We start from the raw sequence: 144,179 nt of genomic DNA, 5'->3' as shown, positions 1-144,179 counted from the left end.
GGGTGACAGAGCCTTATTGAAGCTAATAGCTGACCTCCAGACCTTGCTTTTTCACCTCCTCCTCAGCTGTGGTCCCAAGAGGAAAGCCTGTCCAGGTGAGAAGCTGTTACCCCCCATGTTGAAGTAAGAACAAGGGGTTGGGGGATCGCTCCTGATCCACCTTTCTGTTCTCTTGCTAACAGCCCCATGGAGTTTGTTTTGGATTTTGGCCCTACTTTGCACCAAGCCTGGGAGAGAGCATACATTGGTTGTATTCATTGCTAAATGGGGTCAATTAACAGGGGTCGGCATGACAACAGATGGTGAAATTAATTGTAAACTTTGGTGAGGCCAAGAGGAGGAGAATTAGGAGGTAGAGGTGGGAGGGGGGGGGGGGCGTTGTGGTTTGACAACTGAAAAATCCCAGGCTTTCCCTCTTGAGGGGAGTGAGGTTTCTACCTTTTCAGAACGCAGGTGTGAGAGGAGTCTAATGTGTAACCATGGACCCCAAAATCCAACTGTCTGTTAGCCAAACTGTTAATGTTCCCAGCACCTGCAGATCCATGGCAACTAAGTAAACACCATCAGAGCAAAGAAGATGTAATGCCATGGCAGGATCAATTCTAAAAAGACATAGATTATGTAATATGAGTGAAGCTGTCAGCAGTGTCATTGGCCTTGAAGCAAGACATGCCAAAGACCCGAAAATTCAATTATGATATAAATGCTCTTATGTCCAATTTTTCACCCCACGTGTATTTTAAATTAAGCTTAATATTAGGGGGCTCATGTGAGATGAGAGGTCTCTCTGTGGGTTCTCACAGGGTTTTATGCTTGGCTTTTTGATTGAAGTTAGGAACACATCCAAGAGTCAGAGAGGGGTAAATCTACTTTGCTGGTCTAGCCAAAATCTGGCATTTTTCAGTTTGGAAATAAAGAAAGTCATTATAAACTCAGGACTGAGTATTTTAATGTTCAGAAACAAATGAAATTACAGTATAGGTTTTGCTGCAGTATGTATTTCGTCAGATTATGCTGGCACAAGTTACTTTCCATAGTCAACAAGGCAGGTATAGCTCACATATTTTTATGACCATAATTCCAGGGTATTCAGTGTATGATAGCCATGGTAAAAAGCACCATCATTCAATTTGTGCATGTCACACAGTAGTTTTGAGCCAAATAAAAATGCATTTTCTCTTGAATAAACTATTAATTCCTTTTCACGTTAAATGTATAAAATATCAGTTATATGACTGTTTCTTCCATTGAAGATACAGCAAGAAAAATTACTAATGACCAAAAAATAATAGCTAATGTTAATGTTAAAACTTAACTATAAACCAAGTTATGAATCATGGTTTTGTCCTTGGAAAAGTGTTTCATTCAGATTACTATTATGGAATTCATAGTCTGAAGTCAGAGAGTACCAATGAACCAATCAAGGAATTTTCATAAGCTTCATACAATAAACCATTGCCTAGTACACATTCTGCTTCTCAAAAGCGCTCATTCTTTAGCACACATTTGTTAATATTAATTAGTCATATCAAGTCGTATCAAAATGTGGTTTTGTTGTGCCTTTGAGAATTTGTGCGACACCCTGTGTATATACTGGATGTACTATACACACATATAAACATTGTTCCTTTTTGTTCTCTTGCTAGTACTGGTTCATTGATACTTTCTGACTTGAGGCTATAAATTCCAAAAATATCTCCAGGATCTAGTTGAATCCCTCATATGGAATTATGATGACTTGCAATTTAACTCCATTAGCTTTCATGCTATTTTCTTGTGGTGTCAGATCACAAGTAATCCTGTGAGTACTATATTCTGTGGACAAAGTAATTGCAGTAAAATTTAAAGGCAGTAGTTGAAGCCAACTCTCGCTCCCAAAATCCACAAATCAGCCCGGTTTTAAGGCATCAGTTGCTGTGAACCTGGGAAAAAGTTATCATATCAACCAATCAAGCAAATAATTAGTTTGTTCACATTTGGGAATCATATTGAAATGAACCCTAAGAACACCCACAGGCTTCTAAGGATCAAACATACAAAAAGTGAGTTCAAGTTTGGCTGCAATAGATGCAATTTTTAATATCAAAACAAAAGCTTTCAAAGTGCATGTCTCTGAAAATTAACTCTGACAACCGGTAGCGGCTGAAATTTCGCAGGCTGCATCTCTGAAACGACAGCTCTCCTTGACATTGTTGTTTTGTTCTCCTTGGGTCAGATATAGGCTGAGGGGCCCCAGCAAGCTCCTTAATCTCTGCTCTGCGACTTTCATTCCTTCCACAGCGTTCAGCAAGTTCACTCGAAGTCATCCAGGACCCCCAACCTAAATGCGTTATACCCCATTTCCTCCAGACGCTGTAAGTACCCCAGAGCTGTGGCAAGAGCTAACTTCTTTTCCATTCCATCTTGGCCAGCATGTTTCTTTCCCTTCGTTCATTTTTTTGGGGCTATGTTGCTGGAGCTGAGGCCCAAAATCCCAAACAAAAGCATCATTACAGAACAAGAATACCTTGCAGAAGTGAGTTTGGCTTTGTAACACTCCAGGGTATACTTACAGTAATGAGCTGAAATTAAAACCGGGGTAGAGGTATGTTGGAGAGTAATGTACAATAAAACATGTATTTATAAGTGAAAATGTTTTTATTCTAAATAATCCAAATTAGTGGAAAAAAATCTTTGCAGTGACATGAGATAAAATTTGACTAATCTATGGACCTGTGGGTGTGTCTCAACTGTAAGACATGTGAGCTACTGACTACAGTGAATCATTAATTATTAAATAAACAGTTATGAATCATGCACCTGTGTGATGTCTATTGTACTTTGGAACAAGATGATGACTTGCATTACTCTGTTGTTACATTTGCCATGTTCCATTGAATGCATACTTTGAATGTCCTCCGTCTGTTGAGGAAATTTTCAATCTTGGCTCCAAAGGCAGAGATAGGTCCTCAGACACAGGAATAATTTACTAAAAAAATATGAAGAAATGCAAGAATGTCCTTAATGCTTTGTTTATATTATCCATTAAATCTACACACTTGGAGCAGTAGGAAAAACACTCATGAGCCAAAGCAGTGTTTAAAAACCTTCTGGTACAATTTTGTCCTCTGGCTACTTACCAAGGCTATTAATATATGTAAACACCTGTTTTTCATGAATTCTTTAAGTACACAACATACTGTCACATAAAATCCACCACTAATCTAAGCACCATTTTATGAGCTCATCATTTTAGGAGCTCTGATGCTGCAAAGCACTGGTTAATCTCTGATTAAATACTTTTCTGCTTTTCAATGAAATAAGGACAGAAATACTATTTCAAAGTATGCTGAAAATAACTGGATGGAAAATTCCTTCGGAGAAAGTAAACTGCGGTCCACCTATGAGTGAGCTGAAGCTGTATTCTCTGGGAAACGTCTGGATATTGAACTTAGATGAGACAATACTGAATTATAATTGGGTATTCAAAAAATGAAAGCCAAAAAAAAAGAGCAAAAGTTGGTTACAAGGGCAAAATAGCCACACAAATCTTTGTGATGGGGAGATTTTATCTATTTTCCTTCTCTACTTTACCTTTTTTGATGCCATCTCGCAACTGTCCAAGAGAGAGAGCTCCCCACTTTCATCTTTGTGAGATCAATAAAAAAGCATTAGAGCAGCCTCTGTAGTGGCGACATTAGCACATTATTGTCCATTCAATAGTCCAGGCAATAAGAGCAAATATCTAGCACACATAAATCTTTAGTTTCGGTCAATCTGAATATTTATGTGAGATCTGGCTCAAGTGTCTGCAGGCCTGCCAAGCTCACATAGTACTCTCACGTATGTGTTCACTGGTGGAAAATCAAATTTTATAGAGACGATTTTCTTCCTGGTCCAAAATGTAGTCTATAAAGGAAAGATAGCCAAACCAAAAGACCCCATTCACAGTTTTCTTTCAACAGTGGGATTCTCTTCATACACTACACAAACCATGCCTGGAGACTTGTGATGAAATCAAATCAGACGTTCTTGCAGGAGTCGCAGGCTAGCTTTAGACTGTATCAGGAGGCCTGCGATTGAGTCTCTGACCATCTCACATTAAACAACCATCGGAGATGATTTTCTTAAGATCTTGAAAATGGCTAAATCAGGACTGCAAATCGTGTAGTGTATGTTAGGCATAAATTGCACATTTGATGGCTTTCCACCATGACATCATCAATTTACAGAGCTCTGCTTGGTTCTGTCCAGATTACTAACCTCACATATCATTTTATAATAGCTCCCAATGAGCCACACTGCAAATTAATCACCTCATCTGCATTCCCATAGTGCATGTTTCAGTAATCACTTACGGTGCAACAAGCATTTGAGATGTAATGCAGGGAACTCCTCTGTATCTAACCCAAAATGAGGAACGGCTGACATGGATACAGTTGACACCCTTTGGGCTTCCTCTCAAAATCTGCACGTCTACTGCAGTTCTGGCCTCATCCTTTCTCTAGTTCTTTACACAGTTTTTAAAAAGAAGACAATAAATCATAGATTTTATTGTTATTATAATCTTATGAACCATATCGGCATCTGTATACTTTAGAGCCCCATAACATCATGTGCGGAAAAGAAGAAGAAGAAAAAAACATGGATATGTGCAAAAGTGAATCCATGAGTATTGAGAAACATCTGTTATAGTCAGGAGTGGCCGAGAAGAATGGGAAGGAGAGAAAATTCTTAAAGGCTTGTTATTTCACACCCTCCATCACGAAGTGGAACATTTCCAGACGCTTTTGAGTGGCCCAGGACAAAAGACGAAGCTGATGGGGATAGAACAAGCATTTTTTAAAACTACACAATAACCCCATCCCCCCACCCCTCTCCCACCACCACCCACTCACCCACTCTCCACCATCACCATACTTTCTGGCTCTGGGCTAGTTTGTGTCAGCTGCACTGAGGACTGGTCAATAGGGCCCGCCCTCCCCCACTAGCCCTTGCAGGTTGTAAATCATGGGCCCTTCTCACTGAGGAATATCGTCCCCTTCCCCAGGTAATGCTGGAGTCATCAGAAAAAGTTCAAGGGTCAGAGAAAAGGAAGTTACTCTTAAAGCAGCCAGTGTTCTCACTGGACCAACATTTTTTATAAGAATTTGTATAACTTTATTTTATTGCACTTGGAATGTGCTTTAACAACGTGTTTCAAGGGAAAAGCTAGAAACGGTTAGAGGCGATTCATAAGGAAGGGTATGATATTGTCATTTATCTTGGGTAAATTTAATTAAAAATGGAATTGTTCACATATATGTTCAGGACAAGTAATAATTAATTGAATTATTTTCTGATGCAGTATATGTTGGAGACAGTTTTTAAACAGTTTTTTTTTTCTGCTAAGAATTGAGCAATCTTCCTAATTGTAACTATTTTTGATATTATTTTTCAAATGAAACATTGTTATAAACAATATAAAATGTCTATTTTTTTCTCAGTATAGTCTTTCATTACAATAATGCTTTTATAACTTATGTCTACATCAGCAACATCTTTCTATTGGGATAAAGCAGTAAATGTTCATTTGCATTAAGTTGTGAATGTAACAAGAAAACCAGGTGTGGTTTTATAGTAGAACACCATCATTTATTGCAAATTTGCCTCTTGGTACCTCTTTGGAGGATTATAAAAGGTTGACAATTTCCCATGGATTCTACGCAATGAACTCCATTCCATGCATTTCTTTAGACAATAGGGAATATAGAGTATTCCATGCATTTCTTTAGACAATAGGGAATATAGAGTATTAGAACAGGTGCATGTGAATCTCCAATACAGACAATCAAAACTATTCATGGAGAATGAAAAAAACTGTTAAATGTGCCACACTTAACGACACATTACCAGTGGATGAAAGTAAATTACTCAACTTGGGGGACCAATAAAACAGCTGAACATTGCGTCTGTGAAACTGTTAATGACTTAAACAGGAATATTCAGTCCTACTGTCAAAAGTACATTGCAGTAGAGGGATATTTTGTTCTGTTCTCTCTATGAATTGTAAGGCAGTTTAAATAAAACATGAATATTTGTTTAATGCTGGGCATGCAGCCTCTAGTTTTCCTGAAGAGGACCTCTGTTGATAAGAGCATGTACCTGTGGCTGCCAAGAGCAGCACGGAATCCTAGTCAAAAGGCTACTGTGCAAATACTGCATGTGTGCTGTTTCCAGTCATCATTGTTGGCACTATAAAAAGCTTCGGAATTTACAGTCTGTAGTGTTGATGTGCGATCTGATTAGCCAGTAGTTGGTCACACCATTTACTTTACCCTCCCCCCACATTGCATCATCACCATTCAGGTGTATTTTTGTTTCACAACAGCACATAGCGTTCATCTAATCACATGTACATCAATTAATTCCTCAATTGCATATATATATATATACACGTCAGTCTGTCTAACACGTCAGTCCAAAATCTTCCATTTGTGTTCAACTGAGTTGAGATCTGGTGTCTGTGAAGGCCATATCATTTTCATTTTCATACTCATCAAACCATTCAGTGACCCCACGTGTTATGTGGATGGGGGCGTTGTTATTCTGGAAGAGACCACTCCCATCAAAATAAAAATGTTTCATCTTAGGATATAGGCGATCAAGAATAACTTTACATAGATTTGCATAGATTTTGCATCTTGCAGTGTAGCCTCTGTAGTTCTGTTCATGAAGTCATCTGCGGGCCATAGTCACTGACACCTCCACACCTGCCTTCTGACCTGTCGGACAGGTGTTTGTGGGTTTTTCCTCATTATGGAGAGAATTCTTCATTAACTGTAGAGGTCATCCTTGGGCTCCCAGGCACTTTGCAATTACTTTGCAGTTATTTTCAAATTTCGCAGGCTCATAATACCTTCCTTGACTTCCATTGCCACATCTCTAGTCCTCATGTTGGAAAATGCTAAGTACAGACTCCAAAAGCAATCAAAAGCCTTGAATGAAGACTAGATACTGAAAGCTCTCTTATACCTGCACTAAGCATGTAATTTCTACATGGTGAAGCCAAAATGCATAAAAAATAAACTTTAATAAAAGCTGAGAATGTGCACTGTAACCAGTTGTTTAGATTACAAATTTAACATTGTACATGCAGCCAAATACTTGTTTCAGGTGATAATAGCACAAGTATTTGCATGCTAAATAAATAAGTGGAGAATGGGAGATGTCAGCTTGTTGGCTGAGCTGATCATAGCAGATGTGGTCTGGTCACAGTGATAAACACTCAGCTCTTCTAATGGTGTGTGAAACATGGACATACATACCGGCAGTGAGAAATACCAGAGAAAATATACTGCAGGTGGACAGACTTGGGGAAAGCTATAGGGAATTGGACCTCCCAAAATTGAGAAACACATACACACACATGCACACATCAGTATGTGGACACACCGAGGCACAATAACTATTCACTCATACATACACAGGCACACACTGTCATATTGCAGATTTGCTTTACTTGCAGACCCTTGGCTCCCATTTTGAACCACCCTTGTCTAAAGTATCTTTTGTTTGCTGGTGGGGGTATTGCTCACTTTGAACCCTAAAATACAGCTAAAACCACTGCAGGGGCTCAAGGGATTTGAAAGGAAAATAATTATTTAAAATGAAAGCAATGGCAATGAGCTTTAATATAAAACCCATTACAAACACTAAGTGGTAGCCAACCTGTGAAGCCATGGGGATTGGAAAATAGCCTAAATTTGTGCATTTGCAGCAGGACAACGACCCCAACACGCTGCCAACTTGGTCCAAGTCAATCACCCATCCTGAATCAAGCTAAACGTGCATTTCACTTGCTGAAGACAAGTCTAAAGGTGAAAAGTTCCTGAAACAAACAGGAACTGAAGATGGCTGGGGTACAGACCTGGCAGAGCATCACCAGTCAAGATCTGGTAATATTTGTGGGTCGCAGCAATCACATGCAAATAATTTACAACCAAGTACTAAATATGATGACTTTTTAAAGATTTACTCTATTACATCTACTTTTGGTCCTCTAAAATGGGGGGACTATGTACAAAAGGGCTGTAATTCCTCCATGGATTGCCTGATATGGATGAAAATACCCTCAAATTAAAGCTGACAGCTCTTCAACCTCGTATTCATTGTTTCATTTAAAATCCAATGTGCTGGAGCACAGAGCCAAAACAACAAAGATTGTGTCACTGTCCAAATACGCATGGACTTCACTGTATATATGCCAGATTAAGTCTCAAGTGAAATAAGGAAGTTGTTATCACAGAGTTTTGGGAAATATCAGTGAATAGCCCTGTAGGGAATAGAGTACAGCAGCAATGCTCGAAAGGCTATTAGATTATTGCTACAGATGTAGCAGATAGCTCGGGTTACTCTCCTGATGTCAGTGTCAGCAAACACAATGTCAAGTGGGTGCTTTCCAGTTGTTTTTTAATGCAACAGTTCAATTTCATTTTAGCCTTACTTCTGTAAAAATTCAGTACACATTTTTGTGATGTATAAATATTAAAAAGCAAACATTATGAATTAATTGTGACAACTGTTAAACTTATTCAGAGCTGCATTTGTCAACCCAAAGCGTGAGGTACAGTGTGGTTAAGAGAATTATCATATTAATTCATATGAATTGCTATAACCTGCAGGAAACAATGATCTTAAATTTTCAATAAAATTGTTCTAGACTTTTGAAGCAGTGACATCTCAGGGGCAGATGCAGGCGCATAGTGGTCTTTTATATAAACTCGTATTGCTTAGTCTGATGACTTTATGCACTCGTTGTGCAACATGTTTTATGCTATCTTGAATTACATGTGTAAACCGCCGGGAGGAAATGAGTTGTTCAGCAGTTTTTCCAAAGAGTGAGATAATGAGGGCCAAGAAATACGTTTCCAAGCTATTTCAAAAGCACCCTCAGGAAAACACATTGTTAGGACCCGAAGTATGAATTTTACTTATATTATAAAATGTTAAGCCCCAGTAAATCACAGCAGAGGACGAGTGGTCCGCCACTGGATCAGTGGGTTGTGGCCCAGACCGGCAGGTGGGACGGTTCTGTTGTACCATTAAGCGAGGCACCCCAGTTGAGCCGGTGAAAACTCCAGCTGTGTAAATGGGTTACAGTACATGTAAGATACATAAACCTGTGAGCATCTTAAGTCGCCCTGTTTTAGAGCATCTGCAAACCAAATGAACAATGTATTGATACCGTGGGATAATGCCGTCTTAGTATAAACGTTGCCATAACTAGCCTCCTGCTCCTTTTAACTTCAAGCTGCCTTGACTGTTTTATCAAATTGTGGTATTAATTAATTTCAGTAAGAGTAGAAATTATGCCGTGGTAATTCGCTGACTCATTATTCCTTGTCACACCTTTCCGGAGCATTCTAAAAAATGTCATTTTGTGGCTGGAACAGCTCGCCTTTAAACTGTCAAACACCTATTTTTTATTATTTTTTTATTTTGTTGGGAGTTTCACAATTTCACAGTATATCATCATTGGTGGAGCACATTAGTACAATATATGTAACTTATTGTGCTCCTAAGAAAGTCTGCTCTGCATTGTTCAGCGGCTAGGATAATTTCAAATACACATATTTCAGCGATGTGTTTAGTGGCTGTTCTGCATCTATGTCCTCGTTTTTGCTACTCAATACAGCACCACAACAATGTTGTGGATCAGAGCATCTGGCAAACAAATAAAAAGTGGGAACAGTGGGCTTCGGTTAAGTTTGGGGCAAAGGAAAAACTGAAGTCATGCAGATATAAAGAATCAAAGTCTCACAATGAATTTGAGAAATCAGAATAGAAGACAATGCAGGGCCATAATGAGCACACTGTACAGTATGTCAATAATTCTGGATCAAACACAATTTTATTTATGGCCAGGCTTCATCCTGCCTCATTGCACTTTTGTACTGAACTTGTAATTAACCTAAGCAAGTGGTTTGAATGATGTTCAATCATGTCTTTGATTCTCTCTCTCTCTCTCTCTCTCTCTCTCTCTTTCTGTGTGTGTATTTGTGTGCCTGTCTGTTTCTGTGTCTATGTTCTCTCTCTCTCTCTCTCTCTCTCTCTCTCTTTCTGTGTGTGTATTTGTGTGCCTGTCTGTTTCTGTGTCTATGTTCTCTCTCTCTCTCTCTCTCTCTCTCTCTCTCTCTCTCTCTCTCTTTCTGTGTGTGTATTTGTGTGTCTGTCTGTTTCTGTGTCTATGTGTAGATGTGGAGTATGTCTCGGTACCCCGAAAAAGATTAAAGCCAAACAGTCGGAACATTGAGTCCATGTTTCTCAAAAGGTGATTTATTAGTATACTAGTCTAACAACCACAAAAGAAATTAAACTAAAAATAGACAGTTTGTTTTATAGTGACAAGAGGGTTAATGAATAGGTAGGTTATTTTTTCCAGGATTCTCATTTTATTAGATCAGGCATGATGTACAGTACAAAACACAAAAGATTCGACAGGAGGTGATTTCCCTTCTGGAGGATGGTGCTGTAGGAAAGACCCAAATCAATCTGTTTGCTAAAGATCACATGTACAGTGGGTATTGTAAATAGTGTACCCCCGTAGTATGTTATTTCTGGTGTCGACAGACTCACGCACGCAGTGAATAGAGTCAACTCACTCTTTGAATAACAACAGGGATCAAGTATCTCTTCATTTAGCATGTTTTGCTCATACAAGGTCAGTGCAGGCTCTTTTCTTGAGTGCTCTTCTCAATACAGATACAAGCAATGGAAAACATGACAGTACGCCGCATGGAGAACGACCCCATTTTCTGTAATTAGTCCATTTTTTATGCACATACCACAATAAGTACCCTTAAAGGCAAATTGGAAAAAATATGAATTAGCAGCAATTACAGTAATTGTGGTTTTGACATCCATTACCATACCGAATGAAAGCTGGAGTTAACAGAACATATATATATATATATATATATATATGCCTCACACACTACCGCATATTAAACAATAAAAAGAAAATTGAAACTGTAAAAGTTAGTTTTCAGAGTGGTTACCATTAATTTGTTTGTGAGATGTAAAAGATAAATGTGTTTTTTAAAGTGTCAATTATCTTTAAGAGGGCACACACAGATTTGATAGTTAAAAATAGATGAGCAGCTTCAAGGGCTGGCTATAGTCGAATGTGGTCTTTAGCTGAATGTTCACAAAACTCAATTTGTGTTCATTAACTATAGTCTTTTTCATTTATTGTTCAGAGTATTAATGAAGGGAATATTTTTACAGGGAATTTGAAGATATCAATAAAACAGACAAAAGAGTATGCTGGGTACACATACATTTGAAAAAAAATGTGTGAGATCTATCTCATTCATACTGAATCATCATGTTACTGTGTGTATCTGGCTAACTTCTGTGTTAATTTTTCTGACTGGTCTGACTGGCAGGTTTGCCAACCAATCTGAAATAAAGAAGCACAAAGATATAATGTTCTCGTAAAAACTCATCAATACTGGGTATGTATTTCCTTGCACCTCATTTTTCACCATTATGCACACAAATTCCAGCTTAACCCATGTTTTACATCATTTTGCACATACATGCTATTTATCCATTTTATCCTATGCCTTTAGGAACACCTTGTATGACATAAAGAATGACTTTTTGACTGGAAATGCCAAAGAACTGGAAATTGGAGCAGGAATGTCATGTCTATGGCATGTTAATAAGTACATGAACATGAATACATTTTTCTCGTAAATAACTGTAACCTTTTTCACTTGTTTGGACAAGTTAAAGCACTTTTTATTCTTGTTTTTTTATCTCATGAATGTTTCTAGGTTTTTCATAGTGTCTGATAGGGCATAAAGGGAAACTTCGGTTACACAGAGACATTACGGTGCTTCCTGCAGGGGAGTCAATTAAAAACAGTGGGGATGCTAATGAGCGGGTTGGGAGATGGAGTGTGTCTCTCCCACAGAACTGAAAATATTCCCCTTTGTTTCCCTTTACATTTTCTGTGAGGGTATAAAGTGACAGACTCGCTAAGTTCCACTCCCTCCGTCCATATGTTTGCCATTACCATCTTCAGTTTCCTTCTGCTCTATCTGATGTGGGCAGGGTCTGCATTCCTGACTCGCTCACCATGGAGCCAAGCGCTCGCAGGTCACGGCCCACTTTTACCTCCGTCTCTCTAATTTCACACCGGGTCCAGGAATCGCATGCCTCCGGCCTTCGGCAGACCCTGACGGGTGTCTCCTTCTCTCCCCACCTGCCCATGGACCCCAGAAGCGTTCCAAATACAGGAGACCAATCGCAGAAAACCTGTACTATCGACAAGAGGTGCTAAAAGATAGGTAGCGGGAGTCTAAGTTACAGACATCTTCCTTTCAGAAGTAAAGAATTACCATGGCCAGGCATATTGAGTTGAGTGGAGTTAGGAAATCATTATGGTATCTGGACTGCTGTAGACTTGCATGTTTACTTTCTCACATTCTGCCAGAAAGAATCTCTAATTTTGGTTAATGGTAATGATTTTTTAATGTGAGAGATGGTAAGGTTTAAAATTTTATTATTATATATTTAATTTTTTGCAGACAACAATCTAGCTGCCAAGGTGATGGGTTGGGGAACAAAGTTTTCAAGGGGTGTGGGCTCTTTTCACTGCTACTTTATGTCAGGCCACCTGGTTGTGGGTTATTTAGAAGTCAGATGAAGAATGGTACGCATGCATACATACCCACAGCTTTCCACTTCAAATGAATTTAAGAAACTGACTCACTAAAACAATTTGTATGTTAGCGCTACCCATACTACTTCAGGATTTATTGTGTTATTCTTTTTCATTCTTTTTTTTCTGAGGATGCAAAAAGGCGTCCAATCTGCCTGTTCTGCCTGGTTGTGTCTCTTTCCATAACTCTATCCAAACTTTTACTAGGAAAGGTTTTGTGTGTTTTAACAGTTATGCTCCATGACTACAGTGTAATATACGGTCATAGATTATCTCTGGCAAAGTAGCCAAGCCATTGAATTACTTTCTTCTGAATACACCTTCTAAGTTATTACCTGTGCAGTCTGGAAATGTAAATGTCTCTAGCTGTCGTACATCATCCTTCTAGGATAGGTTCCGCAGACAGTCCATCTATGTCAACATTACTGAAAACCATGCTCTTTGATTTTCTAACCTGTACATCAACCATCTCAGACTCTGGGGCAAGGGGTGGGGGTGATAATCCAGAAAAGAGCTGCAATGATTTTGTGTCCATTAAATCACTACAATTACCAGAAAAAAATACTCACGAGCTATCTGGTTATTGGTAGTTATTTACTGGTTATTTAATTTTCACAAATACTTTGGTGCATCAATCATTAACATGGAACTGGTAGTGTTCTCAGATTTTGCACAATAAACAGCATGAACTGTGCTCTATATTTTTTCTTTGTGGAAACCCTCAGTTTATTTCCTCTGTAGGTAATCTAATAGAAATTAGGTAATCATAACCCCTAGAAAGAGTTGTCTCATGTAGGCGTAAATCATAATAAAAAGAAGGGAAATTCCCACCTGTGGTTCAATTATGATTTCCAGAGGTGGGGAGGTATTAAATAACCAAGTCTTCTCAGCACACTCTCATTGCTCTTGCATAACATATACTCAGAAGAGGCTCTTATGATGTAAAAAGTATAGATCATCAGTGTGACAATTAGGAATACAAGTAGGAATATTACTGTACCATTTCCTTACATTGCTACACCTATAATATTATGACTAAAAAAGGAAATTTCAAAAGAAACAAGGTAGATAAAGAGGGTCAAGGGAGCCATGTTTAAGTCTGTAAAGGTGGGTGTTCCGTCTGATGGGCAGAATTTCTGCTGTCCAGCTTGCTGCCGGAAGCTTATTCAACCACCAGGCGTGCCAAATCAGACAGGAAATATGACCAAAAAATGCAGTTATGTGTAGGGGAGGGGCCAGGTGCCCAGAGATTGGATAACAGAGGCCTGGTGAGTACGGTCTGCTGATCTTTCGAAGATACAATGGAGCAGTCCTTTCTAAGGCCTTGTTTGCCTTCCCCTCCTTTCCAAACATCGCTGAAGAAGGAAATAATATCGACTACACAGCGAAAGGACGAGGTGAAAAAGACGCAGATGGAAGAGATTGAAAATGTTATTACTGTTCATTTTTTTTTACTCATTTCTGTCTCGTTCCATTCAGGACTGGTCACCATGGAACTTTTTTGTTCTAAGGAGAAATTACCAAACAAACAAAATCTTGATTAAGTCAGGTCAGATGCTGTGAATGTTTCTACATCTGTAGATGCTTAAGCTTGTGATGAGTGCTTCATTCGTTAGTGAGAACAGAAGAAAGCTGGCAGCAGACTCATAATTTTTTCCTCATTAACATCACTTCTAAATGTTTAGGTCATGATTGTCATTACAGGGAGGAAGCCCCAGACTGGGACAAAAAAAAAAAACACTCAGGGCTGTAAAGGAAGCAGTTCAGATGAGATCAAATATGGAGAAGGATGAATCAAATATCCAGTTGCCGTGACAATGTATAAATTAGAGGGAGAAACATCCAGCCTCATACCGTCAGTGTAACCAGTGACGCAGGGTCAATTTATCATTTTGCTGCCCTTCCTTTGACAGTTACAGAACATTGAAGCTATTTTCCAAAATACAGATAACTGCAAGTTGATAAAACACAAAAGTGTCCAAATGTCTCTTTGTCAAAACAAACCTTTTAATTTAATCTACGGGAGCACAATCACAGTGTCCAAATGAAAATATTTACATTTACAAATCTTCGAACTTTTTAGCTGGTGTGGGTAATGAGGCAATCAATGGATCAACAAGTTAAAAAATCCTACAATGACTAAAAACTATTGTAAATCCTTTATACATTGCTTCAAGTATAAATTCTCATTGCAAATATATAGATGTTTTATAGAGCTACAGTAGAATAGAACAGAGATAAGTACATTGTTAAACGATGTACTCTGAACAAACATTCTAAAAAAAGAAACAAGGACACACAGTGTCATGGATGCGAAGGACCACCTTTACGTCGCACCCCTGGTACAATGAACAGTGGTTTACACAAAGGGCAACTTGTGACAAGCTACTTCAGTGATAACAGCTCCTCCTTGTGGAGAATCTTCAGCCTGCTAAATGTGAGTGAGTGAGTGTGTGAGAGTGAATGAGTTACAAGGAAGGTGCATGAGGTGCTTCACATCTAAAAAAAAAAAGTAATATAATTCCAATATGTGCTTATAGGGGAATGCAAAATCTTATTACAGAAACACAGATACTGAATAAATATTTGTGTGATGAATGATTCTTCTAAATACTTCAAATTGCTGTGTTATCATACAAATTGTTGCTGGGCTATAATTATTACAAGGACAGCCAAAATTGGGGTTATTTGAATATATGGTAATACAAATCTTCAAGTCTGAGAGAAATCTCAGTAAAAGTAGGTTGAAATTAGTTCCTCAGGGTCTACTATAAAAATCAGATGAGTTTCAGACAAGTCATTCACCCTAGGAGTCCTGGCTGGGGTTTAACTACCTGTCAAAATCAACTTTATCCACTTGGGAGTTTTGAAACATCTAATTGAAGGCAGCGATACTGAACATTAGTTTAAAAAAATAGTTCTGGAAAAAAAGAGCTTGGAATTCCTTGAATTTTCATTTTGGGTTGCCAATATTAACTGACAAGACTTGTCTATCTGTTCTCTATTGAGGCTGTCAGTTCTATATGTTAAACTAAATACCACCCCCCCCCCCCCTTCTTCTTATTGTGTACCAGAATGCATTTAACAATGGTATTTTTTTCTTTCTTATTAAAATTGTTAAATCTCATCTGGTGGAGGATGCCCCCAGAACCCCCTACAAGTTTCAGTTTCTGACCCAGTCACCTTTTTCAACCCTGTCTACTGTTTCTTTCCTGCTCCAGCATAACTGCTTTCTTGACCCAATGGTATTTCTATAAATGTTGGCAACTGCAACGGAACCTGTCTTTTCAATGTGTTGGCTTAGCTCAAAAATGGAAAGTTCCGGGACGGACCGGTGTGTCGTGCCGTGACTTCTACATTTTGCTCATATGAGTACTGCCACTTATTTTTTCTACATCGAGTACTGGTAAAAAAAATATCCCAAATCTTTTATTCAGAATTACCATAGTATGCCAGTGAGGATGTTCCTTACATTTTCTGAATTAAACACATGAATTTACCACATTGGGGTTGTGTCATTTCCACAGTTTGTGTAACAATGGCAATTTTGCATGTCCTCTTTGAGATATTTCTCCTGCATGATTCGCTACATTATATATTTTCTGCATGATTTCTTGTATTATAACTATTATAACTACTATTTATTTATTTTTTTGTATTTTTTTAAAAACCTCACTGTCTAGCTGAAGTGAGCACATGTTTGAAATCATGCAAGATGTGGCACATTCCATTGAGCAAATCCTGTAGGAATAATGTTATTTTTAATTTCAATAAAGTTGTTCATATTATCATTGGCTGGCTCCAAAATTTACAGAAGGTGAGCAAGTGCAATTTCCAGAAGTAAGGATTTACATCCATAATGTGTGTAGCTGTGAGGTTACTTAAGACCTCCCCCTGTTTTTTCCAAGGGTTTGATTGGCAGTCAAGTATTGTTTTATTTCTTTCAATCAGGACTATACATATGTACATGATTGTTCAATGTCGTTGAACTGAAACATGGAAAATGATACGGTTTGCAGTATTTGTACTTCACTCTTCCCCCTCGTTTACTGACACATGATTTACCCCATGCGGGTCCATCCCCATGAAATGAACTGAAAATTAATTCAACATACTATCCCAAGAGTTTACTCAAGGACTATAGCGAGGAATGCTGTGAGACGTTGACGCTGATGTATGCCCTGTGGCAAATATACTGCTGAGTTCATTGTTATAGCCCTACCTTAACGAAACCTCTGATGTGTGCATTATCTAATCAGGATCTCCTGCTTTCATGAGGCCGAAAGCACTGTTTGACAAGGTTCAGGTAAGGTTACCAGATAGAGGGAGTTAAAAAAAAGTGATCTTGAATCTTACCATAGAAGTTGCGAGAATGCTGACATAAGCCTCGTTCTTTCGCCGAGATGCAAGGGACGGTTTCGACAGCTATAGAAAAGACTCAGAATTGGTTATATGGTCCAGGTAAGCAGGGGCAGCATCTGGGATCGAGCTCCGGGTTGCATGTCCCCATACAATCCCTTCCTCGGCTGGAACGAGTTGAGAATGCATTAACACGCAAATCTGGTTCCCTTTTGGATTAACATGCGCATCAAAGTCCGGCCTGCCATGGGTTTTGTAGCTAGGATACTGTAGGCCGCATGTCTTAACTTCAAAAGAAGAAAAAAAACAAATGTAGACGTGGCATTATCGTTAGGCAAATGGTGTTTATTTAAAAATGATATCTGACCATCTGGGCATCTGAAAACAGTTATCATAATACACAATTCTTGGAAAGTTACAAAACGCACGATGCTGTTAAACCAATTCTGGTCAATCACATGCATCAGATGGTACACTGGCATAGCTCAAGCATGAGGAAAATCATCAGAAAGCTTTCATGGCCTTGTATATACAGATATTTCAATACAAACATGTCTGCCTTTCAAAACATTTTTCCCCCTCAGGGTGTTTGCCACGTTGATGTCATTGCCTGGCTTGTGCTTGTATGCACTCCACTAAAACAAACAGTATGGCAGCATTTATATGTGTAAGAGAAAAGGTAAAAATATCTTCGATATTTCATGCTTTAGCTGGCGAAAATACCTGGAGCAGTAACTACTGCTTTACATTTTATATTGAATAAAGTATTCTTCCATAATATTCCTGAAGAACAATAAGATTCCTCAAGAGGGTGATTCTTAAACGGGGAGCATGTGACTGATTTCTATTAGTCTGCGAGGCCAAAGAAAGACAACGTCCCTATTTCTTTCTCTTACCCGTAAAAACTGTGAAAAGGTGGTTTCTGGCACTCAGTAAACAAACAAAGCTCACAAACACATATACAAACCCATTTGCGAGTCCCCGGGGAAATATCTCCATATCTACTGCAAATATGGCAGGGCAAAGCAAACACCTGGATATATTCTTATCAGGCTCTCACCGATAAAACACACCAAGGTTTGTATACTGAGTGCAAACTGATTTCTTTTAATTGCATTATTATTAGCTACCCTATATTTTAATTAATTTATTTATTTTTTGCTTGCGAAAGGGATACCACAGAATATCAAAGTTTTAATGATTTTTAAATGGAAGGGGGGATGTTGAATAGGGGCTTGGTTCAGGACATTCAAAAGTACAGTCCCGATAACTGCATTGGATCAGGACTATTGTGACACTGTGCTCTGAACGAGAATATGCACATATCTGGAGTAAATAAAACCAGTGGGATTAAAACAGGATTAGCTGCATTAAAAGAGTGTATGCAATGACCAGATACTCATTTTTAGGGAGTTGACTGCATTTTCAAAGGATTGGGCTTGTCAGTTTGAAGACATCTCTCTAAGCCGCAGTAGCTGAGCAGTAGAAGTCAAGGGAGTTACCCTGGGGTGAGCCCTCTCAGTTCACAGACATAACAGATCACATTCACTCTTCAATGGGCGTGATGTCTTCCTGCAGTAACACGTTGCTCTGGAACGAGCACTTGCATTAAAGCTGCTCGCACCCGTCGGTGTGGCAGTCAATCAAAAGTTTTGGGATGTTGACTTCAGGAATTTTACACTTCCAGGTAATTGTGGGCTCGTCATTGTAAATTATATCCTGAGCGCACTTAAGGGGAGCAGGTCTCGCTTGAAAATTCTTTGCAAATTTCCTCGTGATTTGAAATTCATTTTTGAAGCAGGGCCAGCTTTTGGAATGAGAGAATTACCTTCCTTTCCTTCATTCCCTTACAGATTTTTCTCTCCACGATAGCCTGGGTGACATTCAGTGAAACTATTCGCAGCACAACTACTTTTGAGGGTAGTGATTCAAAAAAATTTTAGCCATCTGCTGTCTATTGCTAAAATCTGCGAAGTTAACAAGAAGCAGCTTGCTGAAGTTCTCTGCTTGGAAGGTTGGGTCAGCAATAACACTACTTATCCAACAGGGAAGCTGCTTGCTGAGGTTTTTTAATTAGATTTTCAGACATAATATCTGGCTTTACTGTAACATTTTAAGTTTTATGAAGCTTCGTGGAGGTGCTCATCAGCAACAATTTTTCACAAAACTAATAGCTTTCCCATATTGATGTCAGTTTGACTCTAAATCCAGCTGACAAACAGAGGATGTATATTATCTAGATAATACCTCCAATGCTGCTCTGGGGTCCTTGAGTCTGGCAGAGGTGCACATCAAACCCAGGCCCCTCACGCTGTTATACCAGCAGGTCACTGAGGTTGTATTTTTTGCGTCTGCGTTTGAAAGTGCATCTGGATTATGATTTCACAGGTTGCGTAGTCAAGGCCACTGCTTACCAAGCAGGCTGACTGCCAGGAGAGTTGCTGGGTGAAATGAATTTCCCAAGTCCCACCCAAACACTCCCCTGCTCCCTCATCCAGCTGAAATGTAAACTCTCGCATCCTCTGTATTTGTTATACGCTTGCCCTAGGGCCTCCGCGGACACATAACGTTGTCACGGCCGCGGGACTGTACAGTAACACTCACGGGGGTCCGCTGTGTGTCAGCCTAAGCGAGCGGGTAATGCCTCAGTACAGCAGCTGCGGCTGCTTAGACTGAATCTAATGTCAGATAAAACCTTTCACCTTTCTTGGAGCTGCATGTGTCAGTTTGGCCCATTATGATATTGTTGGCCTTTTCTGAGGTGCTTGGTGTATTTGTTATCTCATCTGAGGCACGTTTAAATAGGCAGGCCTTCCCCAAGCACACCATCAGAAGGGAAATGATTTACAGTTAAATCTGGGCCAAGGAGGGTGTGTTAAATGTATTCAGCAGGCTGTGTGGTCAGTCCAGGGAAACACTACCTGCTGCACTTTTTGCAATAGTATTATGTCTCCCCCTGTGGACAACAGGTTGAATATCATCAAAGTAACACTCTGAGCAGCAACAGGCGGACCTACTCTTGATCTGCATAACATTAAGAGCTATTGAAGGACCCATAGGATTGTTCAGAAAAGCTTTTAAAGTCAAGTTTGACTAGGGATCACAATGCACTTTAAATTGTGAAACAAAAGACAATCGGTACTTGAACACCAGCGCTTTGGAACAGGTGAAGTCAACAACTGTGGAACGAGACCCTAACCCTAACCCTAACCCCTTCCTCACCACCTACTCAACCTAATCTCAACCTTGGTCTTAGTCTGATCATTCGATCACTGGTGCTGGTCATTTCCCATCTGGACTATTGCAACCATCTGTTTGCTGGTCACCCTATGTCTCTGATAAAGACTTTGTAAAAGCAACCAAATGTTAATTTTATCACATAATGACCAGAGTGTGCACCAATGGTGCTTAAACTGTGTGCTAGCTGACTGTTTCCAATAGCTGAATCGTGTTTCCACACAGGGCGTCACAGTACAAGAAAAGTCAAGCCAAGCATGTTATCGCAGTATTCTAGCTGTGGATCTAACAAAAATCCCCAACTTGGACAAACACTTTAATCTTATCACAAGTTCAATTCAGAATGCCTGTCAAAAGAAAACCAAATCCCACGTGAACCCCAGCTTTTGGATTGTGGAGCATGCCATTGTGATACCGTATCTAGGAGCTTTTAGGCGTGTTGGATCATTAAAATATGTCTTAGTATCAAATTAGTGTTGCCACAGGGCTGCCAGGCTTGTTGCCTAATGTCAGTATTTTCTCTTTGATATCATGAGTGATTAAAGACATTTAAGGAGAAGCATCCTTTGAAAGCAGTCAGGAACTGAACTGCACAAATGAATCATGGGACACCACAAAAAAGTATTTCAAAGGTCAGATCAATGGAAAGATGGTAGTTACCAGGAAACAATGGCACTAAGACTAATTTACCAATTTGTATCTTTTATGATGAATATATTAAATGGAAATAGTATAAACCATCCATCAGAAACATAGCAAATGTATCCTTAAGTGCCATAACTTAACTGCCATGACAGTTTTCACACACAAAACTTTATCTGCTACCCTCTTCCTCAGTGTGGGCCTTGGAACAAATTGACAAGCTCAGATCTGTCTTCACTGCTACCTCTCCACAAGAGTGAAAATGTTCAGTCCTACATCTAGGCCTGCAATTCAGTGTGGCCACTTAAATTCACAGACCCATCTCATAATGTCCTGATATTGCAGACTGTCCCACAAGGAACCACCCATAGGAAATTCCAGAATTCAAGGGCCTGTGTTGTACTGGTTTAGGTTCTCAAAAATGAGTATACAGTTCTACCCCTGCTGCAAAGGGGGTCCAGAATTGCTTACCCAGCATCCCAAATTATATTGCTCCTGTATGCTTGTATTACCAAAGCAGAGTTCAAGAGAAAGTTGGCATAAAGTTCCATCCGTTTCTCTTACCCTCCACCTCAAATAGCGCATTGTAAAAAGGATTAAAACACACTTAGCAAGGTGGATGCAGGCAATGGCTCTCATACAGGGATATGGAATGTGCCAAAGAAAACTGAGTGAAGTGAAGCTGAAGGGATCATAGGGCCAAGGTATGGCAGCCAAGATAGCAAGCGTGTGCTTCTTTTTCTTTCCTTCAAAGTAAAATGAATAAGTCCTGTCCAGGCCTGCACCACATCACAAAACTGCACCTACTTAGCCAAGCTTCCCAAACACCTTACCCTAAAACAACCCCAACATCAAACATAAGGGCATATAAGAAATGTTGGGAAGGAATTGTCATCCAAAGGCAAACAACCACACTGGAAGATTGTCCTTTCTTTCGTTCCTGACCCTGTGGCAGCTCGCAAATTGGGCGTAAAGCAGACACGTGAAATAAGTCTCCCCCGTTGGGCTGCCGTGCCTCGACTCTGCCTTCGAATCCCAGGCTCTGCGGAAGGCCAGGGCTGAAACTCTATCCACATGACGGTGTTGATAACGGTGTCGCGGCCCTCCCAAAATGACCCTGAAGAATGTCTTTATGAGTCATTGAGCGGCTGAAACGGAGGGCCGGTGCGGCATGGCGTCACGGCTTGAGTAATTTATTGTGGGAGCTAAGCGTTTCCATTTGTAGATGGGAGCCACTAAAAACAGGCTCGCTGAAGGTTTCTGGGGGGCCCGCTCATAAAAACCCTGATGCGGTGTGAGCTGGCCAGCTGCCTGACAACCTGTTTGGGGAGCTGTATAGATGTGATTTTAATTAATACATAATCCAGTCATCACAGGGAGAGCTATCGCACGGGCCAAGGGCACGCTCACAACGGAGTCTTCATTCAGCGAAAACAGCGAAGCGTAATGCATTTTCAGAGTTTCAGTTTCTGAAAGAAAACAACTTCAGAAATGAAACGGAACACAAGGAAATGGTTTCTGTTACCCCAAGCTGAAGTGTTCTCCCTGAATTTTTATGTGAAATAAAAGCAGAGTGAGAGAGAGGGAAAGGGAGACAGAGAGAAAGATTGGCTCGTAGGAAACCCATTTTAATTTTAGATTAAGGCCTAGACAGACAAAAATAAACTCCATTATGAAACAAAATTGAGCGTTAAGAAACAACAAAGAAAGTCTAAGGAAGGAAGGCTTCAAATTGAGGGAACCTGCTGCTCTTGACGGACCACTAGCTTCCATGTCCAAAGTATACAGTGGTAATCTAACTAGGATCCTGCCTTTTTCAACACCACATGTAAGCCATCTAACAGATTTTGTATACTAATCAGATATTCAGCAACAGAGACTACCGTATTGCCTGTTAGAATAAGTTAGTGCAGAGGATGGAAGCAATGCTCAATTTAGCCATCTGGCTTGAATATAAAGCATCTGATGCGGTAATGCATACAGAAAAATGTATGTGCCTTTATGACAATTTACATATGTATTTTAAAATGCTGTTCAGTAAGTGTTTAATTTGGTTCATTTAAAATAATTTGGGCCTCTCCTCGTATTAATGAGATCATAATGATGCTGCAGAAATCATTATTGCTTTTGTAATAAACCAGTAATTCATATCAAGCCCGTTGTGGTTTGCTGTAGATGGATCTTCTGCTTAATTGAATAAGAATGAAGTTATGAAAGATTTATGAACTAGTCACTGCTGACACTTATTGTGATACCTGCATGATATTTTTGCGTTAAAATGAATTTCAATTATATTTCTCAATTTCACATGGCAATTGTTGATTATAATGACACATTTTTTGTACAAGTTGACTAAATATTCACACTATGAAGAAGGTCCATCCAATAGAGAAACTAAGGATGGCTATCTCTTAATGACGATCAATTTACGTTTGTGTGTGATCCAGCAGCTGTAATGAATGATTCCCCTGCATGCTGCACATTTTTCTTTCAGTTCTAGCCCACACAACAAACATTCCCCTATCAATTACATACATTTAATTTCTTCAGATGTTCACACTGAGACCTTTGACATTGTATACAATCAGACCGAAAGTGATGATTCATCACAAATGTCTCGGAGAGCACTCCCCCTCTGAGGTGTGGAGGCACTATGCTGAGGCCAAACCCTGGTCAGGGTAGACCCAGATAGTTTGTCTTGGCTGCAGGCTTGGTGCACCTCCTCCTGGGCAGAGATTAAAAGAATCTGTTCTGGACAAACTGAGAGGAAAATTATAAAGTGAGCGTATGAGACCAAAGAAAAGATAACAATAACATGGGCATGAGGTAAATGATATCACGCTGAACTCTTTTGTGTCCCAGCCCCTGGGAAAGTACCATATCGACATTGCCAGAGAATTTCCCCCGGTCATGCGAAGGACCTTTCTTATTAATGGAGAGGAATTTCTGTATTTCTGAGAGGACAGATGTAGTTGCATTGTGGGTACTAATGAATGTGATGTCCTATCCTAAAAAAAAGACCCCAAAACAGGACTAGAACTTTTCCCTCCATCACTTCCAGTGATACCACACCATGGTCTTTTCACACCCCCTTTTCCTGTGATGTGATGACAAGACTGATGGGGACAACCAAATTCAGCTAAAACAAGGGGTTGGTGCAAATGTTACTCAGCAGTTATTGTATCAATTGAAGCAATTACAATTAACTCAGTTCACTTCATCTAAATGTGTTGCTGATTTTAAGGTGAAAACAAAAACAACAAACCCTCTACGAATAAGAAAGTTTTCACATTTCATTGAACTTTCATATCTTTTATTAAATTAGCACACTATACATTAGGGTGCGAAATTCTACCAGCTTGAAGAAATCACACTTATACATAAAGAGGAACTTCAGTAGCAAAAGCTCAAGTGTAAATTCTGTTTCTGAAACGTACGTTACCATTGCAGCGTCACCAAACTCCGAGCGGCAGGCTCAATTTAAGAAAGCTGTACTAATAATCCTCTAAGGCAAAAATACAGGGTCGTCCAGGACAGACACTCCCAATAGGGGAGCTGTAAGTGATGAGACTCTAAAGGGTTGGGTCCAAGTTTACTTTACTTGGAGTGGCAACAAACATCGCAGTGTGAAGCAATGGAACAATGTGCCCCTACTTCGATGGGAATGGAGGCCCAGATTCCTCGCTTTGAAGATTATAAGCATCACGACTGTATCTCACTGTGAGATCTCTTTGCTTTTCAACATAACATTTTAACCAGCTTGAGGGAGGTGGGCATGTGCGCGAATGTCGTAACTGCATCTCAGAAACAAGGCCCCGCCATTGCTTTACTTAGAACCATGAACTTTGGTACTTTGGTCCGATGTGGTTTCCTAAAATCAAAGATGTTGTATGTTGATTGGTTCCTCCTGAGCTGTGAATCTCAATGTACCAGAGCAGGGGTAAATTTTGTTTCTCTTCAGAAAATTCAGGAAATTAAAAGACATACAATACATTCATTGAAAAGTCCTCATCCAATATTATGGGCTTTTTTGTAGTTCATGAATTGAATTTGAACGGAACTTGTTTAATTCCAGTGGACTTGATCCAAAACCTACGCTTCTGAAAAATTGTTTTTGTTAAGATAACATGGACATATTTTGAATGTAACTTTTTGAGACCAACTGGAAAAACGCTGCAAGGTAATTTAACTGGATTGCCCACACATGATAACAATTTTTTTTTTTTTTTTAAAAAAAAAAAAAAAAAACACTGTGAAATCCTCTGTAAAATAAAAGACATCGGCTTGTTGAACCTATTTTAAAAATAAACCTGTGAGAGGGTTCTAGAAGCACTGGATTCATTTCATGCATTCTTTTTACCAAGAAAATATCCTTGAAGTAGCAACTTCCCCAGGATTCATAGTCCGTGTCAGGTCAAAAATTTCAGATGGACCCTTCGTTCTCATTCATAAACCACTCTATCCAGTATCCCATCTGCTAGATTTATCAAAGCTTTGTTGACGTTTGGCCCTTAAAAACCATACTGTGCAAGTGTACCACCACCCTAGCCCTACTCAGATTTATCCTATCAATATTTACAATTACACAGTTACCTCTGAATCTGCAATTAAACGGATGGAATCTGATCTTAATTAGCAGTCTAAAATGCTCATGACAGCAGGTTCTTTGGGAGAACCAAAGGTTCCTCATGATGAATGGAAATACACTTGAATTTAAAGACACTCACACAACTCAAAAGCAAGCTAAGGCAGACAAACAGGTCTCATACCATAGACATGTTTTCCATAGCACCCTCTGTACAGTGTAACAGCATGGGCTGTTTCCACATGCAGCAGAACGTTCTGTTTATGCATGGCAATCAGGCAATTGTGCTTTGCTGGAGAGTTTCAAATGCGGTGTCACTGCTATTCATTGACAGAAAACACAACTTGTGCTTCACGCCAATCTCTTTTTTTTAAATGAAACTTTCCGTTTCCCCATGTACCCTTTTGACAAGTGCCGCATAAACAGAGTTTTGGTATTTCCTACCACAGTAGGTTCATGGACTTTGCTATAATGAGCAAAGTTAAACCATGAAACATGCAACATAGCATTTCCTCTGTACTTTTGATGCAACTCCTCTGTCAGTTCAAATGAAGCATGTTTCGCTTCAATGTTTTGCTCAATGGATTCTTTACTGTAGTACGAAGTGTAATTTTAAAGTTCTGTTTTGAGAAATTGAACTGTAATGCATTTTCATCAAAACATACTAGGCAACAACGGTTGCATTGTCATGCAATGTCAAAACACCTGCATAACAATTTGCAATTAAATGAAGGATCATGTACCTAATATGAGTAATGGACATGCATACATACCAAACTCATATTTCCAAAATGTTTACACAATTAAATATCTTTACACATTTGGGTTCTGACAAAATTACTATAGGATTATTAGTTCTTAGACTTTTGGAATGAAAACAATGGGATTTCAGAATCCTTTGTTTTTGCATAAATGTGGTAATGCACTTTCATATGTTAGATGAATAAACCTATCCTGAATTTTTTATTTATTTAAATTATTTATTTATTGATTTTGGGTCTGGGGTTATATTGTCACTAATGTAACAATATAATCCTGGGGGACTGATATGTAAATCAGTGTGACAGATTGAATGACAGTGTTACATTACAAAATGTTCCCATATACTTTAAAATGAAACAAAGGCACTGTTCATACTTTACCCAGCGTGACAATCTTTATTCCTAAGCACAAGCTATGTGGCCAGCAACATGTTTCCTATGATGAACTGGGATTTTATTCCATTCACTGCAAACGCAGACAAAACAGATCTCTCTTCACTTTTGCCTTGAGCCGGTCATGACGATAGCCAAACTGTTTTGGAACATGTTTGCAAACAGAAACCCGTGCACATTCTCACGCCATCCCACAAGCTCGCGGGGCTGGTTTCCGGGAAATCTGTTCGAAGGGCCTTCTGGTTAGACACGCTGCTCGCCGAAGAAACTGACCATGCGGCCGCGCTGAAAACAAGATGGGTGAGTCAGTGCCATTAAAACCGTTGTCTCTGCAGCATCCCGACAGAAAGACGATGCCGAATCTGGTGTATCTGTGGCCAGCGCAGACCTCCACCACTTCCTTCTTACTGCCGGGCTGCTTAAAACCACACACATGTTTTCCTTCTGCCTTGGCCCTGTTTCAGTAGCTGGAATACTCAACTGCCTCCAGAGTTTACAGTAAGAGATCCCCACTACACACACACACACACACAAATCAAAGACATGCCCTACAAATTACACTTTCATTTACAGGAAAAATTAAAATGAAACTTTATTTCAAGATTCCCAAATCAAGTAAGAGCCACATACCTTCCTTTTTTAGTGAGAATTGCAGACAACAACACTAGTACACAAAAAAGAGAAAGGAAAATAAACATAAAATATTTACACAGGTAAATATGTAAATAATGTAAACAAAGGAAGAAAAAAATAATAAGTAGTAACTTCTGAGCATGGGCTGTGCAATTCACCACTAAAATTAATGACAGAAGAATCATGCCGAGCACTATTAGTGTCGCTATTACTGATTTTGATCACACTTATTAAAAACTTCAATGACTGAGTTGGGGTTGGCAAGACAGAAAGAAAATAATTTTTAAAAATCTGTATATATTTTAAAAATGTATATATTTACAGAAGGAATAGTCTGAAATCTTGCAAGAAAAAATACTGCATTTCAGTTGATAATGGACTACTATGAATTCTTACAGATTATTCTGGTCTGAAATGCAGTTACATAAACAACAGTGAGATAGTCCATATTAAAGTGAACATTTCTAGCGCCAAAGTAACTTTGATTGTTCTAAAAAAAGATTCCCAATGTTGTAACCTTTTCACTTAATTTGATTACTGTATGTATACTGTATAGCTATAGATATAGCCTATTAGTACATTCTATTGCTATGTAGAGAAAAAACTACTGAAGTTAAACTGACTTGATCACAAGCAGGGTCCATAGATCTCCATATGCATATATGATCGAAAATAACAAATGCCCTGAAAAATGAGAATAAATGCCCTGTCACATGCAGATGCTGTGTATTACAACACACGGCGCGTGCGTGCACATGTCAACGTGATGATCTATGCCGTGGTACAGTTGTCACCCACCTGTCTCGAGGCCACGCTAGGCCCGGTTTTTCCATAAGCACTCATTTTTCTGGGCCGCAGGGCGTGAGCAGTACTCAAAAAAGAAACAAAGCTGTGGTTTTGGCCAAGCATTCTTGCTCAATGGCCACCCCCCACCCCCTGCGTCAGGGACACCACCACCTCCCCTCTGCCCCTCTGTCCCCTGAAAGGAAAGGGGAGCGGTAAGGGCTGACCCGCCAGGCTGGATAGATGGAATAAACGTAGCCCTGTTCCTTTTTGGCTGTCTGTCCTCCTCAAATGCTCTGGAGCTCTTGCGGTTGATACAGACAGAAAGTGATTTTCTCCAGGCGGCGCCACCACCTCCATTCATTTTCAATGAGAGGTGACTGGTTGCGTTCACAGGGCATGCTGGGATAGATGGCGGCACAGAGCTAGCTGGAGAAGCGGCAGGGAAGATAAGCCAAATTTAATTTCAAGCCAGAGGTGGCAAAACTTTGCATCGCGATGACCAATCACATTTGATCTCTATGGGAGTATTATTGTCTCAAAGATAAATAAATACACGTAACTGATCCACAAATAAAAGTAGCTGATTTACAAATGAATGCAGTGGATCCACAAATAAATGTAGATGATCCACAAATAAAAGTAGCTGATGAACAAATAAATGCAGCTGACCGATCCACAAATAAAGGTAACTGATCCATAAAGAATATAGCCTATCCACAAAAAAATGTAGCCGATTCACAAATCAAACCACAAAAAGGCAGCAGCTGACTCACGTTTGTGCATCGACTGCTGCCTGCATTTATTTGTGCATTTTTGAGAAAATCCTTGTGATACGATATACAAAAAAATCTAGAAAAAGGTTTTTATTTTTTTCACTGAGTCTAGCCCAGCCAATCAGAGTCTGAAGACGTCTTTTTGCTAACACCCACATTCCTCCCACCAATCACAGCACGTATACAGTTCAGGATTGTGTTGTGCAGCTCCAAGACAAACACTCGGTCACGAAAATCTAATCAGGAAAATGTAATTAACAAATGAAGCCTTCAAACCATGGAGCAATGTGAAACCACATGATCTTATATTACTACAATACTATCCCATTAGATTGGAGAGGGGCTGAAGAAAAAAGCTGTAACGTTTAGTCAACATGGACACAAGACTTGCAACACAACTTCTTATATTTAACTAGTTAGCTTGCTACTGTAGGCCCAGCACAAACACTCATTTTAAACCACAACTATAGACGGGGCTAGTGTCATTATAGTGCTGAAGGCATGCTAGTGAGCCACAGTTTGACAGACACTAATGTTGACTAACTAGCTCCTGCTGGCCGAGTACGTCAGCAGGATTATTTGCAGTACTTCATTGTGGGACTGTTTTCAATAAGTGCGCTAATTAGCAAGCCAACCAGTTGAAGTTGTAACTAGCAAACTGCAGGCTGATGTCAGGATTGTTTACCCTTTTACAGCATGATACTCAAGTGTTGCAGCAGCCGCAATTATTTGTGGATTATCAGCTACATTTATTTGTGGATCAGTTACATTTATTCATTTATTTTTAAATGATAATACCCCCATAGATCTCCGACGTGTAAATTGTCCCCCCTTTCAAATTTGTTCCCCAATCATTCCAATGTTCCGTCATAGAGCACACATTAATAACACGGTGACGACAGTGTTCTGGGCTGGTGTTATTTTAATTTGTATTTATTTTCTTTTTTTGGGGAAAATAAAAGCGAGAATGTATCCTATTTCATATGGGATTAATTAAATGAATTCAGACCCCTTTCTCCAGTCTCACAACAAATCACAAATATAGGGCTTTACCACCTGTGGCCTAGGCTATATTTAATAGCCCGACCCAAATACAAAATTCAATCTTCTGTTTTCATTTTTTTTTTTTAATTTAATTTCAAATGGACAATGATAGCATACAATACTAAACTCGGCCAATGTTTAACAAACAGTGTGTAAAAAATAGAAGACCCCCACAAGCGGCCATGTTTTCACCTTTAGGACAGCTCCGCTGCCGACATCAATAACGGAGGTGGGGTGGGGTACGTTGCCACTTGCCAAATGCTGTCATTTCTTCTTCTATTTACGTGGATGGCATTTCATGCGAGCAATGGGCAGGTTGGGGGGTTGCCGGGGCGACCGGGTGCAGACAGCTCAGAGGCCAGCCCTTATTGGAAGCAGATCTCCGGGGCTTCGTCTTCAGGCGTAATCGAAAGTGCCTTGCGGCCCTGCCAAATCAAATTAATCTGCGCTCTTGGCTCACGGTGGTCCCTTCTCATGAAAGTAGCAAGACGGGGCAGTGAGCAGATGCGGAACTCCTTGTGCCAACGGGCCGTTATAATAACAGGGTTCCCCTGCAAGTATGCGCGGCTGTTTACAAAGGACCCTGTTTTCATTACTCGGGACTGGTAGCAATTTTGACGGCAAATAGCTTCCGATGTCATTTCAGCAATGTTTTGACAGTCTCCATGCCTATTTATAAAGTTTGAAATACTTATGGGTGGTTCTTATATCGCCTTTCTGTAAATATTTAGTTCTTAATTTTGTATTTATTTATTTTTTATTTGGTTTTATTTTTGTTTTGTTTCACAAATCAGGCAGCTTGGCTTGATCCTCCTCCTGTGATTTCATCCTTGAGTATTCACTAGGAAGTGTCTCGGTGCCTGGAATCTTAGGGATTTCTTGGCCAGATTTTTATTTATGGCACAACCATGGCCTGATTCAGAACTGCTTTGCAGCTTCAGGCATTAATTGCTCCCATGTTACCAAAATGCAGTCTTCTGTAATCTGACAGGATTTTCAGGATTGTTTCATACGATAAATTGCTTTCTTTTCACACAAAGCTGATATAAACTGGCTAAAAACAGCAAATTCATGATTTAGATGATAATGTGCAAGCTATATGTGGCTGAGTTTTAGTTTTAATATGCAAATATAAGATAATGGAAGGTGTTTAAGAACTGCCCAGTTCCATTGCTGACAGGCAGTTCATTAAAAATAATTAGTAAAGAAAATATATCAATTCATAAATGCCCAGAATATCCTGTGATTAATGCACTTTTTCATAAAAGCATTCTAAAACACTATAAATACAAAAATACGAAAAATTTGACGCAGATGTTTGGGTCCAGACAAACAAATGACTAAAAGCAGAACACATGCACTGAAATGCCAGTTAAAATAAACATGCCCAGAATGACAAACACAACCTCAAATGAACTTTTCAAGTCAGTTGGAAACAACTGAGAAGATTGGTTTATTTAAGCAATTTTTCTGAGTATTCACTACAGTGATTTTTCATCTTAAAATCCACTCCTTGTTCTCCATGTCTTGGGGAAGGCATGGTAGGGGATCTTCTAATCTGAACATGTTATGTAATGTGCATTCTCATTAAAATGTGTTGATTTTAAAACAGTATTATGTCTTCAAGCCTTTATAACATTTTGTGCAGAAAGAGTGAATAAAGTGTGATTAAAGGGGCAATGTACATATTTAAGTTAAAAGTGTATTCTTTGTTAAAGCTAAACTAATCAAAGTCAGCTTTGACAAAGAATATACTTTTAATATGAATATGTAAATTAGACCATTAGTCTATTTAAATTGTGTCTTACATGGTAGCATTTTTTGCTCCATCTCATGGGTGCAAATTATTCAGGTAAATGGCTCACTTGATTAAGAAAAAGAAAGAAAAATATAGCTGCAAGCAGCGATTCCCATGGTCCAAGCAGCATAACAAGACCTGGCAAGCACAGAGACTCTATGAAGGTGGACATTAACTTAAACAAACATATATATGTTCCAACTGAGCTGATAGACCATGCCAATAACTTAGGGACCTGCCTGACACAACAGTGATTTCTACTGAATTTTATAGTATTTTTAATATTTCCTCTATAACACAGTGTGGTTGGATTAGGCTACGACGTCAGGGCTGGAGTCTTGATCTAACTGTCAATGCACATCCCGAGTTTAATAACTTTATGCCAAATGGTTTTGGAATAATTAACATTTTTGTGAGAAGCCACGCACACTGCTAATTCATTGGCTTGTCATTCAGCTATATTTTGACAAAACCACTACAAAAAGAATATATCAATAAAGGTTTGTGAGATGAGGCAAAATACCAAATAAAATTTTAAAAAATTGGTTAATTTTTGTAGGACAAGAAGCATTTTACGTGTTTTCATGAAATTCTAAATGGCAGAAAATACTATACGGCAGACTTTATGGGTCCTTTAGGTAAATTTGTTCATCCTGAGGAGAGGGACCTACACCAATTTTTTGTGACACTAGGGCAAACAGGGCACAGGGGCTGGGGTCATGAATGTCAACATTTTTTCACACCACATCACCACCAGGTGTTCAATTGGTGTTTTTTTTTTTAAATTTTTTTTTACCAGCTGACAGTTATTTGAGGTGAATAAATAAATAACAAAAACAATATGGTTCCAATGGCTTTTATGATCAGTCAAGGCTATTGACATCAAGTACTTGGTACATTCAAACAAACACTTTTTATAAATCTATTGAAAAAAGAAGCTTGATGGTAAACTTGATTTGTTTTTCCAAGTTTCCGTTTTAGCCTGGAATATCCGGTTTTACAAAGTACTGTTGCTTGTTTTAAAGTTCTTGCCAACATTTTACTGCATATAACCTACATTTCCATTATAATTATGACTGAATTCAATTTCTTAACTGATTTTTATCCACATACAAAACATGCCCAACATGTAATTATATTTAAAATATAGCAACTTGTAAAATTGAGGGAGGGAGAACTTTGAGGTCAAACTAAATTATATTCCAGAGCCACTGGTGATTCCTTTGGCAGGTCAGGTCTAAGACTGAACCAAAAGCAGTGAAGTTGGAGAAACCTTCAAGGAAAGGTAACACTTCTGTGTGCCATGTCTTGGACATTTCCTGAGTATTCACATTTGTGATGCTTTTAATTTTTTTGTTTGGAAAATATCCTCATTTTTTATGTAGAATAGCATCCCACTAGGTTTTAAATGACTTTTTAAAAGACAAAAAAGCATCATAAATTAAGAATTATGTTCAATAACATATTAGGTCAGGGGACTCAAATTGCACCTTTCCTGTACAGGCAATACAAAAAATATATGCCAACTGGAGAAACAGTAATGGTTGAAAAAAAATGTCTTCATAAATCCAAAAGTATAAACTGAGCCAAGAATAATTACTCTTGCTCAGTACAAAATGTATATTTTCATGGTATTTGTTGTGGTTGTCAGCTCTACTTTGGTCACACTTTCTCCTGATTTCTCTAGCCAGGTGCTTGAGCTGATGGTCTGAGGGCAAAATCAGTTCCACATTCATCCACAAAAGAAATGTTTAAATAAATCTTGCCATCAGAATATCATAATCTTCACAACTGTTTAGTCGAATGTGAAACTTCAAAGAGAAAAATCCAAAATTGTTCCCTTGAGGCAAACTCATTTGCACACTCATTTGCCTGGTTGTTGTTTTTTTTTTTTTTTTTTGAAAAGGCAAATGTATGTAGGGTCATTGATGGCATATTTTGTCTAGGACAATGCATCAGCCACAGCAGTGATTTGATCAACTACTGGTTGATTTTAATTCCTGCCTTTTAGGAATGGTCTTCCATGTGGTCTCAAACTTACTTACTTACTAAACAAATTTAATTAACAAAATTAAAAAACATATCACCCCACACACACACACACAACAGTGTCCAACTGTATATAAAGCCTTGCCCATTTCAAATCAAATGTCCTAATACACCAAGCAAAAACACTCTTGCAGCTTGTTTCTATGGACATTCTTCAGAGCTTTATTAAATTTATGTGTTTTTGAGCTTATTAGCAACACCTGCTTGGCATGACTCCCCTGCCAACTGAGTGGCAGCCCTGTGCTTGAGCTATAATAAGTCAAGACTTTTTTATTTTCAGTGACACTCCCAAAAGTCAACATGCTTCAAGAAACATCCCAGCAACATAAGTGGAGCATCGGGGGAATCTAAACCCATAAATGTAATTTAACTGTAGCCCCCCAGACATCTTCCACTGGTACAGAGCCACTGGAGGAGTCCTCCAGTCAGCTACCCAGCCTATGTGGAGTTCCGGAGTATCATGTTTGTTACTAGTAAGTTTATGTTGTTTTCGCTGGCATGGGTGCAGACAGGGAAAATTTGACCGCCCACTCCCAAAAAAACAGAAAACTCTAAAAATAGCCCTGCTAATAATCTATGGCAATTCTGCAAAATCAGCTCTGACACCCCCCCTCCCCCATGTGCAAACCCGATCCCTGACTGCTCCAGTGTTTCTGTTCCTCCATGAGCATCCACCGGCCAATCGTTTCAAAGGCTCATGGGTTCTGAAGTAAACATGCAATTTCAATCATGAGGCCATCATTCCATAATTTCTAGATTTTGTGACAAGTTCATTGTAAATAAGCATGACGGCCGGTTAAGTGCATTATACAGTTTATTAATGGTCACACTGGCAATAGTTACACATTACTTTTGGTAGAGGTTATAATCAACAATGTATGCACCAAAAATCTGAAGGACAAGTCAAATAATGAAATTAACAGTGACAACACTTGAGAAATATCACTGCAGTGCAAACAAACTCCCTTTAGTTACATCACATCATGTGTGCCTTTCTACAGGCTGTAATTTGTCAAGTGGAAACACTGACTGAGGTTTGCCTAGAGAATCAATTCATTAATAACGTGGTGCCCTATGACCTGGAACTTTTAACATAGCATTTCCTTTCAACAAAGTATGGTTCTACAAGGGACAGACAAAATATCGGTATTCAACACCAAGGCATGCTACATTTCCAAAGCAAAGGGTACCAGGCTGGGATAGCTGGGAGGGATGCCAACTGGAACTGGAAAATAATAAATGCGCTTCATAAAGACAAGTGAGCGAGGGGGACGGTTTAACTGGATTGACCATGGTGTGCTCTTGGGGGGGGTAGATGAGCTATTTGATCATTCTCAAATGTTACAGAACTCCCAGTCCATTGCAAACCAAGCTTGTGCCCCAGGGAACGGCAGCTGGCATCAAGGCCCAATGGCTGATAGACATCACTTGTGTCTACCAATGCTAGGCTGTGTGACCCCAAACGTTTGACATTACTGCTCCTCTTGTTTCTCCTTACAGAATGGTCGCCTCATCTTATGTGAAGACCTAGTCAATAAACTTGAGGAAATAATTTAAAATCACAGAAACCCACTGTGTTTTATTTTGCTGTTGAAACTGACATAAAGCTGAAGTACTATGTTAAACCTGTTACGAAGCAGTTTAAGTTGCTTTGCTCTTTCCTTTGAACAGGACGTTTCTGATCATTTGAGAACAAAGAGCAGCATCAGATACAGGTCCAAACTATGAAACAGACCGTCCTTCACAAACCACCGCTTCATACACAAAATGCTAAAAAGGCTAAACAAAGTAGTGTCCACAGTAATACTCAACAGAATTATTAAAAAATAACATTTCAATTATTTTGGAAAAAGTAACATCCTAAAATCATCTAAACACCTAAAATCATATTCATAAAGATTCATAGACGATTTAAATAAATACAACATTTAAATAAGACGCAATGTATAAATAACTTTTTTCTTTTTTACATTTCTGACAATTCACAGAGTCCTTTCCCACGACTACCCTGGGAGGCTAAATAAACAAATGAGTTTCATTCCAGTACACCTGCGTGAGCTAGCAAATGGGGGTCTCCTCCATTCTCAGAGAATAAACAGATTGCATCAGCGTTCACGTCCACTAGTTCCCTAGTATTGAACGGTCATCCAGATTGGAACAAGAACGAATCAACATTGTGGCCTGCCAGTATTTTTTGCAGTGACTGAGGTCTTCCAACAACATTTAGCTTTTTTTTCCCAGATGGGTCAGGAAAAGTTTAGATATTGAAACTCATGAGTCAGTCTCCATGACTGCATCTTTGCACCCCATGCAGCTCCTGTGAAATATTACTGTAAGGCCCAAAGTACAGTCTGATTCAATTTCCAGCAAAACTAAAAAACAATCTTAACCTGTTCTTCTATGTGCAGTAGACCACATTTTCTATGCTGTATACAGCTGAATCAATGTCCCCAATTATTTTGGAAGTTTAACAGCAGTGACCAAAAAGCTGCAATAATGTATTTTGAAAGCTTTCTGTATCTAATTTTGGATAGTTTCAAGGTACCAACCAAAATTAGACAAATAACTAATGTTCTGTATTGGAACTTGTGGTGGTGATGATTTGAACATTTTGGGCAAAAACAGTATTAAAATATTGACAGTATTAAAAATAAATTTTAAAAAAATTACAAAAAATCTATCACCAGAGCAGCAAAAATGTTACACAAAAACAACATGATTGAGGGAAATTTGGGGGACACTGGGAGAGCAGTGTGGTGGGGTTCAACCTGAATTTTAATAAGCTAGCTTGGGCTCAAATCAGCAAAGCCATAATGCTGTAATCTAAATTCAACTTCACAAAGAAAAACAAGCCTCCCACTCAACTGTCAGTACAGATTTCAGTGATAATTAAGGGCAGTACTTTCACATGACAGCTTCTATTGTTTCTAGGTCGGATTCTTTTTTTGGGGGGTATATTGTTTTTCAGTCATCGGTAAAGACAGCCATTTTCTGGTCCACAATGCTCGTCAGTCTTTTCTCAGTTCTGTAAAGAATGCATTGAAAGAAGAGCCATCTTTGCTGCTATTGTTTTTCGTTTTGTTTTGAGGTTTTTTTTGTCATTGGGAACACATTTAATTTTTCTTTTCTTTTCAATTCTTTGTTGACTCTGTTAACATTTTAAGAAGATGAGAACAGTTGGCACATGTCAGATTACAACTAGAGGATCAAAATTATTTGCATTTATAAGCTTTGTACAAGCAACCATCACTTTCCTCTTTGTATCTAAATATGTTACAGTACAGTACCTTTGGGAAAGTAAATATGTAAAATTAAAAATACCTGCAATTAGGATTATGGAAACTACTGATTCTTAGCATGTGTATAAAAATTGCAGTACAACCACCACGAGCAATACATTAGTAGCCAACAAGATGCAACTTGATCGCGTTTTAAATAGCTGTGCACAGTATATCTGATGTGAGAGCTATGTACAAGCTGAATGACAACTAAAAGAGGAGTGACACAACATTCACCTTTTGTACAGATGTCTCTCACAAGTAGCAACACAAAGTCTGTTTAGTGCATCTGCCTGTTAATTTCCCAAACTGTGCAGTACATTTCACTATTCAGCTATACATGTAAAAATAAATATCACTACAGACTTTTAATAAATATCTGAATCAGAAAATCTACATTTCACAGCCCTCTCTCTCTTTCATCATCTCTGGAGCTTATGCTGATTATCTTTTTATCTATTTTTTAAATAACTTTTTTTATTCTCTCACCATGATTCACTGAAACATTCAAATGACTAAGCGTGATGACAACATATTTCACTTCGGCTGGTATGAATCCCATCAGCAGAGGTGAATTTACAAGCGAAACACAATCTGGAGTTTGATACAGTACAGACATCTGACAGAACCCCTGGTCAGAGAATGGGTGCCATTTATTTGCGGTTGGTAAGACAGACTTCATTTGGCTTGACTGAACAATATATTCCCCGTTTTTTCTACATTGTATTGACTCATTGACTGAGCTGGTACTGTTTCACTAACAGCTGCCCGAAAGGAAATGCTGCTAAAACAGGCGGACTTCTCCAATTCACTCACAATGTGCTCTATTTTCTACTCCGCTGGACATACTGCATGTATCACAACTGCCAAACTAAAGGTGAGACTAAAGGTAAAAATATCTTTAAAAAGCATTAATTGAAATAGAATTATTTTCATAAACCTACATACATCCGCTGCTCCCAATCCAGGTTGCAACACCGCTGCTGAGTACTTCAACAGCCATCATCCTGTTCCTGTAATAACGCTTCCTATCAGCTCAGACCCACCAGCTTTTCTCAAACATAATAATTAGCACGTTAGCATTTATATAGCCTAGGAATGGGGTAGCCAGTGGCCTGACATAACTCAGGTCTGCTAACTGCAGTTCAAAAGGCTGCTCTTTCAACTGCTTAGCTGTGCTTTTTAACAGCACTGAGGGGAACTGCACACAGTGACAGGAGGGGGTTTGTCTGCATCTGGGACATTCTGTTGCAAAGCCACACGTTTCATTTGGGTGCAGGGGGGGAGAAGCGGGAGGCACTGTGACACACAAAGTTCTGGGTATATATATATATATATATATATACATACATTTTTTTTGCGGGGGGGGGGAGGTTATGGGGCTTACAGCAGCTTCCTCATGCGGCGAGTGTGTTTGTCGATGTGCATGGTGGCATGGTCAGTAGAACTGGCGATGGCGTCGAGCGCCTCATCCTGACGCTCCAGCTCCGTCTCGGCCTCCAGGGCCAGGGTCTTCAGCTGCATCAGCATCTGAGTGGTGAGGCAGGAAAACAAATGAAACTGCTTAAATACTGAGAGTGTTAGAAAAAAACAATGTCACCCATACATCTGTTTGTGATACCAATGATATCTCAAACAGCTTCCTTCCTGGTTAATGTAAGTAGCCATAGTTCCATTGGTTTTTAGAAGCAAATACAGTACTGAGAAACAATAATGTGAAATTATCACAAAATTACCAGAGACAAAAATGTTTTGGAATTATGAATTTCTATAATTTTCATGTACAGACCTCTAAATACGTAGCATTAGAACAGCCAACAACAATACTTTAACATGAAAAATCTGTATGTGTTTAACACCTCAACCAAACTGTATGGAATTAGGCTGAATCACCATACTACCATGCCCACTGGTCCACCTTCCCAACAAGAAAAGAAATGTTAAAAAATAGACAGAGGTTCAGAAAATATATATTTCTAAAGATTAATGTAATTTTCAATTGGGACTCTTGCAGCCCATACAGACATTCAAAGTTGCCAAGCAGCCAGTTAAAAAACCTATTATTGCTGAAGAGCAGCTGAAATATATCGTTTTCTGCCGGCGGCCATTTTGGTAACAAAACAGATGTACTTTTGAAATCTGTGTGTCCCATTACCAGGGCTTTAGTGGGACTGCCAAGGTTCCTGTTACTCAGCGGTCAATGGCATCCATTACATTTCATGTCTGCCAATTTGTAGGGATCCATCCATCTGCCTGCCTCCGAAACTGTGTAGCCATGCACGACACAGTCAATAGAACAACTTAAACAAACCAGGGACACGCCAAGTAAAATCTAATAAACACTCAACCCAAAGCCCTCCGTGGCAGTTACTAAACTAATATTATCCCATCCTACACATATACACACCCAGTGACATTATGTCAGTCTTCAGCAGCCGGTAGACATGGGCATAGCTGCAGACCACAGGAACTGTGCCAGACTGGCAAGAGAAGACAGCTGCTGACTTCACGCAGGTCGAGTGACCGCTGGCATCACTGACCCAGCATGTGCGGTCGAGACGACAACATGGATTCAGTGAAATCAGCGGGGTGTGAGACACGCAAACCCGACAGGCACAATGACTGTTTTAACTCAGGCCCTCCTGCAACTGTCAGTCACCTGTCCACAGCAGTCATACACTTTGGCTTCAAAAATGTTCATTGTAATGTATTTTCCTTATCAAGTCACTATACATTAGCTATGCATTTAATGCATAAAAGTAGCTATTTCAGATGCTCTAAAATGGTTCCATGTTTGTTGTTGGGACAGCAAAATTGTTTTTTGAGATATTTTCAAATATTTTCTTACTCCATGTGTGAAGCAGCCAGAGCTAAACATTTGTTACTGCTATGAACTGGTTTGTAAGAAACAGGCTATCTAAAGTGTCCTGGTATACACATTTATGCACATGGTTCTACATGGCAAGCTTTGGTCATCATTTGTTAAAGGCAGAGAATGACACATTGATGTGCCTCAATGGGCATTTGTCTCCCTTGTTCTGTCATGTATACATCAATGATATAAGCATCTAACAAGAGAGGAATAATCTCTTAAAAAATAAGTACCCCAGGGAGTAGTGCTTGGCCCCTTTGTGTTTCATTTCACTTACTTTGGACTATGCGCAATACCTTATGGTTTTTCCGCTATGGCATCTTTCTTCACTGCCCCATCCCCCCACCCCCCACCATACACACACACACACACAATGGAATGAGACTCCTGCTCACATCCAAACAAGAATATAAAATTACTCTTGATGTTACTACATACTTGTTTGCTCCTACTCTGAATGTGAATAAATCTGAATAGAATGGATGATCAACCTCAGATTATATTCCTTCTCTTTTTTATGATGCACTGCACAGTGTTCAGAGCATGAACAACAGCAAAAAGAGGGCATTACCTCAGCACTGCAGCGATTTTGTTAAGAGAACAGTGGGATTGAGACTGTTTTCTATTTAGCTTTGCCCAAACTATGGTGCACACAGAGTTCCCATTGTCTTATCACAAGTCGCCCAAATTGGTGCTAAGGAAACCACAAACTAATGGGAACCTGTAACACCAAATTAGCCGGAAAAGTTTTTTAAGAGCCTGTAACTATGTTTTATTTGTGTAAAGAAATCTAAACTCTGATTATGGAGATGGCCACCAACTTTGAAACAGCAAAACGCCTTGACACTCCGCTTATTCATGCAAAGTAATGACTTCAGCACGTACTGGGTCAATGCTCAAGCAGACAGGACCTGGAGGAAAGTCCATGCCACCCTATTTCCACAAAAAGCTGTTGTAAATGGGAAGCGACGTAGGAACCCTGAGCTGATGGAATATATTTCAGAATACACACAGCCTGGCAACTTTATAGTTTCTAAAGCCTTTAAAAAGTAATTTCACTCACTGTTTCAGCCTGGCTTCGCTTACTACACAATATTGAAAAATGCTTCCTTGAAAAACTCTCAAACTAGGCACTGAAGATCAAATATGAATCAAGATTCAGCAAGTACATGGTCTATTTCTCACCTCAAATGTTTTCAGAAACACAGTTTAGCGCAGTGGTCTCAAACTCTATGTGTATGCTGGTTTTTATTCCAGCCTCAGATCTTGATTATATAATTAGTTCAATTATTTTCTGAATTAGGGATGCAGGTTTGCACATAATGGTGACCCAACATCTATGGTGATACACATTTTCTAAATAAAAACTTGCTTATATTCTGTGCTTCAATGCAGTTAAACGCATATGGCTGAATGAGTAATTGGACTCAATTAAAGCAGCATTAATTGGTTGGAATGAAAACCTGCATACACACGGCCCTCCATGGCACAAGTTTGAGACCACTGGTTTAGCGGATTTTTTAGGTTGAATATCAGAGTTAGGTTGTCATTTTTCTGCAAGTTTGAAAACGTTGGACTGAAACCAATCTAGCCGATCAGGTGCCGGCAGCATTCCGTCACATTAAAAAGTAAACGAACAAATTTCCGGCAACAATTTTCCAAACGGACATCTTGATTGACATTTATATGACGCAGAAGTACCTTCAAAGAGGTACTCAGACATCACAGTTGGGGCGGGAGTAGAGTGGAATGCAGAAGTAAAATTTCAAACATTAGAGGGCGGTAAAAAGACGTTTTTCAACCAGTTTTTCTCCGCCAAATGATATTATTTCAGAAATGTTGAAATAATGACATGAGATTAAAAGGCTTCATTATAAAGTAGGCATACAAACATGTTTACAGCTAAAAAAACGTAATCTAGAGTGTAATTACTCTTTAAAGAAAGAGAAGCACTCGGCAGAATAAACTGGAATTAAGCAAGTCTTAGCAAGGTCACAGTCATTCAAGCGCCAGCGAGTAAGAATTTCATACTTTATTAATTCTTTCTTTAACCTCTGCCAACTCGCTATCCAAGGCATTGTGCATGCATCGATACCTCTTCAAAATGTCATCAGAGACACCACCCTACCCTGGACAAAAATCCTTTTTAGAGGATTACTTTTAATAGTAAATTACCATTTGGTTGCCATAGCACTCTTCAAAGAATTTTGCTGGAACACGTAAACACAAACACATCAGCTCTTCATTCGCCAAATGTCCTGAAACGGCCAAAAGAATGGCAGGTGTTTACGGCAGCTTAAAAACAAGACACGCTACTGCAGCGGGAGTGTCAGCGACGGCAAAAAGAGCTTTGATGATGATGATGATGACGACATTGTTAAGACTTATCATTACCTAATAAACAGCAATTACATAATTAAGCAAATGCCTTAGCAGATTAACTTAACACCGAAGCTGTTTTTGACTGTTGCACATTGTAGATCACAATGGCCAAGTAAATGCCAAACTGTGAAGTGATGCTGATGTCGACCTTTACAAAATCGGAATAATTGGTTAATTGCTCTTTAACCCCCATATCCTTCGAGAGACGTAAATGCAAGACATTTCTGAGCTTTTCCGTATTAGGGAGGACATCAATGGAAAATTTCACCCAGAATTTAAACGGTCTAATATTTGCTTGGGCATACAAAGGCCATTTGAATAAGATCAGGTTCACAGATGTAAACAAGCAAGAAAAACACTTTTAGAATTTACTATATACATATACACACAAATGTACATGCATATACATATAAATACAAACACATGCACGCACACACGCATACACACACACAGACACACACAAACACACACGTCACACACACACATGCAAGCATATACTTTCAAAGATTGCAGTTCAGTTAACAAGCCAAAATGAGTGTGTATTTGATTTCCGACCAATGTCCTTAGTGAAAAGAACAACAGCCACGCATTTGTGACGTGCTCGTCTGAGCTGATGTTAAGAATATGCCTACTTTGTACACAGTACTGGGCGCCTTTTGAAGAATGTACAAATATTTAATGAGACCGTACAGTAACTCAGCTGATTACCAGGAACCCGGTCATTTGTGACAGAAGTGGCAAGGGGCTGTTACGTTTAATCCCGATCAGTACTTGCAGGGAGTGAAGAAACGAGGTGGTGAGCCTGTTCGCAGTCTTGCTGCTGTCCGTCACTGTTGGGGTCTAATCGCGTAATTAATCGCTTTGCGGTGTGTCCACAGACGAGCGGTTCCATGAAAGGCTTGCAGGCCATCGTGGCTTGTGATAGCGCGAAACCGCTCTGCTGCCAGCAAACTGACTCACCGACATGATGAAGTGGACTGAGAAAAAGGCTAAACAAACGGAAACATTTACAGTGTTACACCGTGAGGTCCCGTAACTGCATGATAGGATTTATCCAGTGTCACTCTGTGGTATTAGTTTGAATTGAATAAACCATTTAAATTAGACAAATAAACCTTCATTGTCCTAGTAATTACAGGCACTCGGGAACCTAATGCAAACATTATCGTCCCATTTGCTCGGCTTCCTTGCACAGTAACAATGCCAGTCTTTCCTTATTGGTGCATTGTAGTGGACTCAGAAACCCTTAAAACTGTTTATTAAATTATAAATATAATTTCTAACCACTAATGAGCAAATCAATCAAAGGTCTGGCCAAAGACTTGAGTAAACATTTTATATACCAGTGAGGATGTCAGGGAACTGCAAATGGGATTATCTGCATGACACAACTGTAGAACACAGTTCTAGGGTGGGGTGTAGGGCCATATAGGTCATAAAGATTTTTAATTAATTCCCTTTGATCAAAGAAACTCTTTGCATGGCAGGAAATTTATTTTTAAAGAATAATTTGGTAACCTACACACATATAACCACGTGAGGTATAACATTGCTATATAAGATGTGTTGAAGTTATGTGAAGTGTACTTTCTTACTTTAGACCACAAACCCTGAATGCCCCCATACCAGCCAAAAGACTGTCAGAAACTTCAGTCAATGCCTAAAATATCCTTTAATGGACACACAACTATCTAAGCCAATTGAAAACATACACTGAAACAGAAATATCAAAAAACATTTTTTTAAACCAACTATCACTTTAAAACAGTAAAAACACTATACTACTTCAAAAGTGCTTATTTTTTGCAATTTTGCCTGAAATATTATAATACCTAATTTTGTTTCGACATGCGTCTGGACTTGTTTATAACATTTAAAACGTATTGCCGTCATGTACAGTGGAAAGAACAGTCTGTATAGAAAAATGTAGCTGCTTGTTGCCAGCTTGTTACTGCACCGTCTGCCAATCAAAAAAAAAACTTTCCAGAGATAAAAAATTCAAATACTACCAGGAAACAGCATCAGCCCTCAAAGTACATGCCATTTATAGTATTATGCACGTAAATGTTTTTATTGCGGAGCAGTTTTGTGACCCAAGGCCTGAGGGGTGTAAGAAATGAACGGCCGTGGAAAGTTCTCCCTCTCGGGTTCTGAGCGTGATGTCGGCGCTCGCTGAGGACCCCGAGTGAACCGCTATCCTGAGCGAAAAGGGGGCGCTAATGTGTGTGTGTGTGTGCGCGCACGTGTGTGTGTGTGTGTGCGTGCATGCGTGCGTGTCTGTGTGTGTGTGTGTGTCTATGCGTGTGTGTGTGTGTGTGTGTGCGTGCATGCGTGCGTGTCTGTGTGTGTGTGTGTGTGTGTGTGTGTGTGTGCGTGTCTGTGTGTGTGTCTATGTGTGTGTGTGTGTGTGTGTGTGTGTGTGCGTGCGTGTCTGTGTCTGTGTGTGTGTGTGTGTGTGTGTGTGCGTGCATGCGTGCGTGTCTGTGTGTGTGTATGTGTGTGCGTGTGTGTGTGCGTGAGCACGCGGGCAGGGGGGTTAGGGGAATTCCAGGACACCCGACTAGCCCGTCTGTGCCGCGGTCTGGCGGAAGTGTCAAATGGAAAGAGCGCGGACTCATTCCGTGCCCTCCCGGGCTTACATCATGCTGGCTGCCACACACCGTGGGCACCCTCTCTGCCCGTGCCCACCGTGCCGCCGTCTCCTCCTCTCACGGTAAGAGGGAGAGAGTTCATGTCCTACCTGCACTCTGGCTATATATATGCATCATTACACTGTTTTTGCTGCTACATGTCGACAAGCTGGGACATTTAACTTCTTTAAAAAGCCAGCAGTCACCTACGTACACTAGGTGCGCTAAACAGTATGTGCACTGCTGACATGTGTAACCAATAGAATACTGTCATGCAATGAAGTTCATTCAAATTCAAACTGTCAGATTTACTCCTTCATATGAGACAGTAAGCACATGGGCTTGTTTAAAAGCCTTGCATTCATATTTATGAAATGCTATTTTCCACACCTTTTCAAAACGGAAAATACGGATGATCAAAAAAATTCAAACAGCTAAAATACCAAACTCCTTATTCTTGCCCACGCTGCAAGGAATATTTAATGCCTTTAGACATGAGTGGAGGTGTAATACCAACTTTTCCACTAATTAGTAATTATACGAACAATAACTGGCCCTGGTCATAGTTCAGTGCGCTGTGACCTCACAGCTGGGACGAGCCAGACAGACACAACAGCCTCACCTGCTTCAGCTCCTGAGCCTCTGAATCTGTCACCGTCGGCTGCAGTACTTGCACCTTCAGCTGGGCCAGGTCACCTGCAGGCACCTCCATAGGCACCTCTGTCTCCTGGCAACGCTGAATGAAGCCTGTTGCTATTTAGGGGTGACGGGAAAGAATAGAATGACTCACCGTCATATCACATGCCCAATTAGTGATTTACACCCCCAATAGCATGTGTGACATCCCCTTAGCACGACACAGACCCTCCTTTACAGACACAGACACTCTTTCTGATAATGCCGGTGTCAGAATATAAGGATCAAATCACTAGATATGCAACAGAAAATTTAAAGCTTCTGGCGTTAACTAACCTTTCTTGAGGCCACCTTTTGACTAACCCGAGCCTGCCCCGGATTTGTGCTAAAGGAGTCTCATGGCACTAGTACGCCTAACTTTTTGTGATCTAGCTAATCACCTCCTCACACTAAATGCCAAGACGTGCATGTTTACCAAGCACCTGTCATAGGACTTTACTGCCATCATGTGGTTAAAGAATTAAAGCAGAATGGCAATTCATCTACGTATCCACAATTACAAAAACATCGAGTTTAGACCAGAAAAATAAGGTATTGTAATTTATATGGGGCATGCCCCCGCCAAGGCGTAACTTGGCGGGATGGCATACCTGCCATCCCAATATACACATACACAAAGAAATTTGTATTTCACCACATCCAAGATATGCAGAATATTATGTGGCAGCTCAGCTCTGGAGTGTACAGCATATATTTTCATTGCTACTTGCTGGGATCTGTGTACATTTTCAAATCCATCAAAATTATAACATAAGTTTCAATTCCAAGAGGACGTCATAATAATATAATTTATTTTTCTCATAAAATAATTTTTATTTTTACTTCTATTTCATTTTATGGGTGGCAGTGTAGAGAACTTAACTTGAAGCTCAAGAGGTTGCAGGTTGGATTCCTAGATGGAGGACTGCCCTGGGACTTATCGTAGTAAATATCCAGCTGTGTGTGTTATATGTAAAACATTGCGCCACTGTTTTGCAGTGTAATCATTGTGTTAACTTTCTTTGATAATCACAACCCAAGGTAGTCAATTGCAGTTTATACTGTATTTGAAAAATCTGTCCTAATCTTTCCTCCCCATTTGATACTGCATCATCTGCATGCTATTACCTTTTGTACCTTTAATTAAATTCAGTTTGACTTAGATTTACTGTCCTGGAAAGGCAATTCACATTAATGTAGTAACTAAACATTAAATAAAAGCCCATAGCTGCGGAGTACCTTGTCTAACTACAAATGTTTGCAGAAATGGAACAGGCACATGAATACAGTAAACCCACACATTCCACAGGAGGACGGCCCTCAGTTCCTACCTGCGCTCCACACTGAGCCGCCGTCGGGGTCGCAGGGCGACGTGGCGGGCGTGGTCTGGAAAGCGGCGTAATCAGCGGTGTACTCCACCTTCTTCTTGTACTGCATCTCCAGCAGGGGGAGCACCTCGGGGAGCTTGGCGGAGAGCAGCCGGAAGCCCACGTCGGGCTTCCCGATGAAGCGCTGCCGCACGCTCAGCTCGTAGGGGCTGTGCACGCGCACGTCGTCCACCTCCTCCCGCTCGAAGCGGTGCAGGAGCCGCCCGCCGCCCTCCCGCACCTCCAGCGAGGACACCAGCACCGTCAGGGAGCCCGGCCGCAGGTCCGAGTCCCCGCCCCGGGAGACGATGGCCGGGATGCAGGTGATCACGCCCTGCCGCCCGGGCCCTTGGGGGCCGGAGGACGAGGCCTGGGCCCTGGCAGCCTCTTCGCTCTTGGCGTCCTGCTGGCTCTTCCAGGGCATCTTCCCGAACGGCCACCATGGAGGGGACTCCAGCTCTAACAGCAGCCTAGGGACAGTTTGGAAGAATCGTACACTCATGACACATTCACAAATAAAGCACAGTGATATAATGTAGACATGTGCACCAGGTCATCATCTGTATGGAATTCCTTCATGGTTAAAATCCATTATTCTTAATTCTTAATTATCGACCATATTTTGACGCAATGCACTCTTTACAAACAGGCAAGGGGGTGGGTGACATTTCACAACTATAAGCCAAAGGAAATATAATCTTGCACATCCCCAAAACAATTATATCTTAAAAAGCTTTGTGCTATTTAAAAACGGAGCAGTGGTTTGCAAGAGTGTGGTTTTTTTGTTTGAACACTAAACCTGAACAGCGAACTCTGGTGGCCAAAGACTTTATTATATACAAGTAGACTTTATTACAGTACAAAACTTAAGTTGTCATTTAAACATGAAGGAGTTATGTAAGGGTGATATCCATTTCCATAAATTACCTGTGCACATACCTCTATGAAATGATGAAAGAATGAGGTTGAAAAAATATGCCAACATGTGATTTTCTTCTGTTGAAGGTGTATTTATGACCATTATTTTGCATAGATGACTTGTTTGTAAGGTCAGAATAACTTATTTTGATTGCCCTTGCAACGTTACAAAATGAATGAGATTATTACCCCTATTCTTCCCAGAGATACAGACATCTTCCCAGATACAGATGCCTCCATAAACGGTGGGCATTTTGGATTACCATTGATCATTTATTTCTCAATACCTATTTGTTATCTGGAGCTCTAGCTTCAGTTTAATCTTTACAGATATGTAAGAAATATGTATATTAAAAATGAAGAAATTCTGAGGAACAGGCCCAAAGGCCTGGTCCATTTCCTGTGGAATGACTTAGCTGTACCCATGTCTCAAATTAGAATGTCTAAGGTCAGATGTGAATCTTGCGGTTAAAGAGTAATTGCATTTACTGTTTCAGCCTGGCTCCACCTACGACATAATTTAGAAAAATGCATTCTGAGGTGGGAGGACAACTCTATATGCAAATTAATTTGTACAGTATAGTGGCACCTGACTCATGAAACTCAGATCAAACTGTCAAATAAAGTGTTTCAGATCGAGTATTAATCAAGATTGAGAAATTACATGCCCAATTTCTCTCCTCAAATGTTTTCAGGAATTGAATCTAGCCAATCAAGTGCCAGCATTGTTCTGTCATATTAAACAGTAAACGGACAAATGTGTGGGTGGCAACAATTTTCCGGCTGGATATCTTGATTGACATCTAGGCTACATGATGTAATAGTACCCACAAAGAGGTATTCTGATATCATGATTGCGGTGGGGCCAGAATGGAATTCAGAAAGCAAACGAGGGCAGCACCAAGATGTTTTATACCAGTTTTTTCTGCAATATTTCAGAAATGTTGAAATAACAGCAAGGATTAAAATGTTTCAGTAGGTATATTTCAAGTAGGCATACAAACAGCTAAAAAAGTGATCTAGGGTGTAATTAGCCTTTAAAAACACTCCTCTTCACCTGCTTTGTTCTGTATAGATAACTAGTAGTGTTCTATTAATATTTTTAAGTAATTCATACAAGTGTATGAATCTCTCAAAATGGAGTGCTCCACAGTGGAACATGTGAACCTGAAACAAAATTCCTTTCTCAAACTTGCCGGGCAGTCACTTCAGCAAACCTCTCACTACTCTCAGGGGGAAAAAAACACCAAAGTGTCAATTATCCCAGTGCCAACAACAATTTCAGGGCGCAAGATATGTACTTGTCTGCCACGCCCAAATCAGACTCGATCTTGTCCAGCCCCTGCATGATGTTATCGAACTGCTCCCCCTGGTGGCTCAGCACTTTTCCTGCGTCCTCGAGCCTCCGCTGCGCCCCTGCCACCAGCCCAATCAGTTCCCTCCCTTTGCCCGGCTTTGTCTCAGATGCCTGGGCTCCATTGGGTGACAGCAGCCTCTCCCTCCAGAAGTGCTCCAGCACGTTGTAGACTACCACGCGGTTGGGCCGCAGCGAGCCGAACCAATGTTTGATGTTACCCTCTTCCAGCACGGTGAGGGTGCTGAAAATGAAGCTTGATGACTCCATCTTGATCTCCATGATGCGTGAGAGGCGGAGGCTGGCCAGGCTGCCCTCGCCCTGGTCAGGGGTGAAGCGTAGGGTGGTCCGGGTCAGGGACAGGGTGCCGCTCACCCATCGCTTCTCACTGTTGATGTAGTATGACCCGGGCCAGCTGTGGATGGGGATGTCCCTGTTCATCTTTTTCCCCCTCAAGAGGCCTGTCTCAAGTTCCCCTGGGCTGGATGCTCACCTATCAGGAAAGTTGATGTGTGAGAGCAGTATTTTAGGCTTTGTACTTAACAAACATATAAAGGTTTATATCTATAAATCGTCAGGAAATGTGCAGCAAATGCTCTCCTTAAATTGTTAAAGGACCATGGTTAAAATTAGCATTCAGGGGTGTCAAACTCCAGTCCTGAAGAGCCGGTATCTGCAGGTATTTGTGGTTTCCTTTCAATCAGCAGCCAAGTAAGGCCTTGAGAACATGGTGCGTGAGACTCTTTAGCCATGACGTAAATAAATCACTCATGCTGAAGAACACCGCAAACCAGCAGACACTACAGCCCTCCAGGACTGACACAACTGGTGTAAATCTGGTGTAAAAGTACACTCTTATTCCATACAACACCAGTATACATTTTGTTATTCTCTGCATATTATAAATAAATAAATAAAATCCTCAGTTTTTGAATGTATTTGGTAAAACTACCCAGATTAAAACACAATTCACATATTTATCTGGATGTGTACCTAATTTTAAATGAAGATTACTATCACATTTCTATTTCCTGATCTCAAGTGTTGTTACTCTATTAAACAACTAAAGCAACAGTCTACGTGGTTAACACTCTTCACCATGTTTCTTGGGTTTTGGATGCTAATATACCGATGAAAAAAAAAACCTGGAGCCTATACAGATCTCCAGGACCATGGCTGCAATCCTCTGCATTCGCATATCTAGCCACAGTATCAGCAGTTACATATTTCGATAAACATTTAGCTAACGAGCTCAGTTAACTAACGTAGTTCTATTGCTTTGTGGGTACCATGGGATTTCGCGATGAAATGCACCGCAATCACCAGGTAATGACGTCATGGTACACAGGTAGTAGGCAAGAGGAATACAACATGCAAAGATAGCTAAACTATCAACATACATGGTTAACGTAAAAACAGTTGATTAAAAACTTATATGATTAGCTAGGAGCTAGCGACGAGCAATCAGGAAACAAACAGCAATAAGCCATCCTGACTAACGACATGACATTCGTACCAAGGCAGCCACCGTCAGCTTAAATACTGAATTCTGTACATCACTGGAAACTGCAAATTATTCAAAAGGCGACCTTATGTAGGTAAAATGCTAAATGAGCTAACAGGCGACCTAATGTAGGTTAACGTTACCTAATGTAAGTTAGGTTTAGCCCAGATTTGCGGGTTAGCTAGCAAGCTACTAGCTAAGTTTATTATTAACAGCAACATGAACTAGGCTACTAGCGGGCCAGCAAGGCATCGTGTACAAAATTACTGAACAATATGTTAATACACGAGTGTTTTAAAACATTGTGAACTCTAGTGGTACAAAAATATACGCATAATGTTTTAACCTTTACATACTGTTCCTGTTGTTGAGCTACATTACTGTTTTGCTTTTTCATCCGCGTCGTTATTGTTTTGCACTTGCACCTGCGCAGAATCCAATCCACACCCACAGTAGTGACAACTTCAATTCAGGACGCATTGATTGGATAGAAATGGAACCCCAAGGCTTGCTTTGCGATTGGAGAACATTTAGCCAATCATAAAGCAAGCTGTGGACAATATTTCATAACTTTATTTTCTGACGTTTTTTCCTGCTATGTGTTTTTTCCAAAGGTTTAATTTAGTTTGTGATTCAAGTACTGGTTTTATATTCGTAAATAGTAGGCCATTTTTAGTGATATGAACAGATTCAATGTTGATGATACACACATAAAGGGAATAGCTGATTCTTTTTCTGTCTCATTTGGTGATGTGATAAGCTACGGGGGCTTGAAAGGCAAAACACACTGGTGATCAGAGTTAGCACACAGATATAGAAAGTAAAAATGGAAACACAGCGCTCTCTGTGTGAGACATTTCCCTGCATTTCTTGCATGCCTTGGCTCCATGTATAAGTGTAGAAGACTAGGTTGTTGCCAGTTGTTAATTAATGTCAATGGGTAATCATCTTCACCCAATGTTTCTTTCCTGCAAAGCGGGATTTACTTTAAGATGACAAACCTCCCTTCCTCAGAGCATGTGTAGCCACCACCTGGCTTGAAGATGATACTGACGCTATCATATACGTTCGCCTTCTTAGTCAAAAACCATCTTTGAGGCCAGGATGTCCCACCAACACAAAGCACGGTTAGAGACCAGTGATAGATTCCTCTGATTTGCACATTGTTATAGAAACACATAAAACATAAACTGAATTTTTTTTTTGTATTTTTACCATTTTTATTCTGGAAATTAATAGTAAATACAAGACAATCTGTTGTCGAACCAGCAGTCACAAATGAGGAATAATCCACTGTAAAACAGGTACTTTACATTTATTAATAAGGATGTGGGCGTTTAACTGTTATACATAGTTACTCTATTTATTCTGTCAGGAATTCTATAAGATTGTTGTTAAAACTGATTTAGTTTCACCCTGGGCTACACATGGAGGCACAATAAGATTATATATTCTCCAAATAACTACAAGACCCGAGAAAAATACTTATTAATAGATTTGATATATTTCAATATCAGGTTTTTTTTTCAGTTCAGTTGCAAAAACAAATATTTTCGTCAAGCGTTTTCATACATACAAGCCTATTATACACACAAAGTGACATGTCATGATGGTGACTTGAAGATGTGTGAAAGACCTCACGCAAACTATGTATGAGCTCCACTTAGAATGTATGGGTTCTGCCATAGAAACACAGATGTTGCAGCTAGAAATTGATGGACCAGTACACCAGTTTAAACATAAAATTGCTCTGTGTTTAATGTACTTTATTTTTCAGAGTCTTGGAGCATGTATCAGCCATAAATAACAAAGGGGGAAAAGTGAGAGAGTACTTAAAGTGCAAAGGAGGGAAAGGAAGTCACTGTGCATGTACTTGCATGTGTATTTGCCTTTAGGTCAGACAGGGAAAGGAGGGAGTTAGTTGAGGGTGGGGTGCTTCAACATAAATATTTCCCACGAGAAAGAAATTCAGCAAACTATTCACTTTTGTGCTGGAATATTGGACCACAGTTGTGCATCTCGATTTTATGTACAAAGCCTAAATGTTAGACAGAAGCACACAGCCAACCAGTAAAACAAACAAGTACAAGAGTAATCTGGTTAAATAAATTAGTATCAATTAATTTATTCATGGTGATTAAGGAACTGTGGTTTCTACCCCAACTGCTGGATGTAATTCCCTGAAAAATAAACAGAAATAGTTTATTCAATATCCATAGTTTTAGCACAATCAAATGTATTAATAAGCTGTTGGTCCATGCAACATTTAAGTCTTCCCAGTAGTGCCTATTTTGTTTGTCCGTTCCTCTCACTGATCTACAAACTGAATATACCCAATCCCCCACTCTGGGGGTTACAAAAGTTGGGAAACTGAATCTCAACAAATACTTCAAAGGACTATGGGTATGGTTGATAATTACTTCCAGATTTTTTTTTTGTTTTTTTTGGTTTTTATTTCTATTTATTCAGCATAAATCAATTCAACATAATCAAGGCAAAAAATAATGTTTTGAAAGAAGTATAAGTCGGTTCAAATTATCAATATTTGGCCTAGTTATAGGAAGGAGAATTGCAAAAGGAAATCACAGATCCCAAACTTTAGGATACACACAAATAATATAAAAATGTCAAAAATCCTGGCTCCTCGTGCAGAAACTGTTTCCATTGACTATGCATCATTCACTAAGTGATATGAGGCGTGTTTGAAGGTTTTTGTGACACTATGCTGGATATCTATATACATATGACTTGTTAGGAGAAGGACTACGAATACTGCTGGTGCTTGTGGCACAGGGACGTCCCTCCCCCTGCCATGTCAATGTTTACCTCCATGGTGAGAGGGGATACATTTTTAGCTTATTATTATTATTATTATTATTATTATTATTATTATTATTATTATTATTAATATTATTCTGATTACACCATGCTGTTCAAAGCCGCACGTGGACTATTTAAGTGATAGCGAATCGTTATGGTTCAGAACTGTCTAGTCGTGGCTGGTAGCAGTCGGGGTGCCACAATATTTACAGTCCGACTGCATTTCTGTGTCAGTCCTCAGCTAAGCTGTATAGGTAGCTGACTAATAACGTTTCTCCAGTTTAAATAATTATCTGAATCGGAAAAGAACGCTCACATGATATGAAATGTGGTTTCATGTAGCTAAAATACACTGATGATGTTAAGGAACAGACCTACCAAAATAACTTGCTAGCCAGTTAGGTCTTGTGCGACAACAAGGAGTTCCCCCATGTGGAGTTTTGAAGCTGGTACGGTTGACAGCATCAGACAGTCATTCACATTTGTATTTTTGAATGGTCACGTTACATCGGCTATTAAAGCTGTGTAAACCCCAGGCGGTGCTGTTATTAATATGAAATGAGGATCATTCAAGGACAATCATGGGGAACGTTTGGACTTTTTCCTTGCTAGCTAGCTAACGCTACCTACCTAGCTACTACATGGCTAAGATGCTTTGATTCGAACGATGTGCCTTGGCATTAATGTGATACGTAGCTAGCTCGTTACCAAGCTTAAGAAAGTATTGCTTACATTAAATTAACATGAATTCTAGCATTAAGTGGGTTTATATGGACGTTTTCCGAACAGCTCATTCAAGTGAGTCAGTTAGCTATATTTAGCTACGTTTTACCTTTGTGAACTATTTATTGTGGCTAGCAGTTGGCTACTTCACTCGCGGCGGTAACAAGCTGATAAACCGGAATTTGCCACTTGGCTCGTCTGACGAAACGTTCTTTACTGCTAACGTTATTTAATAACGCTAGCAACTTGTATAATACAAAAATGATGACGAAATATTAGACCAGACTGTAGCTATGTCTATAGCAATCTGGCTGTAGGCATAGCTAGCTAGCTAGCAAATGTTTACTAGCTACGGACATAAGAATCCGAATAACTATATGTGGTTGGATTTTATTTATTAATTTATTTCCGTAATTTTGTTAATTAGTGTTTAGCTAGTGAGTCTAACCACATTATGGATAGAGAGACTTTTCATACGTGCTGCAGCCTGGTTAAAATCCCCAGGCAGTCGTACGAGCAGTTCAGATCTTCGCACTTCGTGGACTACATAGAAAAGAAGGATTTCAGCTATTCCCGATTCTTTAAAAACTACTTGCTTCCAAACCACCCATGTGTTTTTTCGAAAAGATTTACCGAAGACTGGAATTGTCGGAAGCACTGGGTAACTGAAACCGGGAAACCGAATTTCCAAAGACTACTGCAAGATTTTGGTAAATTGAACCTATCCGCTAGTTTTATAAACACGGCCTCATAGAAACGGTGGCAGTGCATGTGTATAAGGAAAAATACGTGGTCACTGTGAGAATTATGTTTTCCTCTAAGAAATAGGTGCAAGCGCATTACACCTGTACAATAAGAACTACGTATCGTTTCCCAGCAACATAGGCCTACAACAAGATTGTGTTTTTATAATAGGACAATGTAGCCTATGTATTTGCGCATTTGTCTGTATTAAAACAGTGATGTTTTGTTCAAGTAAGATCCTGATCTTTATGTGAAAGTCACCAATGTAAACCCGTTAATGCAATCTGAAAGATACTAAAAATAATTGCAGCCACAGTGGATCTTATTATGGTTAGTCTAAGCAACAGGTTTTGCATCTCATGCTTGTAAGTACCAGGCATGGAACTGAAATTCCACTTTGTTTTATTGTGCATTTTCTAGAAGACACTCCAGTCCCTGTCGCCAATTGCAATGCAAGAGAATACAATGCCAATCCCAAGCAAATACTTCCTTTTAAAGAATTTATAAGCTACTGGAGGGAGTACATACAGAATGGACACTCTTCACCAAAAGGATGTCTATATCTGAAGGATTGGCACATGCACAGGTAGGCCTATGTGAAGGTGACCTGCAACTGACCTAATAGACATTTCTCCATATTTTGTTCATAGATGGATAATGTGTTTGTATACACAGATATTTGTGGGGTCATAAAATCACAAAATGTATGCTGTAGCCAAGCTGGATGTTTTGTGTGTCTCTGAAAGGGAGTTTCCTGAACACAATATCTACAGCACACCTGTGTTCTTCTCGTCTGATTGGCTGAATGAATACTGGGACACTATTGAAGTGGATGACTATCGCTTTGTCTACATGGGACCAAAAGGTTCATGGTATGACATCTGCTTATAATCATATTTAGAATGTCTATCTTTGTCAGCTTTATTATTATTATTATTATTAGTAGTAGTAGTAGTAGTAGTAGTAGTTGTAGTAATGTTTATTAGTAGTAGCAGCAGCAATAGAGGCAGTAGCAGCATTGTTAGCTAATATAAAAGAATCCAACTGCAAGGTCATTTACAGTATGTAAATGGCTTTGTATCTAACAATGTGTATTCATTCACAATTTGTCAGTTGTTCATACACTATAACAAACTAGACATTTCATTACATAATACAGTTATGCAAACACAATGTAAAACTCAATGAAAGAACAAGGTAATGCCTTTGCTCCCAACACTGTCCTCGCAGAGCTTGACTGCCACAAGCAGACTTTCTGGGACAGCCTGTCTGAAAGGAGACTATTTGGGACTGTGTGGGACACCTCTCTGTAACCATTACAGCTAAAAAGTTACAGAGAGACTACAGTAATTGAGCTTGATTATAAATTACATTGTTAAAAAAGTTTGGAAATTTTCCCTCTGTTACCAGGACTCCCTTCCATGCGGACGTCTTCCGCTCATACAGCTGGTCAGCCAACGTTTGTGGCAGGAAAAAGTGGCTTCTGTATCCCCCCGGCCAAGAGGAGTACCTGCGCGATTGTCACGGCAACCTGATCTACGACGTTACGGCACCCGTTCTTCAAGACAAGGGACAGTACCCTCACTACGAGAAGGCCTGCCAGCCTCTGGAGATCATCCAGGAGGCGGGAGAGATCATCTTTGTGCCAAGCGGATGGCACCACCAGGTCTACAACCTGGTGGGTGTCATTTAAGCCAATTTGCATGAGCTTTTCCAAGGCCATATTGTACGAAAATCCTTTCTCTGTTCTGTGAGCGAGAGAGAAAAAATAATACATAACGATTTGTGGTACACCTACAGTTAACATTAATATGTCCGTGTATGTCTAGTCTGAGTTTTACATGAATGTAATAATTTTTGGAACATAATGGAAATAAATCATAATCATAAACATGGGAAAATCATCAATCAGACAGTTGGAACCAGGAAAAACTACAATTGTAGTTATAATGATTAAGTTTAAATAGCAATCTGAGTGCGTTCATGGTAGCATGTTCCAACTTGGATTGGGTTTGAAGCAACAAATATAATGAAAAGTGAAGTGGCTATGGTGGAGTAAACATTGAATGTGGAACAGGGGAGTACCTCAAAGACAGAATTACTTTACAAATCTGTGTTGAAGGGACTCCAGGAAATGGCACAATACTTGTATCATGCTCACCTGGTTCCTTTCAGATTATTCCGTAACATGGTTATTGGTTAATCTTTGGTTCCAGGAAGACACCATCTCCATTAACCACAACTGGCTGAATGGCTGCAACCTGGACATTATGTGGCAGTTCCTGCAGGGGGAGCTCTCTGCAGTACAAAGGGAGATCAGTGAATGGAGAGACTCCATGGACACCTGGCACCAACACTGCCAGGTATAGTTCAGGCGCATCTCAGGCACAGGCTCACGCATATACCCATGTGGGTACGCTTTTGAGCAGTGTTGTTCTGCACTCTGGAAGATTGGGATGATGATGTAACAAAGAACAGACAGAAATGACATAGTTGGCCATTAGACGTGGCTGTAGAATACTTAATGTGTGCACAGAGTATAAATCCCCAGGTGTTTACCCCGAGTACAAGTAAGGATTGCATACATTTGCCCCAGATGTAGAACAACATTTACTTTCATAGAAGTCATGGGAGAAACGTCCAAGTATAGTTGGCCACGCAATTTAACAGTAACGTGTGGTTCAAAATAAGCATGAAACTCATTTTTCCCCAGGTAATCATGAAGTCGTGCACGGGGATTGACTATGGGGAATTTTCCTCATTCCTGAAGATCATTGCCAACAACCGCCTCTCGTTCCTGAACGCCTGCTCAGGCACCTCTGCTCCCGGGTGCCTGCGCCACCTGTCGGACACCCTGGCGACGTTGGGGCCCCACCACGCGGCCTTCGACCTGCAGCGGGTGGCGCACATCCTAGAGTGTATGCTTAGCAACGAGGACTTCCTGCGGCTGGACCCCACCTCCCTGAGCTCGCAGCCCGAGAGCCTGCTCCAGCAGATCCGTGACGCCATGCGCTCCGCGCTCTGACGGGGGGGGTTGCACCCCGCCCCCAACCCCCTGACCCCTTCACATGAACATGCTACGATGAGCATCCGGAGCTGACTTAGATCCCGCTCACAATGCTTACAACTTAAGTTTTGTGCCCCCAGACACAAGGAGCCTTGCTCAGTCAATTGCCATAGCTACAAACGATCACAATTTTGATGTGTTCACACTTTACATTAATGACAAGTAATGCAAAGAATGTTTCATGATTTTAATGTACGAATGTTCCAGCAGTATTAATATTATAGTGTCATATTACAATATGTTGTGTGTTGACATGGCAACACAATTAGAAAAGGCACTCACTCCAGGTTAGTGTAGTAGTTGGTGTAGCCTCATTGCTTGTACCGTAGCCACTGTAATGAAAGAATCATCATTGTGTGGGTCAGTAGCTTGTGAGTACCACCCTTGTATTTTTTTCCTCACATAGACTGACCTTTGTGCATGCGCTTATTTTAAATTTGTGCTCATATATTCACTTGGCAATGCACTTTCAGCTGGGCTATTCGGAATCAAAGATTCCAGTTTACAGCAAGTGTGGATAAATCCATGCTTACATAGTCTTGTATTGTCGTGCTATATAATTTATATAATAGATTTTGCTTAAATGGGAAGAGCATATTCCATACGACGTGCTCACAATTTTTACAAAAACTCATCATGAACATCGGCTTAGCGATTTTTGTTCGTAGTGCAGTCAAATGTGAACTAAAACATGAGTAAAACACATTTGAAGCGATGTATAAATAATTTTATTTTTATTGATTATTAAACAATCCTCTTGCATGTACTGCATAGTGACAGGTTATTTAATAGCAAACGTGTTATTTCCCTGATTACTATGGTACTGTACCGAGACAGTGAGTGGCAATAAACTATGGAATGGACAGACTGATGCTACGCTATCACTGTTATCAAGGGCAACAATGTTGATGTGCAAAAAAATGGCCTTTGCCAATGCCTTTTCTGAAATTGTTTTTCACTTTGCTTACGAGTGATAATGAGCATGACAATGAAATAAACGGTTTGGATTTACCGTTGCATTTTGTTGCTAGAGTTATTGAATAGTCCAAGACATCCTCTGCATGTTTTATAGTGCTTTTCATCTTATGACTTCATAATGATTTACAGTGAATGGAAGAGAAACTATTCATCTACCACCAATGTGGGGCAGCCGTTTTGCACCAGAATGTTCACTGTACATCACAGGTTGTGCAGGGGTAGAGACATGAATTCATCATTCTGCCCAACCCCATTTCTTAAAGTAATCATTTGGCTTAGATGGCAAACCGGCTGTTTTATCATGTGCACATGAACTTCAATTTCAGTGAATCAGACAGACCATAGCGCCTCAGATGTGGCCTGAGCAGAGCCTATGACTGAAAGCCAGCTGGGACCTACAGAGTGCATTATTGGTTAACATGATGAATTCAGTGTTCAAACTTTTCCCATGGAAAGTAGCCAACACATGTTCAGAAAGTTTCTAGAAGATGCTAAATGATGCCAAACGATAATTTGTACATTTATGACATCACATACTTATCTGTATATGTGTGTTATATATAACTGTGTGTTATTAGTGGACGGTCGACTGTAGCTTCTCTCTGCGCTCACTAACCAGCCGGTTATGTCAGCTGTAGAGTGATAGCTAGCGCAAGAAAGACAACCCACTGAGCAGAGTTGGTGATGGTTTCCAAGGAAGCTGATGTCTGTTTAAAAAGCCGCTAGATTTGTTGCTAGGCTCTTTAAAAAAATAAATAAATAAAGTCGCTAAAGGTCTGAAAAGTTTATAAATGCAACGACAGTCACTATGTTGGCAACAGTGAATGAATGGAATAATTTAAATGTATATGAACTAAATAAACAAAACGTGGACAGGATTTAGCAGACAGGTGTTTTAGAAGGCCAGTGTCCTAAAACATAATACAGAAGTAAATGTAATGCAAAGCACCACACAAACATCATCCATTAAGAAAGCTGAATTCAAACGGACCATTATACACAATAATGGACCATTCACACAATAATGGACCATTACAATGCTGAAATGTCCAGCAATCACAAATAAAGGAAATCTTGCACTCAAAGATTGAAGCTGACAAGCTGGATTTTAGTTCATTAGTTTGTCAAAAATGTTTTTTGTTGTTTTTGTTTTTTTTGAAAGCAAGTCAACAAACACCCAGCGCTAATTCAGGTAGGACGTGCATCCTAAAAGATCAGGGAAAGTGGTGTCGTGGTGTGCGTTCTCAGCATGGCGGACGGCCCGGCTCGCGTGGCTCACTTGGCTTTGGGGTCTTTGGGCCACCAGTCCGGCGCCCAGGCTTTGACGGTCAGGGCGTTGTCCTCGGAGGGCTTGAGGAGCAGCGTCTCTTTGGCGTGCGCCAGCCGCACCAGGCTCAGGCCCAGCTCCCCAACGTCTGCCCGGTGCTTCCCGGCCGGCTTGCCCGACTCGGTGAACAGGTCCGCACCCTCGGCTGGGACCCGGGCCGGGGGCGAGAGGCGCACGGGCATGAGCCGCTTGCGCACCACGCCCGTGTGGTGGGTCCTGGCCGTCAGCTCCTGGCCGATGTAGCAGCCTTTGGAGAAGCTGATCCCCTGCATGTACACCAGGTTGGACTCCAGGGGCAGGGCCACGCCTGGGGGTAGGTCCTTCACCCCTTCAGGAAGTCCTGTGTAGGCAGGAGGGAAAAAAAAAAGAAACAGGCTTAATGAGTTACTGAAGGAAATTATACTGAGCTTGTCTGGGATGTCAAATCAGCTTCTGTTAATAGTAAAAAATAAAAAAATAAATAAAAACTTCTACATAATGCTTAAAGTAAGCAAACACTGCCATGTAAAGTTCTTCAGATGATCAGAAAGGCTTTAATTCAGTAATATCAAGAAGTTATGCTTAAAAAATTAAATGCATCTTAATGGTATTTGTACACGGCTCACAGCCAATGTAAGAACACAACCGAGTTTCCTATATTCTTTAAGGCAGCATGCTGGTCATGTCATGTGACTAAATGAAAATTAAATAATACAGTTCAGATCATCTACCCCTGCAGAACCTTGACTTTTACACCCTTCCTTACCAGAGCAGAACCAGTTATTTCAAAAGGAAAGACGCAGCAGAGTGACCCCCACCCTTATAATCAAGTTATTTTAGGACCAAGGAAACACTCCATTAATTTCAGCACTGCCTTTCTGTGCACAGATCTGGATTTTAAACATTTTAGCCAAATGAGGTAAACCATGCCTTTCTTCATGTGGGCTATTCTAAAACCATTTCTGTTTGATGTTAAAAACAGACAGCTTCCATTCCCCACTCTGTAGATTTTCATGAGCGACAGTCTGTCAAAACATTCACTCGAGCAGCCGTGCGCTGGATACCCCTTCCTGTCCCGACTGACAAGAAACAAACTCCCTGAAGTGCACTTACAGACATTTAAAGAACATGTTCCAGGAAACAATTACTCAACAACTGAAGGAAGTTTCCCCCTCTTCACAGCCTCAAAGAATTGATTTTCACAAATCTGTTTGTCTGATCCTGATGTCTTGCAATTCCAATATTGCCCATAGAGTGGCAGCAGAGAGAAATTCATGTAGTTACATTGTTTATAAAAAAACGCTTTTCCCTAAAAGATACAAATGTGAGGGATGCAGACCCTTTAACGTCGCAGGTCAGGGTTTAGGAAAATAGTTAGTGGCGGGGGAAGTGCCTCAGAGGGTAAGCAGCGGTGGCATGAAGTGGGGAGCTGTGGTATTCACATGGCATAGCCTAAACCTGACCTAGGGAAAACATGGCTACACCATGCCAATTTTGTTAAATAACACACATTTATTGGATGTTCAACATAAGATTATGGAGATCTGAGTCAGAGGTTTTATTAATTTTTCTCTGATGTTTGTGGAGGTGCTCATGAATTCAGCAATACCTCTGCCATTAGTACCTGGGTGAAACCATGCAGGTTCCAAAATCAATAGCCGCGTTTCCACCGCAGGAACTATACCCCGGAACTAGGAACCTTTTGAGGAACTCAGTGCGTTTCCACCGCAGGAACTAGGGTCTAAATTTAGTTCTGGGGGCTTTGTTTTACCCCCCAAAACGTTCCTGCTCGGGGGGTAGTACTTTCCGAAAGTACAGGAACCTTTTGGGTGGAGCTTGCAGCGCTGAACATTTCTGATTGGTCGAGTACTCGTAGCATTTGTGTTGTATTTATTTTCCGCCATTACCCGCCATGTTTGAAAATATGCAGCGGCAAACCAATTTATTTTCATAATAACTTCAAATCAAACTTGTATGTTATGCGGCGCAGTAGCCTACTTTTGGTTATAACCTGTCAACGTCTTGGAATTATAACGTGTGCTCTTCTGTTCTTTTCTTGCTTTAATATTCGTTTTATAAAATGCTAAGCATTCGTGCTGGGACAGCATATTACGTAGGCTACCAAAACATTCAAACGGATTAATTCGGTTGCTGAATATTTTCTTCCGGATTTTCTTTGTTAGCCCGTTGTAATTGACTCAAAACGTTTGATACAGTTATGTGAGGTATGCGGTAGTTCTGCATAATTAACATTGGTGATACAGTACAAGCAAACTGGAAATCACCTTCCGCACTTTTTATCCGGGTAAAATAACAGGTTAATTCTAGTAATCTTCGCTTTAGCTTTTTCAGACTGCCGTAATTTTACTCAATTTTACTGCCATTTTTCAATTCCACGAAAAGACCAGGAAGACTATGGACTCATTTATGGTGCATGGTTCGCATCTGGAGGGCACACTTCGCTGCTCGGCTAGCAGTAACTTCGAACGAAAGCAAACGGTGGCTGTACCACTACTAATTTACATTTTCACGCAAGTCTGAGTTTTCGTTCTATTCTTGTCATTTTGCGATTAGCCTATATGGAATTGACAACGAGAAAGTAATAAAACAGCAAATTGTTTACAACGTGTGCATGTTTTCTGCTGTTAATGAATGTGTTTGAGAGGATATATGAAAATCAATAAATACAAAAGTAACCATATATAGTCATTGTTGGTAACCCGTTGTATAAGTGGAATAAACCCCTCCGGGCTGTCCCGGTTATTAGAAAATAATGTAGGCTACTTCGGTGGTAGTATGGGGTTACCGAAGAAATCATATGACAGATGGACCGACGACAACGTCAGTGGGCTAATTTGCCTAATCTTCGCGGTACTTTAGACCCCGGTGGAAACGCAGACAACCATTGGCTGAAGGAACCTTTTAGTTCCTGGTAAAGTAGTTCCTGGGACTGAAAGTTCCGGGTAATTTTGGTGGAAACGCGGCTAATGATTGTAGCCATTTCATCTCAAACCAACTTTGTTTGAAATTCAAATTCTTCATTAGCAATATGTTCTCCTGAAAATTTGGTTGTATGTGTATGTGCTCCCCAGCTTTTCTGAATGCTGAATGCTCACTGCTGAAAGGTCAAAGTAGAACAGTCATCCCTCTCTCTGCTGGCATAGAGGGTAGGGATGGAGTTCCTCATGTAGCCTTTCTGCAGATATTTTTCAGAGCTCAAGTGCAATTTGGGGTCTTGCCATGTGCATGCGTGTGTTTGATGTATGAAAACATTTAAAAGGACGACAGCAACATTTAGTTCAACATCAGACAAACAGCGGTCCGCTTTTTTCTTTTCCCACGGTCTCCTTTTCCCAGACAACAAAGTGTGATTTTTGTGTGATTGCGGGCACTAAAGAAAGATAATGCATTATGGCAGCTTGGATTTTCAGACAGTTGAACTGGAAGCTGCTGAGAAAAAAATTATTTTAGCTTGATTAATTCCAAAATTTACAAAAATGAATATGAACATTACATTCATGCTACAGTCAGGATAAAGGACAAGATATTGTTAATGCTTCTAAATTCTACCTTAGGTGGTATGTATAAATACATGAAAAGCAAAGTGCATGGATTAAAATCTAAATGACAACTATTTGTTGCTCACAGGGAGTTAATCCGGTGGGAAATTAAATAAAGACATCCACTGGCTTCCCATGGACCAAACAACAGCAGCTTCCCCTTAAGGGCTACCCTTGTACATCTCTTATCTGAGCTCAGTGGAGACTAAAGCCAGACATCAGTGCTGTAGTTTTCTGAGCCGTTTGCACTGTACCTATTTTGTAGCGATGCCTGTGGTAATGCTCTGTATCCCCCTGCTGGACGTCTGCGATCAGCTCCAGAGGGCTGACCTGTTTGTCCATCACCAACCTCCAGCCCATGGCTTTGGCTCTAGGGTCCGCCCCCCACACCAGCGCTTTCTCTGGAGCTGTGAGCTCAGGCTGTGCGTCCCCTCCGACCCCCTCTCTGTCCCGGGGAAGCACAGCCCACAGAGAAAGGTCCGCACAGGGGCTGATGGTCACCTTTCTGCGAATCTTGTACATCTTCAGGTGCCTCTGAATGGAGTCCTGCACTGAGCTGTCGCACTCCAGCAACAGCCTGGTCTCTCCCTCCTGCTTGTCCTTCAACCTACGCAAAATAAGAAAGATCAGTACAAGGACAAGGATAGTAGTTACAACATTCAGCATGTATTGTGACACCACAAAAATACTTTTCTAATGATGGAAAGAAAAGTTAAATTAATAGTATACTGCAGCAGCTTCCACAATATTACAATAAAGTACATACTTCTCTTTTTAATTAATGGCCTTTAGCTAAACAGGTAACTAGGTTGTTGGATGAGGAACGATGCATTGGTCGTGTGGGACTAAGTTTGATGGCTGGATGATTCCTTTAAGCGTGATTCTACAAGCGGTAAAGTAAACACAGTCAGGGGAAGAGCTAAGGGAGAACAGTGTACAGTCATATATAATCAAGTCAACTTTATTATCCCAAAAAGGGGAAATTCATTAGCCTCCAACACACAAGAACAACACCACCATACAGTGCACAACGAGGAAATACATTTTAGCTCCAGCACACAACACAAAGTTTAATAACAAAGACAACGGGCTGGTCATACTTTGATCACTGATCATTTCACAACATAAAGACAACCCATGGTCCCACTAGTAGCTAGCTATTCCATAAAACAAGGCCTCCTTCCATAAAAACAAGGCAATCTCCACATACCATACGGAGTTAACAGTCGACAGCCAGCAACCTACTTAACACCATAGGGCTTATCTGTGAGAAGGCAGGAGTCGTGACAAGATAAGCAAAACCCCGGCAATGCAAACTGCTGTATATCTTTAAAACACAGACAAGAACCGTTGCGTTGCATTCTGCAACTTGTAAAACGCTAATACCACCGATAGGGGTGAAATAATACACAACTTAAAAAGTACATTAATAATAGAAAGATTTAACCTCACCTATACATGATTACGTCATAAAGGGTCCTTCCTTGGACGTTTAGGATGTGGGTATACATTGCAGTCTGCATGCCTTTAGTCAACAGGTCCACATCGTTCGTTATAAGACCTTGCAGAAAAGACCCCGTGTCGTGGCCTTGGACTTTAATTAGGGTCCTGTGCAGCAGGCTGTAACACACGAATTTATTCTGTCCTGTTACACAGTGCGCTTGTCTGCAGTTCCTTCCATCCAGCGTTCCATTACAAAACCCGAGTCTGCTCGAAACTGTGTCTGTTGTGTTCAGACCCAACCTGAAAACATTTCGAAAAACCACTGCTCCAACAATGCTATGAGCCAAACAGGCATTATACATTCTCCCTCTTTAGTTCGAAAGACTGTGTGATGTAAAATCAATCTATATTCTCCTCAAGGAGACCTTTCGCCATGAACAACTACAACCGTATGCACCATTTTGCATCCCGTCATGCTGCACAGGCTAAAGAACAGTCAACGAAAATGACACGTGATCGACCTTCCTACTGACTGCTTGGGTTATTTTTTGCTGCCACCTTCTGTCTTGGAATAACAGCGAAATGACTAAAACAGCATACCGGCAACACAAGGACCAGCGGCTCGGGAAGAGCTGGTGTTGGCTTTAATGCCGGTGTACGCGTGCCTGCTCATACCTTTTACAGTGACGATGATACTCATTTCAATAAGAAGTGCAGCACGTCTGATAGCTACATAACACAGCTAGTAAGAATATCAGCCAATACCTATTTTATATATAATTATAAAATGTCCTCCTTTATTTTTCTTATGGGTACAAACATTATGGAATATTATGTTTACAGTGATTTGATATATATATATATATATATATATATAAAATATATAGACGATCACTGTCTAGTTGTCCTTCAATAAATGCTATTTGACTATATAAAATAGAGGAAAAAAGCGTTCACTGTTCACGTTTGTAAAATTGTCTGCTTAGCTTTCTGCGTTTGGGAAGTATAAAGGCTAAATGTATTAGGCAACTGGTGTGAAGTTCACCATGGCAACTTCACATTCATTAATTTTATTTCAACCTAATTTGTTAATAAGAAGTAAAAATAAGGTGCAGGGCTTTCAACTTATTCTAAATATATGGTCAAAAATGCCACTGCAACCATCTGAACCTATGAAACATAAATGAGCAATATAGCACGTGTTCGTGTGTGCGCGTGTGTGGATGGGTGCATATATATTGGTGCTGGTGGTGGGGGAGGGGGTTCTGAGGACACAAGGACACAAGCCCCTGAGCTGCTGTCTCACTGGACTCAGCTCTCATATTCCAAAGCTGCCCCTGCGTGTCAGACTGATATCTCGCAATAATAACAACAAGCCTGCTAACTTACTCAGTTGGCCTTCTGGTTTAGTTCGTTCAACTTCTGTAACAAGAAAGCACTTCAAAGCCACCCCCTGGGCTACAGCTATCAGGAATATGAACTGATGGCTGAAATGCTGATCCTGAAACCAAGCAAGCAACAAACCCAACAGCATCTGTGGTCATGGAAGGTCAGTCGAATTCTAGCTTCTGCAAGCTGCCTGAAGTGACCCACAACTGAATCCACTTTGAGGTCCACCCCTTACTCTGATACAAATTTAAGTTTTTCTTTCTCACTGTCACTCATATACAGTAGCAGTGCCCAAAAAATCAGATGAGTTATGAATGAACTGAAATGCATGTAATTTATGAATTATTTGCTGAGTAAAAACTAAATTCAGCCGACCCTGTGGCTATCCACCACAGCTTATGCCTTTTATTTACACACTCGTGTCTTCTTTTTACGTGCTGTCAGGTATGATTTACATCAGAAGAGCCTGTGAAGAAAGAAGAATGTGGAGGATTCATTGTGTTGCCCTCTGGGCATAGCAACAGTAAATACTTCTCCATAGACCTGTTTTTCCTGAAAATATATTTTTTGTTCACTCATTCAAACTTTCAGTAAGCATTTGACATGCACAAATATGGTTAGTGAGGCACTCCAAGTTTCTTAAGCGTAGTCAAGGCACTGTTACCTTTTCTTGAAAAATAAATCTGATTTGATTTTCTTTTTCTGTGACCAATAAAAAAAAAAAAAATCATTCATAGATTTGTCATCATCCCCATTCACTTTAACATACAAATGTTGTAATGGTTTTATGCAAGGTGCAAGTAAAGGACAATTAATTAACAGGGACATTATTTCTTTATTTTTAGAAGTTTATTTAAAAAGTAGTTTCTACCAGGACATAGGAGAACATACAGATCTTTAAAACAACAGATATGGAGTTCAGCAAAAAGTCTTTACATGCAGGTATCAAAAATAAAGCAAGTACATATTTACACAATTATTGCTAATTTTGTACTAGCATCCATGTTGAGCAAAGAACTCAGAAGTAAATTCAAAAGGATCAAATTTCCCATTTTATATTCAAACACAATGTTATTTTGAGCAACCTCTTTGCACCTACTTAAAACCACTCACTCTATTATTCTGTTAATTCAAGTATTTCCAGTAAGAAATTCTATATTTCACTGTGATCACTAGTCATAAGGTCACTAAATAAGAACCCCCAGAATCAATTCACTGTGAATGTTAAAAAATATAATTTTATATTATAATATGCATAGTATGCACCATGCACCTTTTTCTTTTTTGGGAGGCGGGGGTGGAGGGGGGGGGGGGGGGGTAGGCAGAATAAGTAACAGATTAAGATGTGTGAGTCATATTTTTTCAAACAAAAAAGTAGCATAAGAAACATAAGAAAAAAGGATTGTAATCTGGAATTTCATGTTTATAGGTGGTTCAATGTTCATTATATACAGTATATATTTTTGTTTGTCCTAAGTTATTAATGTACATTATGAAACAGTCTTATCTCATCTAACAGTGCACTCTAAATCTGACTCAAATATTCAACTATGTGTGCAAGTACAAAATAAAATGGTTTGTACATAGTATATAATAAATTTATACTGAAACAGATGTAAATGCATAATTTTAAGCAATATAATTATTTATTTGAACCAACACTGTTCCTCTGTTCTTAATGGCTAAGGCACTTGGTTCTTTGAAAATTATGCTGAGGCAATTGACTTTTTCACCGCATCACTTGAAAATAATGTTGCATAATCTGGAGTAGACAAAAGATCACTAGAATACCTCGTGGTTATCAAATCCTCTTTTTTGTATGTTAAAGCAGAGTATCTATAGCTACTGTATCTATGCCATTGTTAGCACATATATTTAAACGGTTGCCTATATATACATCCAGGCCTTATATTCTGGTCATCAGACAATTCAAATTAATTATAACATAACAGCAATATAATTTTGTTATATGAGCAAGAAATGTATTGCATAGTAGCTATGGAATTAATTTGCATAAGGAGTGTTGTATTGTGGATACTGTGGGTATGCAATTCATATGTTCACAAAAGTAAAATTCATAAGAGTGTACATTGAAAACCAAGATATGTTACACAGGACTAGGTGTAACTTATTTGGAAGCACCATGCAGTTTAAAGTTGTTGTTTTTTTGCCATTTTTTCCCTCCATGTGCAAATGTGTCATCCAGCACACCAATAACTAATACAGCAGCAGAAGAATCTGTTAGGGTAATGTACCGTGTACTTAAAACTGAAAACAAACTTGTTACTTTTTGTGGGGTTATCAAGCGGCCAATCCTGCTTCAGTTCTGGTCTTCAGAATAGTGACATGCCTAACATACTGGTATTCAATTCCGAAGCCAGTGCAGTGATGAGACACAATTAGAAATAGAGTATGACTGGGGATTCAATTTTGATATATAAGGACATTGTGATAAGGACCTGTTTTAAAAATTGTGCTTTTTGGTTCCCTGACAGAATCAATTGACTTTAAACTAGATCCTTCTATGACACATTGAGCCCTATTTTGAGGATTCAAAAGGCCTATCACTAGCACAAACTCAGAATTCACAAATGCAGATTGATAAATGGGAAAGGCAAAATAAGAAATGAAATGATGTTTATGCTGAGGTTACTATTTTCATCTGTCTTATAGCACAGGTTCTCAGTAGAACAGGCTGTCGGTTGTTTAGGGTTGTGAAAACCTAGAGTCTCATTTGTGAAATGTTTGTACAATATGTGCAGATTTGATTATAAAACTGTTGAAACCACTCCATTTATAAACCTCCAACTGGCCATGAAATTGTATGAAATTAATTCTGAACAACACTCTGACCATTAAGAGCAATGATCTTTTAAATGTGATGGAAATCAAAAGGAATGAAGTGAACATTTATAACAGTCATTCCAAGCAGCCTTTTCAAATAATTTTGCAAAACGTGCTGATATATTTATATATCAAGACAAAATGCTGTTGACATTATTCTCATTGTTATTTAATGTAATGTCATGTTTGTGTCAAATTTAATTTGACAATGAAGCCCTTGTCCAGAGAAAGATATCTCACACTTAAATTGTTCATATTCACGCTGTCCTCTGGATTAGATTAAAACACCCACTTAAACATTCCACTGCAAAACACACCTGAATGCTTGAACTCAGATTGAAAGGCATAGCCCATATGAAACAATTTATAATAAGGAATGATTTTGCAGGGGTTTTAAAAGAATAACTAACAATAAATAACTTCAAGTAATTTTCTTTGGATATATCAGTTATAAATATGTGGTCAAATATGCATATTTCAACATGTTATGTTAAAGAGTTATTTTTATTTTTGTAATGTAGCCTAAAGATACACATCTTCGACTGGAAAATACTGTACACATGACAAAAACAATGAACAGCAAAACATTTAAATATATACTCAATGTTTCAGTCTAAAAAATCTATTGTCATCAGTTTAAGGTGCATGCCCATTTAAGACTCCACATGAACATTTCTCCTATTCATACAATATCTGCATGTGACCTTGAACTATACAAGCCATAACTGGATCGTTTTATATTTGATGGAACAAAGCAATTGAGTGTGAGGTCAACAGATTAAGGCACATTGCTGTTCCATGATGTAACTGGCAAATCTACCTATATCACTTGTCCACTGGGAAAAAAGTACTTATTTTACATTTATTGCGTGTCCAAATGTATTTCAGCCATGAAAAGTAACTCTGATGCTGTAATGCTGTTAAAAGTATGCTAATTATAAAACTGGATGAGTTTAGTGATAAATATTTGCGCATACCATGCACATGTTTGAGCATTTAAAAATGAAAACACTGTATTCTATGTTTCTGCAACTTACTTTCAGTCTAATATGTTACTTTGCTCTTTTTCAAGGTTCAATTAACTGCACTATAATACTGCAATTTTTACACACATTTACTCCAATATTACCACTCATAGCAAACTGTAACTGTAAAGTGCGACAAAATGTGTGTTTATAAAACTTATTATAAAACTTATTCGCTAAGACATATTTTGGCATTTAGTGTGGGAAAATGTTTGGTATATGTTCATTCCAGCCATCCAATCTAAATGACAACACCAATCCTCGGAAGCAAATAAGTTTCATCAAGTATTATGAATGCAAACATCACCATTTCAATAAATATCAATGGTCGACTAATCAGTGAATAGTCCTAGATGACAAATTAAACTTTTCTGATCTACATTGAAAACGAATACATCTTCAGTGCACATTGAAGTATCACTATAAATCCATCACTAAAATCAGTGAATCCAAACAGGACTTTTCCTTGCGATTAAATAATAAACACGTTATTAACTTGTCTAAGGAAATTACTGCTTAAAAATTTTATGTAACTTCCTGCCGAGTCAGAAATAAATGGTAAATTGAACTGCTGGCTGGAAAATGCATAGAACAATGAGTTCATAATAGTGAATTTGACAAGACCAACATTATAATAGAAAGCTCAGATCTTCTGAAATGCAGTTGCCCATGTTTGTGCTAACATTTACATCTTTGGGGTATATTATACACTTTGGGTCATTATTTTTGTGACCCAAACGTGTTATTTTGATGTGTTAATAGTATGCCCAGGGCTTTCATTGTATTCACTCTTGAGTTTCTACAAATAAATAAGACATTTAAAAATATGGGTAATGGCACGCATGAGAGATAACAAATTAGACATTTTTGTGCAAATATTTTCACATTTTCTTAACCTGATAAATATAAACAGCACATCTACCATTTCTTCTCACCCCTCAGTTTTTGAAAAACACAAACAACTTTTAAATGTATCATTAAAAAAATTGTATTACCTATGGGTTCTCTTGTTCAGGGGTACTGCAAGGGATTTTGGGCCCCATGAAAAGATCTCACATTGGGCCCCACCACCCCAGACGATCCCATCCCTGCGCAACCTTTTAGGGACCCTATCAGTCAGGGCCCTTGGAATCATGATAAAGCCCCCACCCCAACCCGTGCTCTTTTTATCAATTTTAATTAGGAAAGAAAGCAAAATATCATGTGTGAAAATGTGTACATAAATTATAATTATTATAACAAATATAATAATTACATAATTATATAATTTTAATTAATATATTATTTAATAATATAATGATTAATTATGAAGTCAAGGATCGTATTTTAAAGGATGCAGGAAGGCCTGGTTGCATCTTCATCTTTTGCTTCCTTTCACGAGGCTTGCTCTTGAGCCAAAACCCTTTCTCCGTTTCAGCCTTGATCTAGCACATTCCTTTGGAAAACTTTCAGCAAAGCCTATGATTTCCAACCCACCTTTCCAGGCACTGTGACAAATCCATGTCCCAGCACCGCCCATCATGACTCACCTTAAACAACTCACAGAACACTTCCTTTATAAAACCTCTCCGAAAGCGGCTTGTCACCTGAAAACCAAGCAACACTGGCCCCTAAATCCAAACGGACGTCTTGCCATTTTTTATTATGGTCCCAGGTTTCTCGGCACTTGATTTCGGCCTGGCCCCTTGCTTTTCCTGGGCTGTGTTGACCCGGTTCTGTTCAGCCATGGTGCCCCCCGAGGCGGGGCTGCTTGTTCGGGAGGGCTGCGGGTTGCTCTTATTGTTGTATGTCTGGAAGGCCATGTCCAGCTGCTCCTGCGCCACACGCAGGTGGTGGTGCAGGCTGGCCAGGTCTGAGGGGATGTTCTCATCGGGGCTGGTGCACTGCTGCTCCTGGGCCACGTTGGCCAGGTTCTGCTCGTGAGTTATGAGGCTGTTGGGGATCGGGCCGGGCTTGTCCGACTTCACCACCAGGTTGTACCCTGGAGGGGAGGTGGGGATGTTCCGGTGGTAGGGGTAGCTGTACGAGGGCCGCTGCCCTTTGCCCCGGCGCCTGCGGAGCATGTCCCGGAAGGCCCCGATGCCCAGGTGGAACATCTCGCAGACGTTCAGCAGTAGGCAGAGGCAGCTCACCACGTACATGATGAGGAGGAAGATGGTCTTCTCCGTGGGCCGGGAGATGAAGCAGTCCACGCTGTGAGGGCAGGGACTCTTGTTGCAGATGTAGGACGGGTAGACATGGAACCCGTACAGGAGGTACTGGCCTGCCAGGAAGCCCACCTCAAAGACGGCGCGGGCCAGGAGCTGCAGCACATAGATGCGCATCAGGCCCTCCTCCATGATCCTCCGCCGGCCGTCGTGTTTCTGCTGGTCCCGCCCAGGGGGCTTGGCCGGCTCCGGCTTGATCTCCTGCACCTCCAGGGTGTCCTCGTAGATCATGGGCTCCTCCTCTTCCTCTTCCTCCAGGACCTCCTCCAGGGTGCGGGTGGCCCTCCACTTGATGGCGTGGGGCTTCTTGCGGGAACTGCGATACCTGCGGCGCTCCTCTTCCGAGGATCGGGCGATCTTGTGGATGGCGTAGCCCAGGTACATGATGGAGGGGGTGGAGATCATGATGATCTGGAAGACCCAGAAGCGGACATGTGAAAGGGGAGCGAAGGCGTCATAGCACACGTTGTCGCAGCCGGGCTGCTTGGTGTTGCAGGTGAACTTGGTCTGCTCGTCCGAGTAGATGGACTCCCCACCAACCGCTGTCAGGACAATGCGGAAGATGATCAGGACAGTCAGCCACACTTTCCCCACAAACGTGGAGTGGTTGTGGATTTCTTCCAGAAGACGGGTGAGAAAACTCCAGCTCATGTTGGTCATAGGGCCTGTTCAACTAAAACCTGCAAGTACAGGAACACAGTCAGACCCTTCATAGTCAGACATTTCCACACATGCTAAACAGCACTGACAATATGCTCTATTTGTTCATTGTTTTCCAGCTGAATAAATGGTGATTATGCACACTTGCTTTTTCAATTGAAAATGGAAGTATTATGAACTGGGTGCAACAAAAGGATTCTGGATGCAGAAAAGCCAATCTGGACCTTCAAAATCTCCGCAAAACCCAAAATGTGATTGACATAAAGGAGACAAATGGTACAGCATTTTCATGTATTCACAGATTTATTTGTTGCCATTGTAAAATTATCTCTCAAAAAAAGAAAAAGTTCATCAGATCAAACTAATAATCTGGGTTTACAAAAAACTGGCAATGTTACATGCTGCTTATTTTAATAAATTAAATCATAAAGAAATAAAATAAAAATGATAAACTGTAAGAAAGTTTGTATATTCATAACTTGCACAGTTCTTTTAGCACATTCTATGAGCCTGCGAGCAGACCTCAGGAGTTCCCTGCCTGATACAACCTCTGGCAGCTAAAAGCCAAAAAAGTAATAACCCAATTAAATTCATACTATATTGTTCACAAAGTATCTGAACAGGAAAAGGCTCCAAGGCAAGTCAAGGATATGATGCTAATTAAAACCAACTTCCGTACAAAATTACCCAGTGACCATTTTAAAACCAGTGCTACCTAAAATCTTTTTCACACATTTGACAGATCAGCTAAAAAATGTAATATTTACAAAAAGTCTCGCATTTATGTATCTGTTCTGTATTTATTAACCTCATTCTAACACAAAGCCAAATACAGTTAGCCAAACCACTGTACTAAAAATCAAGTCTAAATACAATGAACTGAACTGTAAACTTAAAGAAAGGAGCATATTGAGTCTTATTTTCACTCATATTAGACCAAACTATACAATTCAGGTTTGTCACACCATGACTCTTAGGCAGATTAATGTTGTGAATTAGTATTCACATTATGTATTTATTGTGTCTCAAGAACAGTCAGTTGTTGTGCCAGAAGATTAACCCAAAAGATAGTTTCACATATTTGAGAGACTATACAGTAAGGATACTGGTAGATCACAACATACTTTTTTAACGTTACTATGACATCCACTGCAATTCACAAGCACAATGTGTTTAAGGCACAGTCATTTAAAAAAAATGGTATGTTGGATGTTTCAGATACATATATATGTGTATACATATTTAAAGATGTATTGCAATTTGTAATATAAACTCAAAGGCACATTTTGAAAACATTGTTTCACCTACGTACGCTCTGTTAAAATATTGTTCTGCTAATTCATGCATTCACACAATTAATATAAATCTTCTCTATTCCTAAAAAGTGGTACACAGTACAAAGACAAAAATATGGATGATTACTCACTGATCATGTCCTCACCCTGAGAGGAGTACTAAGCTCTAAATTCTGTGATGTGCCTGTTTAGCTTAAAGTCCTCCACCTTTCTGGTGTACTGCCAGCTCCTTTTCCATGAAACATTTTGCCTGAACATGACTTTTGCATGCTATTTAAATTCCACCCGCCTCACTCCGCAGAACCTGGACTTGGCTCTAAACCAACGTACAGTCACGTACTTAGGGACTGAAGATGTGATTAACCCCAAACCCTTGGTCACAAAGAAACTGAGAACTGCAGGCACTGCTGACATTTCTATACCAGTTAGAGGGCTCTTGGTTCACTTCCAAAAATATTCTACTATGTAGGCCTATGCGTTACACTTTTAATAAAAAAATAAATGTCTCAATGAAAACACTATTGAAACTAAAACCACAGACTATTGGGGGCATGGAGACTGTATAAAAGGAAAACAAAAATGACACTTGAACAAACACAATAGTTTCTTTTTTCCTATAATACTTTTCTACTCTTAAGTCTTTCCTACTCACAGCTAAAATGAAAAAGAGCCTTTGAGAATGTCTGCCGCTCAGAGGGAAAGTGCTCCAAGATTAGTAGCATCTTTAATTCAGCGTTGAACAACTGAGGGCTACAGACTGCACTGAACATTAAAATCATTTTTACGCAATATGTCTTGACAGCAACTCGAAGTGACAAGCCTCCATACGCCTCTGAGCACTGAGCTAATATTCTGTTGAGCAAAAATAGTCCTAATGCAATTTGCCTTTTTGCTGGGTTTTTTTTGTTTTGTTGTTGTTGTCAGAAACCACACTAAAATGGGACCCACCCAGGGAACCACAGACTGATAACACAGTTTTATTGAGAATGGGCTAAAGCCATAAAACACAAATGGTCAAATCCAACCATTGTGGTCTTTGTTTAGAGCCTCCTTTTACTTAACATGTGATCTACTGAGGCAGAACAGGGAACGCCCCATCACCCTCTGGGACTGAAATATCATAACCCATCAGAGAAAGCAAAAATGGAATTATTATTGGTTGGTTTTGTTGGTGAGAGGAAAGTTTTATGCATATGTACAGACACGCTTTGTCCCTCTATTTAAAAGTATGGCCGCTTGTTTAGGACGTCTAGGATGAACTAATACTAAAGGAAATATCACTGAATTTTTTTTATTAAATGTGTAAAAATTGCTAATGCAATATTCACAGATATGTACTGTAACCCCATTACATTTTCAAGGTTGTAAATCTGTACAAAGTCTGTCTGTAAAGACAGTGCTATATACATTTGCACCACAGAGGGGGCACTGGTTTGCAGTGATACACAGACATATGGCAGACTGAAATCTCTCTCTCTCTAGGCAACGCTATAGCCAATTATCCAACACCCTGTGAGGCTGCCAGCCACAGTCAGCACTAGTGTGCACTGAATTTGATACCAGACTGTCACACGCCAGCGTGACACCCCTGGGCGGGAGATATGGCAGTTTCGGGAAACACTGTTGGCTGCCGCATGGAGAGAGAGAGAGAGAGAGCGCACCGACACAAACCCAAAATCAAATAAACGGACACCTTCACCCTCCCCCCTCATGGGTTCCAGGTAAAAAACAATAAACTAAAACAACAAGCTAAAATAACAAAGACAAAAAAAGTAAAACGTCACAACTACTTTCCAGTGCACCACCCCTAGCTGGCCCACTTTCCAGCCTGTGCCCACTCCTCCATCTTCGCAGTGGCGTATTAATTTCTTTTTCATTCCTGATTGCACAAAACTCCAAAATAAAACAAAACGAAAATCAGAACCACACTCTCGGTGTGAGCTCCTGGTCTCGCCCTTGAACTGTGGAGACCAGCACACCTTTAAGCACCTGGGCTGATTAACTAATGCAACCCAGGTGTGTGTGCTCTGTCCACCAGCCAGAGCAGCCGAAATCAATCCGGTTTACCACCACACCAAATACCACAAAGACCTTTAGGCCAATAGTGTACTTTAAAAGGATGAGCTACCTAGCTCTCACCGGCTCACAATTGAACAAACTATGCATTGATGTTGTCCTTAAAACAACACACACGTAACAACCATGACTTTTATTCAGGGGTTTGTGCTCTAAAGTACGAAAAAACACTTCAAGCAACTCCACACCAACTTGTAGATGTTATTTTTCCAGGGGCTTGAAAACATACACTAAAATTGAAATAATGTTTTGAGAATAACTCCAGAAACTGAACTACCCCTTTAAACTTCTTGGATACCTTCATGGCCTGTTATGCCTCGTCATCAGAAACAGGGGGCAGCAAAGTACCTTATTTTTTCCCTTTCTTCACCATGCAAGAAAATATCTAATGATGTTAAATTACAATTTATATAAAATGCTTTGTATTAATATAAAACTGCAAAATCCACTGACAAAAAGTATTTTGCTCTTCTTTATGTGTGAATGGCATGGTTGTTTTTTTCTTCTGATACACTCATACCGTGTGAGGACAAGGTGCTGCAGAGAGCTATATTTTATGATAGACGGTCATCGGTCAGACTGCGCACATATACCGCAGTGATACGTTTCATCACAGCATGTTTCAGAACGAGGGGGGCGCAGGAGCGGCGCTAATTACACCCCGGGATGCAAGCGAGACGACCGGCGTCATGGCAGGGGAGGGGTGACTGCTCTCTCGTCCTTCTGAGGTAGGCCCCGCCAAATAGCCTCAGCATTGCCTGCTTCATGTGCTAAACCTTCAAATCCGATATGATCTTGGAATGCCCAGTGTTTACTGGAATTTTTCACTGGGCAGATGCCAAGGTCGTGCGCCGAGAGAAGCCTCTTCGGAAGCGCGAGGTTCAGAGTGTGAGTGGTCTCTGTGTGTGAAATGGGTTTCTGAACATGTGCTAACTTCTAAGATTTTAACAATCAAATACAAGTGGTGGCAAATGAATACGGACCGCAAATAGGTTGGTTCTAATTCATTAAAAATGAACATGTCATGGCCATTAAATACATTTCAGTAACTGAACAATGTTTTGGCAGGAACGCTAAATATGCTACAGTGTGCTTGTATTTTTCATTTCTTTTTATTTTCATTCATTTTAATAGGTCTAAATTTGGGATCTCTCTCTCCTAGGCAGACGGTTAAAGAGAATAAGCATGACTTGCCATCTTGGGCTTTAGCATCACACCCCTCCCTCTGCTATGGGACATATCTTGATCTACACGGGGACTGGGATTGAATGGACAGAGCATGAGCGCTGGTGATGCCTTGGTGAGTAGCTGCAGATGGTTTTCACCATGTGGCATTCATTTACATGCGTGTGATGCCTTTGGAGAAACTACAAGCTGCCTGATTGGATCCCAATCGGGGGACGCAACCCCAGCCTTCTACTCCCCCACCCCCACCCCCACCCACAAGTATAACAGGGGCGGGTTGTTCTCTCTCCCTCCTGCCTCTACCACAGACTGAACCACCAGATCACTTAAACTGTCAGACCCTCTTCACTCACACTGATGTTTAGTAACAATGTAATATGTACATTATTTTTACAAGACTTGGACCCCAGCAGCTCCCAGGAGTGGGCCTATTCAGCTGGTGGTGTAACTGGAGGAAGAACTTTTGAAACCGTTGTAAAAACATCTATTTGCGATTATTTAGATATTACTATTGTGAATTCCTCTTGCAATTCAATCAAGATTACCTGCACCTGCATAGAAACTTGCTTAGAAATAACTTTGCGTTATATTTTATGTATGAAAGGTGTTATACAAATAAGGTTAATTCTTATTACTTCTGCCAAGGAGGTTATGTATTGACGTCCATCCCTCCGTCTGTCTGTTTGTCCGTCCGTCCTCCGTCCGTGACAGACAAATCTGGAAAAATAATGGTCGTGTTGCCGTGAAATTTGCTGTGCACATTCATGTTCACAAGAGGAAGAAACCATTTGATTTTGGTAACCCTATGCCCTTTCCTCTAGCGCCACCCTCAGGCAAAACATATTTTGAAAGTAATGACTGGACTACCAAAATATTTGCGGTGCACATTCATGCGAGGGGAGATTGTTATGCCTTCCTGGAAGCCTGCATGTTCCCTTCTAAATGCTCTTCTTATAATGATGGCTCCTTCACTGACAATCGCCTCTTACAAACGGTCCATTCATTTCTGCTGTTGGTGTGTGTGATGTCACCGGGGGTGGGTGGAGTGTACTATGAAGTGAGATTATGGGGTTAGCAAGCGAATTTAAAGGGATATTTCACGTTGCTATAACACAAGTAATTTTGTGGAGCTTACCTTATTGTGTTTGAATAGCGTGAATATGACCAATATCAGCAGTCCCTGTTGACCGTTAACGGCATCGCCATTCCTCTCGGTTCTTCAGCTCCCAGTTCACTCCCATTCATTTTTGGTTGAATCATTTTAAAGCACAAATTACCTATGAACAATAGATTGATAAAATAGAGTACTAACATCAAATGGTCCCTGTTTTTTGAGCTGACAAGTTGTTTACAGGTTTACAGATGTGTAGAAATACAGCAAACCATAGTCTGAGTTTTTAATGCAAGTGCCCATGTGAATATGTTATTGTGCTCAAGGATACATCGCTTAGCTAAAATAACAAAATTTTCTGGATCTTCTTTTTCTTTTAGTGTCAAAATTACATCAGATATAAAAAACTTATGATTGTCTTTTAGTACTCTCTTTTATCAATCTATTATTCTCCATAGTTATTTTGGCAAGGTCTTGAAAATGAATGGGAGTGAACTGGGACCTGGACTACTGGGAACGGCAATACCATTAATGGTCAGCATCGACAGCTGATGTTGCTAGTATTCACGCTAAGCAAATGCAATGGGGTAGGCTCCACAAAATTGCTTGTGTTATACCATAGTGGAATTTAAGTTTTACCTCCAGGTTTTCTATATCACAAAGCTGACTCACTTTAAATTTGGGTATATCGCCATGGTAATTAATGCTGTAGAGCCAACTTGCAGGGGCCTGTATCATGAAGCAGGCCTTCCAAAGTCATTCTGCGAAAAAGAAATTCCATACCTCTCTAGGCTCATTGTTGCAGACACCGCCCCTTTTATGGGAACGTGCATGAGCTTGATTAACAAAGCCAGTGACCACTTAGCAATTTGATAACCACCATCATGATACCAGACAAGCTCAACCGCAGTTGGTAGGTTTTTTCAAGCCAGATAACGCGAAGAAACTCTAGGTATGTTAAGCTTCCTTTATAGTATAACTCCCAGATGACTTATATAAGCTATGTTCATGTTATCCAGCTGACTTAAGTTTTAACCTTAAGAGTTTTTGCAGGATTGGGCTTAAGACCTTGTTGCTAAAGTCTGGCTAAATTGTGAACTCCCTTTGTGAAACCAAAAATCCTGGGTTTATCCCAAAATGTCTAAACTTATCAGCTTAACTTAGCCACATACATAAAACAGGGCCCAGTAGTCTAGCCAGCTATTTATCAGTATTTCAGGTTAAATTCTGAAACAACTTAAACAGGTCTTCAGCTGCCTCTTTGCCGAATTAGATCATTACAAGTCTTGCAAAACAAATCAAAGTATTTATCATTTTTAATAAACATATAGTAACTTAGAAGTTTAATGAAAGTTATCCTTTTTGTTTCATGGAATGCTAAATCGTTTTAATGATACAATCTTGAAAAGCACACGCTGAGAACTTATTTCACCCTGTTAAGGCCTACTACAAACACATTAATCAAATAACAAATGTCTTGAGGTAGTTAAAATATATATATATATTAAATCCCCCAACAAAAACAAGCCAGCAAACAGGAACAAAATGTTTCTCCTGGACAAGGAGGTGTCTGAACCCTGGCATAGAAATAAAAAGGAAGGCGAACAGCTCTAAATTCCCCCAGAGGACAGGCATTTTTGTTGGGAGAGAAAATCCTTAAAAATACAAGGATCACTGAAAGGGGAAGCCTGAGACATACTTGGTTTGGAGCAAATTCAAGTGAAATAAAACTGACTGAACTCACTTGGAGATGTGGCGCCCACTCGCTCCAGCTGTGTCTTTTGCTGCATTCTCACCGCCCGGTCTCCAAATCTCCCGGTTCAGTTCCTCAAGGACGGATGGCCCATTCCTCAGACACAACCTCCTACCAGCTAGCATATGCTACATCCTGACTCCGACATGACAGGCGACATAGTGACAAGCCCGCAGAGGGCCAGAGGCGCGGCCGCCTGTTTATCCTCCCCTCGTCTGACAGCAGCTGAGCCCTCTCCCTTTTACGAAAGCCTCATGCTCTGCAGCGCATCTGGTTTCTATTAAACCAGCCTTTAGCTCAGGAAGAGAAAATAAAAAAGGAAGGAAGGAGCCCTTGTCTGGAAAGTGACCTTCATTCAAGAGGTCGGATCTGAGGACAGTTCGGCCACAGCGGCTTGTGCGAATCATTCAAGGCAACTACCACTGCGTGAAACCACTGTTAAAAATCAGCAGAACATTTTTTCCCCGTTCACCTTCACCGATTAGTATACATGAAGCCAGACATCCCAGGGATTACTCTTTCAACAGTGAGAAAGGCATGTGCGCTTGCAGAAAACCACACATACACCCTGAAAACATTGATACTGGAGAGTACCATGTTGAGAAATAAACAAGCCTTGGGATTCCATAACTTGATTACATAACGTTTAAACATGGAGTGGTGACCCTAACAGACACGGAAACAGGCTGAAGGCTGGGATATCGGGAGAAAAGAAGAAGCAGACAGGGATCAGGTATGTGTGCTCACCCAGCAGATCCGCCAGCGCGTAACGTTCAGGTATATTTTGTCATATCAAGTGTCAAAATATTTAGACTCTGACTGGGCGTTCAGCCAATGGCTGAGCTTGTATCCAGGGCTTGCACTCTGTTGCACTTCTTCTCGTCCTACAGAACTATGGACTGTTTACCCTGACAGCACCAGCTTGGAAGAACAAAGGAGAACAGCGTTGCTGTCTAACTAGCCATCTAACTTCTGCATTGCCTCGCAAGGAAATGTCCCTGTGCTAGTATACTTAACATAATTCATACATAAAACGGGCTCCATAACTTTGGGACAAAGACGTATTTTATCTTGATTTGGCACTGTATTCATCAATTTTTGATTTGTAATCAAACAATGCACATGTGGGAAAAGTTCAGATAGTCAGCATTTATTAAAGTATTTTATCTTTATATTTTTTATATATTTTGGTTTCACCATGTAGAAATTACAGCACTTTTTATATGCAGTCCCACCATTTCAGGGCACCATAATGTTTAGGACAAATGGCACACATGTTTGTGATTAGTGAGGTGTGTTCAATTGTTTCCATTGTGCAACTATAAGAGAGGTTTCAGTATCTATTTTTGATTCTAGGCTTTTGATTGCCTTTGGAGTCTGGTATTGGTGTTTGTAAACATGAGGACCAGAGGTGTGCCAATTAAAGTCAAGCAAGCATTTATGAAGAAGTCAGAGACCTAGGCCAAACCTTAGGCTTACCAAAATCATCTGTTTGGAACATTCATAAGAAGTAAGAAAGCACTTGTGAGCTCAGTAATCGCATAGGACCTGGTAGGCCAAGTAAGACCGCTACAGTAGATGACCGAAGAATGCTCACCATAATGAAGAAGAACCTGCAAACACCTGTACGACAGGTCAGAAACACTCTTCAGGAGGCTGGCGTGGATGTGTCAGTGACTACTGTTGGAGGAAGACTTCGCAAATAGAACTACAAAAGCACAAGATACAAACCACTAGTTAACCACAAAAACAGAATGGCCAGCTTACAGTTCGCTAAAAAGCACCTAAAAGAACCTGCAGAGTTATGGAAAAAGGTTGTATCAGAGTCATGGCGAGAGCAAACTATGGAGGCCAAAAGGAACTGCCCAAGATCCAAGGCACCTCTCTGTGGTCTGTGAAACACGGTGGTGGGAGTGTTCAATGGCTTAGCTGAGTCTGAGACACTCTCTGAGCCACCCTTTTAAGGGTATTGCCTATTTCTAATTTCATTTCATGGAAAGGAATAGGTCATACAAGTGTTTTTTTGTGAAAGATACTATCAGAGCTTTAAACAGAGCAAGCATAAGTGTGTCTTGCATGTGAATTATGGCTCTGTGGAAGACCAAAATATACCACAGTAGGCTGAGGGGGAAAACATAAACCTCTACTTTAAAATCCGAGGCTGTGAACCACGTAGGCGTGGACGGCATCTAAAAAACAGCCAGTTGGGGCCCCATGGGAGTAACGCCTTTGACCGCCGCCCCGAAGGGCAGCCGACAGAAGGGATCTGGGATTGCACGCTTCCCTGGTGAGTGAGCTGGGGGGGGCTCCCTGAATGAGTCTCCAGCCTGGGCTCGCGGGGTTTGCTGTGGCAACCACATGCTCTCCCCCAGGGTTTCCCTAGAGACTGAGAGAGGCACGTGTCCCCTGAGCACCATGCTTTGGCTGCTAAACTTCCTGCTGCTCAAAGGCACAGATGGTAATCTTTCTCAGAAAATATGCTGTTGAATTTTTTAAAATATGAAATTTAATAGAAAAAAGTCTGAGAGAACAGATCATTGACAATTTTGCTTATGATGCTTCATAGCTGTTAACTCTCCATAACCCCCATTACATCATGAGTAAAGTGAAAAGGCAATACGTATCACATATAGTTATTCTGTAATTATGATTGGTTTCCATAGTATTATTTTTTTGATGTTTTAATTCAATCCTTCCAGCTTACTAAACCTATGTCAAGAAAATGAAATGGTATACAGCAGTAACATTATGCAAAGAAGCCATTTGTACTATCAAATGCATTACATCATTCCATTATTGCGAAGAACATACAGACCCTTCATTGACCTGATACAACAAGGAAAGTGGCTAAGTTCAAAGTTTCTCTCCAGATAAATTCATACAAGTTCTGTTAGCAAATAGCAGATGTTATGGAAATGATGTGTTTTGCTGACAAATGGCTTGGAGACTAAAAAGAGACGCAGGACCAAGGCACATCAAAGCAACAATAGCTTCTCTCTACCGTTGCCAAAGTCAACTCAGAGTTTGTCTCAAGCACTAAGTTGATCAGAGCGGACTGGGGCCACAGAGGTCCCCATTTACGTAACGGATCAAGCACAGTCATGTGACCGGGTGCCCCTGGAGGCAGGGTGACATGTGACACCAGCGAATGTGCGATCTCCAGTCGTCACCACCCCACCAACCAACCTCTACCCCAGTGAGGTGGCGGAGTATCCGAAAGGCAACCTTAGAGTGGTGCTAGTCCATTCTCATTTGATGATATCCCTCCTTTTTAAGCCTCCCCCCTCCCCCCACTCTCCCCCACCACCCTTGCTAGTTTGATGGAATCTGGAGTCCACAGAAGCGACTCGGATCAGGACCCGGGAGGCAGACGCCAGCTTTGCCCGAACAAATTCCCATCCTGAACGGCAGGCAGCTCATCGCAAGGACAAGAGCCCAAAACAATATCCAGTATAGAGCTCAACTGGAGCAAATGTGCAACCGGCTCCAGGCTCCAGCATTTCTGAGTTTAGCTCAAATCACCCTTCGCTAAAACTACATCTTTAAGGTAAATCTAACAATGCGGATATTCCATGACTTCTACAGTTGCTGAGGATGGAAAGAAAGTGAGTTGTCCTTTACTAATTAAATTCAAAGGACATTTTTTTGTACTTGCCTCTTGACCGCAAGCAAGGTACAAACAAATGCCACAATAGAGGCTTTTCTGTACTAAATGAAATAATTAATGACAAGCAGAGATATTTTCCCAATATATGCTTAATAACACAGGAAAGAAAAAAAACTTAATTTATTTGCCTCTTGTTGCAGTCAGATATTGAGCAATCTGTCTTCCATGCACCTAACTCACCGGGTGTAAATTATCAATAAAATATATCTGTAAAAATATATTGAAAAGGTCACTCATGCTGTGCCTGTAAATAGTATTGGTAAAAGCATATTTCTCCAGAGCTCTCTAGAAATAGTCCCTTCAGTATTCACATTTAAAAATACCCTGTGTTAGTGAACAAAAATGAAAATGAAAAAATAAAATAAAAATGTAATTGTATTTCAAGACATTTTAAATGACATGACATTCCAGTCACCTTGACATTTTCTGCTACAGCCAAAAGAATGCAAGAATCTTCACAACCCTTCACGAAATCAATTCCAATATTTCATGAATTCCTCAGTAGTATGTAAAATATTTAAAGTAACAATACCCTTCAGTTACCAAAACATGCAGCTAAACTATAGTTTGAACAACAGTGAAATTATCCACCACATTAATTCACAGATAATAAGACATATGCATATCACAGTGGATCACCAATATGATTTCTGTGCAGAATGTCCCTTCTCTGCGATAATGACTGATTAACATAGAAGTGTGCCCTGGGTTCTAAGCACTCTTATCATTCACACCAACTGTCAGCTGTCAGCTATTATCTTTATTTGAAAGTCTTCTCCCAGCCAGGTTTGGAACATGAATTGACAACCACCAAGACAGTACAGAAACATCCTAGCCAAAACAACACTGTTGAACCAATTATTATCACTAAAAAAAACCCCACTTCTCTCTGTATTTAATTAAAGAACAAAAGAGAAAAGTTACTGTGTTGTAAATATGTCACTGGACTATCTGTGAATTGTGTTCCAACGTTTTCTAGAGTTTGTATATTTTTGAAAAAAATGTCCCTTAAAGTGAATTGATGGCTTTTTATTGAATCCACAGGCATGTCCCTGCACTACTGACAAAGAAATAGGTGTATTGTTACCTCCATGCAAATAATGAATGAGAGGTTACACTGCAAGCCACCATTTAAATGTAATTAAGTCTTTTTGCATAGGGAGCAAACACAGCTCTTAAAAATGTATTTTCACATCATCACACCTTTCGTCACAAGAACTCATCAGAGTAGTAGTTTTATATTTCAGGGTAAAACTGGTAAAGAACAAACAAAAAAAGGCATGCTTTGGGTTGTGGGAGGGAACTCTACTTCAACAAAACAGAAAAGAGCGAATACACAAAGCTCATCTTTACCTGTGACCAGATTTGAAAGAATTCTTGCTGACCCTGGTACCAGAAAGAGACATGTGGAGCCTTGGCAGAGCCAGTGTCATCCGCACACCCATCATCGAGAGAGAGAGAGGGAGACAAGCACCGGATGCCTCTGCTCTCTGGGGATTGGCGAGGCTGAGTCTCCAAAGGGGGGGGGGGGGGGCGACTGCTTCCCAGCACGATCACATCAATCACTACTTGCACAAGAGCGTTATCGCTGAAAATACAGCCGTACATGTCAGACTGTCTGTTCTGCTATCTGCTATTTGTTTATTCATAATGCTGATGAAAATAGCGTGTAAAATAAATATGTGTTGATGCAGGACACATAGTGTAAATACAATGTAAACACATGCACACACGCACATGCACACATGCACACACACACACACACACACACATTTTCCATTGCCAAGGCAACGATTAATATTTTTATGAACTCTCTACCGCTCAACATTTTTTGAATGCTCCACTTTGAGAAATACCACACATGTATAATTTAAACCAAATATTTGTCATTGGTAGAGCTATAACATTTTATTTGTAAATCCAACCCTTTATTTCATTAGTTGGCACTGAAGTGCATTCATTAGCTGTATATATTTCTCATTACAAAATGTAAATATGTTCTGCAGATCTAACACAAGCAGCAGTTTCAAGAGCTGGGATGATTATTTCCTTTTCCCCCAGAAACTTGGTTAGAAGAGTGGCACTGCTCCCAGGACATTCGCTTATAGCCCTGCTCATATGAGAGTATTCTTGGGTCAGGTCTCTAGCCTGCCCTATGCTAATATACAAGTTCATTGATTTAATTGAGCCTACAGAGTTTTTTCTGTGCGTTCAAGTGTGCATGAGGAAATGAAACATGAACAACTGTCCTGAAATCATCCTTCTTGCTGTAAAGAATAATATTTTTTTCTCACTAATTCAGAATAGGTCACTGCATTGCTCAATTCATTGCTATACAACACATGTATGTTAATTTAATGAGTCTTAAATCTTATATGATTTATAGGATACATATAGGTTGCTTGGGTTTATTTTGTTAAATCAATTTCTGGCTTTTTTGAAACAAAAAGCAGCAAGTATTAGTGTAGTGTGTCTCATTGTACATTAACACAGTGCTGAATTGCATTGCATGTCTGGTTTATTAATGACTATTAAAATTGTCAGTTTGTTTCAAATGTTTGTGGTTTAATTGTTGTGAAAATCTTGTTCAAAAATATTTCTGAAGCTGGTGAGACCCAAAATTCCTATCCATTTTTTGTTTTGAGGTCTTCTGTCTCACGCAGTAAACTGTTTCTCTTCATCCGTATTAATGTTGATGCAGAAGGCCGCCCCACCATTACAGTTTCAGGCTACATGCCTGTGCCATAGGATGGCATAAAAACGAATATGGTGGACCATGTAAATCACAAAATTATATGGCATAGCCAAGATAATGTGTGTACATTTTCAAAAGTACAGGCCTTTTTTAGCGATCTGGCCATCACGTCATTAAGAGGTAAATACTTGCCAGAAATAGTGTCAAATCTTAATCTTTCTGTGAAAAATTCTCACAACAGAGAAAACTGAAATAAATAATTATGTGCGATGTATTCGCTTGTATCCTTTGAAGGGTACCCATGGTATGTGTGGATCTTAAACTATATAAGGCATGTAAGGCTAACTAACAAGTCTGACACCCTGCCGGTGATACTGTAAGAAATAGTGCTACTCCGGACGCATTCAATAGCTGTGTAAACTTCTCCACCTACTCCATTCACTTTGGGCCACAGATATGCACAGATTGTTTTAGCTTTGCACTTCTGCAAGTTTATTAAAATGATCCATGCTGGCTGTGATGGTGTATGAAACAACATTATTGTTTATAAGTGACACAAAACAATGCTGACTATGATGGTTTATGTAATAGATGCTAGAACAATGACCGTGTCTTGCATGGTAATATAATACTGTTTGAAGGGGAGTATCTCAGAAATGGATGCAACTTGAGTATTTCATTGCTAAGGCAATGACTTTTAAAAAAAAAACATAATATGCCCTGTAAGATAGGACACTGATAAATGATAATAAATAATAATCATTTTCATGGTTGCTTTAAATCGAGTTTACAGTATCAGGGCAGAACAGCATCTGCAAGCATAGATGACCCCTACATGAATGGTAAATTGAAGAGCTCTAGAGGTACCACCAGAGTGAAGATCCTGTCCGAACGGATCCAATCGACGGTTGACTGGGTCTTTGGATTGTTGTGAAATGTATGAGGTAATATCTCTGGCCTGAGTTCAAAGAAATACAACCAGACTACACCTGTGGGCTTCCCTGAACATGTGTAAACCTGCTGAACATTGATTTTCATCTGATTTCAGCATTCAAAGCATGTGGTGCAGCTGTAGATGTTGGTCCTTGTGCATGCTTCATTATAGAGGTGCAGTGAAGAGAAAAATTTCAGAAACGCATTGCCGAGTTGAGAACTGTTCATCAGTGTCAAAATGGAAAACAATGGTGAAACACTGTTTATGAAATTGCTGCATATTAGCAGCTGTTCAGAAATGCAAGAATTAGGCACTACTGCCAGTAGGGGGCAGCAGTGATCCAGACAAATGTTCTCTCCCACCGTAACAATTTGTAACAGCCTAACAGCCTGAGTAGTTTTTTTTTTCCTCTAGCTATACAGAAAATGTTATCTCCTGACACATTTACAGTGGTAACAATGAAACAACCCAATAGCACAATCTGACTGACCTTCAGGTAAATTGGTTTATTATTTGTTTTCAAACATTTCTGCAGGCTGGATAACGTTGACGCTGCAAATAGCTACTGTGTCAAGAGACAAGAAACCTTGTTAAATATCCATATGGAAATGCTTAGATAGGTAAAAAATGGAACACTAAAAGTACAAAACACAGGACACAGCACTATTATAAATGCAAAAATATAGAATACCTTGAATGCATTTGTAATCGAGGAAATACAATTGAATTTAAAGAAAAGCATGCCAGCATCCTCAGTTATATTTGAGGAACACCATGCTCTTCTCTGTAGTTTAATATTGGCAGGGAGTCTATTTGGCAGGTACCCTTTTCTACACCTGGGAAGGTTGGCTGCTCCATCTCAAAATGTCGCCATCATTCAGGTACTGGTTTGAAAAAGAAAGACAAACATCCTAAATAAGAGAGGGCAGACACCATTGGAGTGAACATGCAGTCGTGAATGCGAATGATTTATTTAATGTTTACACAGAAAAGCATACTGGCACTCTGAGTCTAGAGATGCTGTAAAGCCTGGGTTTTCAACAGGGGGACCCTTTCAACAGGACCCCTGGGGGTCCCCTGATGATACTGTTGGGGGTTCCTTGCCAGCTGGCACCTGCACAGATAGACTCCTTCCCATGGTCCGCAATCACAGTCTCCTTTTGTAACTTATCATGGGGGTGTCCTGGATGTGACTGAGCCTGGGTGGGGGTTCCTGAATCAGAAAACATTGCAAACCCCAGCTGTACAGGAACCATCAGACTGTGCTAGGGTGCATTTATATTTCAACCACAAATACATAAGTACATCATATAGCAGTCTTAGGAGGGAATTTGAGGAGCTATGTGAGGTTACTACATTGTCAACAACTGCCTTTTGAAGTGCGGCTTACCATCAGAGTTAGTGAAAGCCTTTGAGTATCATCTGAAATAACCAATTTATTATAACCAATTTTTAACCAATAAATAAGCAATGGTTTTAATATCAGCAACAATGAAATAATATGGCCTGCAGTCAGTAATAGTATGCACAACAATGTCATCAGTGGACTTCTGACAGCTAAATTAATTTATTTGCGGATCAATATCAACAAACGGCATTCCCCATCTCCAGAGAAACATTTGCTTTCATTCCAGATTCAGCTTACAGAATAGCATAAAGCCCATATGGAAACACACTGCCCACATCTGATTGTGTTAGTGTGCTTCCTCCATCCACACCAAAGTGATTTGCTCTGTGATTCATCAGTGCTGAGTCATAAATGTGGTGGATGGAGTCAGGTGTTGAAACTGAGGTGTTTGCTAACAGCACGCAGACATTCTAGGAGTCGTCACTGTCCCACAGTGCAATGACACATGTTGAGCAAGGATGCCCTCTTGGTATCTAATGTGGAGTGCAATATAATTCTGGGAAAACCACTGTGCTGTAATTTGATTTATACTCTCAGCCCTATTCTCAATACTTACTTGTCACAAACCATAATACAGATAAAAGAGACGGAAGCGACAAAGTGAGGGTCATTTGAAGTTCACCTGAGAGTCATTGATCAGCAGCAATAGTGCACCAGCAGCATTTTCTGTTTTTTTTTTTTTTTGCTACACACAGTGGGTATTGGGGATCACCTCATTGTAGATATAGTTGTATTTCAGGCTCATTACTATTAAAATGTAAAAAATACACATTTTGGGGAACTTCTAACAATAACTTGCCAGACCAATAACTTGCCAAGCCCGACAGCCACTGCCCTGTGCAAGGACCTGTGGAAACACTTTGTTCCAAACAGTTACTGCTCTATTCTGTTCTGTTGCCTATCAGACAAACACCAATTAAACAGGTTGACTCTGTGATCATAAAAAGAAATGTTTTCTTTAAAAGAACATACTGTTCTTGGCAATTGTAAATTATGAATAATGAAGTTGCAAACGACTTCACTGTCTATTGTCTGTTGTTCACAACCTCTGCAGTATTCAGGAGCACAAAGCTACTTCAATTTCATAGACACACGCATCGCAGTATGTTCAAAGGCAAAAGGGGACATGCAAGATATGTGTTCTTTGGTTAGCTGAAAAAAAATTAAACTCGGAGTACTGCAGATAAACAGATAAAGTTCACTCCACTGTGGCCTTCCTATTCTATTGACATGGAAAGCAAAGCCTCTTTCTCTGTGGAAACACTTTTCAGAGGCCAAAGGTAGCTGTTATAGACAAAACAAGCCACTGATAGGTCAACAAACATTTTTCAAGTGCACTCTTAATCACGAACCACAAAACAGAGTCTCACAGCAGCACCCTGTGTACAGGAAATCATCCTCCGGAAATGTAGTGTGCCACTGGGTCCTACACATTATTGCATAAGCAGTTAGACATGGCATGATAGCATAAGCACATGACTCTCGGGAAGAAGGAGTCTTTCTGCCCCATAGAGGCATTGCTTTTCTAGCACAACCAACAACCCGGGGCTACTCACTGTGCTTATTAACAGTCCCACACATTAACCACAAGAACATATAAAAAATAAAAAAAGGTTCCCTTATTTCAGCATGGAGGCTGTTAAAGCAGAATTATCCAGATCAACAAACAATATGTGCCTGCTTGCACACCCTGTTCTTTTAAATCAAAGAAACAAGTGAGACAATCACAGGTGACTGAAAACAGCACAGATCTCTATCAGCAGAGTTGAGTGATTTCAAAAAAAGCATTCAAAGTTCACTTAATAACAAAACATGAATAGCAAAAAAAAAAGAAAGAAAGAAAACATTGGTGAAAATGTAGAAGGTAAAATCAGCAATCATAAATAAATTAAGCAATCCCATTACCTTTTATTTCTTCTACAGGACTTAGAGCATCTCCTACATACTGGTATAATATACAGATCCATATTGTCATAACTGCTTCCTGTTTTTTGATGACTTGAACTATTACAGTAACATCTACTGAATGCAGATGCAACCTTTCCCATGTTGAAAATATATATACTTAACAGGATAACTGCACAACTTATTCAAAGTTATGATTCCACAACAGAACTATTTTTGATGTTTCAATATTGTCAGTACGAACACTATCATTATGATTGAAAGGAAAATCACTTACTCCACAACATGGTCTCATGGACAGCGAAATCATTACTCGACTGAAGGGTCAAATGGGTGGAGAACACCGTACCTACTGTCCCCGTAGAGAGAAAACAATGTTCTTTTACTGTTCTGTCACTTCAGAGCTTCCTGGGACGGCTTCCGGACCCCGGTAGTTGTTCTGGCCCTGAAACAAGAGAACAGAGACAGTGGGATCATTCTCCACCCTCCCGACGTAAACCGCTCACCACCAAGTACAGGCAGGACTACTCGAGAGATGAGCCCAGTTCCAATACCCCCATTGTTTCCCTGGCTGGTTACAATCACTGTCGGGGGCCCACTATGCCTTTATTTTATCAATCAAGAGTTGTGTTGCAGTCGTTCATTCAACCTGGTATTTCTACAACCCCTGGGAATTCAAAGCCTTTATGAATTCCCAGCTTATGTCTGGGGAGTGGAGGAACAGACAATTTGACCTTTCTATCATCAATGATTAAAATAACTTGATCTCTTAAACTGCATTGTGTTTCTGGACTCAAATGTATTAGTTCAGAGTAGATTTCTATGTTTGAAAATGGCCAGGCAGTAGAATACTTGGTGTGACAGGTTATTTGCCAGATATTACAGATTATTTATTGGCACACATAAAACATATCTGTTGAGAGCATATGCTGGTTTGTTTTTTGGGAACCAAGGTGAAGAGCAAACAACAATTCTTCTTCAGTCTCAGGGAAAACAACAGTATATTCCATCCTTTGTTTTGCCATGAATCTACATGGCTGTTTTTAGCATGTGAGCGTAGCATAACTCACTGTGAACCCCGAAGGCTAACAAGCTAATAGGGAGAGACACTGAGCGAAGGGGATACCACAAACAGGATGAAAAACTTCAATTTCAGTTTTGTTCCCTCTGCAGAAACCCCCAGCCTGGCTATATGTCTTTCCCTGATACATCAATTTTTCATCAAGTGCTACGCTAATTGACAGCTACATCATAACACATGAAATGTAATGAAATGTAAAGAACGTATGTGGTTTTCGTAACAGTAACAGTAAACACTAAAGTCAGGTGAAGACAGCTTCAGCTTACTGATGTTTTATACTTAATTTTGACTTACTGTGTTTACATTGTCTCGGAAAAAAAACAAATATTTTCCCCCCAATTTGGAATTGCTGTATGTATTTAAAAGCCCATTTGGTAAATGGACTGCATTTATATAGCGCTTTTATCCAAAGCGCTTTACAATTGATGCCTCTCATTCGCCAGAGCAGTTAGGTAGTGTCTTGCTCAGACTTCGACACAGGCGGGTTTGAACCGCAACCTCCGACTGCCAGAATGGTCTTACCTCTGAGCTTGCGCCCCATTAATCACTGAAACATTTTCCATCAATTCAGATGAGTGCCCATAAGCACGTTATATATTACAAGCTGTAAATAATTTCAAGGCCAAAAAAATTGAGGCACATGACCTGGGAGCTTTCAGATAACGAAACTACCCACAGCACCATGAAAGAGCTCCCCCCCACTCTGATGATCAATGTAGAAAACAGACTCACAACCTGTTTTAAAAAGTACTGAGTCTGCGCAAGTCCAACAGGGGAGGAGCAAAGGTGTTGGATCTATTGTTAGATTCAGAATGTTATGTCTGAGATGTCAAAAAGGATAAACTGTGGAAAAGAACAAGGTGTGGCAACCAGAACACTCTGGCTGTCAAATCTTCCATATGGACATGTTTACTGAAGCACATCCTTCTCCCTGTGAATTGTTCAAGGAGAAACAGGTGCATTGTGTCTTATGTCGAGTGGGCTAAGACACCACAGGAGAATCTGTTCTCCATCTTATTCAACACCAAAGGCCTTAATTGGCTAACTCATTTTTCTGGTTTCTGCTCACCTGATGGCAGTGTTAGACTGACCCACAACAGCAACTGACGTCCTTGGAAAACCCCAGTCTTTTCATCATTGTCCTTTGTTTTCAGCCTCATGACATGCTTCACTGACATTTGTGGGGTGAAAGTCTTGTGTCATTATATTATATTTGGTTATATTAAAATTATTTTGATAATTTTGATTGAATCTAAGCTATTCTAGTAATACAGTATGAGATGCACTTCAAATCAATATTATCATTAGGCAAATAATAGCACAGTTTAGGTGATACTAATATCTGCCCTCGGATGTTATTTATTATGGTATTATAAGACGTGTTAACCACTGTAAGAAATTATACAGCTTATAAAAGTTGCTTTTTCAGAGACAGATGGTCAAAGTCAACCTATCCTGCTTCTGTGAATTCTGCTCATACGCACAGCCTCAAATCATGGCCAGCCTATTTATCACAACTGTAGGCTGATTTTCCTGCTTGTGAAGATTTACAGTTGGAGAGGCTGCCAGACATTAACCTTTAGATTGACCTTAGGCAATCACACTACTATTACAAACACTGAGATCTCAAGGTTTGATGAAAGGATAATTTAGCTCTGAATATATGTGTCGCAAATAAACTTGTTGCCGTGATGTTATAGCATGTACACAATGCTCTGTCTCTGCTTATACTACAGAAACTATTCGCTCTGTTCAGCACAAAGACTTTGCGTTGGCGGCAACCACACTTCACAATTTCTGCAGGAATTGTCTAGTTTTATTTTATCATGTTTGGAAAGCACATTTAGACTTGTGGATATGAGCTGAAATGTTAAAATGCCAAATGGAAGATGATGTGGCAAGATGAAGAAACACAGACCCAACTTACATAGTTGACATTGGCACAGTCAACCCCAGATTGCCCATTAATGGCTGCCTGTGTCCTTGTGTCCTGCGTTGGCTGCTTAAATTCCAACCAGAGAAATTTCAGATGTAATCTTTGACTTGTTGAATGAGTTAATACTGAACAGATAATAAAATCTGATATAAATCTGTCAGTCTGTACTGAGTTGTATTGTCTGAGTGCGGGCTTTATTGATCATTAATGTCCAGGAAGCTGGATTCAAATTCCAGGGACAATTGATTATGTTAATATTTCTTTCAAGGCGTAACCCAATTATAAGCAATAGATTGTAATAAAAACTATTAGATTATTGTGACCTATTCAGCAGTCAAGGACAGGGTGGGCATGTATCCTGCACTCATTAACATTCATATCCATAAAACACATAATATATAACCATTCAGGTTAGAGCAGTAGTCTTACACTGCCAGACAAAATGAAAGAAAGCAAAATAGGCTAGGCTTATAATAGTTTAATAGAATACTTTTGCCCCCACAAAAAGTGCAGACTGAAATAGATGCCTCATTACATTTTATTTCTGTTACCATACATTCTACACTTACTATACACTAGGCTGGTCAGTGGAGCAGAGAATGGGCTCCCTCTCTGTAGCCGGGTTCCTCGTGAGATTTCTTCCCTTTGAGGAGTTTTTTTATGCCACACTTTCAGCGTTTTTCTTTGTACTGTGGAGATTTTACCTCAATTACTCTCTGGGGATTCAGGCTGGGCTTTAGTCCAACTTTCCTTCTGTTTCTATGTAAAGAATCTTTGTGACAGTTCTCTGTAAAAAGCGATATGCAAACAAAATTTATTTGACTTATTGAAAATGCAACGCTTTTTAAATATGAATAAATATAAACATTCATTTTTGTGTCATGCAATTGTGTTCTCAATGTTTAAAAATATTTAAATTTGATGATATCACTGATAAATGCACACATATATAACACATGCACACGCGCACACACACACACACACGCACACACACACACACAATTTATTTTACAAGCAGTTTTTTTTGAACAAGAGATACAATAACAAATCCACATTAAATGTATGTATTGACTATTTTATCTCTAATATTGCCAATGGCTTGTACTGAAAACTGGATTATTTTAACTTCACTAGGTAGGTTAACAGAATAAATTGTGGGGGATCCACCAGCCATTGCCGCAGATTTTAACCTCTCATCACCAAAAAAATATCTTATAAAGCCAGAATACACAATACTGTGGAATGTGTGGACTAACAAATCTGCCAAATTTAAATATTGTTAATCTCTTTATATAAAAAAGAAAGCTACAAAGGCAAACACAAGCCTAAATAATTACTGATGTAAAATCATAACCAAGAATAACACTCAAAAATGTATTTTTGTTACTCATCAATAAACTTAATAAGGAGGCCGTGTTGTTAATGGGTGCCTGTGACTAGTGGAAAAATTTGGCCACTCACAGTCTCACAAAAGTCAATCTGTCTGACCTAGTTACATCACCAGACAATATGAGGCATTGTCACAGCATGGAGATTTACCCTTAATGCCAAACAATTGTGGTTGTGATAGCCAGGCACCAACCGTATACTGTCCATTGTTCCAACACCTTGCCAGCTGTGTGTCTCGGGCACTGAAGCGAAAGCTGAAAAATTCAGCCAAAACCTTTTTTTGGTGTTGCTACAATGTTGTATGTCCACACTTTCACACCAGCACTTTTCCACCGGTTGTAAAATGGTTGTAAAGTTGTAGTTTCCAAGAGTCAGTTTACAGTCTACAAAAGCCATTGCCACATAAAGGATACGGCATCACCCAATGGCCAGGCATGAATTCTCCCTTGTCCCCTCTTTTAGGACTTCACATGCCATTCTCGAAATGTCTTTCACCACACAGAGAAGTTCTCTCTCCACAGCACATTGCTGAGTGTTAAGTGCTGCTGACTCACCTCCACAAAGGGAAACTGGCACATGCTAGTGAAACAGCAACAGAATTTTAATTTCAAAGAAAGGCATCTATTCAGAAGTGGAATAATATGAGAGCAAACATTGAAGTGTATCACTTATTTAATTATGGAGATTTAAAGGTGAGATTTAAATTGCAAATATTGTTTGAAGCTTCAGACAAAGCCTATATTCATGGACAGCATAAAACCAATAAAGGTCCTGCAGACAACTGATTTTTTAAATAATAATTTTAAAAGAAAGGTCTAATTTCAACAGTATTCAGTATTCTACTACAACAGATGCGAGTTGTCCTCAAAGATATGCATGATGATGCCAGGCCCCATGGCCAAAGTCGTACCTTCTCACTTGCACGACAGTGGTTACCAGCTAATTAGTCTAACACCAGGGAAACAGGTCAGTCCAGGTTTTTATTCCCTCAGTTGAGTGTAACTGAAATGTGCACTTGATAGAAATGTGCACTTGATAAAAGGCTTAGCCAACTAATTAGCATAACACTGGAGGAGATGATGCTGCGAGGCAGAGTGTATGCTGCTAGGTGGTTTTATACAGTTGGGGCATGTCAGCTTATCAACTGACATCGTTATTTTTTTTAGCATGAGGGAAAATATCCATATTTTCAGCCATACTGAATCATAACTTCCAGTTACACTATTAGCTGTGCTTGAAAACATCATTGTTCCATAAGAACTTTAGAATCTACTATATCTAGCTACGGTGTTCAGCATTTCGTTCAATGCTGCTCTGTCAAAAAAACATTTCTGGGACAGCATTGGCTATAATTTGTTTAACTTTTCCCTTTATTAATTTCATTTTTTGGTTTTCTTTACCCCTTTTTTATTGTATCAATGAATATTGTCATATGTTATTAGATGGATGTAATAACTTGTACAAGGAATTTTAGTTTCTACACATACAAACTTTACACTGTATAATTGATGGGAGGGTATATATATATATATATATATATATATATATATATATTCCTCCCAGTGCAGCCCTAGCACTTCTGTGTTTTTTTGTTTCAGAGGAAGTCGTCGTACATGTTGACATGTCAATCCCACCTTGTTCATTAAAACAGTGCCTTTTGCCCTGAGCAATGTGTGCTCCAGTTGTCACGTTCGGGAGGGTAGGACCCAGATGCAGAGCGGAAAAAACACAGGAACTCAAAAGGAAAGTTTAAACAAATGATTTTACTATAAACAATAAACAAAACAGGGAACCAAAAAGAGGCCACGGCAGGCAAAACCAAAAAACTCAAATACCAGAAAAAAACTTGACAAGAAAACAAATGACTAGGACAGAAACAGTGAACAGAAACAGGAAGGCAGAATACAAGCAGGTCCAAAACTCAGGCAGGTAGAAACACACGTGAAACGTAGGCAGGAAAAAACGGGCAGGAACATACGGTCAGAAACAAACACAAGTCGGAAACAAACACAAGGAACCAGCACCTGAGTCAAGGGGACAAAGAACTTAAATAGACAGGGGTAACAAGACACAGGTGAACTCAAAGAACAATCAAACCAGAAAAGGAGGGGATAACAAGACACAGGTGGGAACAACGATAGAATAACGGGACAATAATGGAAAACAATAATACAATTAACATGGGGAAACAATGAGGGAATGAAAAGAAATACAAAAACTGAGAAGTGCCGCCAACTAGCGAAAAATAGAAACAAAAAGACAGAACCATGACACCAGTGTCCTGGCTATTGAGCACCCACTCAGTCCTCTTTTATTTAGCTGGCTTGAAGCATGTTGGGCATCTTCTTTATCGTACTCCTTTGTTGCACATTCTTTCTGTGTGTGGTGTGCCTGGCTGGCAAGTGGCTTTTTTTTGAGTGGCAAAGACAGTGGCTGTGGCGAAAGTAAGTGTACCGACAGGAGACATTTTGACCAGTGGGTTGTTGAAGAAGACAGATGGTCTATTCAATTTGCAAAACATGTCAACAAAAAGGATCCAACACAAGCTTCAGCATCTTAGAGATCACCATGCACCCCTGCATGCCCAAGCAAGGTTAAAAAAAAAAAAAAAAATAGTTAATGTTATCTATGTTCAGCACTGGCCCAAAACTGTGACATTCACCCTGGGGCAGTGTGCAGTCCTCTATACAAATTTACTTTACTTTTCATTCAAGCTGATTTTATATGGACGCAGCATTGCTAAAATGGACCTACCTCTCCCCACCTTATGTATATGTATTAGGTATAAAGTAGGCTTACTTGTTTTATTTGCAGGACCAAAAGAACGATGTGGGAAAATACAATAAAACTTTTTATTATTTTTTAATTATTTTCCCCTCCATTGTGTCGAATAATAAATAAATTACTTCTGAAACCATATTTCCTCAGACTACAATCATACCATCAAAATTTATCTAGTTACATGCCTAGCTAGCACTACCAATAATGCCTTGAACTCACCCACAGACATTCTGATGTACAGACATTCCGGTAAAAATGGTCATTGTACAACTTGAGCTTTTGTATGAGTAGGCCATGTGTAACTCCCCATGTTCTATTCTTTTTTTTCAAAATGGGATGTAGGCCACCCAATGTAGCTGCCTTTCCCTTTTCATTTGTTTGTTCAAAAGAAAAATAACATCTGATCCTCACTGCTGCTACTTCTGGATTCCAGTTTGTTTTTTTTGGTTTTTTTTGTTGTGAACTTTCAGATATGGTGAAAATTTTGTACTCTATGTCAAAGGTTTTGGTGCAAAAAAAATTGTTTGCAAATATTTAGCAATTTTGTATTTAGTAGCATCATGTTCGGTGCGTACAGGACTTTAGTTTCAGTTTAAAGTTTCAGCTTGTTTTAATGAGCAAATAGTGAGACCGGGCTTGTATTCCCCCAGAAACCAGATGTGTAATAAAACCACCACCTTTGAACGTGAAAACCATCTGATGTCATCTGTTTGTTGTTGGAGTTGTCTGTCAACATGAACTGAACACAATGCAGAGAAGGCTGCTACCACTATCAGCTGTACAGATACAGACTCAATGTTCAATGCGTGTGGTGTGAACTGTTCCTTTTGCTAGTTAGTCTGACATTTATAACAGAAAAGAAAGATACTCCCCTGTTACACGGGGTTGAGAAATGATTGTACTGTCCCAGCAAACAAAGGTCAGCACAGGTCTCCACAAGGACCTTGTGGTCTGTTATGCCTAACAGAGTCTCTAGAGGGAAAGACATGGTGTCTCTATGTTGGCCATAGCCATTAACTAAGCAAACGCCAGGAGATATTTGTTTCCCAAGTGATCCTGTTAATTGGTATGCAAATGCTATTTTTGTCCATTTACACATGATTGAACAGTCTGCATGTCTGCAAATTTCAGCACTCTGGAAAGGCCAGAAACATAATCCTTTGTGAGTGAAGTACAGAGGCATGATTTCAACAGTGATAATTTACAGAAGTAATATTAAATAAAACTATTTATATGAAATAATAATTAAAAACACAATTTTCATCAATGATTTACCATAACCCACTGTGCCATAATATACCATTTGGCCTTATTCTGAGTAATTTATTCCAGAAAATAAATAAATAAATAAATAAATAAATAAATAAATAAATAATTGTGGTTCTATATGGAGGTAAATATAATATATTATGTGACACATTGTAATACTGCATTCAAATATATTTAGAATGTTAAATGTATTCAGTGTTTTGTCATTGTACCTACTGTTGTACCAATGCAATGATATTTGAAAATATTTTGTGGATAAGATTTATTCCAACTAACAGTAGGTTGGCTTACTGAAATGGCAACCTCCTACAATGAAGTGTGAGAAACCTTACAAATTATCATGAACTGTACAGATCATAATGTATACACTGTTTTTGCACTCTGCTGCATTCCCAATTACCTTTCTGTATCACCAGGTCAAATTTCAGGCAAAACAGTATCTTTGTATTCAAATGGTGTAGTGACTTTTTGAAAACATCATATTGGTCAGTTCCACACATTCATATTTGCGCTGTTGACGACGTCATCAAGTTTCAAGCTGAAACAAATAAAATGTATAGGTTTTTCAATGATGTCATTACATAATCTATCTGAACCTGAGTGAAATGATACTCATACTCATAGATTCAAGTCAAGTCAAGTCAAATCATTCAAATTTATACAGCACTTTTTCTGACCGAGGCAGCACAAAGTACTTAACAGACATTGACATGTACACACAGGTAGAGAAATATCCATGTGTACATATAAGTGTAGTAAAAGAAAAAACAATTTATGGTGGCTCAAAATAAGAAATTTAGAAACATAAAAAGCTATTTATTGTGGTTTAAAATAAGTAATTATTTTAGATACGCACATTGCTAAATTAATTGTTCATTACATGTGGGTAAACCATAAGCCACTGACTGCTCATGTGATTGTACTTCAGGGGACAGAAGAACCTCAAGTTATTTCTGGGATGCACATGATTCAGGGGGTCCAGCTCTTTTGCAACATATTCAACATGGCATTCCTCCAGCAAAAATAAATTAAAAATAAATAGATAAATAGTAATGATAACATGCAGTGCAGCTGCAAAACATTTGGTGCAACTAAAATTGTTTCTTTATTCTGCATTTACCAATCTTGATCACACAGCTATATGTGAAATGTAGGCAGGATTAGTTGTTGTATACTGTTGTATATTCTGTTCATGAATTTTATTAAGAACACACTTGCTCTTTAATCAATTGCATCTTTATTTTCAGAAGCGTGGGTAGGATGCATTCCACCAAGTTGTCTATAATGGAAAACTGAAAATGAAGTTATTTTAGATTTAACTCTTGAGAGCATACAGGAATTAGTAGGCTAAAATTGTTTTGAATATTGCCAGACATATTGTTGAATAAAGTCAACATCTACCAAACAAAGCTAGGCTTTCCTTAAAAATATCATTTTACATAAACAAAAGCTAAAACATATAAAACTAAAACTATGCACAGCAGACAGCAATATATTTTTCTTTAAAAATATAATGTTATAGTTTTTGCTTTTTTAAACATTGATGGTTGATTTTTGATGGTTGTTAGTAAAAAGTACCCTAAAAATGTGTTGACAATTAATTGAATCCTACCCAGCATGTAAGCTTCCCCTGCATGGTCTTTAGTGCAATCTAGAAACGCCGTCTGTATCTGAACTGAATGTCTCTGACTGGATGCATAGAGCCAAAACCCCATCGCTTGACGTCAATGGCAGGGATCTCTTCATGAGGGTTCTTCAGCTCAAAGTCAAAATATGTGAGCATGAGGAAGACGAACTGCTTCAGCTCATTGGTGGCGAAGAAGCGGCCTGGGCACATGCTGACCCCAGCACCCCAGGGCATGTTGTAGTATCTCAGCTTTTTGCCGTTCTTGTAGAAATCGGTCTTTTTGCTGCCCTCTGGTGTGAGAAAGCGGTTGTACTTGAAGGTGTGTGGTTCAGGATGGACCTCAGGGTCCATCTGGACAGCAGAGTAGGGGAAGAGGGACACTCGGTCGCCCTGGCGAATTCTGTACTCATTCCCATCAGCCATCTTCAGGGACATGTCTTCCATCACGCCCCGGATGAGAACGGGGGCAGTCTTGAGCCTGAGAGTCTCCTCCACCGCGCTGTCCAGGACAGGTGTTTTGAGCAGCATGTCACGAGTGAGATCAATGAGCGGTCCTCCTCGCTTTACCTCCTGCCCCGTCTCCCTTAGCAGTTCCTCAACCTCGTTCCGGACGGCCTTCAGTGCTTCAGGGTGCTTCATGAGGTGGAGGAGCAGCCAGAAAGAAGATGGTCCTGTGTTGCCCTGGGCCGCCCAGAGGAGGAGGAACAGGTGCCGGTTGCGCATTGACTCATCCATCCCCATCTCTCTTCTTGCCTCCTGTTGGTCCAGAACCCAGCCACTGATGTTCTCCTTCTCGCTCAACTTATGCACTGACAGTGTACTCCAGAACAGCCTCTTCAGCCTCTCCACCTCCATCTTCTCCCTGGGGGGCAGGACCCCATATGCGAGCCTGGGGAACAGTTTGTCATACTTCCTGAATTCGTAAAAGAACTTGTCGGACTCCAAGCGGTCGACTTCATGGGCTTTGTCCAGGGTGCCACAGGTCTTAGCAGTCTCATTGCCGAACAGGGCCAAGTAACCTGCCCGAAAGACGATATTGTAACTGTAGTGGAACAGCCCATCCTCTTTCCAGGCGCCCTGCTCTGTTGTGGAGTCAATGCTGTGCAACATCATGCTCTGTAGGTTTTTCATCATAGATTGGGTCATGACCTCCAGGCCATCACCCATCAAGTGCTTGTTGCTGCTTGCGTGCAAGAGTTCGTGGTCATTGTCCGTGGGTTGGTAGTCAAACACTCTTTTCACCAAATGCCTGGCAAACTTGTTGAAATCAAGCTTAGCCCGGGCCTCTTTCACTATGTTGCCAAAGGACAATGGATCCATGATGAATGTGAAGTAGAATCCAGCTAGCTGCACTGTGAAAATGTCCCCGTGCTTCTCTTTCATCCTCTGGAGGAACAGGGCGGTGTCATTCCGAAACTCCAGGATGTGACCCAGCCAAGGTATGGGCCCCTTCTCCAGTGGCGGCTCTCCGGGCTGCCGTTTGCGGAATGCCCCCAGGATGTAGAGTCCCCCGATCACAGCTGCCACAAGGGCAATCAGGGCAGGCAGCAAAAGCCCCATCTTGTTGCACTTGGAATTAATGAACTGCTGAGGAATTCCTCTGTATTTATCAGCAACAGCTTTACTCCTCCCCTGTCTATTGCAACACCACTTTTGTAATCAGATCGAATAACGAATGACGGTAACATTAACTATTTCCCAGCTGACTTCTGTCAGCTATTTGTGAACTTAGTACACAGTGAGGGTGATGTTTGGATATATATTTATTTTTAACATATGGAAACATAAGGTGGACCACTAAAAAACTCAACAATGTCCTCACATAAATCTTTGTTACCAAACTGAAAAAGAAACAGAATGACGGCATGAAATGGTAAAAAACTGATTCTTGTATAAATGGTTAATAAGTAACAGAAGCAAAAGGATAAAGATCATTTCCGAGAATCAGTCATCAGTGTGCTGGTTTGGAAGTTATTAAGTACAGAAGAACTGACAAAAAAGAACACTGTATGATTTATAATATTAGAGTATTGCAGGAGAGAGAAGAGGTTGCATAAATCGCCTTTAAGAAATGGCAACTATTCTTTCAAATGTTACCAGTGTTGGGCAGTAGCGTCGGTAGAAGTACAAGTTTAACAACATTTCTCAGTAGCGTGGTGGTAGCGTCGCTGTTTTCTGAATCAAATAGCTTTTCAGTGGCGAAGCTCTTTTATTGCTCAAGTAGTGCGGTAGCGTCCACACAAGCTACATTTCCCCAAGCATTTCTGTTATGGAATGCCATTTGACCATATAACGAAACGTTCTTCCATACTTGCTGCGGTCTGAAATAAAACTGCTAAGGATCAGTAAATGACGCCACCGCTATACACTGACCTGTATGTGTAGCCGACAGAAGCACTTCTGTATGACGGTGACATCACGTCGCAGTCCTTGGGCTGATGCCTGGAATACAAACACACGCGAGCTTGAGTTTACTTGATGGAAAGATAGGTATGTAGCTAGGTACGCTGTTTATTTTAGTTATTGCACTCGCGCCTATTCGTTTAATTGTTGCTTGTATTATTTGCATAGACTGCTTTGTTGCGTCATTGATTTTTTGAATTACATTTCTACATTTCTCTGCGGGGTAGCTTCAGTGTAGTGAAGCTTCATTTAATGTAGAGTAACTGGTAGTTTAGCTTACTACACTTTCCAAGTAGCTTGCCCAACACTGAATGTTACCCACTGTTACAGATATGAATGCATTGCATTAAGAATGTTATCAGTTTCTTATTTTTTGATAACTTTTTGATATACATTTGACAGTCTGTCCTTTAAAAACTGTGAACACTGGGTTCAAGGACATAATACAGCATATTATTAAATGTTATCCACAATGAACTCTACATAATGTGCATTTTAAAATAAAATTTATGTTTAAAGCATTGTGCTAAATAATCTCAAAGTGATTGTACAGTACATTCCCAGAATGAAGCAATACATGAATTGCCAAGATATTTGTAAACAAATTTCACATTTCCAGTGGGATGTAGCAGTGGAATTTATGTAGTAGCAGGCCATTCACTGTAGTATATTAATTCATTCAACTCATTCACATGATTTAAGTACAATTTAAAAATAAATCCTCCTTCCTCATGATTCCATCTATTTTCTGAAGTGCACCAATCCCTTTTCCAGCAAACCATCCCCACAACATGATGATGCCACCCCCATGCTTCACAGTTGGAATGGTGTTCTTCGGATGAAAAGCCTCACCCTTTTCTCCATGCATAGCACACATCATTATGGCCATACAGTTCCATTTTTGTTTCATCTGACCAGAGAACACTCCTCCAAAAGGCTAGGTCTTCATCCTGGTGGTCACCTGCAAACTTTACTCTGGCTTTTTTTTTATGATTTTATGAACTTTTTGGCTACAGACTGCAGATGACAGATGTTTTCCAGGAACTTAACTTCAGGGGGCAATGAACCGGGGTAATCCACAACAGTGGGCTTCCAAAGGTTTCAAGTCTTTACTGTGCCCTACGAAACTTATTGAGCAATGTTGCCATGGTATCGGTGACATGGTAAGTTATTATAGGTCAGCAAACAGCAATTCCCTTTGAAAGCAGGCAGCTAACTACACATTTTTCAAACAATAAAGTCAATGAATTAACAAAATTGAATGATATTTGGCATCCTCTGATTTCATTAAAAAAAAAGAATGTCGTGAAAAAAGTATTTGATCCCTTCCAGATTTCCTCTAAGATTGCATATTTGTTGCACTGGTTTCAGATCTTTGGACAAAATGTAAGACTAGATAAAGAGACCTTAATTAAACACAAAATGCAAGTTTTAAATTTCATTTAACGGAAAAAACACACTATGAAAATACACGAAAAGAATACCCCACATTATCTTTTATGCTAGAAAATTTGAAATTGTATTCTACTTTTTCTTTCTCTGCACCAAGTTGATGGAGAGCAATGTAGGATCTCTTGACAAGTGTGTGTTTGGTTGACTAAAAAATAAGACATTTGGTTGCATTGCAATAACAACTTTCATATTTAGTTACATTTTGTGGAAAGGTGGAGTATTCTGTTATTCTCATTTTCCTGTGTTGTTCCACACACCAGCGCCTGACAAACCATTAACATCACCCAGTTCCCCCGTACTGTCTGAAGATCTGAAACCATTCAGTGTGACAAATAGGCAATCCTAGAGGAAATCTGGAAGGGGTCAAATACTTTTACACGACACTCTTTTCTTTAATGAAATCAGAGGATGCCAATATAATTTAATTTTTGAATTTTAAATTAATTAAATTCATTGATTGAAAAAGGGAATTGCTGTTTGCTGACCTATAATAACTTACCATGACACTGATGCCATGGCAACATTGCTCAATGGGTCTCCTAGGGCACAGTAACGAGTTTTGGGAGCCCACTGTTGTGGATAACCCCAGTTCATTGCCCCCTGAAGTTAGGTTCCTGGAAAACATCTGTCATGTGTAGTCTCATTTGTGCCCATATGGCACTTGTTCATAATTCCTTTATCAGTTGTCATTTCATGTAAAATGTACATACACAAGCACTTATAGAAACATAGTCATAGAAACATACTGCAGTAAAAAAAAAAAAAAACTCCATATTTATGTCACAGAACTGTATTACCCCTAATTTAGAATAGTTTAATATCTTAATCCAAGTGTAGGAAGTTAAAATCTGGAACTAAGATTAACAGCACAGAGGACATCGGAAGTACCACAAGAATCTTAAATATTATTATGCTTTATAGCTACATGATAACCGGTGGACTGCAGAGTGAAAGTGGTGGCTTGCTCACATTTTGTGGAAGTCAGTGACCTCACATGTTTAAGGTCAACACAGTAACTGGATTGACCTATAACACAGTTATGGTTCCCATATTATGAAGAAAAACAAATTCTGCTCATATATATAAAAATGAACTGTCTTAATTCAAGTTCAGTATCCCATTAGATGAAACAATACTGACATCTGCTGGTTAAGTACTGGAACATTAATAATTTTCAACGGTTTATCCCTCAGAAACATATTTATCAGCAGTAATATTTATCAGCCAGCAGGACCTGTGAGAACTGTTGAAAAAATAAACATAACTATTCTCATTGTCATCCTGGAAGTGGACCAGAGCTGCTTATACAAGTGGACTCATATTTTGTAACAAGCATTTATTTAAAAATGTATTTAGCGGAGATGGCATATGTTATAAACAAACAGTAATATTCTTCAGAAATGTGAAGTACAGCTAAATATTTAAAAATGAATCTGATGAAATCATGCATACATATATTTCCATTCTTAAAAAGAATGTGTATTTACCTGTTTTGTTTCTGTGTCTTGGGTGCACAACTTTATTACATTTTGGAAGTCAATCAGATGAAATGGCATACCATTAAAAAAGGCTACAATGGAGTAAAATAAAATTAATGTAATTGTCTCATAAATAGGAGCTTTAGCAAAAGTTCTACCAGGAAGACTTTTGAGTGATTCTAATGTGCTTAGTGCCAGTCATGGAATAAATCGTTTTTAATTCATTCTTCACTGTCGATTTAGTTTTTTCTGCATCCCCTTCCTACTCCCTGCCACCAAAACCTTAGGGGTCACAAGGTGAATTTAACAAACAGTTGATGGAATATTGTACAGCCATACTGTATAGGTCAGTGATAAATTGCTTGAATTCCATTACATGTTGCCTTCAAATTATGGTCTAATAATTATATACTTACAAATTAGTCACATATCACTCAATGTGGGGAACCTCTAACTTATCAAATGGTGCTTTGAACTCCACTGGCCTTAATGAGTATTGGTTCTTAGTTTATATTTCCACAGACAGCCAATCACAAATAAAAGTAACAAAACGATCATTTGAGAGTCATAGAGAGCCAAAGACTAACACTACCTTTAATTGCTATGGCCTAACAATATAGATGCGGCACATTGTGAGACTGGCATGGCATATATACTATTTGGTTTGTCTACTCATATGTGTACACGATTTTCATCACAACAAATCCCACCAACATGGAGACGTGTCTCCACCTGCTGGTTTGGAAATTACTAGGAGGCTGCTTCAAAGTCTAAGTGTGTTTGTAACTTACATATGTCCTATGAGCAAAATATTGTTCAGAACAAATATTCTGTTCAAAACTGTAGAAATTTAAAAAAAAGACAGGCCATTCTTAAGTGAATTGGGCAGGTAGACACATAGTATCTGTAGGAATTCATTTAGATTTTAAATGAGGCATCTTGTTTATGAGCAGGAAATAGCAAGGAATCAAGGCCAGAACTTCTGTCGGTGTCACTGGAAATTTTGGATTTATAATTAGAATATCTGTTTTAAGTTCTCTAGAGTTACTCTCATTTATATATCATTATGGTTGATTTTATATTTTTATTGTGACAACTTAAGGCAATCATACTTTATGCATCTCCTAATTAAATTGCTGGCATTCACTGCCAATACCAATTTTACCCTAGCCTTTGAAGTGAACAACTGAAATGTTCTGGGCAGTGTTCTGGCTATGTTCCAAAGGAAACAGTCAGTTGGAAAAAAAGCTTGAAAATCATTTCCTGACCCCTAGCCATTGGGACAGATTTTTTTAATACCATGAACTAGAATACAAACTGGAACAGAAACAAATTAAAGCGTCTACATGATTATAACCAACAGTTTGCTGAGTAAATCCAGAGACTGTTATATGTGTATTATAGTGGTACACAGCATGCTATGGGTGTCACAAAAATGCAATGGTACTAGTACATTTTTCAGTGAATATTATTCATGTACAAATGATATCTTACATTTTGTAATTAAATGCAGAATATATTGAATATATGCTTTATTTCTCACATATAGTCAGGAGAACATCTGCAGAGGAAATACAAATTAATGCAATTACTGTAGATGGCATTGGAAATTGAACCTGGATCTCACAGGTGACAGGAAAGGCTTCACATCCTGCTTTTAGTCCTGCCAGGCCTGGGAGTTTTTGGATACTGATCAGTTCAGAGCTCCGAGTCTCATCTTGTTCAGAGTCACAAAAATTCACTGAACATTTTCCACCATTGTCAGTTCAATCCCGGTATTCAGATCGGAAGAAATACTTGTGCTGCCCGTACACTCAAGTGAGTATGCCCTTCCTCTCTTACAAACTTTTTTCAGGATCTTGAAGAGGCAGCTACGGAATCTTTTGTTCACAAAGGCATATAGAATGGGATTCAGACAGGTGTGTGTGAAGGCCAGGCTCTCTGTGACTTGGATAGCAAGGTCTAGTCGTTTGCTGGTGGCACAGTCAGAAATCACGTGGAGGTCTTGAAGGGAGTGCAAAAACAAGACCAGGTTGTACGGGAACCAGAGCACAAAGAAAACCACGACCAAGGCAACCGCCAGCTTCAGAGTCCTGGATTTCTTTCCCAGCTTCATTTTAACTGCAAAGCAGCAGATGCTCAGATAGAAGAAGAGCATTGCCAGGAAGGGTATGAGAAATCCTATTATGTTCATTTGGAACTTTAAGAAAATTCTCCATGGCGACAAGTGCTCACCTCCAAATTCATGTGTGCAGGTCTTCTTCCCATCAAACTCCTGCAGCTTCACAAAGTTCAGATCTGGAGCTGCGGCCAAAAAAGAGAGAGCCCAAACCACAATGCACATCACATAACACTTAGGCGATTTGACAAACCTGTTGGTAGAAGAGGCCCAGACAATGTTCAAATATCTATCTAGGCTGATACATGTAATGAAATAGATGCTGCTGAACAAGTTCACTGTGTAAATCAATGTGATCGTCTTGCACCCAAAGTCACCGAAGATCCACTCAGAGTGGGCGTAGACTGCCCAAAACGGGAGCGTCACCGCAAACAAAATGTCAGAGGCAGCCATATTTAAAAGATATACAGAGGTTACACTAGAAGGTTTCATGTACTTGATCAGAATAAAGACCAGAAGAGTGTTTCCCACAATGTCAAGAGCGCACACAAAGGTGTAAAAAACAGGCAGGAATATCCTGCCGAATGCTCTCACGTGCGTCTTCTCACACAGTCCATAGTCTTGGTAAGAGACATCAGAAAAAGCATAGTAGTGACTGTAATCATAATCAGAACCAAATTCTTGAGGGGTGGTAACAGAGATGTCCGGCTCAGGCATATTGCTTTGAGTTATGCAGCTGAAATGAAAAGAGTCAAGAATATTAGGTTTCAGTCATATTGATGCAAAACTGGCAGCTTCTGTTGCAATGGATACAAATAAAACAGCCAACTATATCAAGGGAACATCAACTAAGTGCAAGTTCAACATCAAAAGTATCATTTCATAACCAAAACCACTCATTCAGTCCCTGTGAGAAAAACAGTACTTTCATCACACAAATAAAGATTTCTTCACTCAGAATGTAACTGGAAATATGACTAAAGAAATGGCAGCCATTTTGTTATTTTTTGAACAGAATGTAAATAAACTACATTTGCATTAAATTGAAATAAATTAAAGCATAATTGTGCAGACATACCGTTGTGTTCCCACCAAATCTTCAGAAATACAGTTGTGAGGCAAGTGATTTCCAGAACTTCCTCAGGAAAAGTTGAACACATACGCCCTCATACCAAGCATACCAAATGTAATAAAAGTGTTTTTCCATTTAAAGGGGAGTTCACCATCCGTCTGCTTTTGTGTCACTGCTGTTTTTCTTGTTCTTTTTTTTTGTTTTTACAGCAGAGCAGAGCCAATTGTAGATACAGATACAACAGCATGGAAAGTGCCATCGGGGTCTGAACACCAGCCATTTGGGGAGATTTACATTTGGTACCAAAACTTTTTATGTTAATATACATAATATGCATACATTTCTGATAATGGACCAAGTATTTTGTTGACTTGTCTTAGTTACATCCTGTAAAGCAATCAATGCATATTTTGCATTCTGGCATTTGACAGAGACAAAAAATCATCTGAACTCCTTGCATTTTCTAAATTTGATAACTAAAATAGCTCTAAAAAAAGTGAAATTATCTGCAGGCACATGCAGTGAAAATGTCCAGTGTTAATTACTCCAGAGTGGGATCAAATATTATCTGTTAAGAGTTGTATTAACACTGCCAGAGTTGAATTAACACTGGACATTGTACTGTGCAAGACTCAGAATAAAGGCTGTTTGTATGTCTCTATAGCTGACTGACTCCAAAAAAGGAGTACACTATCAGGGGAAGGTGGTATCTCTATATCTCTCTCCTTTACTCACAAAGTTCATAATTGCTAAATTGAATAGATTCTTTCAGTTTGGATTATTATAATTAGTTCCCATGTAATTTAGCTATGCTAAGTGGGGACAGCATTTAATTGGCGGTGTTTTTTTCTTTTTTTAGCTTCTTTCTATATTTTAGAAGCCAATAATTTTTTTTCTTGTGAGCAAAGTGTCCTGTTTTTGCTCACCAAGTGTTTTCAATAGGGTTAAGGTCAGTTTCTTCCCACAAAGCTTCATAAATCCACGGATACAATGGATACAAATCCTCTCAGAGCTGCAGAGACACCAAAGGCCAAATTGAAGTGGAATTTGTCTTGTTTGCAAAACTTTTTACAATAGTGTTCATCCTGTTTCTGATTTCTAATTTCCTTTACCTTGCAAATGTATTCATGCTTTCACTTTAAAAGAAAATATATTAACACGTACAGGGACAATCCTGTATGTCCACAGTCCATAGAAATACACAAAGCAAATAAATAGCATATGAATATCTATGTATTGCAAGTTGTAACCTTGAATACCAAACAGGACCAAAGAAGGAAGGATATTCATTTTTTCAGTGCAGCTTAATGGTGTCGTCAGGCGTGAAAAAGCTCAAAGGCAATATACGCTGGCTTTGAGAATGTTCAATTTTGTGCTTAATTATGTGTCTGGTGTTGCTTAGTTGAAGCTCCTGGAGCTGCATATTGGGGCTCATAAAAGATATAGAAATGACTTGTCATCACATTTCACATAGAAACCACGCATGAGCTCTTATCTGGTTTCTATTGTTTGTGAAAAGTGAACACACATCATTCATGTCCCTATTCTATTTTCCCTATGGTGTATCAGGATGTGTGCAGGAAGAATAGGCCTACTGGACACTTCTCCCCACTTGCAAAAGTTTGTCTGCAGCAAACTTTGTAGTGTCTAGTTGTGGGGGTGGGGGTGGGGGGCAGCAAAATCTGCTCTGTGGAAGACAGGAGCAAAATGCAAGCACCATTTGATTTGCTCCATCAGTTGAATGTGCTCACTGGGTATAGCTGTGGTTCCTCTTTGCCATGGATTCTTGTGAGGGCTGTCTTTCTGTGTCTGGTCCCCAGGTGTCTGTTGGGGACCAGGGAACAATAATCTGGGGTTGTCTTTGTTGGCATGCTAGTTGTAACTGTACGTAACTCTGCAGTGCTGCAAAGTGTTGACTTCTGGAACTAGTACGAGAGAAGTGAGGTCCAGATAACTGTGAACTATATCAGCTCATATCAGGTCAGTGCAACTTAGCACATCTGTTTCCACTCACATTATTGTTCATTGTGATGCTTGGTTGTATTTATAATTAATTTGTGACACGTACAGCTGTGTGCATCCGGTCCACTGTTTGGTCCTGACTGTGTCAGTGCGGACTGTGGCTGCCAACCTTGCAGAATGCCAGATAATTGACCACAGTGCCACCAGGGGGAAGGGTTTTAGTTTTTTGCCATATAGCTCGCCACAGAAGATATGGCTCCCAATATTCAGCTGAGAAAGAACTCTTCCCCAGAAGGCTCTAATTTATGATGTTAGCTAATCAGCTACCACAATAGCTGCTAATGCATAATTACCAACTTTTACCAACATTAATCAAACCAGGAACAATGCAGACTTTAGTGAGACATCTATCAAATTTTAGCAGGCTATACTGGAAAAAGATACTGAAGAGAAAGCTACAAAGAAGCTGAACTTTATTAGTTGGACCAAGTGTCAAGATTCACCCTTGCATTTATGCTTTTATATTGCCATTTAAATCAACTTAAGACAAGGAAATGAGTGCAGAATGAATCGGACAGCTACTTACTGTTTTGTGGAGAATCGTCCTGCTTCCTCTTCCATCTTCAGACCGTAGGCTTGCAGAGATACATTGCTGTTCCATGGTAAGATGACAATCCCACTGAAATCCTCCCTTATTTTGTGATGCCACAACTAATAATTCACCATGGGGGGCGACTGGACAAAGCACTGCTTTTCTCCCTGCAGTCCCACGAGTTCAGCTGCACAGTAATTGCATTGGAGGAGTAGGCTACATTTCACTAGGACCGTGTGCAGGCTCACTCCAGATGCGATTTTCTAGAAGTGTAGGCTGGAATATGTGGCCTTGACTTGTTAGTTTGAGTCTGGACTGTCATTAGCCCATTAATCCCACCAAGGAGTCCACAGCAGTGGGATACAATTGATTTTCCCATATAAGTTCTGACCTGGGACTTGAAACTGTAACCCTAAGGCAAACTCCAGTTTCTAAACCACTGCAGTGCAGTGTCACAATACAAATAGCCTACTTCAAGAACTACGAGGATTATTGTTGTTACATGTAGTCACAGCAAGAAGGCTGTTAAATAGTCCCATACTCAGATAACTTACTGTGCAGTAACATTATCCTCACACACCAGAGTAATTTTGTTTTACATAACGGCTTGTTGCTAGGGGCAAAGGGAACCTATAGCCGAGAGACTGAATACGTAATGAATGTGTTATTCATTTACCAGGAGGATTTATCGGCAGTCGGAACAAAAGCACAACGAAACAAAGCATTAAATCAGACAAATGTTGGAATTTTTGTTCAATACTGCATGTCATCTTAAATTGATTATTTAAAATAGCCTACTGCTTGTCATTTTAAAAAAAAAATATTCAGTAACTTTACAGATTACACTTGACCACGTTGTCCTTAGGCTCGGCTCAGCTCAGCTCAGCTCAGCTCAACACAGTTATAAGGACCCTGGCTAAACATGGCACATTCTGTTCCATTCAAGGAGATCTCCATTGCAGCACGTGGCAGATATTTGTCACACCGTTGTCAGGAACACCCATTAAGTTACGTCATGTAACCTTATTTTAGTTGCCTTCCGGGAAATGTAGTCTTATAAAATAGGACGTATACATTCTTTTCATTATATCAAATCAAATACGCACGACAAGACCAATTGGCTAAATATAAATATATTAATACCAAATAAAAGTGTGTAAGTACTAAATAATAACAGTGTTCATATTATTAAACGTTAACTTGAATTTACTTGAAGAACTACATTCCCCAGCACATGTCCAAGCGAGCACGCCCATTATATACGTATGCAACAGAAACTTACGTCATGCTTGCTTTCGTAAGAGTTATATCACATCGGAACACTGCATGCCGGTAACTTTGACTGAAAACCGGGAGGTGTGGCTGCATTTCTGTCTAAGAACTCTATCAACATTAACCTCTTCATCAATATAATAGGTAAGTCTAGTAAGCCAATATCCATGGTATTAACTGTTTTTAAACAGACTTAAAATGGTAAATTAACGTACGGTTAAGCCAGCGTTTCTCCATTACACACGAAGAGGCTGCTTTGTGAAACATGATATCTCTCCCTGAACATACGACAATGCGTAGGCTGTTGGCTAATTAAACGAAATGTTTTAAACTTATGCGACGGACTTGCAAATTACATATTTTAATTGTTGGCAACGCTTGCCAGGATTTAAAATCGGCGCTCGTAGATTTTAAACCTATATTTTTCATTGAGAAGAAACATTTGGGTACCTGTGATTAACGTACGGTTTAATAAGGATACTTTTGCTATAACCGCACGCAACATAGTCTTTGTAACGGGCAACCATGTCATCTTGTCGTCGCAGAATAATGTGTTGTATGGATTTTGGAAGGGTCTGACTGACTTGACCGAGCGTGCTTTCAGTGTCCTTGCCACCATTTTATAAGTTGTCTCAGTGCATCATTGTAAAATCATTATGGTTTGTGCTTCTTTAGCGATGTGCTGGTCACAACTTTTAGGCTGAACACCATGGGTTAGATGTGTTAGAGTTGAGATTGCCATTGCATTTCATTACAATTCTTTGTGGAAATATATCTGGTGTATTTCAAACGATATCCATTTGTTAAACTTCCTTGTTGCAGTGTCCTGTCCACACCTCTAGTAGATAGGGTTGCGTCCTAAAGTCGTCATTTCTTGCAGCAGAAATCGGGTCCAAAGTGATGATAAACCATGAATGTGAACTATTGTTAGAGAAACGCGTTTGCTTCTCTCCAAAGTGCCCAAAGCGAGACTTTAGTGAAACTAGCTAGGTTTGTACTATTTACTTGTGGTAACCATTTTCGAGTTCAGAAGGGCTTCTCTGTGAATTTTCAGATTTGTTCACATACAACACATCAGAAATGTTACAAGTGAAACAACTGGGGTAGAACTTCCAAACTTTCAGTCTGAACATGATTCATGTTCTTGTAAACCACTTAATTCCACTGTTACAGTAGTTGTTATACTCTGTCTACTTCCTTTTAAAATAATGCTTACATTTGTAGGTGTACTATTAGTAATCTCACGTGTGTGTTTCTTGTCTGTTTCATTCGATATTTCAGAAATGGCGACCTACGATGAGCACGAGTCGAAGTTCATGAGGAAAGCTAAGGAGAATCCATTTGTCCCGGCAGGTAAAAGATTTTATGAATATCCTAAAATCAAGCTATAGAATGTTTTGCCGATAAGTCGCACGATTGTGTATAAAAATTAAAATTATTTAATAGTGCTCTGTTATCTGAATTACTTGCCAATTACACAGTAATTAGCCTTAGTAAAAGGACATTCATTCCTGTATAGTACAGAGAATTCCAGAAGCTCCTAGCCATTATGTTATACAATGACATTCAAGTTTAGTACAGCTTGTTGGTGCTGCCTTGTAGCAGGTTACAGCAATAAAACTCTTGGTATCTCTTTCAGGGATGGCAGGATTCTTTGCAATTGTGGGCTATGGCCTGTACAGATTGAAGAGCCGGGGGGACACAAAAATGTCCGTCCATCTCATCCATATGCGTGTGGCTGCCCAGGGATTTGTGGTGGGAGCAATGACCATCGGTAGCCTCTTTTGCATATTATTTATTGTTCCCTAACATGCAAATAGAAAATTCATAACAGCCCTCGAGTCGTAACTCAAAGCTAGCTTCACAGCTGGAAAATTTGTTATGCTTCATATTTCCAAAACGCTAGGATAAGGTACCACATGAGACTCATTTTCAAAATGAAGACTGTTGGAATTACAGGAGGTATTTCAGAGTGGGTCCGGAACTGCCTACAGGGCAGAACACAGAGTAGTAGGAGGGATTTTATCTGAGCAGGGTACTGTGAGAAGTGGCATTCCACAGAGATGTAGAGTTGGGAAATGGAAACTTAAGGCAGGACTACTTTATGGGAGGAACAAAATTTGAATGTGCTCAATTTGGGGGAAAAAAAAACTTGAGTAGTAGTTGATGAAAGACTCTCAGGTTGTAGGCACTGTGCTGTAACAGTAAAAAAAAAAAAAAGTCCACAGGATGCTGGGATTTATAGTCAAATACATTGAGTATAAATCCAAGGAAGTTATACAATATCTTTGTCAGACCACATTGAATATTGTGTGCAGTTCTGGGGACCGTACTACTAAGACGTGGAGGCTCAGGGAAAGGTTCAAAGAAGGACAACCAAATTGGGTTCTGGTATGAAAGATAAAAGGTATGAGGAAAGACTTAAGATGCTTCTCTGTGATAGACTGGCAAACTGTCCAGGGTGTATTCTTGACTCTGGGATTCTGCATGATGGGATAGGCTCCAGCACCTCCCCTGACCTGGACCAGGAATCACCGGGTATAGATAATGGAATGATGGGATTTAAGATGCTTAATCTCTTCAAGTTTAGTAAAATGAGACTTAATGGCGATTTGAATATTGAGGGGGCTTGAATGGAATTTACCAAAAGTTAGATTCCGGACAGACGTTGGAAAGTATTTTTTCACACAGAATAGTCACTGCATGGAATGGCTTACCAGGTCATATAGTACAGGGTTTTTCAAGACCAGGCTTGATACCGTTCTAGATAATATCTAGTTTGTTGGTAAACTGAGCTCTAGGTAGGTACACTTTAGTGGTTGAAAATAGGTGAGCATGTTGGGCTGAGTGGCCTGTTCTTGTCATTATGTTATGTTATATGTGTTTTCTGAATAATACTCCAATTAAATTTGATGTTTTGGCAAGCTCTTGGCTCTTGCCAAAATTTTATCCAGTTGTACTAAACTGAACAATAACCACCAAATAGCTGCTGCAAAATGTAGATTTGGAGTTGTAAGTGATGGTGTGGTGTAGTGCATGTTATCTAGACTATCACAAGCTGGCAAAAGTGACCTTTAATTGTGTTACTAATACCATATATATGGCTTAACAGGAATCAATGGAACTTTCCCCAAAAGTTTGTGTTACCTTTTCTTGTTTTAAAATTGTGTAAGTAATGTTTAGTTGGCTGCTACTAAAAATGACTAAAGGCTAAACTTGCGGTGAGAACAGTGAAGTTTTAAATCCCAATTTTGCTTCTATATTGACATTTGATTGCTATGTTTTAATGCTTGTTTTCAATGTGTGTCTTATTTTACAGGAGTCATTTATTCAATGTACAGAGACTACATTGTGAAGCCCAGAGAACAGGAGAAAGCCCTGAAAAACCACTGAAAATGTTCACCGGCCCATTTATGTTCTCGGATGACGCCTCATTAAGGTGTTAAGTCGTTGATGTACTCTTAATATAAGTGCAATTCATATTCGTTTGTAATGGTGTATGAATTGCGTTAGCAACCTTTTGGTGCATTTTTAGATTGCACCTTCTGACCACATATATCACTGTGCTCTGTCAAAATGTAATGCCTAATCTGTACAAAATGCAATGATTTAATATTACTGTTATGGACTTCAGGGTAGATCCACTCCATCCAGTAATTTCAAACTGGGTTGTCGTACATTAATCAGGGAACTCTCATTCCACGCTGAAAATGACGTTAGAGCAGAAGGCAGCAGAGTAAAAATGTGGAAATTTGTTAAGTTCATTTCACAGTGCAACTGGGAAATGGTTCCAATTTGTGAATGCTTGAAACGTCTTTCTGGGATCAGTAGTGGAGTCAGATAAATAGTCTTAGATTAAAAGCAAATGTTGGGCTGGAAAGACAAGGTTATTTGTGAAGGAAAGAAAATTATTAAAAAAGGAAAGAACCCTCTTTGTGCAAGTGCCAGGGCATTTCAAACAGGCATAAGATCAAGATATTATATAGTTATATAGTTTATTTTCATATTCAAAAGACCTCCTCTAGTAGGACTTCATCTTTATACAAGAAACATTTTGAACTTATACATACTGTTCAGAATTTCTGATTTATGGAGAGAACATGTTTGATACCTCATACTCTTTTGTTTTCACTGGTCTGTTTAATAATGGGAAATGCATTTTATTTATACTTTTATGATGATATTAGGAGAGTAAAGGCAATGGCATTCAAAATGCCACATTTTATCTACAGTGTGTTATGATGAGAACAGCAAATGGATTATTATCTAAGGAAAATGATATTTTTGTGCCATTTGTTTCTTAAAAGAACAATGGTCACATAAATGTAAAAATTAAAGTATTCTTGGTGGAATTACACCTTGGCTGTGATACACAGTGAATAGGAATTGGTGTGAAAATTTAAATGGGATATGCTATTTATTTGATTTATCTGTGTGGAGCACAATTGTCAGATTTCTGAATGTCAGAGAAAATGACTATCTGTGCGTGGTGTGTGTGTGTTGGGGGGGGGGGGGGTTATAAGGTTATGTCTAGTCTATTTGGATCTCTTCATTAAAAGTTTTTCTTGAATTAATTCAAATGCCTCACATTTAATTTATACTGTGATTCACTGTACAAGTGATTCACAAACTTCAAATCCAGTGTATTGGAAGGTGGATGTCATCATAAAGTATAGATTAGGCTTAAACGTTAAATTCAAGATGTAGCCTATTTTAGGGGAAGACAACTATAATCCAAAACATTTAACAAACATCTTATAGAACTTATTTGTAAATCTCAACCGTCACCCTTTGTTCACTGTTTAAAACCTTAACTGTGTGGTTACTATGCTGTAGTGTTTATGTTTATAGATTTACAATGTTCTGAATGGCTGCTTGGCTACATTTAACCACCAGAGGACTGAGTAAATGTGCCTGTGGACTAGTCAGCACGGGCCTCTTTCAACATCTGGTTAAAACTATTATTGTGTTTTAAACTTTTCATTTGGAGAGAAAAAAGTAAAAGAAGAGTGGTCCACAATAGGCACTGCATTTTTCCAGAGCAACACATTCACGACTGTGCCTGTATTAAATAGGATTGAAAGTACATATTATCCCCTGGATGTGTTTGTTTTTTATCCATACAATCAACATTTCCCCGAAACTGTTGTCATGGAGACGGTAGCGTCGGCAGGGGTCTCAGGATGAGGAAGCGCTGCTTACAACATGGCTAGACAGCAAAATGGCTAGCTAGCATGCATGCTAGCTCCATTAGTGTTTTTTCCCCCCAGCAGCATGTGTTATTTCCTATCTGAGTGTTCTGAAAGCTAATCACGACGGCTATTTATGATCAGGTGAGTGCAAACTTAGCGGGAGCTAGAACAGACATCAGAAACCAGCTCATCTGGCCGGTTAGCCACTAGCTAACATCACACTGCAGTGTCCCAACGTTTATCAAGTTAGCAAACGGTACTTAACTGTACCAGACTAGATAGGGAGCCGTTGCCGGAACGTCTTTCAGTCACAGAATGAATAGTGAAGTTAGCTAGGAACCTGGGGCTTATTCTGTCTAGCTTGCTAAGCAAGTCTGCTACGGTGCGCTATTTAAGTGCGTGGTGTGTACAACAAACGGGCTAGATATGAAACAATAGATGGTTGAGCAATTCAGTTTCTGGCAGCTGTTCGATCACATTCTCAAGATGCAGAGCGAGAGAGCAAGTATCAGAGCAAAGTTACAGGCAAAACACGTGTTATAAAGTAATATCTGAGCAGACCTGGACAGTGTGTAAAGAAAATATTAGGCAACAGCAGTGTGGCATAGTGCTGCAAAAGCGCCAGTCCCTGGTGGAGTGTCCCTGAATTGCTTCTGACGGTATTCATTGGGAAATATGTAAAATGTAAGCTTTGTAAATCACCTTTAGGCCGTGCATCAGACCATTCACGTAATCACGAAGTTATTCAATAAGAAATACTAAATCACATTTCACAAATGACAGTCAACCTGTTGTAGAAAACGACACTGCAGAGCAGGACTAAAGTAGGTACAGCTAAGGATAAGCTCATAGCAACTTCGTCTTTTTTGTACATTATAAACATGAATCAATAGAATAATTATTTGCTTTTTTCTTGTAAATTATAAGGATGCATCAATTGAAGGATAGTCAAATTCATTTTTGCATCTTGTGAGCAGTGAAAAACTATGCATTAGCTACTGTATATGCATTAAGGCTTGCTGATATTAAGAAGCAGCAGACTAAGCAGTTGTCAAAATCTATTTCCCATCATAGTTATTTGGAAGTGTACCAGTTAATGTTGATTGCAGGTGCATAGAAAAAAATAAATATGCATGAATGCAACTTCTAGGCCCGTACTTGCATATGTTAATCTCACTTATACAGCCATGCTTTCAGAAACATAATCTGTGGCTAATAGTGCTGTGGAGTATGGAATATTAAGTAGAAGGGGTCAAATGCACATATGCAAATATCACAGTGTGTGGAAATTGTGTTTATTTCCAAGTAAACATGGATATTATGGTATATCTGACTAGAGAAATGCATTCTAAGAATGCTGATGTGCAGTTCTACTACAACTGGTTGCATTTGGAAAATATTTGTGGACAGCAGGATGGATAATGATGATGATGGGTTGGAGAACCTGAGGCTGCAGTTCCAGGCACTGCAGGCACAGCAGGAGAAGCGTCTGCAGAAACGAATGGAGAAGAAGAGAGAGAAGGAAACCACCAGCGAACAGGATGACCTGAAACTTGCAGAGCTGGATGGCAACACTGCAGACGATCTGAGTAAAAGGTAAAGCCACAATTAACTGTGACAGTGGTTCTGTTTACTCAAGTTTATAGCCAAGTTCCATAATTTCATATATCTTTGATCTTTTGTCAGCAGTTTTGCTTTTGACATTCACAGATCATGTGAACATGTAAGCAATATCTAATTGAAATTCACCTGAACAAATATTTTCTCTGTGTTACTTGAAATATTATTTATATCAATATTGGCTGATGTAGCTAGCTTATTATTAATGTGCTCTATTTTTACCATTTCGGACATTATAGGCTTAACAAAATAATAGCTAGTATGGCTGAGTTCTAGCTAGCTCAACACTAGCTCCTTAGATGTTTTCACTGATTGCTTTACTGTAACAAGCTACAACAAATGTAGGTGCCCATATTCAAGTGGACCTGGGGATATTTCAGGTACCAAAAGTATTTGTTAAAGTAGAGTGCTTCAAGAGGAGCGTTGACTTTCCTAGATCCATTTGAGTACTGCATTTTCCCTCAACAGATTCTCGGGCCTAGCAAATGGACTGTTTTCGCCACTCACCTGCTTAAATAGATTTTCTGTTGTTGTGTGCCACTAGATTACTGCAGGACGAGAATGAGCAGCTGCAGGATCAGGTCAGGGAGCTTCGTGATGAGAACAGCAGGCTCTGCAAACTGCTGAAGGAGAAAGACTTTGAGATTCAACGCCTGAAGAAGAAAATGGAGGAGGACAAACAGGCTTTAGCAGGTGTGTGACATTCCGGCACCGTTACTTGACCCAGATGCCATGCTCTGTGGCCTCAACTTTCCGTAATACACTACAGTCCAAAAGTATTGGGCCACCTGTGGTTTCTTTAAAAAAATAAAAACTAGGTAGAGAAGAATTCAGTTAATATATGCGCATTTAATGAATAACAAACCAAAGTATAAACCTTTTGTTTTTTCAATTTTTACGTACAATAACACACACAAAAAAAATGGACACGACTTTCCTCAATTAGCCTACTATGGTTTTAATTACAATTAAACTAATTATTGGTCTATCCAGTCATTTTAAAATCGGGGAGTGGGAGGGAAGTGGAGGGGTAGTTAAATTGACTGAAATCGTATCTACATTAAGCTTTTTAAAACAGCAGGTAGCCTAATACCATTGGCCTGTAGTGTAAGTAAAATAGACACTAAAGCCGCAACACTAAAGCTGCAAGAAGACACTAAAGCCGCAAAGTGTTAGGCTTGGATGTGCAAGGCCAAGTAAACATATTGTGGCAAGTTTGTTCCCTGCAAGAAATTGCAAAGAAGCTTAAGATTTCTAGGTGCAGTGTTCTGTACACACTCAGAAGCTGATGGGTAGTTATGTTAACAGGAGAAGACCAGGAAGATCAAGAAGCAGTAGACAAATGTCCACAGTGTACAGGTACAAGTGGCATAGTGGTAATTTGACTAGCCCAGTTGTTGTAAGTAATTTAGGTAGAATGAAAGGCGGGGAGAGATTGTTATTTGATTGTTAATTCTCCTGAAAACATTAAATTGAAAAACATTTCAATTCACTGTGCCTCAGCAAATGATAACTGTGGATTGAAAATGGTAGTCTCCCAGAGAACAGCTCAAGGTCATATTTTGTTTAGGTTTATGTTTTGTCAAGTTTCTAGATTAACTCTTTGCCCCACATCTCAGGCACAGCTGGCATGACTGGAGACGTGGCTGCCACCAAGATAGTCCAGCTGGCGAAGAAGAACAGAGAGCTTGCCACTGAGATCGAGCGAGAGAAGAACAAAGTCAAACAGACCAGCAACCGGGTTAGAGAACTGGAAAAGGAGGTACATGTTCACCTCAAAATGAGCCAGCAAGAGAATCGTCATGACTGGATTCTGGCTTGAGCCTAAGCAGCTGAATAGAATTGCGATGATGCCAACTAGCAAAACATCTAGGCGTTGCTCAATAGTGTAAGAATTCAAAGTTGTAGAGTCCATAAAAAGCAAGATGCTGTTTCAGCAATGGAGTATTTACAAGCAAAATACTCATAGTTCAGTAAGTATGCACACAACAGAAATACCATGAATAAACCAAAACAATGAAAATAGTATTTAAACTTCAGTTGCAAACTGTGCGTATCACTGCATTTATTCTATGTAGGTGTGGAGAATTTCTTAATGGTCTGTCAAGTGTCCCATTTCACAGGATGTGTGTGCTGTCTGCATGTACTAAAAAACATCCCAATGAAGAGCACAAATCGACAATCAATAATAGGCTAATCTTAAAAATATATATTTTACATTAAACTGCATTAATGCTACTCAATATAACATGGCAATGATTATCTCTAATTGGACTGATAGATATTTTGACTTAACTGTTTCCTTGTTGTTTTGTACTTGGTAATTAGTTGTTACTTGATTCATTTTAACTGGTTATATTTAGTTACTTATATCAGTTTGTCACAACTTGCATTATGTTTGGTTAGTTATAACAAAAAAAAGAAATTCCATATATTCAAGAATGGACCTGGCTTTTGATATCTTGTCACAGCTGCAAGGTGCAATATCCCTTCATCTTACTCCTGAGGAAAAGATGACCTCAAATCCGCTCCATTCAAGATCTACAGAGGGATTCACGGTAACACAACATAATAATCAACTTGACAAAATGTAAAAAAAAAAAAAATATTATGTGAACTTAAACGATTAATCAGTGAAGCTTCAAGTGCAGTACAGGCTGAAAAAGTATGTCACTACTACTTTTTTTTTGCAAATTACCACTCTCACAGTGTCAGAATATAGAGTTAAAACTGGCTTTAAAATGAATGAATGTAAATTTGTGTAAATTACAACTTATTAGCCTTCTTAAGAGCATGGTACTTTGTTCTACATTGTGCTTAAAAATGCCAATAATGCATTATAACTGGAAATTGTATTGTATATGTACTATCTGTCTTTCATGTGTATACTGTTTGATTGTTAATCATTTGTTAATTGCTAAACATTTTCAGATTTTCAAACAGCTGTACTCAGTAAAACTATTCTTAGTTATACTGTAATCCCAAAACACATTTTTTGAGAGTGGTACTCCATCCCTATATTTGATCCCGATCCTAATTTGCCAGATGTGGAGAATTTAATGGCATACATTGCTTTATATGAGCCAAAAGAGAACAGTCAGTGCAACTCTGGACTCAATACCCTATTTAAGTAACTTAAAAATGAGTACACTTCACAAAGGCTACACCAATGACACAGTTGCAAGAATTTCTGGAATTCGATGACCACACCAGTGGGAGGCTGGAAATTTTTTTTGACAGGGATCTTTGTGCATTTTTATCTCTGTATGTATGCGTAAGTTAAACACAGCAGGCCCCTTTGACACTTTGATACTGCCCCTTTTTTCTATTGCCCTCAAAGCCATACAACTCAGAGGTGAAAGCCCTTCAGGACAAACTGGCTTCAGCCAATTTCAAAATGACAGAATATCGTAATCAGATCCAAGCGGTGAAGCAGGAGCTGAAGATAGCTCAGAAGGTCAGTGTTCTGAATCTTCTCCTCATTTCTTTTGTGTCAAAATGCATGGTGAACAGTTCATGATGGGAGATGAAGATAGTCGCATCTTTTCTATGTAGGAACTTAGATCGTTATTGTCGTTATTCCAAGTTTTGCCTAAACCTTCAATGTCACCACCAGTTCTTACCCCAGTTCTTCATTCACAGGACAAACAATGTCCTTAGAGTTCAGACCTGCACCTGTGTTGTTGCTTGCAACAAATGTAACAGAGCAAAGCCAAGGGTCTGCCAGGAGATTTGGGCTAAATGGTTAAGATTGTATTTTCCCCATTGTTTGATAAAGATATTTTGTTAAAGCAAGAATACATACATAACTACTACTACTATAAAAACGGGTGATAGTCTGTGTGGGTTCATTGTCAGTGCTAACACTGGGTACACCTGCCACTAACTATGGTCATCTTGAGGTCTTTTATGATGCCTTGACTTGAAAAAAAAAACAAAAAAACCTACTTTATATCTCAAAATCTTCAGACAATACAGTGCTCTCCACAGTATTGCCTCCATTTGGAAACATCAGCAAAAAAGGCTGTATAAAATAAATAATACAGGCAATAAGCCATATTTCATGCTAAAATGGGATGCCAATAAATTTGACAACTATGTTTATTTTTGGGAAATAAATCTGTGACTTGTTATTGAGAAATTTTCTAAGTGCTTGTATTAGTATAAAATAATGTAATTTTGCCATTTATTTTAGCATACGATATTGTTCATTTCCTGCATTACTTTATACAGCCTTTGCTGCTGATCTTTATAAATAATTTTCAGGGCACCATGCTGTACACAAATGCTCATCCAACAAAGATTTTATTATTAGAAAACACGTTCATAAAAACGGATTTAGAAGCAATAACCTTCTCAGAATTGTCATAATGCGGTCCTAGTCTGAGCAAAATGAAACGACGAGTGGAATAACCTGTTTCTGTCATGTTCTCATTCAGGAAATTTGTTTTGTAGGCAAATGTGGATAATAGCACTGGGAAAATGAATGTGATGTTAAACCGTGCACTGTGTTCTCCAAGTTGTAAAAACATGCCACAGAAATGGCCACAGCACCATGTTCACAGGGCGAATCCTTGGGTGCAGGTGCTGACCAACGAGGTGGGCGAAGACGTGAGCATCCAGCAGCTGCTCAGCTCTCCGGGGAACTGGCGTGGGCGCTCCCAGCAGATCCTGGCCCTTCAGAACAGGGTGAGGAGCCACCTGACTCCTTGTCCGCCCCCTTGTCTTGTAATTAGCTTTATTGCTGCTTTAGTTGACACCAGACTCCTTGAAACACATCCTGCTCGAGGGGATGAAAAGCCTCAGAGATCACCTGCAATACAATTTGGCTACAGTCACTGGTCTGGTCCTGACGTAGCGATTCATTTTAACAGCTGAAATGGATTCCAGCTTAAATTAAATATATGTATCTTACAGGCCGGGTATTTCCTTTGAGATAATAGTCAATTTGTCTTTTGATGTCAAGGAGACAAGAGCCAAGGCCCCAGGCTACTGTATTTGAAGGTTCACGGTGGCTAGGCTGACCCCCTCTGGCTGTAATCAAAATGCACTTTGTCCTGCTGTTTTATGGCACCTGTGTTGATTTCCTAATGTGAACCCAGTGTCATATGAACCAAATTTTAATTTAATTCATTTAGTTTCCACAAAGCAGGAAATGAGTGCATCAGGATTCTTTTTGAAAACCTAATTTGCCTAATTGAACAATCATAATCCACCATGTGTTCACTGATCCAGGTCATAGATGTGTATTAAATTCAATTCAGTGATGATAGGTATATGCCGTTCTTTGTTGGTTTCTTTTTTAATATACAGAAATATATTCTCAAAAATGTATATTTCTCTTGAGTTCCTATTTTGTGAAACATTTTGTGTTAAAATTTGTTCATTAATATTACTAACACGGTTTGTTCCATAAACATAGACAATGCACAGAACAATACAGGTTTTTTAATGTACATTTTAAAAATTAGATTAAATTTACATTACATGGATTCAGATTTGCATTAGATAGTTTTAAAATTTGCCGACAGCAGAGTTTTTATTCGTAATGGGAAGTAGCAATTTCGAAGCAGTTGTGAATGCACCACTAACGTGTGCAACCACTATATATGTGTTTGCACATGTACATATTTTTGTTATTCTGTTTGTGTGTAATATATTTTGTGTGTATCTAATGGTGGCCATGCTTGGGGATTCAGGTGCGAGAGCTGGAGCAGCAGTTGGGTCAGGCCACCCACAGGAAGCAGCCATCTGTACTCAGCCTGGAGGACGAGATGATGGGAAGGAACCTCCCACAGCAGGACAGGAACATCAGCCACCTCCGCGCCATGGAGCGCGATAGGAAGGACATGGTAGAGGTGCGGTTAGAGCCAGGAGACACAGCTCTTATACACCGTACCATAACACTTCCAAGCACGTAAACCCTTCTCAGCTGGTCATATGTCCATTTCTTTGTCTAAAGAAATCCAAGCACAGATAGCATTAGTATTTACAGTCTACAACAGACCTGGCTTGCCATTTGTAGAAAAATTAAGCGTCGTTATTAACTATTCTCTGCCTTGGCAGAAGTTGAACGGAGATTATGCGGCCCTTCTACGGGAGCATGAGGAGCTAAAGAGGAAGTTTGAGGCATCCAGAGCAAGGAACAAGGTCCTGAGCTCTGAAGTGAAGTCCCTCAAGGGCCAGGTCTCCACCCTGCTGGAGAAGGGCAAACACGATGATGAGCTGGTGGACGCACTGCTGGTAAGGCTGCGGCCACTGGTTCCGTTCACAGATGCTCTGTGTACAAACCAGACAATTTGTTTTCTGTACGTCTTTATTCCTTCTGTCCTCTGTACTTCCTTATTTCTTCTGTCTTCTGTACTTCCTTATTCATTATGTCCTCTGTGCTACCTTATTCCTTCTGTCTTCTGTATATCCTTATTCATTCTGTCCTCTGTACATCCTTATTCCTTCTGTCTCCTGTACTACCTTATTCATTCTGTCCTCTGTATGTCTTTGTTCATTCTGTCCTCTGTACTTCCTTACTCCTTTTGTCCTTTGCACTTCCTTATTCTAGAGTCTGGTCGATAACAGGCTGTGGCTTTGGTGGTGTAATCATCACTATGCTAACTATGGATGTTCTGTCTTCATGTATGCTCATTTATAATTTTATTCGTAATTCATAACCATTGAGCCAATCAAAACGTTTTGAGGTTCAACAATACCAGAACCATTTCATTTACAAGAAACTTTCATAACTGACCATCAGGTTTTATTTAAACAATTTGGGGTAGAACCCAACCAGTGGTATGTACTTATGAGTGACAAAAAATGCAACAAAAAATATCTATTTTCCTCAAAGTCTTTTATTAATGTAACATACTGTTTTTCTAGTGCTAAGCTACATATCAAAAACATCTATGTAGTATGATTTGCGCCAGAGTTTCATTAATTTCAGAACGCAATTGGAATTTGAATTGAAATAATGTAAAGGATGCAGAATGAACTGGAATGAAAAGAAATTCAGTTTCAGTTCCAGCATGTTCCACTCAGTCTTAAACATAAATGGCACTATTTATGTCGCATGCATCTCGTCAACCTTGTTCTGCACAAGCCATTAGCTGTGCCCAGTGCTGTCTAGGCAAGCTCGGTGCTTCCTGTCGAACTACAATGTGTGCGCTCACCCTGGCCATAAAGGGCCACGGTTCAACAGGTTTCCCAGCTCACTATAAATCTCTGAGACCCAGCTGAAAATACAGAAGTTATGTGCAAAAATTGTATGATAAGCCACTGAGATTGCTCTTGGCTAGATTCTTGTGCTCGGTTATAATTACTGTTTGTGCAGGTGGCTGTGCTAATCTGGCACTGCGCAAGTTAAAACAAAAGTTTCCACCAGATTCTCAGCAGTTCATCAAAATGGTTTTACTTTATTTGAAAACATTTTATTAAAGAAGGTATAAAGCCAGCAGCCATTTTAGCCATTTTACCCATGGCTAAAACCATACAATCCATAAATACACTTCAGCCATTCTTTTAAAACTAACTCAAATACATGATAATTTGGGTTGTTGTAGTTAGCTTCAGTCAGTCGCTTAATTTACAGTAGGTGAAATACCCAGTACATTAGCAAGTAGCCAGGAGGATACACAAATTACATTACTTATTTTAGGACACTGCAGTTAAACAAAGCCCATACAATAGATTGGGGAGCTCCAGGGCTATGTACAACAGAATTTGCACAAATAAAAGAAAACATACTGATATCTTGGCCAGGGTTCACCTGAAAAGCGATTTTTGTTTTCACTCAATAAGACTCATCTGGATATGTAAAGGATGAAAATAAAATGCATTTTGAATACTAAGAAGAATTGGAGAAGGATTACAGTTAAGAGAAAAATGTTTAGGCTGCAGGTGGAATGCAGACCTGCTAGACCGCCAGCAGAGGGCGCTGTTGAGCCAGCAACAGCTCCAGGCTGATTTCCCCTCCCCCCCCCCCCCCCGCCCCCACAGAAACAGCAGAAGCAGCTGCAGGAGGTTCTGGCCCGCCTGAGCCAGCAAGATATGCAGACCAAGGAGACCCAGCAGAACCTGGGGCAGCAGCTGAACAGCGAGGCCCAGCGGCACGGCTCCCTCGTCCAGCAGCTCAAGCACATGGTGTCCGAGAGGGAGGCCAAAGTCAAAGAGTTGGAGGAGGAGATCCGACAGCTGTCATTCAAGGCAAGGAGGGCGCTGTCCGTTTACCCGACCCAAAACAATACTGTTTAGTGTCTGAAGCTGTGGTGTTGCAGACATTGGTGAATGACTCAAAATCAGCCATCTGCATAATGAATCGCCTTATTGTAATGACACTAAGTCACGTTATGCAAAACATTATAATGAAGATTATGAGTTGAATTTTATACACAGCTGAAGGGTGTGTGTTCCATGTTGTTTTGCGCTGCAGAGACATGATGGTGAGGAACCGGGTTCCAAGTCTGCTGTGTGTGGTTCCAGACCTCCAACAACAGGGGGCAAGGCTGAGAGGCTGTCCTCTTCCCGGTAAATATCTAACATCAAACATTTCTAAACATGCAACATTGCTATAAGTGTATTTTAGTTGACGTTTCAGTAAGGGCCAGTGCGCCTTAGGAAATGGAATATACATTAATATATTGAAATAAAATATATTTTCATGCTCAGAAAAGATACTGGTAAATGCACTGTAGCATATTGGAAAATATACAACTATTGCTGCTGTCAGATGATGCAGTATTTCTGTAAATTCTTCCTGCAAACGCATTGCTGTGAAACACATTTATCATTCTATTTTCCAAAAATTACACATTTTTAAAAAACTGTGCAGTTAATGCAAATCTTCAAAGGTCATAAGGGCCAGTGAAATAAATTAATGTAAAAGTGTTTTCACTGCATGTTGAACTATAAAACTGTCATTGTTACCCATGAGGCATTGATACTGTGGCCACAGCAGTATAGGTTTGGAAAGCATCTGTATTGGCAAACTGAAGTGCTTCTGTACGTCATTCTATTGTTCACTAATTATAAGTTGTGGTATCACTGAACATGTCATTTGCACAACCGATACTTTAATATCCATTATGATATAACAGTTCCGTAGCCTTGTCATTCATTTTGTGGTAATTTGGTATGTTCTTCAGTGTGATGAACCTTGAGCAGACCACAACTTTGCTGCTCAAACGTATTGACATTTTGAAGCCTTTTGGAAGCATTACAGAATGCTTCCAAAAGCTTGTTTGCTTTATCGCAAGAATGCTTGTTTGACCAACTCACAACGTCTCCTGATTTTTGCAGAGCTGTTTCCAAACTCGGCCACAAACTCGTGGAGACGGCAACCACAGTGCCTCTGTCGGGAACCAGCTCTGCGGTCGGGTCGGTTATGCGTCCGTCCTCCTTTTCTTTTTCACAGCTAAGGATTGGTTCTATCCTTCTGGGATTAGTTTTTTTTTTTTCCACTGATTAGACTGGGCCTTCACGATCTTCATCTCTGCCTCATATGGATTAAAATAAAAGCACAACTCTCAATATCTATACATATATAGTGTGAAGAGCAAAACACTCATCCTTGAAAAGCACAAGCAGATCCTTTGCTGTGATATCAAACAGGGTTGTGCAACACATAATGCAAGATGAATTAATCCCTGAGAATGTGTGTGTTTATGCTCGAGCACAACCACTGCGATAGAAACACATGGAAGGATATGTTTGTAATTCTGAAATGTTTGTAGCTTTAAAGTGATGCAAAAATTCACCAGTTTTAAGAATGTTATTTTTTTTAAACAAAGAGCATTTTATGCTTTTACCTCTTTTCTCTCCAATTTGGAACAAGAAATCATTTTTGCCAGCGCTCATAGCTGCAAGCTGTGCTGTTTGAGAGAGCACAGGTTGTGCTGTCCTGTGAAGCACAAGATGTCAGCTGTCGCTGCTTGATATGCTACAGTACACTAGTCAGGCTTGCAAAAACACGAGTCTGAGGAAGCGCTTCATGTGCAGCTTAACAGGTGGATGTGCAAGCGTGTGATCGACCAGCAGCGGTCACCGGTGATGGGGTCGCTGGCGATGAGTCACAGTCATCTTGGCAGGCTGAATCCCTCTCATCACTGGAGCCAACTGTGCATCGCTCGACGGGGCTGATGGCCACAGTTGGCACTGGCACAGTACAGATTATTTTGATGCCAGACCTCTCACTAGAACAGTGACCTAACAAGATGAACCATCCGGCAACACCATTCCTTTCAATCTTTTTTCGTTTGATTGAATAGAATTGTATAGTGACATTATGGTAGCCTTTTCTGAACCGGATACTCAACTTTTGTGGCTATTATCCTTTGTCATGCATGCGAACCGTTTGATTCTGCTGGACTTCCTACATATATTATAAAGCAATAATTGGCCCTTTGTCTAAATTTGATAGCATTTGTGGTTTGAGGTTCGTATCTCTGAGGTTCCACTGCATTTTGTAGAATTAGGAAGAGATTTTTTTTTCCATTTCACAGATCGCACGATGCGGAGATGAAGGCCTTGAAGGCTCAGTGTTGTGAATACAAAGCCCTCTATTTGGCTGCCACTGTGGAGAGAGATAAACTCATGGAGTTAGTGAAGATGCGGGAGACCAGGTACAGCGCCTCTTAATCACATTTCTGCAACTGGAGTTTACACCCTTAAATGGATTTCACTTGGTAGAAGGTGCCATAATTAGTGGATGTGGATTTTTTTTTACTGTCCTGCTGTAACAGAAATGATTAATACACTGTATCCAAACTGTAGTAACGGGGACTGAGCAGTATTCTATTTTAGGATCTTGGCTGCTCATTAAAAAAAAGATTTGGAAGACCGTGTCCTATCTACTGAAAGCAAAACTAGCATAGTAGAGTGTTTCTTCATGTTCGATGCCAATAAATTATTTCTCCCAGGATCCCTTACAATGTAATAACCAATTTTATTTTCTTTAAGCATTATCATTGTGACATTTCCCTTATATTAGTCAGGCAAACCTTTGCACATTACAGGTTCTATAATCTACCAAACAACTGCAAACAGAGCTCTATGTTTTTTGTCTCACATTTGCCCTCAGGAGTGTGTCATTGGGTCTAAGTTTAAATTTAATGAGACCCTCTGTGATTGTAACTTATTTTTGCAGTAATCCAATTATAACCATAAACATATTCAGCAATTATGCTCATGTGTTTATACTTGTCCAGTTGTACTATTCATAAGGTGTTAGTGTAAGATACATTTGTACAGATGGTGTCGTCCTGTATTCAGTCTTCAAATGCAACACTCTTTTGTATTAAATTTTGTAATATTAACTATATTGTAACTATTTTTTGTTAAGTTCACTGACAACTGAATTACTGCTATTGAGAAAATTAAGAAAGAAAAGCAAATACATTTCTGTTAGACTATAGCAGTGTATTTATCTTGGAGTGCTAAATAATATACTAATTATAATTACCACTTATATAAATAGTAATAAATAGTACTTTAATTAGCACTAAATAATAAATACCACTTGGATAGCTGAAATAGTTTTGTGCTAATCAGTGTTGCATCCGTGATGACTTTATAATTGCATGAAAGAGATTTTTTTAATGTGGCCAAATCACAGAATCACGGTAACATGAACATAGCTCAGGGTTCTACCGTGCTCCCATTTTAGGAGCATTTGCTCCTGAAACTTGCTGTGTGCTGACTTAAAAAATAATTTAGGCGCACATCTACTAATTGGGATGCATTAGTGTGCTCCTTGGAAAAAAATGTTAGCGTAGAACCCTGTAGCTTCTGATGTCTCGTTGAAATGTAAGGCCAGGCCAGACCGATGTGCAGGTGTGTGGTGAAGGCTTGAGGGCCTTGTGATTAACGGAGGGTTGGGCCCCACGTGGCAGGGAGCAAGAGGCCAAGGAGAAGGGCTTGGAGGCGGAGCAGAAGCTCCAAGGGGAGAGGCGGAGGGCCGTGCTCCTGGAGCAGCAGCTGGAGAAGGCCAAGCTGGACGCGGGAAAGGGCGGGGCCGCGGGGAGGACCAGCAACAGGGGCAGAGCAGGTACGACACGGCGGCAGCTCTGATCAATCGTCCGCCCGCCACCCGCCATTCTGACCCGTCCTCTGACCTGTACGCCTTTCCCAAAGCAGGCGTGTCAATCAGCTGCACGGGGCTGTCTGTGAACCAGGCCGAAGTGTCCCCCAGGAGTCCTGCAGGCCCAGCAACAGAGGCGCAAGTGAATGAGCTGAACACCAAGTAAGGCTCAGTGACATCACATCTTATATTTGAAATGTACATATTAAAATGTAATGCCATATTTTATATGTTCCATTGTCCATTTAGTTTCAACTAAATTAGGTGAATACCTTTTTAATGCAGTTATTACCACAGAAATAATTCAGTGTAACCCACTGTGGGACTTTTGGGACCTTCGATAAAATGAACAGAAATCATATTAATGACTTTCATTTGTTTAAATTAGACTTCAGAATGAAATGGGATTCCATAGACATCTCATAACTATTGTTTGACATAGAAAGTGAAAGTGGCATTCAGAGTTGAAGTTGCAACGTTACTCCCCTGGGTGCTCCATTCCGCAAGAGAAATTTCCCCATTCATTTTCCCATTGACTTTTCTGCTACTGACATATAAAACACACCATGGTATCATACCAGCATTATGTTTCCATTAACATTACTGCCTAACACCCAAACTATCTACTTTGGGAAGCAATTGAAAATGTATAATCATTTAAGTAACGGTACAAGACTGTGGTCTATTTTCTTTTTACTGACAAAGGAGCAACACTAATATAGTGTTAACACGTCACTGATCAGACAACACTGGTCTGTGGGGGAGGTCAACGAGAGACAAGCCTAAATTGCGGCCAGTTTTTTAACGTTACAGCCAACATTACATTCTTTAGACTTTTGTACTTTATCCTTCTAAATATTATTATATTAGCCAGGTAGCAGAGATGGTGCAGTGTTTTGTGGCAGACTGTCGATCATTTTTTATGCATTTCCGTATAATACAGAAGAGTTGCAGCTATGGATTAAATTGATAACATACGTTAGGCCCACTGTCATCCCAAATAAGCAAAAACCAGTAAAACTAAATTTGTGCAGTAATCCACTCTGGTTAAACACACCCAACCCATAATCTCAGGTTGTTTGAATCCCAATTGGGAAATTCATTAGGGAAATTTACTTCTGGAACTGAACTCAGTGGAAGTGACATCACACTTCAACTCTCTATAGGGCAGCTTCTAAAAACGGACAGATAATGGGGTCTCCCAGGCGGCATGTCCGGCTAAAACATTGGCTCCCTTGATGCAATTCGGCCCAGGAACCGAATATTGACCCAGCTGCCAGAGCTGACTGTGGATGGAGACTCATACGGGGTGGCGGATATTTGGCAGTTACGATGCTCAGGGGGAGGGGGTTGAGAGAGGGGGTTTCCAGTAACAGGGTATTCCTTGTTTCATTGCAAAATAGTGACTCCTCTGGTTGATTGGGCACACAGTGGGGAGGTGGAACATTCTGCTCGCAATGTAACCACAATGGGCACAAACAGCAAAAAAAAAAAAAAACATAAAACAAATAGGCATTTGGGCTCACTTCAACAGGCCTTAATGAAGAAATCATTAAAAGATGAGAAAATCTGACAAAACTTTAGAAGTCAGAAATTAGTATGCTAATTGTATTATGTTTACAAGCATTTGTGCTTGCACTTAACGCTTCACCAAAATCAGTGAGGTCATTTAAAAAAAAGATCTAACCTCATTGAAGGCATTATTACACATTTTATCACAAAAAAACTTACTATAAAATGTTATAGATGTTAATGGTTTTTATTTCCTCATACGTTCGTATATTCAGGTGTCTTAAAAACGTTACAGCCACCAGTGTTCTGAGGGACTTTTAATTGTATAGCCATTTCAGAAGCAAAATGGCACCAAAAAAACTGGCATTTACTATCTTATTCGAAATAACCCCAGAAGGCATTTTGTATTTTTTTTTTTTTTTGGTGTTATTCAAATTATAGCCAACCCCTGTCTTGACGTTCAACCTATATTGAACAACAATATTTTCATATGTATATCTTCAACAAGATCTTGTCTACAGTGTGGTATAAAGAATAATAGTTTTAAGAATGTGTGTTTTTTGTAATTACGGTGAAAATGAGACATGCACCACCTTCTGGATTGCAAATCCCCAGCAGCTACAATAGCAGGCTATGCCACAGCCAGCTAACCTGCTGCCAGTGTACATATTTTCTGATGGCTGTCACTGAGAAGATGAGTTTGAACAGCGATATTTTTACATGTATTTGTTTGCCAAGATCCTGTCTAAAGCATTTAGTTTAACGAATGGGTGTTTTTTTTACGGTGAAAAAGGGGACATGAGCCTAGTCGATTTGAGTCCCCAGCTGCAATGGAATTTTTGAAGCCACGGGCCACTAGGTTTGAAACGGAGACGTTTTTGCACGTATAGTGTTTTGAGAGTACACCTTTCATTCAAGTTAGCTATTTAAATGTTGTTATTACACTGTAGCATTTATGACATTATGCATGAAAAATAAACTGTCAAAATATGTTTTCTAAAAGATTACCAAAAGAGGTTCGACCTCCCGACTCATAGGTCTGCCTGTGTCAACTTTGCCTAGACCTACATAGCGGAATGGCTCACTTTGTGGATCAGTATGTGAAGGCAGTTTGCTAGGACAATGGGATGAGTCTTTATTTGCGACCCTGCATCCCAAATGTATAAAAAGCAGTCAGATACACATGGAAGCACTAATCCAATCCTTCGCCGCAGGCTGGCCATTCAGCTGGATGAGAACGAGGCCCTGAAGGCGGCCCTCCAGAGCACGCTCAAGGCCAAAGAGGAGGACCTGCGTCTCTACAGCGACATGATGAGCCAAGTCAAGCACGTCTTCCTGCAGGCTCTGAGGCAGCACAAACATGGCGCTGGCCCCACCAGCTAGCGCCCGCCGCCACTAGTGCCCGCCACTACTGCTGTCACGTGAACCCAATCGAGCGCATCCAGGAGTCCTCCGAAGCTCCCAGCTTTTTGTTCTGCCAGACCCATTGAAGACGTAATGTGATCAGGAAGCTCTTTGATCTGACACATGTAGAAGCAAGTCAGATCTGGTGTACTTTATAATAGCCACAATCACAGTAACCTAAAAATATAAAGGGTATGATCTGGAGTTTGTAGACAACAGACCTTCAGTAAGAACCAATAAGTCAGGTTGTTGAGGACTTCCAGAAACATAAACAGATATTATTGCGCCTTTCAAAAATGCTGAAGTCTCAATTATTTTACTAAATACTGTTATTGTGTGCAGTTAGATGTGTGTTTCTATGGCAGCGTATCTGTCCTGGCGCCTGTAATTATGTAAAACAAGTTTCAGGTCTACCACTCAAGTCTCTGCAGGATTTATTAAGTAGAGTGCACTCTGGCCTTAACTCAGAAACTAATTATTATGGATGAAAACAAATGTTGCACAGCTACTGTTTTCCTATTACCAGTTAAAAAGAGAGAAGCAACAAGGTGCTTAAAGATCAGATTTACATTTTTTTTATTTTTGGTGAGGGGGAACTTGCATTGTAAAGCTATAGCACTGTACTGTAGTTTTACAGAGGGTGCTTGCTGGAACCATGTGCGAACTGTGATAAGACACTGTTTCTAATCTAGATCTTTTTAGGCTCTCTGTGTTGTTTAAATGTATGTATTACATTACATTACAGGCATTTGGCAGACGCTCTTATCCAGAGCGACGTACAACAAAGTGTATAACCATAACCAGGAACAAGTAATGTATGTTACTCCAAAGAAAATGCTGTGTGTTTATTTTTTCCACTGTTTCTCAACTTGATGCTAAATTACTGTGTTTAGCTGTTCTATAACGGTGAATATAACCATGATTGTCTTGTAAGCTGTCCTGGGCAGGAACATCTGCTACGCGAATAAACAAATGCTCAGGCAAATATTTGGACTTTATTTATGTGACTTTATATAAGCGTAGTGAAAAACCCAGGTGCAAATGTGTTACCTCATAGGTTCAAAAACAAACTGCACTGCTGTCAGCTCAGCAATGGTGGAGTGGGGAATGCTTTTGAAAATGGAGAGGGGGCTATGTGTTGCCTACAATTTCCCATTTAGCCCATATAACTTCCCCAGAGCCCCCCAAACACATATGTGAACATCAGAGCATCTCTCACTGTGTCTTAAAGAGCTGTCGCTCCACCAGAGTACTCTAACGGGAGTTGTTAGCCTCCACACTTATCTGCTTATAGAAGTTGCTTTCTTCCAGAATGAATTCAACAAGATCCTTTTTTCTTTTTAAACCCCCTACTCTTCCCCCATCATGCTTAATTTAAACCCATGGCTGACTTAGTGTCTGGCCTCAAATACCACACAACCTTTTCCAGAACCTTGTGGCATCTTGGCTCGTCATAGTCCAAACCAAGCGAAAATCGCCACAGGACAAAAATATCTGGTGCTAGAAGCGATCAAAAAAGCCTTTATGCAGCAGGAAACAAACAACGGCCTGTGTGCTACACCTCAGAGATGAAATGAGATGCAGTTTTTTTCATTGCGCACTCCGAGCAAAGAAGTGTGTGATGGACGGGACCGGATGGACATACGGACTGGCATGGGGTTAAGCGCAAGGCGAACACGTTTGTTCATCAGAAGACGCGTTTCCTCTGCGGTTGGTGAAGTGAGCAACTGTCAAAATCGGATAAACAAACATCATGTTCCGCCTGCTCCGGCAGTTGAAATGGCAGAGAAGTGTATGCAGTGGGGAAAAAGCCCTGCAAATATAGTGTGTTGTTTTGTATCAATGAGATGGAATTGTCTGCCTTTTGTAATTATCATTTATAGGATGTGCAATTTATTTAAGAGGATACAAAAAATTCTCATTTACAGGAGACAAGAATATAAACCGTTTGTCCTCGCTTAAAGGGACATCCTTATAATGGAGTGTGTGTAATAATCATGCTATAAACAAATTTTCAAGCAAATATTTGATGAAATATATAAAATGCTATTACAGAGTGAACCAACTAAGAATAGTACACTGTACTAAACGGACATCTATCTATTGTAACAATTGTAATTATTTGACACATTCTATTTAATGTTTAAGGAAGCAGATTTCAAGATGTAACTTTTTGAACACTTTTTAATATGAGTATGTGGGCTGTACTGTTGAAGGTAGCTTCACATACAGTACACTAACACATGGATTCTGATTAAGCAATTCCCAGATTAGCCACTAAAAGGCTACATTGGCCCCAGTATTTTATGTTTAAATGGGCTTTCTTTCCCCAAGAGAATCAGCTCTAACATCCATGTGCTTGTACGTGCAGCCTGAAAGTGAAAAAATAAATATAACAAGGTATACTGTGAAAGTAAATATTGTTGAACACCAACTGTAAACATTTCCTAGGGAATTTATGCTTTACCTAGCTGGGTAGGTTAAACCAACGTTTATCATGCATGTTGGCCCGAGAGTCTTTTGATATATGCCTGAGCTCACAACCAATGGGCAATGCTTACACTGAAGGTTGTGCAATGGTGTAGTATTCATCAAAAGGGAGGACTGGTTACCTGAAAGGTGTCTGAGCTTAGGCAGCAATTTACTAGTCATTCTGAGACGCCGTCTACCTGGGCCATGCTTCAAGCATGTGACAAAGCTACTATAATCCCGATTTTGGGATAAACACTTTTTCAGTTTCACGAAGCGAATTAAGAGTCTCAAGGTTCATTTGCTGAAATCACACACACAGAATTTAACGAAATTAACCATCTTGGCATTTAGAAAGGAATATGTTTTTAGCATTTAAGAGACCGACAAGCTAGGCATTTAAGACAGTGGTTCTCAGAATCGGTTCTGGGGGCTCCTTGCGTATATTGGCTTTTCTCCATTGGTTTTGATGATTTACAAGAAAAAAACGATAGCCTAATAATAATTAGAAATTCAACGTAGGCTACATTATTTTGTCTTCATGCACCAGGTGGAAAACTTGCTGTACAAAGTGCGTTGTCATATTTACACGCCTGCAGATCAGTTATTAAAATACTTGGTAGATTTGTTAATAACCGCTGACAGTGTTAATTTTTATTCGGTAGAAAGTGATTTGCGAACGATCGGTCAGCTAGCGTCACCCAGCAAGTGAACACCACAAACGGCGATGGAGTAGCTAGTAGTAGCAGTTACTGGCTCATTAACTGACTGGCGAAAACCTACGACGATAACTTGCTCGGTTAACAGCAGATCTACCAGACAGTTATACGAAATTAGCCTAGTCAAATCACCAGTAGCCTACACATCTCCGATTGATTGACCATCAGTGTAGTCAATGTTCTTCCCCTGTGGTTCATATTGCTAATGCGTGAGCTAACCACGGATAGCCTACCTAGCTCACTGGCAAGCTGATATTGCTAGTTAAGCATATTCGTTTTGCTGAGAAACATGAATTGAAGATAACTGAACATAGCCTAATTGTATTTTTAATGTCATACATATAACGTGATTACATGACAGTACAGTCACGGATGGAAATTAAACTCCGTAAACATCTGATAATATATTTTAAAACATAACGGCAGACAGTCAGCTAGCCTCGTTCAGGTTGATGGGCTTTTCCGCACCGGACTGTCAATCAAATTGTAAAAATCACAGAGCGGCTTTTAAACTCTGTGGTTTTGGCTCCAACTCCAAAATGGCCGCGCCCGCCATTGAGCTTCAAAACGTATTTTCGGAGACCCACGGAGAGTCAATGGGTGACCTCACAGTAGCTTTGTCCATATTTTTTACAGTCTCTGGTTACCATCCGTGCAGGCTTTAGCCCAATATAAGTCCATGTAAAACCTGGCTTCCGGGTGTGGCTAAATTCTGTTCAATTCATGGTGTCATTTTGCCACACGATACACTGTTTGAAAGTATGAAAACTCATGCTTATATATCTATGAACTAATTTATGATGCCAATGTTTTAGCGGCAATGATACTGCAACGGTAGCGCCGATAGCCGGAGGTAAACAAAACATGGCGAAGCAGCAGTGAGGTCAAAGAACCCAGTGATTTTTTTTTTTTTTTTTTACAGTGCCAGTTCCCAAATAAGTGCAAAACATATACAATGAACAAAAATACTAGAAAATAAAAACTGTACTTAACAAAAAGAAAAATAAAGAAATAAAGCACTTTACTAAATTTGCCTATACATTACAGGCCAAAGTCTGCTACGCATGTTGAGTCAGGATAGCCAGGAGGAACTCGGTGCTTTATACAAGTTGCTCCTCCCTTGGCATGAACCACCATAAATTAAATCAATTAGCTTAGAACAGCCAAACTGCAATATATAAACAATACAGAAAACATGATACCAATTACACAAATAATCTATAACCTAAGAAAACAAAATAAAGGCACTTGAAATGATATACACGCGAATTATAATGAAATACAAAAATGTCCTTCTGTAAACTGAGACTGCAGTGGTAGCTGCCATCTACACCCGTGTACATTAGGTTGGTTTGTTCTGTTGCTCGGTTTGGCACTGCATGGAGCTGAGACACGGAAGTGAGTATAATTAACGTCAACAGTCAATGAAAATAGCGGTGATATTTGTGTTATTCAACCAAAACATTTAAACAGGAACATTTACAAACTTGCACCAGTAGACCTCATCTGGTACAAGAAAAATAAATAATCACATTATCAGAACAGACATTGCCACAGCCACATGAATACCTAACACAAACGCAAATTTTCCCCATGTGAAATAAGCCGGCGTTTTGGGAAAACAGAGTTGCGCTGTCTTTAATAAAAGCGAATAACGTGGTCCACGGGCTCGTCACGACCTGCGCCACGCTGTTTGAGCTGTGCGGTTCTCACCTCCAGTCATGAAAATACCAACATTTAGTAAACCCAGTGTGCCCATATTCTGCCCTATTGACTGTGCCCATGCACCCTACAACATTGATTCTGGAAAATAGAGCCATGAATGTTGGTAAGCTCTGCTTGAGTTACTGTTAAGGGGCTATGGAATCCAGTGTTTCCCCAACACTTCTGAATTTCTGGCGCTGCTGCTACAATTCTTTTTTCTTTTAAGCTATGCTTAGAGGACAATGGGCCCAGTGGCTCAGAATAACAAATTACTGTGGTCTGTGCCCTGTATTGTCTTGCAACGCCCCTTTACTTTTATCAGCAGAACATATTCCTTGCTATATTGTTCACATTTGGGTATGAAACTTGAATAAATGGTAGCATTTGTAGTGTCTTATCATAGTTAGTTGTTTCGGGGAGTTTTATGGGAGTCTCTTGCAGTGTTGTTTGCTACCCCAATTCATCCATACTCAATGGTAAAAGCATGTAAGTGATGGATGACTGGCTTTATGGTACTTGTGAATGAGATACTGGGCATAAACATCGGTGAATCAGTTGAAGCGCAAATCAGCTGTAGTAAAGTTCCAAGAATCAGCTGTGTGAGCACATGTATGTACGGGTGAATGCAACATTGAGTTGCAACATAAGCGTGACAACCTTTGAGAAAACTATGCGCTGCTGCTGGAAAAAAAAAAAAAAATACTGGAATCCCATTTTAATATGGGGGCCCCATGTGTGCAATCTTCTCAAATAGGAAAATCCAGCATGAAATAAACATATGTATATAAATACTCTTACATTCATATGAAAAAAAAAAACAAAAACAAAAAAAATTTCTCAGTTAACTGAAATACTGCAGCTGGCTTCCCCTGCACATCAACTTTAAAATCGATGCAGAAGCTGTAACTATGGTCTTATTTATTTCTGCAACGTAGGCAAACGTGCATGACAGGTGTGATATTTTTGTTATTAAGTTGCGCATGTGGGTCATTTCAAGAGCGATCAGTTCAGTAGTATCGGATACAGGACACATTAAAAATGAATGTGAACAGTCAAACAAAAAATCAGATCTCAGCAATAAATTTGAATTGTGGCACTAAGACTTGAAATCTGAGAATGTAGCCAAAGTTTCCATTGGACTTGGAGTAGCACATCTTCTAAATTTCTCAATGCTAGGATATCGATATCAATGTTGTTGGTGACACCTGGAAAATCTCCTGAAATCTGTTCAAAATGTCAAAAAGAAGAATATGCTCTATTTTATCTGCTAAAGAGTGTAACTCTTGCAGCATTTCTGGATAAACCTCCGTAACGCCAGTCTGAATGAGGCGGCAGACATATCTAGTCAAACTCTCCGCAACTGGGATGATTAGCCTATGGCATGTCAGAGCCTGTAGACAGACCCACATAACCACCTAATAAATAAATGAATGAATCTGTGATTTGTGAGCAAAATACTATGTATAACATTAATCAGCTACCAAGAATTTTCCTATTTGAGAAAGTGGCACACGGGCCCCCATATTTAAATCTTAAATTGAATAAATAAATATGCCTTTATGGCCTCTAGGAGTCCTTGAGGAACAGAAATTACAAATTATAAAAAAAAGATAATACCAAAGAGGCGGGGTTTGAATGCACATGTACCAAATCTAAAGTTTCTTGAAAAAGCAAACAAGTAAACACCTCATTAATTAACACCATACCCAATGCCCTCTTCTCACAAGTTTCTAACCCTCAATAGCTTCCTTGTCATATTCCTTTCAACAGTTTTTAGCACGTTCAAGAATAAACAATGCTAACTGGGGCAGAAACACACTTTCCCCTGTTGACACATTTTTGACGCAGCACAGCCACTCTCAGAGCACGTCACAGAGTTTAACCTCGGCATTCACAGAGAGCTTGTTTACTTTATTTTCAGGATGCACTCGATAGCGAGAAGGGGAGCACTGGTCCTGAACGAGGGATTACCTCTAAGGAGAAGGACGGAGAAAGGGCCCATTCAATCCCTGACATGACGAATAGGCGAAGCTGTTCACGTACCCGCTGTTTACGCACACAGTATTTACGTAAGAACGAGCTTGGCTTAGTGAATTATTGGACGTTTTGCTATAAATTTACACCTTTCCATTGCAGTCTGGCTCGGCCAAAAATCGCAGAGCTGTTTTGGCACTATGCAATGCTTTGCAAAGCGACATGCTTAATTACTGGACTCATTAGGATGAAGTCTGTGTGCCAGGGCGATAAAAAGTGTTTATATAAGACCGCGGCTTTCCACTAAGTCTATTCAACACAGCCTTGTACATAATTATGTGCTGTTACAGGAACTGCTTTATACAGCATTTCCTCTTGAGCACATATGAGAACTCCGTTGAAATATAAAGTGCCATGAAAAAGTATTTTCCCCCTCCTGATTTCTTCTATTATTGCATATTTGCTACACTGAATGGTTTCAGATCTTTAGACAAAATGTTATATTAAACAAAGGGAACATAAGTAAACACAAAACACATGTTTTAAATGATTATTTCATTTATTTAATGAAAAAAGTTATCAAACATCCATATCACCCATGTGATAAAGTAATTGCTCTCTTAAACTTAACCGGTTGCACTACCTTTAGCAGCAATAACTGCAACCAAATGCTTCCAATAATTTAACATCAGTCTTTCACATCGCTGTGGAGGAATTTTGGCCCACTCCTCTTTGCAGAAATGCATTAATTCAGACAAATTGGTAGGTTTTTCAAGGAATTAACTGCTTGTTTCAGGTCCTGCCACTGTATCTCTATTGGGTACAGGTCAGGACTTTGATTAGGCCATTTAAGAACTTTAATTTTGTTTATTTTCAGCCATTCAGACATGGACTTGCTTTTGTGTTTTAAATCATTGTCTTGCTCCATAAATCAATTACGCTTCAGCTTTTGTTTCATTCAATGAAGTGTAATCGTGTCAGAAACAGAATGTAGAACTTTTGATCAACTTTAAGGCTTTACATCGTTGTGCCCTCTTTAACTTAAATGCATGAAGGCGCCATACATTATTACACAACAGAGTTGAATACATGAATTATTATTAATAACACAAATTATTATAGTGGGGGCCCCTAAAATATTAGAACATAGGATTTCTGGGGTGGTGGAGCCAAATGTGATATCTTTTCATGGGGGCTAAAATTCCTGCTGGCGCCCCTGGTTGGATAGAGTATACAGACAGAGGCACTGCCTTATGGCTTGTTTAATGTACAGACAGTGAAAAAGTACATGGGATCAACAATGTAACTTCCCTTAATATGATGTAGGGCCTCCTTGTCAAACCAGTACAATGTCTGCATTTTGTGAATTTCTTTCTATAAGCATCAGGATTTTGGTGATATAAACATGTATCTGCCCCCCTCCCCTTCCCCCAACAATTATTGCTGCTACCATGAGCACAGTATCAGTTAAAAGTTAAAACTGACCACATTTCGTTTGCAAAATGGCTAAGAAGACAAGACTTTTTGTCTTGAATACTAGCATATAGGCCACAACC

The 144,179-nt window shown here is 39.7% G+C and overlaps 8 protein-coding genes across 24 annotated transcripts; 3 read left to right on the top strand and 5 right to left on the bottom strand.

The window, feature by feature from the left end:
- Positions 1 to 17,107: 17,107 nt before the first annotated feature.
- On the bottom strand, positions 17,108 to 51,181 carry snap47 (synaptosome associated protein 47). 6 transcript variants are annotated; one of them, XM_064346957.1, is made up of 6 exons: positions 51,088 to 51,181; positions 49,175 to 49,720; positions 46,920 to 47,425; positions 45,536 to 45,666; positions 38,417 to 38,559; positions 26,649 to 26,953 (listed from the first exon to the last, which is right to left on the bottom strand). In XM_064346957.1, the coding sequence occupies exons 2-6, from the start codon at positions 49,666 to 49,668 to the stop codon at positions 26,791 to 26,793; spliced, it is 1,437 nt and encodes a 478-aa protein (XP_064203027.1). In that variant the 5' UTR covers positions 49,669 to 49,720; positions 51,088 to 51,181; the 3' UTR covers positions 26,649 to 26,790. The 6 variants fall into 6 exon arrangements, with proteins under 6 accessions (XP_064203029.1, XP_064203027.1, XP_064203028.1 ...); XM_064346958.1 differs by having other exon boundaries at positions 51,078 to 51,167; XM_064346960.1 differs by lacking the exon at positions 51,088 to 51,181 and adding an exon at positions 27,299 to 27,332 and having other exon boundaries at positions 26,827 to 26,953; positions 49,175 to 49,782.
- Positions 51,182 to 53,743: 2,562 nt separating this feature from the next.
- Positions 53,744 to 59,101, top strand: jmjd4 (jumonji domain containing 4). Its single transcript, XM_064346954.1, has 6 exons — positions 53,744 to 54,984; positions 55,439 to 55,604; positions 55,765 to 55,890; positions 56,429 to 56,696; positions 57,235 to 57,381; positions 57,732 to 59,101. Exons 1-6 carry the CDS (start codon positions 54,729 to 54,731, stop codon positions 58,041 to 58,043), a joined length of 1,275 nt encoding a protein of 424 aa, XP_064203024.1. The 5' UTR covers positions 53,744 to 54,728; the 3' UTR covers positions 58,044 to 59,101.
- On the bottom strand, positions 58,797 to 65,871 carry iba57 (iron-sulfur cluster assembly factor IBA57). Its single transcript, XM_064346955.1, has 3 exons — positions 65,382 to 65,871; positions 64,184 to 64,536; positions 58,797 to 60,730 (listed from the first exon to the last, which is right to left on the bottom strand). The coding sequence occupies exons 1-3, from the start codon at positions 65,732 to 65,734 to the stop codon at positions 60,339 to 60,341; spliced, it is 1,098 nt and encodes a 365-aa protein (XP_064203025.1). The 5' UTR covers positions 65,735 to 65,871; the 3' UTR covers positions 58,797 to 60,338.
- Positions 65,872 to 68,054: 2,183 nt separating this feature from the next.
- gjc2 (gap junction protein gamma 2) lies at positions 68,055 to 91,967 on the bottom strand. 4 transcript variants are annotated; one of them, XM_064346950.1, is made up of 3 exons: positions 80,909 to 81,506; positions 78,689 to 78,770; positions 68,055 to 73,517 (listed from the first exon to the last, which is right to left on the bottom strand). In XM_064346950.1, the coding sequence occupies exon 3, from the start codon at positions 73,495 to 73,497 to the stop codon at positions 72,241 to 72,243; it is 1,257 nt and encodes a 418-aa protein (XP_064203020.1). In that variant the 5' UTR covers positions 73,498 to 73,517; positions 78,689 to 78,770; positions 80,909 to 81,506; the 3' UTR covers positions 68,055 to 72,240. The 4 variants fall into 4 exon arrangements, with proteins under 4 accessions (XP_064203020.1, XP_064203023.1, XP_064203021.1 ...); XM_064346953.1 differs by lacking the exons at positions 78,689 to 78,770; positions 80,909 to 81,506 and adding an exon at positions 91,804 to 91,967; XM_064346951.1 differs by lacking the exon at positions 78,689 to 78,770.
- An 8,651-nt stretch (positions 91,968 to 100,618) lies between these two features.
- Positions 100,619 to 103,197, bottom strand: LOC135261077 (5-beta-cholestane-3-alpha,7-alpha-diol 12-alpha-hydroxylase-like). The gene has a single exon (XM_064346949.1). It carries the CDS (start codon positions 103,167 to 103,169, stop codon positions 101,634 to 101,636), a length of 1,536 nt encoding a protein of 511 aa, XP_064203019.1. The 5' UTR covers positions 103,170 to 103,197; the 3' UTR covers positions 100,619 to 101,633.
- Positions 103,198 to 108,217: 5,020 nt separating this feature from the next.
- Positions 108,218 to 113,504, bottom strand: LOC135261076 (atypical chemokine receptor 2). Of its 4 annotated transcripts, none has more exons than XM_064346947.1 (3): positions 112,682 to 113,504; positions 109,178 to 109,797; positions 108,218 to 109,063 (listed from the first exon to the last, which is right to left on the bottom strand). In XM_064346947.1, the coding sequence occupies exons 1-3, from the start codon at positions 112,714 to 112,716 to the stop codon at positions 108,681 to 108,683; spliced, it is 1,038 nt and encodes a 345-aa protein (XP_064203017.1). In that variant the 5' UTR covers positions 112,717 to 113,504; the 3' UTR covers positions 108,218 to 108,680. The 4 variants fall into 4 exon arrangements, with proteins under 4 accessions (XP_064203017.1, XP_064203016.1, XP_064203014.1 ...); XM_064346946.1 differs by adding an exon at positions 111,060 to 111,145 and having other exon boundaries at positions 108,218 to 109,797; positions 112,682 to 113,501; XM_064346944.1 differs by having other exon boundaries at positions 108,218 to 109,797; positions 112,682 to 113,502.
- A 451-nt stretch (positions 113,505 to 113,955) lies between these two features.
- higd1a (HIG1 hypoxia inducible domain family, member 1A) lies at positions 113,956 to 118,533 on the top strand. The gene is made up of 4 exons (XM_064346943.1): positions 113,956 to 114,103; positions 115,241 to 115,312; positions 115,599 to 115,733; positions 117,279 to 118,533. The coding sequence occupies exons 2-4, from the start codon at positions 115,243 to 115,245 to the stop codon at positions 117,350 to 117,352; spliced, it is 279 nt and encodes a 92-aa protein (XP_064203013.1). The 5' UTR covers positions 113,956 to 114,103; positions 115,241 to 115,242; the 3' UTR covers positions 117,353 to 118,533.
- A 143-nt stretch (positions 118,534 to 118,676) lies between these two features.
- ccdc13 (coiled-coil domain containing 13) lies at positions 118,677 to 136,742 on the top strand. 6 transcript variants are annotated; one of them, XR_010331830.1, is made up of 17 exons: positions 118,677 to 119,292; positions 120,562 to 120,747; positions 121,316 to 121,464; positions 122,391 to 122,533; positions 123,243 to 123,329; positions 124,112 to 124,228; positions 125,356 to 125,460; positions 126,471 to 126,629; positions 126,838 to 127,014; positions 128,764 to 128,970; positions 129,197 to 129,291; positions 130,063 to 130,140; positions 131,265 to 131,384; positions 132,654 to 132,808; positions 132,895 to 133,003; positions 135,568 to 136,479; positions 136,569 to 136,742. XR_010331830.1 is itself a non-coding variant. In XM_064346940.1 (16 exons), exons 1-16 carry the CDS (start codon positions 119,285 to 119,287, stop codon positions 135,734 to 135,736), a joined length of 2,061 nt encoding a protein of 686 aa, XP_064203010.1. In that variant the 5' UTR covers positions 118,677 to 119,284; the 3' UTR covers positions 135,737 to 136,742. The 6 variants fall into 6 exon arrangements, 5 of the variants coding, with proteins under 5 accessions (XP_064203010.1, XP_064203009.1, XP_064203007.1 ...); XM_064346940.1 differs by having other exon boundaries at positions 120,565 to 120,747; positions 135,568 to 136,742; XM_064346939.1 differs by having other exon boundaries at positions 132,898 to 133,003; positions 135,568 to 136,742.
- Positions 136,743 to 144,179: the final 7,437 nt, after the last annotated feature.

This window comes from Anguilla rostrata, chromosome 8 (assembly GCF_018555375.3).
Source record: "Anguilla rostrata isolate EN2019 chromosome 8, ASM1855537v3, whole genome shotgun sequence".
In the NCBI taxonomy this organism is placed as follows: Eukaryota; Metazoa; Chordata; class Actinopteri; order Anguilliformes; family Anguillidae; genus Anguilla; species Anguilla rostrata.
The sequence above is the reverse complement of the archived record's forward strand: the minus strand, read 5'-3'. Positions and strand labels throughout refer to the sequence as shown.

Coding starts and splice junctions, on each gene's coding strand:
- ccdc13 (XM_064346937.1), top strand. Junction 129,292..130,062: donor GAGAGGCTGTCCTCTTCCCG/GTAAATATCTAA, acceptor TGATTTTTGCAG/AGCTGTTTCCAAACTCGGCC. Junction 132,809..132,894: donor CAGCAACAGGGGCAGAGCAG/GTACGACACGGC, acceptor CCTTTCCCAAAG/CAGGCGTGTCAATCAGCTGC.
- snap47 (XM_064346957.1), bottom strand. CDS start 49,668: ATGAACAGGGACATCCCCATCCACAGCTGGCCCGGGTCATACTACATC. Junction 45,667..46,919: donor CGGCTCAGTGTGGAGCGCAG/GTAGGAACTGAG, acceptor ACCCCTAAATAG/CAACAGGCTTCATTCAGCGT. Junction 38,560..45,535: donor AGGCTCAGGAGCTGAAGCAG/GTGAGGCTGTTG, acceptor CTCACCACTCAG/ATGCTGATGCAGCTGAAGAC.
- jmjd4 (XM_064346954.1), top strand. CDS start 54,729: ATGGATAGAGAGACTTTTCATACGTGCTGCAGCCTGGTTAAAATCCCC. Junction 54,985..55,438: donor AAGACTACTGCAAGATTTTG/GTAAATTGAACC, acceptor TGCATTTTCTAG/AAGACACTCCAGTCCCTGTC. Junction 56,697..57,234: donor ACCACCAGGTCTACAACCTG/GTGGGTGTCATT, acceptor CTTTGGTTCCAG/GAAGACACCATCTCCATTAA.
- LOC135261076 (XM_064346944.1), bottom strand. CDS start 112,716: ATGGAAGAGGAAGCAGGACGATTCTCCACAAAACA. Junction 109,798..112,681: donor GGACGATTCTCCACAAAACA/GTAAGTAGCTGT, acceptor TTTTCATTTCAG/CTGCATAACTCAAAGCAATA.
- iba57 (XM_064346955.1), bottom strand. CDS start 65,734: ATGTATAATGCCTGTTTGGCTCATAGCATTGTTGGAGCAGTGGTTTTT. Junction 64,537..65,381: donor TATGACGTAATCATGTATAG/GTGAGGTTAAAT, acceptor TATTTTGCGTAG/GTTGAAGGACAAGCAGGAGG. Junction 60,731..64,183: donor CAGGCATCGCTACAAAATAG/GTACAGTGCAAA, acceptor CTGCCTACACAG/GACTTCCTGAAGGGGTGAAG.
- gjc2 (XM_064346953.1), bottom strand. CDS start 73,497: ATGACCAACATGAGCTGGAGTTTTCTCACCCGTCTTCTGGAAGAAATC.
- higd1a (XM_064346943.1), top strand. CDS start 115,243: ATGGCGACCTACGATGAGCACGAGTCGAAGTTCATGAGGAAAGCTAAG. Junction 115,313..115,598: donor GAATCCATTTGTCCCGGCAG/GTAAAAGATTTT, acceptor TATCTCTTTCAG/GGATGGCAGGATTCTTTGCA. Junction 115,734..117,278: donor GGTGGGAGCAATGACCATCG/GTAGCCTCTTTT, acceptor CTTATTTTACAG/GAGTCATTTATTCAATGTAC.
- LOC135261077 (XM_064346949.1), bottom strand. CDS start 103,169: ATGGGGCTTTTGCTGCCTGCCCTGATTGCCCTTGTGGCAGCTGTGATC.